Here is a 125,434-nt window from a genome sequence, read left to right as displayed (position 1 = left end):
AGTTTCCCTCTGTGTAGGATGGTTTCTGAGTCTGAAAATTTGAATGATGTAGGACAGTAGAATGAGACAAGTACTCCCCTGAGGTCTTAAAGAGAGATTTCCTATGTTTCTAAGACCATATCTCACCTTCACAATTGCACAGGCTGATGGCTACAAACCATTTTCATAGCAATAGAACATTTTGCTGGAACTATTTTAAAGTTTCATGAGAAATACATGGTCTGTGTTTGCATCCTTTAAGGCTTGAGGATCTGCTCTTTGCCAGAAATTTATTTGCACTTCTGTACTGATAGGGCAGTTTGTGACTCCTCATTTGTAGTACGAGAGGAAAGACCCTGGCAGATGTTCAAGGGAGACAAGATGGCTTCCAAGCTTGTCTGCCCCTTCTGAAATATGCCTCACCCTGTCCTTGGTTGCTGGTGGCTAAAATGCCCAGGTCAGAAGCAATTCCTACACATTCCTACAGTCCCACACATTTGTGCAGCTCAGTACTGGAGTTCACAGAGGCTTCTTTGTATGTTGGTAAAACAGAGCACAGTCCAACTGATCAGCAAGCCCATGGGCACTGCTGTTAATATGGTGACTCATTTTCTGCACACATGGAGCACACACCCAGCCCAAAGTTACTTACACACTAAGTTCCATTCATACGCTGTATCCAGAGGGGCTACACTGACATGTCTCATCTTCATTCCCAGGATACAGTACCACCCCTGCCTTCAACAGCTCCATTACTACTCCATTACAGTACAGGTACTGCTGTCTTCTTGTGCAGAACTATGACTTTACACCTTCTTGTAGCATTGCTCTCTTACCCCACCTAAGATCCCATCATACATTTGCTAATTGACCTGCTAGTGCTCTTCAACACATTCTATGCTCTGCTTTGAAAAACATGCAGAGCATGTTGGACACACAGAGTATTGAACACTTTGAGATTGCTGAAGTTTCCAAGCCATCAAATAGCATAATTATTAGTTAGTCTGCTGTCCCTAGGAAGTACTAGACACTCTGGTCTGTGGAAGTTGTTAATGCACACGGGATGCCGCGTGGTTCTTCAGTTTTTCAGCAGTCCATGTTGCAGGGTGGTTGTGAATGTTTTTTCTGTTTTCATGAATGCATGGCACTTCACTAGGGCTGCATCCATGGCCCATGTCTGAATCAGGCAGGTGATGCCCTTTCTGACAGCTATTAGAAAGGCCTCCATTGGAACCCTGCATGCAGTTCTGGGCACTGTCCTCCAGGAAAGATGTGGATTAATCACAGTGAATCCAGGTGAAAGCAAGAACATCTAGAAAGTCTGGTTTAAAATGGCAGTTTTATCCTGCAAATGCAGGATTTGCAGTTGGTCTAGGTGGAAGAAGGCTAAGGAGTGGAACACTTTCAGAAGTTTTCACTGATAACTATTTTTATATGTAGATAAGGCATGTAAAAGCTTTAGTTGCAGGAAGAAAGGGACACACAGCCAGGGAATTCACTGGAACTCCAGTTTCACTATAAATGCCAAAACCATGTAGGATGTATCTGCAGAAGCCCAGCTGATCGTCCGTAGGAATGTGGATTTGGAATGTGTAATACATGGGCCCCACCCAGGATAACTTTACAGTCAGAAAAAGGGACTGCAGCTTTGTTAAACATGTTTTGTGGATCATTGCAAATTTTATACAATGGAAAATGAACATTGATTACCTAGAGAAAACAGATGATGCTGTAATAACTAAACAGACAAAGTAGGTCTCTTACTTACCCAAGGCTGTCAACAATAAACACTTGCAAACCTCTTTTCTGTTTATTCCACCTCAGTTGTATTTTGTTAAGTTGACAAAGACACTCACCATTGTGCTCACTCCAGGTCATTTTGACAAACTCTTGTTTTGTCAGAGAAACAGTAAGAACCCTCTTTGCCATCTCAAAATGGATTCCTAGGGATATCTCTAGGGTTTCCAATCCTGGACTCCTCTTTCCCCATTTGGGAAGACTTTTGTTGCAAAGATCTTTTGTCTCTCTGTTTTCACCACACTAACCCTTTGTCCTCACAGTTGAGAACCTGCATTCTCATGTGCTGACTGTGTTAGACAAGAAAAGAGAGGAAAAATCATGCAATGAAAAAAAAATCACTTTAAACCTTCATAAAGCCTGAAAGCTCCCTTTTGTGTTCTTTTGTTCTTTGCTGATGTTTTCAGATTGGACTGGAATTCTTAGACAGGAGAACTGCGCTGCTCTGTGAAGTTAGAGCTTGGCTAGAGCAAGAGGAGCTCATGACCTGAGTGGACATGCTTCAAGCATGCCAAGCCACTTCCTTAAGAGCCCGGGTGTAGTCAGGGTTAGTAAAACTTGGTGTCTTGTGAAAAGTGCTACACTGTACATTACCTGGTGCATTCCTTACTGCAGTGTGTCACGGCAAACCACTAAGTAAGAACTACCCCTGATGTACTGAAAATTAATGTGCTGAGAAGCTGGGTCCATGTCTTGCCTGATGGAGACAGACTTGAGTGCATTCTAAGGGGACCAAGACACCTTGGATGAGGTTCTGGTGCCCAAAAAGCTACATCTAACAGCAGCCAGATGGGACAAAAAAAGAGGATCAAATGTGTCTGAGTGCAAAACCAATGTGGGCTTGCAGGGAAGCTCAGTGGTGCCAGTGGGTGACTTCCTAGGCTTCTCCCAGCTTGCACACTCTGGAGAAAGGCATTTGGTAAACAGGTGGCATAGAAACTGGCATCCAGGTTTGTCTGATGTTGCACCTGTCAGGCTTATTCAGCCTGAACAACGAGGCATTTGGTGAATTGGGTGGTTTTAAGTGCTCTCTTCTCTCCTGATAGCAGCTGGGATGTTGCCAGTGACTTGGGCCATAATCCTGCTCACCTCAACGAGACATGCACTGGGTCCAGTGCTTGGCACAGCCCCCATTTGTATCCTTCATTTGTCATAGCCGGAAGCAGTATTTTCAGAGTTAACTGCAAATCTTCCTCCAAATGCCACAGGACATGTTATTTCAGGCAGATCACACACACAAAAAAAACCATGTTATTTCAGGCAGATCACACACACACAAAAAAAAGCGAAGTACTATCTCATGGCAACTTGTGGGTATTTTCAGATGAAGGCCATCACTAGGGCTGGGAAGTATGGGGCTGGAGAAGCATTTACATGGACTGGCCACCTCTGATAAACCTGGGCCCTCTCCACTCTTGGCTTGTGGCTGCTGGTAGAGACCAGACAGCAGAGCTAAGGAGGAGCTTGGGGCTGACGCTCTGTGGGAGACTCGGTAAAAAAATCATTAAAGGACAAATCTGGGCTTTAAGGTGATTCAGGGGTGAGATAGGGGAAAGGAAATTTGGCAGCTATGTTAAAACTTGATACCACAAGACTGGAAGGCGACTCTGCTGGGCTGACTGCAGACTTGGAATAGCTCTAGTGGCTGTCACTGGAGGTATGGGGCAAACTGAGAGAGAGTAAAGTAAGGCATGGGATTAGTAGGTGCATTGATACAGATGGCATTTGTGAGGAAATAGCTTTTATAAAGTGCCCATGACTGCAGCTACAGGTCCTCAGCAGTGCTGGTAGCGGGGCCATCCAGCAAGAGGCCTCGGTGGCCATGACTTGGTCTGGCTGAGCCTTGAGGCCTCCCTGTTACCTTTGTCCCAGTGCTGCACCACTCCTCCCAGAAAAGTGTTTCCAGATACAGTCTCAGGGTGCTTTTCAGTGTCCTAGATCCCCAAGAAGATGCGTACATCTTGTGGGTTTTCCCAAAAAGGCAGTTTACCGAAGCACCTGGCTCGGCACTCCGAAGGAGGCTGCCACGGGACAAAAGGCAAGCCCCAGCGTGTCTGAATCGCTAAAAATCAGGAAAGACCCTTTGGAAACAAACCCTGACCGTGCTGCCGCCCTCCGCGGCGCCCCGGAGCTGCCCTGGGGATGGACGGAGCGCGCTCGCCATCGCGAGTGCGGGCGGAGGGTAAGGACCCACCAAACCGGGCGCAGCTGTTCTCGGCCGGGAGGGGCGGCGGGGCCGGCCCCGCTGAGTGACGGCCGGCCCGGGGCCGCGGCCGCGCCGGACCCCCGCCCCCGCCAGCGGCGGAGCCGGCGCGGCCAGGACGAGCCGCCCGGGCTCGGCTCGGCTCGGCTCGGCTCGGCTCGGCTCGGCTCGGCTCGGCTCGGCGGGTGCGGTAAGCGAGCGAAGGGGCGGCACAATATTTGGTGGCACCGAGCGTCCCCGGCTCGACAGAAAAAGCGGCCGCCGCTGCGGTCCGGGCAGCGCGCAGGAAAGGGCACTGCTTGAGTGCTGAGTCGCCTCCCTGCCTGCCCGCATCTCTGCCTGCCTGCCGGGGGCCGTGCCCGGAGGTGGGAGCCCTGCGCCGGGATGCGCGGAGCCGGCGGCGGGCACGGTGGCAGCCGGGGATCCCCGGGCCGGGGTGGCCGTGCCCCTCGGCGGGCAGGCGGCGGAGGCGCTGGCATGGATGGCAGCCACCGGCGCTCACGCGTGTCTGCGGCTAATCCCGGTGGGGATCGGGGGCTGCTGATCCCCACGGGGAGAGGAGAGGGCTCTACACGCCACTGAGCGGGTTGCAGAGGGCACTGAGAGTTCTTTTTTACTGCTTGATTGCTCAAGAGGAGGGGAGCTCTTCTAGGAGATGGTTTTCCAGATAATGGGTCGCTAGAAAGGTGTGCTGCTGTTATAAGGGAAAAGTGGGAATTAGCAGGGGGAGAGGTTCCTTGAGGCCGTGTGTTGTATTTGCCTTGGCCCTACTTTCTCCAGCTTGAAATAGTCGCTGCCTTGAAAGGCACTGCCTATCCCAAACATAACCTTTCTTCACTCAGATGGATGCAGCTTCTGCCCCCACTCGCGTGCTCATCTGTTGCCGGCTTCTTTTTAAATGGTCGTGGATGGTTTGTTGGGCAAAATCCATTGCCCTCTGCCTCCCTTCAGAGCCAGCTGCTCTACCCTTATGTGGAGGTCCTTTCTACTTGCTTTACAACTTTCCTTGGGTGTTGGGCCTTGAGCCAGAAGGGCTCAAGCCATGTGACTGAGGTTGTTTTTAATTTTATTTTTTTTTTTTTTTAAATCCTTTCCTCATTTGTGACCTGCCAGATCATGCAGGAGTAAAGAGTGACTTCCTCATTTCTCGTCAAAGAGACAAGATTTGTCCTGAGAGGTGGCACCTGTTCTCAGACTATCTGATAGAGTAAATACCAGACAAGCTTTTTGTGCATGCAACCCCTACTTCAGGTTATAGCAGTGAGCTCTTTTGCTCTCTTGAAAGGAGGAGCCGAGCTCACAAAAGCCAAACACCACCCTGCTCGCACTGCGGTGCCCAGAGCCAAATGCCTTTTGCAGTGTTGTAGAAGTGTCTTCACTGTTAATCTCTTGACAGCCTCTCTACCTGTTATCCTAATGTACACGCAGATAGGTGTTCCAACAAGCACGCTGTGTCACAGGCTCACTGCTTCTCATTTCAAAGTCTTTGCTTTCCCGCTGTCAGGGCTCTTCGCCCACCCCTCCTTCAGCATTGCACTGTTTTCCAGCCTCACTCATCTTGTTCTTCACACACTTTTCAGCTGTGATGGTCTGCTGCCTTTTCTCCAGATACTGTGGTTTTGCATAATATTGGAAATATGTTGCTTGCTCTCCACCCCCCCACCCCCCCACCCTTGGTGCATTTGGGAAAGTCAAACAGATATGGAAACAGTCTGGTCTATCTCATTACTGATTTTCTTTGCCCAAGTTTTATTTTCATTCTCCCGAAGGACCATTTGATTTATCTTTACAAAAGATTCTGAATAAACCTTTTGTAAGAAGCACCAGTCCTCTGTTGCCAGATGTGTAGCTCCTATTCCCTAGAGCAATGTGCTACTAAATGTGGTATTTGCAAATGAATTATTCTAATTTTCTGTGTGCTGCTTCACTGTTTTTCAGGTGTGTGGAGTTGGGAAAGCATAGCTAGGGGGAAGGAGACTGTGATCTGCCTTCTGATTTTTTTTTTCTCTATAGCTGACCGTCGTTTGCACATCATGAGCTGGGAAGACTGTCCTCACTTCTCTGTTCAGGCAGAGACCTGTAGACAAAATATCTTCACTTGGTGAAATTACCAGGCTCTTGGAAGAAACAGGAGATAAAGTTGTGTTCCATGACTCCACGGCGCTGAATGCTCCATGTTCTCGGGCACACAGCTGCAGCGCAGTGGTTCTCTAGCCCATCCCCAGCCCACAGCAGGCCCCTCCTCAGACAGGGAGAGTCTGGCTTCATATGGCCTGCATCTGAAAATCCCCGAAGATGGGAGATCCCCCCTCCCTGAAGCCTTGCCTTAGAGCTGCATCATCCTCCTGGGAGGGAATTCTTCCTACTTGTTCGTGGCAAATGAGATGAACACATAACAGAGGCTATACCGGGTCAGATCAAAGTCTGTACATCCCAGGACACTCTAGCTGGCAGCAGCCTGGGGAGAAGCTTGGAAGCAAGGTTGCAGTGATGCTTCTCCAGAGCTCTCGCCCATTCAGGTGCTGTGCAGTTTGGTAGCTCTCCCAGCTGGAGCTGGTTCCTTTGTTTCTGCAGGCTTTGCGTGATTGTGTGAGGGTCTCACATCTGTTCAGTGCCTTGTTCAGATTTGGTGCATGCTGTATGCTGCATACTCATTGCTGCTGGAACAGTGCTCATTTTGCTTTGGTGTTAATGAAGCATCAGCCTGTCCGGGGCTTATCAGCTGCACCTTGGTGGGGCATTTCACTGCCATCCCCTGTGCTTCAGCTACACTAGCAGTAGGGTAGGATTGGGATGTGCAGACACTGATGTGTTACTAAAGCTCGCTGTGTTTTGGCTTTTGGCAGTCTGGCAGGACTCTTCTATGGAATATGGCCATTGCCTATGGATCTGAGGCACTGCTCAGTGCAAGACAGGAACCTTTCTGCTCCTGTGTTCACAATGCACCCATCAGGTTCCCTGCAAATCCAGAGTGTGCCACAGAAACAGGGGTGTCCATCTGAGGACTAAGAGAAACTCAGGCAAGAAACCCAGGATCACTTTCCAGAGGAGATTGTGCTGGCTGTGATGCTTCCAAGTGGAAGGGTCAAGTTACAGAGCAGGAACTGAGTGCACAGTATCACTAATGACTCAAGTGTGGCCACATGCTTTTCACAGGGATTAGTAATTAAGCAACTGAGTGCATGCCAGGTGCATGAGAGAACCTCACCCCAAATAGCAGAGCACATAACTGTGTTTACAAGTGTGTGTCTTAAAAATATGTAAAGTGGGGGAGATACATCTGGGATGCTTTTGTGTTTGGGCTTTGGCAGATCTTGGCTGGTCACCTAACATCAAGGCTATGTGATGATGAGAAAGACCACTTGGTGAGAGCCAGTACAGAGTTGTGTGACTTGCAGGCTGCAGGAATATTAACAAGAGGAGAGCCAGGAGATACAGGCAGTTTCTTTTAGGATTTGGGTGAGCTGAGAAGACTGAGGAAAGTGCAAGCAGTGTGAGACTTTCCTCAGCACTAGTAGATAAAGGGAGAGGCTACTTAGCTTGACCACATGGAGCCTTCCCTAGTGTGTGCATGACCTCAGACAACAAGCTGTTTGCCTGTGCCAGGATGGGAATGTCAGTTCTGACGTGGGGATATCCATGGGAATGAAGCTGCATCATCAGTAAGTCTTGGCCTATTGAACATCACTGCTGCAGGGGTTTGGGTGGTGACGATGACTCCAGATAGTGTTACGTGTTCTGCATGGCTGCTATGTCACTTAGAGAGTCAGAAGTCATGTGCTAGACCCAAAATGCCTTCTTCCAGATGTTTCCTTTTAAATATTAATTTCAAGATGTCTTAGATTAACAGCTGCTAGCTGGAAGGAAACCTAGATCTTCTTTGGAGAAGTCTGAGTTTCCTGAAGGGACAACAGATTGGCTGTTGGATTTCCTTAAGCATGAACCTCTTGCAGGGAGGCTGAGAGTGCCTCAGTTTTTCTTGTTGATGACTGACTTGCCTGGAGCAATGTGCTCTGCGTTCTGCATCTCACATGGCAGAGCTGCTCACCATCTGGAGCATCTCCTGTCTTTTCTGTGTCCACTCCCCTCATTCGGGACATGAATTTGTGTTTTTTCTTCTTTAAAAGTTATTTCCCTTTAGGCAGCATGTGACTGTCTGCAGTTGGGTCGCTCTGCAGCCTCCACCTCTCCAGGCTGAATAAGTCCAATTCCCTTTGCTTGTTCAGCCTGGAAAAACCTATCTTCTGCTAGAGGACATCAAACTGCACGCAGTGTCCAGATGCATGCTCAGTGGTGCAAAGCAGAGGGTCCCCTTTGGGTCTCCTGGCTAGACACTTTCTAATGCAGCTTGGACTCCAAGCCCAAACTCTTGGAGTCTTTGTCTATCAAAAGTCTTTTGTAGGTTTGACAAGACTTTTCATCATCTTGTACATTCACGGTGGTGATGCAGAGCCCGGGCAGGTCAACAGTGCTTGACGCTGCAGCCTGGGTGTTGTTTATGGCTCGTTGAAATGATGCTTTCGTCTCTGACTAGAAAATGAGATCTGCTTGAAAAGGGAACTACAGAAATGTGCAGGAGGCCATTACCTTAAAGCAGTGGCCTTAGTGGCATTTATCTTCCTTTCATTTTAAGAACAATGTTCACTTGAAGTGGAGTAAACTTTTTAATGCCTGTACCTCAGGTGCAGGGCATCTCATCACTTGCAAAGCCACCACTGGACTCTGGTGGTGTTTGTGAGAGAGAGGGCTGTGGGGCCGAGGTCTGATGTTTGTACCTGTGTGCTGGGAGGAGACACACCTGTACGACCGCACCTGCACTGACTTCCCCTGCGAACAGGGTAGATTGCAACAGTGAGCACCCAGCAGTGAAGACATCTGTTGTGTGTGGCTGTGTGATTACACTGGGGATGGAGTCAACTCCTCCTCTGCTCTGCTCTGATTTCCTGTTGGGTTTTGCACAATTCACATAGATTCACATTTTTAGATGTGGTCTCGGTAGGAGCTGATGTGCATCTTTCCCTTTGTTGCTACTGGGTCTGGCCATAATTTGTTGATCAGTTCTTGTAACTGCAGGGAACTGGTTATGTTTGGTTGCACAGTAACTCAAAAAGCAGGATTGACCATGGAGTCACCAGCACCCAGTTATGTTGAGATGCAAGCTCAGGGCTTCAAAGTTGTCCCAAGAGGGGCGAATCAGCAGAGACTCACCTTTTGGCGGATTGATCTACTTCATTTCCACATCTCCACTGTGCCTGCTCCAGCACTACATGTGTAACAACTACCCCTTCTACAAGTGCTTCTGGTACCCCTGCCTTGCTTTAGAGCATCGAGCCCCAGCTCTCCTTCATTTCCTGACTGTCGGCCAAAGGAAGTCTCTAAGGCTGACAGACCCCTTGCACATACATGCAGCTTCCCAAGAAATTAAGGTCTGAGTCCTGTATGAGATTTCATTCAGGTTAGCTACTGGCTTTAAGGTTTGCCGGAGGACTGGCCACATAAGAAGAGAGTTTTCACTTACGAACAGGCTGGAGGTGATTTGTTCCTCTCATCTGCACAGCATGCATCTTGGATCTGTACCCGGGGACTCATTGAGATTTAAGTGTATGCACAGAAAGTGCCTGGTTTCTCTTGAACGCATATTAAATGGTCACTTGCAATATGTATAGCTCGTCCATTTAAAAAAACCCAGACCATGGCATTTATCTTTTAAGTTATGCTGCAAGTCAAAAAAAAAATAAAGAAAAAAAAGTTGATTGTAGCAGCTATAGAGGGGGTGGTTGATATTGGTTTGCTATTTTTATACTGCAAAAGTAATAGCTCAGAACTTTGACCCAGATTTATACTTAAGCTGTAAAAAAAAAAGTCATAAATCAAAACTCTGTGTGAGTCAAACAGGAACGGTTTGCAAGCCATCCCTCATGTTATGAATTCCTGCCTTCACTCTTCCTTAAATACAGCTTTCATCCTGAAAAGACTTCTGCCTTCAAACTTGGCAGTTTTTTCAAGAATCATCACTAGCTATGCTGGTCATGCTTGGCTACCTACTTATCCCAAAATCTAAGCCCCGTGGTCCGCTTTCACATTTCAGAGCACAGAAGAGGTTTTGCGGTAGATTCAAGGGTTGTCTGGGCCAAGGACATTAATTTTTTCTGGTATGGCTCTCATTATGTAGCAGAGTACACTGAATTCCTGTCCCCTGCCTTTGGTGGTTGTTTGGTGTGGCAGTGACCAGGGATGCCCCAAAGCCTCCCATGTGCTGAGCCTTGGGCATGGTGGCTGCATGCTGCAGGAGTCAGGGTTGGCTTGGACTGATAACAGAATTTATCCCCGGAAAGCCCTGCACCTTTGCTGAGGTTGGTTGCTCCTTCTCCCTGCATTTTGCATGAAAGTAAGTGCTTTCTGTGCTGTCCTGGTGTGGGCATGCTGGTGCACGTGGGAGGGTGTGTGGGGCGGCACTGGGCTGACCGGCACAGCGTGCACCAGGTGTGTCACACAGCATGCCTGACACAGCACCCATGCCTTTCACTGTGACATTTTTGTATTTTATTGAAATTTGTCGTGCTGCTCTTCTGGTCACTTCACCCAGTTCTTCCTCATTTATTCTTTTTCTTGGGCCTGTCAGATAATGGGGGGATAATCCAACAGACCCTTTGACTTGGCAGTATGGGTGGCCTGCTGTAGCCTAAGCCCATTGCTGCCCTGCTCCTGCCCTCCCTGCTCGCCTACCTGAAGAGCGTAACCGAGTACTGGTGCTTGCCCTCAGCTGGGGGTGAAACATAGTGGGCACACGTGGGACACTTTCCCGAATGGGTTTCCACCACTTCCCTGTGCAGGACGTCAGTGCTGCTCTCAGGTTTTGGCACCCCAAAAAGGTCGTGGTGCTGCAGGGATCTGTACCCATCCAATTAAACTCTTCTCCTTTAACAGTTTCAATGATCACTGTGCATTTCAGCCTGTGTGCTCTTCAGACTTTCCAAGTGCAGGTGCTTGGGCTGTCTTCCCGTGTCTCGGACAAGTACTTTGAACAAAGAGACCTAATATCTTGCTATCTTTGTAATCTATATGAATTTCAATGTTTTGGGGACTTAAAGTTGCAACAGTGTCAGTTCTGTGCAGTATCTGTATACTGCACTTGCATTCTTTTGTGGCACTTCCTTAGTTGATTGAAAGAAGAGTGATAGAGTTAGTGAAAAAGAGTGAGAACTCGAGTTGTGCTGAAGGATCTTGGTTTGTTTGAGCTCAGGTGAAGGTGGGACTTATGTTAAACCATATTTGTACTCTAGCACAAATCAGGGAGAACTATTTATGGTGGTGGCTATTTCAGTATGCTGTATAAACAAAAACAATTACACTTAGGCGGAATTTACCTGCTTTCTTATCTTTGGCAGTTCAAAGCCCTCTTGCCAGTTACAGCAGATAGGCTGGTTTGCTTTTTCTCCCAGCACTCATTAGCAAGATAGGGTGGAAGAGGCCTGGGATGTGGAGATAAGGGAGTGCCAGCGAACATACTGGCCCTGGAGGCTGTGCTGGAGGACATGATGCTGATCGGCTTGTTCTGCGGGCAGGGGGGCAGTACAGAATGTCCTGCTGCTGTGGGCAAGGCTGGTGCTCCTGACGAGCAGTCCTCTCAGCCTGCTCTCCGAGAGATGTGCGAGGTGCCAGCACTGTCCGCCCCACCGGCTCACCAGCAAGTCTGGGAGGGCACTGTGCCCCCCGACACCCCTCTTGGGGGTATGTAGCAAATTAAATTCTCCCCACAGGGATTTCAGCTACCTTTCAGCAGGCTCTGCACCTGTCTTCAATCCTCAGGGCCTTTGCTATATGCAGCCCCAGCTTCATATCTCTGCAAGATGCTTTGAAACCTGAAGCGTTTTCCAGAAGTGCTGCCTGTGTGCACTGACATCCCATGTCTGTCCCGCCTTTCGCCTCTCGGTGCTGACGTCTCCGTCCTTCTGGAGGGAGGCAACAAGGTCACCCTGTGGGGCTGCACTCTGGTCCCAGACAGGCCCCTGCTTGTAGTCTTGCCTATGTTCCTGGGAAGGGTCTGTGGGAATAGTTGTCGTCGTGTAGCCAAGACGGATACTGCCGTGTGTGAGGCAGGTGTGTGTATTTTAAGCCATTACAGAGAATTTAGCAGCCTTCCTGCCTGGCCCTAGCTCCAGCTTCTTCCACAGCAGAATGGTCAAAACTACATAATGGCATATGAAATCCAGGCTAGTCGTGGCTCATGCACTGCAATCTATGGCTGCAGTAGCACAGCACATACCCAGACCCGAGTCCAGGCTTCTTTTCTAGGATGTCCCACAGCAGTGTTCATGGGTTACTTACTGCAGTTAAGGCTCTGCCCTTCTCTATGGCTGCAGGAAGGGCTGGCTTGCAGGGGCTGAGCTGCTGGACATGGCTCGGGGGCTGGCCAGTGTGTGGCTGCTGCCCGCCAGCCTTGCAGCACAGGGAGCCCTGCACTGAGGGCTGCAGGGCGCTGGTGAAGCACAGGAGTGTGGGGTTCTTCTTCCCACCCCACTCAGCCAGACCCACTGAGCCCCATCACTCCTGCTTCTCCATCCTCTTGGCTGCCCTTGGTTCCAGTGCCCACAGCTTGGAGCAAACTAGCCAAATGAAAAGCTGATTTTCACCCTCTCAGTTCCCAACTGAAGGAGCTTCAAGGGGTGCTTCTCCCATCAAGAAGGCACCATCTCCTCACACTTCACCTCCTAAGTGGCGAGTGGCAAGAATGTGAGTGATGCAGGAATTGCCATCACACTAGAGGGGAACCAAAAGTCTGACAAGATGACAGCTTCTAAATTTAAGACCGTGCTGTTGAGCAAGCATGTGTGCATTACCGTGCCCTTTTGTGACCAAGCTAAAGATAATTTTCCGATCTGGAACAGCAGCTGTGTTGTAACTTGTATAAAGAAACTTCTCCACTAATGAAGAGTGATCATAAGAGCATAATCTGTCCAGAGGGGACAAGCAAAGCTGGAGAGATGTGATTCAGGATAGGGCTCTCATGCTCCACAGGAGCTGAAAAGAGACCATTTATAGAAGCTCAAAAGATGTTTGGCTCCCCAAAAAATACACAGGCCTTGCTGTTACTTTTAATGTAAATGTCACTCAAAAGAATAGCAAAACTTTAAGAAAAATCACTTTAAGTTATCTAGGACTCAGTATTCTCTGCAAAAACAGCCAAAAAACCCCAAAATGTACAGACAGTTCTGTGGAGCAGAAGGAGACTGTCAGCAAAAGAGCCGAGTTGGATACACTTCTGGGTGTTATGCTGAGTGTCCTTTTAACCCACCTGCATATTTTAAACACATTGACCTTTGTCTCTGCAGTCTTTTTGCTTGCAGAGGTCTAGTACATGCATGTGATTGTGTACGGCACATTATATTAGGAGACAGGACTCGGGGTCAGCAGGGATTATCCAGATAGACCATTCACTTCTTGAAGGACTGGTTTGTTACATGCAGTAGCACACAGGTCAGCTGCTTAGATGGCTGCAGTGCAAACATGTGTTGTCTCAGAAAAGGTGGGTCACTGATTAGCACATTTAACTGGCAGCCTCCTGAACCTGAGTGGATAATACTTCCTGATCTCCTTGTGGCTTTAAAACATGGGAAGAAGTGCCATGCACTGTGGCCTCGTGGAGGTTTTCAGGGCTCAGAGCTACTCAGTGGTGCTACAAATCTGTCTTCCCATCTGGTTGCAATGTTATTTGGAGTGCCATGTGCAGGGCAACGGGGCCTCGTAAGGACATGAGAACTCCATACTTTATGACTTCTAGTTTACTGTCCTTCAAAGAAATAAATGCCTAGGATTCTTCATTAACATCTAGCACTGCTTGCAGAAAGACATCCCTAGCCAGGGTCCTGTACAAAGAAGTTCCTCAGTCCTGCCCTGTAAATCCATGATGGAGCAATTTGCTACTGGAGTTGTGCCGCGCCCACGTCCGTGGGTGATTATGTGCATGTAGGATATGAATGGGGGCCCTGAGCAATCTTTTGAAATCAGCCATGCTTTAAGCATAAATCTGCAACTCTGGGGTGTTCAGTGTTTCCCAGCCAGGCGGGCGGCAGCATCATGCTTTCATGTGTTCAGTGCTAACACTTCTTGTTTTTGTATCAGGTTCTGTTACAGCATAGAAGCGAGATCCATAAGACTCCTCTAAGATGTCTTACAGAAAGGAGCTAGAAAAATACCGAGACCTAGATGAAGATCAGATCCTTGGAGCTCTGACAGAGGAGGAACTCAGGAAGTTAGAGAATGAACTGGAAGAACTGGATCCTGATGTAAGTAATGTTTAATTGAGATGCTAGGTAGTGAATCTTAGTAATTGTGGGGGAGTGGGCTGCATTAGTAATCTGCATTTCAGTGGGATCCTTTGCAGAGCCTGTACTTGGTGCACAAGTGGAAGAGACTGGCTGCAGATACACAGGAGAATTTTTTGCCAATGGAAGCACAGTCTGCATGTGTGCCTTTGTTTGTTTTCCCTGCCCTTTTCCCGACGTGATGAGCAACTGTGACTTTCAGCAGCAATATGAGCCAGAGTTGGTGCAGGGCAGTAATCCTCTGGAAAATGAATCTCTGTTTCTGACCAGGCCACCTTGGAAGGAATGTTTTGCGAGTTGCTTGGTTTGAGGATTTTCTGGGAGGGTTTTGGTGTTTTGGGTTTGGGGGTTTTGTAACAAACTTCAAATGGCCTGTATTTTCCTCCATTTAGGCAGAAATTCAAATCCCAGAGTTTTGAAAAGTGGGACAGTTTATTTTTAGCAACCTCTTAGCATCAGCAGGAGCTGCACATACGCAAACATGGGGTCTGCTGGTGCCAAGGTGGTGAAAGGTTTTTGGAGCCAGCACTGTCCTGTTGCAGGGGATGTGCAGAGCCAACTGGCAGGCCTTTGGCTTACGGCAGTGTTACTCGAGGAGCTTGGGCACTGCCAAGTGAGAAATTGTTCCTGCAATGTGCAGTTAGTGTTTCTGGAGTAAATGATGGGTGGTGTAGATTGCATCATCAGTATTTTTAATTGCAATGCAGGAAAATATTTGAGAGCTGGCAAGCTAGCTCCCAGGATTAAGCTTACGGGCTAGTTATGGCTACTTCAGAAGACACAGAGTCAGGCGGCATTTTGTGGAAGATGAGGAACAGTAAAATAATTTTGGACATCTGTCAGTGAAGCTGTAGTCTGCTTGGAGATTGTGTAGTTGCCCCTCACAGCATGAAGCTTGCGGAAGCAAGCTGTCTCCTATGCCTCCCTGCTTGTGCGATTCACACACTTCTCTGTTGCCCTCCAAGGTTGCCTGGGTCTAACTGCCTCCTATTAGTCATTTTCCTTCCCAGGCTTTTCACTGCTACAGATATAAATTATAGTGAACTACTATTATCAGGCAAGCGTGAAGAAATCATTGTGTTGTTCAGCATCACCTTGGATGTCTTAAAAAGTAAATGTTGACTTCTACCCAGTAAAGCTTTAAAGAACATACTTAGTGTCAGATCTGGGAATAGTCTTACTTAATGCATTAAGGTTGTTCTATATTTAAACATAAGCAGGTGTTTACGTGCCGTATGTGTCAAGCACGAACCAACTTCCCGTGGCAGCTTACGTGACTGAATAACAAGGAGGCAGCTTGAAAAAAGGCTGACATTCACAGGGGTTTTGCTCTGTGACCAAGTGATCTCCCCTGTGAGACTCTCTCTGTAGTTTCGTGATGGATCATGAAAGGCAGAAGAGACCACCACAACTCTCTGACCTGCTCTGTGAAAGATCATCAGATTTAACCAAACTGATTCTTGTTGGGACACATGGGGCATTGTGGGCACTTGGACAGACTCATATAGTGTAGGGAAGATGGCTGAGAGCCTCCAGAAAGAAAGGGCTGGGGCTGATGTTGCAGAGAATCATTCACTGGGCAGCGTTTGAAACTGAAGGGGGGAAGGAGCATCACATATCATGGGCATGATGTGGGCATCAGTGGGGCTGGATGAAGATAACCTTTGACACAAGAAGAAGCAAATTGTCCATGTCCAATGTGGAAGAAGAGTGGTGCGAGAGGGAAGTGAGGAGGGGAGAGCGTTTGGTGGATGGGGATCGTGGCCTTCAGAGATAACCTGTGTTTCTCTCCTCCATATCTAGAACGCACTGTTGCCGGCAGGGCTCAGGCAGCGGGATCAGACGCAAAAGCCACCAACTGGCCCATTCAAAAGGGAGGAACTCATGGCCCACCTAGAAAAGCAGGCAAAGGACATTAAAGACAGAGAAGACTTGGTTCCTTTCACAGGCGAAAAGAGAGGTATGGTCATCCTTTGCACCATGCTGGGTGCATCACAGTGAAGGCACATTGGGTGCACAGCAGAAGGGTTGTGTCTGACCTGTGTTGATAAAACTTCTTTTTGACACTACTGGGGTGAGGAATCTGCTCTCTCTGCTGTTTAGACCCAGCCCAGGCTGGCTGATAAACAGGGGTGTGCCCCGGAGGTCACTGTGCTTGCTGATTTGGTCACCACCTGGTGTGTTGTTAAATGCTGGACAGAAGCTGTACAACTGTGCAGCATTCTCCCATCCCCATGCTATTGCATCTGCATCAGATTCTGGGAAAGAAATCATCTGCTGTCCTCTCTTGTTCCTCCTTGCCCTATTCTCCTGTGAGCTGCTCAGGTTAAGCTCCATGCTTCACCATTGCCTTTCACAGTCCATCCCGACACTGTGAGCTTCTCTCCATAGAGAAACTCCACATCTCTCTGCAGTTGTGATGAGACCCAGTGTCACCAAGACACACAAAGCAGTCACACGCAGACAAGAGATTTTCTCCGAGGTCCTTCCGATCCAGCTCACAGCCGAGAGAGCGGAGAGAAGAGACCCCTTTGTTTATTTCTTACTTTTTATACATTTGTGGGTCTAGCAGAAGATTGGCTTTTTGGGGTTTCCACCCCTCAGCCTCAGTGGCCAGACCAGTTGTCAGTTACAATTGTTTTCGGGTTAGAAATATGCAAACAAGGGACAGAGAATGAAAAACAAAGGATTTGTTTATGTTACATCTGTGGGAAAAAGGTAGAACTGCTCTTAATATTGTACAATAACTAAAAAGATCTGACTCCATTTAAGAAAAGCAAAAGGCTCAGAAAAACCAGGGTAACAACCCAGCAGTTCCCATCTAATTTTCATCATCTCTTGATAACCTCAGCCTTGTTTCCCAGTCGGCTGCAGGTTGCTTGCTTGTGTCATCCTGCACCACGCCCTGCAGCAGCTGCTGCACTCCTGCTCTGCATGGCCCTGAGGCCTCAGGGATTTTCCTCTGAGAAGGGGTGTGAGCAGGGGTTTTCCTCTCCTTCATTGCTATTCTTCTCCTGGCATCTTCTGCTGTTCTGGTCCTCATATATGACCCGTTATCCAAGTGACTTTCCTATTCCTGCTGGAACTCTCACTGTCATCTGACATGGGATATGGTCTGGTCAGTCCCTGCCCTTTGCATTCCAGGAGCTTCTCAGCAGCTTTTTTCAGCTGTTGTGTCTCCCTCTGCACTGTGATCCCCCCGCAGCAGAAGATCTGGTTGTGTGCTGTTCCTGCTAATGGTTCCCAGTATGATAAAAGAAATGCATGAAAAGTTTCCTAACTGAGGTTTTTCTGAAAGGTGACCCCTTACTGACCCACATGGCTCTCTTAAAAAGAGCTTGTGTAAAATCTGTTCATTTAATAAAATCTGAGATGGTATTTTTAGATTTTAAAAAAATGTCCTTGAGAGAAGTAAATGGGTAAATTAAGTACTATGAAGAAGACTGGTTTGATACCTTTCAGGTGTGCCCAAGTCCAGTGTTGCTTACCCGCCTGGCTAGCCCAGAAGGTAGAAGCAGTGTTCTGCAGGAGGCGGAGGTATTTCAAGCATTTTGAGTCTGCAGCATCATACTTAAGTCTGTTGTGGTCTCAAATGTAATAAGCGTATTTTCATTTGTAACATGCTGTTGAGAGAAGACACTACTTACATTGACTGTGAGCCAGAGATGGTAAATTACATATCCACAGCTGTGATGAAGCTGTAAATAAATCACCACATTTGCAGTTTGGAGGGTGATTTACTAGTTTGCCATGGGAGGCGCTGCCCTGGCCATGCTGCTGGGCAGGGTGGGAGTTGGGGTGTGCGGACATACTGTTTATCACATAAAATATCATGCATTGTCATCATCATGCATGCACCATTTAAATTAAAGTTCCATCTTGTAACAAAGGAGGACGGAGATAAAAAAGTTATCAAAACTTAGAAATTGACTGAAATTAGGTAATTAGAATTAAACTAGAATTAAACCCCTGAAATGTTGATGTCACTGAGCTGTCAGAAGGAGTTACGGCACAACAGCAGAATTAAGTTTGCCCTGTTCCTCTTGTCTCCTGGTGGTGTTGCACACACCAGATGGTATGTAAAGTTTGCCCAGCCATGCATCCGGTGGGACAGGGGTTCCAGATCTCCACACCAGACCAGGGCGGACATTTTGCTGCTGAGTATCCAGAAGATGCCTGGCTGTGCAGGCACATGACACTCTGCCTATTTTTGCAAGAGCAGCTGTGTTCCAGGAGGCAGATTCCTGCCCTCTCTGTCAGAGTGGCAGTGGACAAGCAGAGGATGGGAGCAAAAGGCTGTTTATGGCAGCCTCCATTTTGTCCCAGGGGGCCCTGAGGTGCAGTTGGTTCTTCCTTGAGGCTAAATTTAGCCCCTTTCTGCATATCCCTGAGCAGCAGGACTGTTTCTCCCTTTTGGTGCCACTGACTCTGGTTTCAGAGAGGTGACAAAAATAGTCCTGGCTGGCACGTTAGGCCAGGCCTTTTGCAGTCGCTATCTCTGCAGTGATCTGGGACTATTTTAGGGGAGGGGACTGCTTCAAAATGTTCCCAGAGCCCTCCTACCCCTGTCCCAGCAATGCTGGATTTACCCAGCAGACTGCTCACTGCTGTGGAATTTTAAAACATCACAAGCCTCTGTCTTTTCTTTAGGGCAGTCACAGGTGGATGCCGTGTTGTGAAATCCCAGACCTGACCCATTCTGCCTCTGAGAAGAATCTGCTGCCCATTGCAGCATGAGCGGTGAGGAGCTGGGGGCAGCTGTGCAGGGCCATCAACCCTGTCCACTGCCCCATGCCTCCTGGGATGCAGCCAGCTGCAGCAGAGAAGGGGTTGTGGCTTGCCCAGGGATGGCCACGGGCAATGGGATGGAGACTGGCAGGGAGCCCACTGCCTTCAAAGCTCCAGCTCTTGTCAGTGTGGGCACCCCCCTTAGGAAAAGGCCATGAGCAAGCAGCTAAGATTACAAGTTTGCATTACCAGCTGGACTGTGGATTTGCATCTTTGAATTGTAGGAAACGGGTCTGGTTTTTGGCCTTTTGCTGTCCAGAGAGATAAAGCACAGGTGTCTCCATCTGACATGCTCTTTGCAACAGGGTTGAGTTAGACCAGCTGCCTAAGCCTGCTTCTCCTTGCATCCCACTCATTCACTGAAGTGCTGACTCTGCCTGCTGCCAGAGCCCTCCACCACCTCCTTTCTGCCCTCTTTTGACTAATGTGCCATCTACCTTGCCAACATGCACTTAGAGTTAGCAGCAAGAGGTGTCCTGGTGGTAGGACTGATCCTGGGTACAGGCTACTAGCCTCTCTTGAGTGCTGGCAAACCTTCGCCCCTTTTGTGCAGCCTTCCAAGAAGTGAGGACCCGCGGGGTCAGGCTGTGCGTGGCTTCCTGAGTGCTGTGCTGCCGGCGGCCGTGCTGCGGTGCCGATGTGCGGTTGGGTTTCCGCAGATGCCGCCCGCGCTGGCGGGAGGGCTGAGCTCCGCGGCTGCCAGTGTTGTGCAGGCGCCTCTCCGTTCGCATCGCAGCAGGACTGCGACCAAGCTGATGGAAACGGATTCAGTTTCTCTTCTGATTTTTCTCTTGTGCCGCCTCTGTCCTTTCTACTTTTCAAATCTCACAGCATGGAAATGCACCTGCAAGGGTAGCTGTGAACTGGGTGTTGTTGCCATACTGAAAGTGACCTCAATTTGCATTTATAGGAAAAGCTTGGATTCCCAAGCAAAAGCCGATGGATCCTGTTTTGGAAAGTGTGACTCTGGAGCCAGAACTGGAGGAAGCCCTTGCTAATGCCTCTGATGCAGAGCTCTGTGACATTGCTGGTAACATAATTTCACAGTAATTGGGGGTGCAAGTTGTTCAACTTCTAGGCGTTATTTTGTTCTTTTGTGGGAAATGAGCTTTGCACTTTTTGCTGTTTATCTAAGTAAATTGCTGCCAATTTTGACAGAATTTATTTACTTGTTAAAAAAAGTTAATCCCAGCCTATGTAATTTAATCAGGAGCATAGACCAAAGCTGAGGAGGGAGAAGAAGGGTTTATCTATGGAACAGTGTACGGTTCTTCCTTTGTCTCTACCACTGACTGTTGCTAATTCCAGTCTGTACATTCAAGAGCACAGCTTTCTTCTAACCAAGTCTTAGGAAACAGACAAGAAGACCCTGTGAGAATGTGGATTTCTTGTGCAACCTGTTAAAGGATCTGTCAGGTTATAGAAGTCTTTCAGTGGACACTCAAGCTTGGTGGTTGTTAAGGAGGTTTTTCAACACATTTTAAATGGTGGATTTCTTGTGATTTGTGTTGTCAGACAGTCAGATGACAATATGGGTATGTTGCTGAAGCCCATACTGTGGACTTAGCTCTGTGTTTGGGATAGGACATGCCTCGGGAAAAGGAGCACATGGACACCCCATGATACTTTATGAAGCTCACATGTGCTCTGCTGGTCCAGCGGTCAGTGAATATTTCAGTGATACTGCCTTCTTCTTACAGTTTTGTCTTCTTCAGGTTTCCATACTCCCTAGCAGTATCCTTCTTGCTGGAAGTCTGTAAGAAAATCTGGAGAATAACTACACCAACTAGATATCTTCTACGTAATAATGCCATCTTTTTGGCTTACAAATACACTTCTGCATTAAGGTTTCCAAATGTATGTACCCTGGCCAAGCATAGCATCTCTGGATTTTGCTTTTTTACCTTTGAGAATCAACGGTAAAACCCTATGAAGCCCTATCCTATAAAATCTGCCTTTCTAAGCTCCAGATCTCTGCAGCAATTATTGTCCCACAGAAATGCTTTTCAGGGCAGCTTGTTCTACAGTTGCTGGGAGAATACACTTAAGTGGGAGCAGGAGTACTGATGTGATACAAACTGTGCTGAAATCTAAATATTGACAGTGACAGCCTTGCTTAGCCGGATTCGTTTAACAGGAGCTCATTTTGCTCCTGCCTGTTCAGCAGGGATCATCGTGAGCTGTGGTGTGTTGGATCTCTTCCTTAGCAAGGCCAGGAGGGTGGCTCCCAGTAGCCCTGGAAGGGCTCCCATGCCTTTGGTCAGGTGAGGGAAACAGAAGTGGGGTGTCTTCGCTCTGCTTGAATTCCTTTTGGAGGATACATTCCTTTGGCCATAAGCACAGACTTAGACATAAGCACACTCTTGTCTACCAACACAAACTTGATCCCCCAAATGCATGGTCATGACAGCAGATCCTTGCTGCTCTCTGCAGTCCAGATACTCACACTCCAGGCTTCTGGAGATGTTTCATTGCCCAAGTAAGCTGTGATTTGGGGACTATCTGTATTACCATAATGCTGAGCCTTCAAATTACTTTTCCAAGGTGTGTTGCACCCCTGAAAATTCCATCTGCAAGAAAATGACGGAGAAAAGGTCCAGCTAAAATACAAACAAGCAAATTTGAAGTGCACAGCCTCACTCAGACTGTCAGACAGGGATTGCTTGGCTCTGTGAGATCCAGTTGGGAATGTGTTGGTGGCCATGGGGAAGTTCACTGACACACTTTGCAGCTGGCTGTCCAGCCTGTGCCATCCAGACATGGAGTCACAATGAGCTGTCATCATAACAGATCCTATTCTTATGCTGGGCTTCAAGGATACTTTTTGTAAATTCCAGCCCTTCTTGGCCAAAGCAACAGAACATGGTGACAGACTGGTGACAAACAAGTCTTACAAGTGCCCTTATGGTGGCATGGTTGGATTTAGGGAGAAAATTATTATTTTCACAACTGCATCTATCCAGAGATCAAGACTTGTTCAGATGTGTCTGTTTTAACAAGCATTCAGGTGTCTGCATTTTTCTTTAGACAATTATATAGCTATGAAAAAACGTTGTTGCTTCAAAAATCAGTTTATCTTCAAACGTGATCTTTCTGCACGTATCAGGGTTACTTTTAGAAACAAACTCTTTACCCCAACGTTCCTAAGCCACTGATTTCCTACTGGTCATTTGCAGCTGCCAGGAATTTCTCTAGAGCCCCCAGACATGGTTCAATTTGCATTTGCCTATTGGCTTTACAGTCTTGAGTCTGAGAGACACAAATTGGCTGAGTTTGACTTCTGGGCTTTTACAGCATTTGAATGGCGCTCATACCTCTGCCCCCTACATTTTGACAAGCCAGCAGAGCGTTAGCTTCTCACAGTGTCACCTTCCGAGCATACCAAGTTCACCACCCCGTCTTGCTGTTGGGTGAAAACACAAGGTGCATTGCTGTGCTTCAGGTGACAGTCACCTCCTTGCTGCCTTGGGGTTGGTTTGGCTCCATGTGGGGCACAGCTCTTCTCCAAAACTGGACTGTGGAATTGTGTGGCACATGCCCAGTGAACAAGGGTGATGAGGATGTGCAGGCTCCTGCTGGACCAAGCCACTTATCCTAAAGCCTACCAATGGCATTTTTTTGAGTTTTTTTACTGGCTTCTCCTCACTATTTTCATGTCATGCTGAGCCAGGTGGGCTACTGGGAAGTCTTGAATGTTTGTTTGTTGTCCACAAGATGATATTCCTCTTCCCCTATGGATGGATCAGGCTACTCTGGAATAAACAAGGGAGAATATTGAAGCACTGTTGCATATTTATGTCAGCTGGGGGGTGTTGTCCTCCCTTTGCATGTTCTTCTACGCTTGCACAGGAAAAGGTAGCGTGCTGTGTCTTTTCCTGGCTCTGGAGCCTGCAGTAAGTCGTGTTCTCCTGTTTCTGTAGCCATCCTTGGCATGCACACCTTGATGAGTAACCAGCAGTACTACGAGGCACTGGGGAGCAGCACCATCGTGAACAAAGAAGGCCTCAACAGTAAGTGATTTATGTTAGCAGGATGCAGTATTTGGCTTTGAAGCTGCTAGCAGAGGCAGTGGTAATTATTTTTAGGCTGAAGGTTAGAGCTGTGCATGTCAGAACAGCCTGTGGTTGCTGAGGCCATCTCTGGTTCATCCTTGCCCTGTGCCAGCCAGTGCAGTGTCAGCCACTTGCCTGGTGCCGTCCAGGAGGCAGTGCAGCCCAAGGGACAGCCCCATGCAAGCAGTGTGCCTTCTGCCATCCAGATTTGGACCTTAACAGCACACAGCAGCAGGCACTGGCTGTCCTGCACTGGGTGGCCCCAGTGGAGAGGCTTCTCATCTCGTGGCTGTTTGTCAGGTGGTGCTTCCATCTCTCCGCTTCTGGAAGAGGAGGAATGCACTCAAAGAAAGGACAGTGCTACTCAGGGTGCTTTCATTTTCACATCTTGCTTTTTCACTTACAGGCGTGATCAAGCCCACACAGTACAAACCAGTTCCTGATGAGGAGCCAAACTCAACAGATGTGGAGGAAACTCTGAAACGAATACAAAGCAATGATCCTGACCTTGAGGAGGTCAACCTTAACAATATTATGGTATTTGCTCCTTTCTACTCTCCTCTCTTAATAACAGGACTAAGTATCTGATGCACAGAAGGCAGACACTGAGTCTGTTTTGCTGCACAAGTCAGTATCATAACACTTGATGTAGCCAGACAAGAAACACCAGTGTTCCCCATCTCCATTGTGGGCAGCAGAATGGATTGTTACCTGCTGTGGGACAAAGTCCTGGGGCTGGTAGCAGGAGGATTCCTCCAAGTGCCTGGAAGAATGGAGCTGTGTTGAGGGTGGTTTGGGGCGACCCAAAACTGGCTGTCTGGTTAAAGCTCTTTTAGGTTGCTTTAATGATTTAGACAGGCGTATTTGGTGGAGGGAATGTTGATGTATGTTATAAGATGGTAGGAGTAAAAAGGTTTCATAATCCAGATACTTGCCATGAAAGTATGAAGAAGCCATCCTTCTTGCAGTTGTCTCATTCTGTCTCTCACCCATCCCTTCTGTGGACTCTTACTTCTTGTAGAAAGCAAGTCAGGACACAGCACCACTTCTTAAGTTGCCTTTGGGACACTTGGGCTAAAAAATCAGTTTCTGTTTCACGGGGCCTGTTAAATGATGATATAGCTAAACAGCAAGAACATGGTTAACTGCACATGCACTTCAAAGACATTTTTGCCATGCTACCCACACCTTTCTAAAACAGAAATATTTTTATTTTAATGAATTTGATTCAGGCTAGTGACCGTTAAGGACACAAAGCTGAGAGTCTGGCAGGCAGGCACTATTTTTGTGTGTTGAACTCATGACTTTGGGATGGGGTTTGGAGAACTGGGGAGTCACAGTGGAGATTCTAAGCTGCTGGGTGCCACGTTACCGCTCTGTGGATGATTCTGAGTATTGGTGATTCCGCATGGTGGGATCCAAGTGGTGTGGTAAGAAGTCCAAGAGGAGGATGCCATTTACAATTTTAGGTGAAATTTTGCACTTTTGAAAAGGGTATCTAAAGTTCTTCATAAGTGAAAAATACTGATTTTGAAGGAACTCAGAAAAAGCAGCATGGATTTTTTTTTTCTGGGCTGAGACATAGCATGGCAAATGTTAGCCTGTAAGATGTTGTATAAAGCAGTCAGGGCTGTCAGTGATTTGTGTTACGAGGAGATAATTTCAGGCCTTTCTGGATCAGTTCACGTAGTTGGAAATTTTCTGAACATGACATGAATGTTTCTCAGTGCTGCCATTCGTATCAGAGAGTGCCGGAGCAGCGCTTCGTAGGCTCACGGATCCTGGTTAACAACATCCCCACAATGCCTGTGTTCCTAGGTAGCTGAGTTTCTGAGAAACTAAAGAGCAGAGATGAGGCTTCGAATCAAGGCAGTGTACAGAGCAGAGTACAAAACAGGGTGAAGACATTGCCATGCCCCTTAGAACTTGCTGGTTATAGCAAGAGAACTTGTAAAAACATTTTTCAACCCCTTCCCGAATTACTTTGGTGCATTTGGTGATTTGACCTTGGTGAGAAGCTAAAAGTATCTTTCACATGTATTGCATATTAATTGCATACAGATGATTGCCTAAGATGTGCTTTCTGCATTTCTTGTCACAGAATATTCCCATACCAACGCTAAAAGCTTTTGCCGAAGCGCTGAAAAACAACACGTATGTGAAGAAGTTCAGCATAGTTGGGACCCGGAGCAACGACCCTGTTGCTTTTGTAAGTACTGTGGGTTCATCGTCCCAGTGTTGTGACAGGAGCTGTTCTCGGGCAAGGTATTTTCAGCATTATTGACTGGCTGCTTCTGCACCTTGTGTCGTGTTTGGCACATTCCACACCTCTGGCTGTTTGCTGCAGGTGCTTCAGTTTCAGGAGCACTAGTGGAAGCCAGCAGCAGACAGGCTTTGGTTCCTTCACTTCATTTTTCATCCGTGGAGGTTTCAGGGCGCTGTCCTTTAATACATGCAGTCTCATATTTATCCCCTAGGAACTCCTGGAAAAGGAGCGATATCCTGATGTCCTAGTGGCATCTTCTAAAAGGAATTTGTCTCTCTCTCTGGAGATTTGTACAAAGGTGTGCACAGCTGCTGCTCCCCTCATACACGTCTACACCAGCTGTCTCTCATACATTCTTTATGCAGATGTGTGCAGAAGCAGGACTCTGCATCTTGTGATGTGTGGCCTCTGTAGGTGATAATGCGTAATTCTGGCTGCTGTGAGTGATCTTAAATACCAGTGGGGATGCAGAGAGGAGCCAGTTGTTCTGCCTGGCCTTCGTGCTGCCTTCCAGGCTGCATCTTTGCATCCTTCTCCAGCACCATTGCAGTCAGTTTTTGCTCTTAGTCACCCTGGTTACCCCTGCCTACCTACACACACACACACACACACACACACACACACACACACACACACACACACGTGCATGCCAGTTTCCTGCTAGAAAAAGAAATTTTCTGGAGTAGTAAGTACTTTCAAGTACTGCTCTTAAATTACCTCAGGCACTCTGGACTGAGGAGAAAGCCTATGCAGGCAGGACAGGTGCTATGTCAGAGCTTGAGGGGTGCTGTGCTTGGCTGGGTGAGCTGTGTGGCTAAATGCTGTGCGTGCAGGTCAGCCCTGCCATGTGGGCATCACCTTCTAGTCCTTTTGTTTCATGATTTAGATGGATCCTCCCTTGCAGTTTATCTAAAATTACATAATCTGATCAGTTCTGGGGCATTATGAGTGTTCCAGTCACTTCTGGTCTTACCACTAAGGGAACCAAAAATTATTAATATGGTTGTGATGCCGCTTGGGATGATACCTTACATGTGGAGCATCCATTGTTGTTCGAGACAAATGCTCTTCTCTCTGCATGTTTTAATGGGAAGCATTTCAACCCTGTGCAGTGCAGGCAGCAACTCATGAGAATGGAGGCAGGGCCAATGCTGGCCAGCATCCTTGGCCTATCATGCTGGCTTTAGAAGAGGAACAGATGAAGCTGTCACAAGGCAGCTGCAGGTGTGGGCTTCACCTTTTGGGGTAGCCCCAAGTGTTTCTCCATGTGAGGTTTTGCTGTGGCCTCTAGCAAGCTCATGTTCAAGAATGCCACTGCAGCAGCAGGGAACCCCGTTCACTCCACAAAGAGTGCTTCCATCGGGTGGCAGTGAAACTGCACAGCATGTGCTCCAGGAGTACTCGGGAGGAGAGGGGAGCTAAAGCCCTGCTGCCCTGTAGTGCTCCGTCCCTGCCTGTCTGACTGCCAGCTCTTCCTGCCCACCCCTGTCCACAGGCCCTGGCAGAAATGCTGAAGGTCAACAGCACATTGAAGAGCCTGAATGTAGAGTCAAACTTCATTTCTGGGTCTGGGATCCTGGCTATTGTTGAAGCACTCGAGGGCAACACGTCGCTTGTGGAGCTGCGCATTGACAACCAGGTAAAGTGTGTGTGGGTGACAGCTCTGGTCAGGTGAACGTGGCCTGTGTGGGGGGAACCAAAAGTGCTGTGATATACAGGCTGGGGCAAGCGTGGCTCCCTGAGAAACCCAGAGCTTGAAGTAGCTGAGCTATGGAGAACTTGGAGACAGCTGACTGAGAGACCAAAATTCTCTAGACGTCCATTAGCTGCTAATCTGTCCAAGAAATAAAGTCTTTGGGCAACAGGACTTGTGGGAATGTCTGCTGGAGGAGTTGGATCCTCTCAGCTGTAGTGTGTGTACAGGAACAGGCCAGCAGTCTTTTTTACAACAGAAATGGACCGAAGTCCAGAAAAAGATTTGCAGTCTCCACCCCCTCCCTCTAAGTACTTGCTCTGAATCGCCCTCTAACCTGAACAGCTTGCTTTTCTGTTTTCAAGAGTCAGCCCTTAGGCAACAAAGTAGAAATGGAAATCGCAAATATATTGGAAAAGAACACCTCCCTGCTGAAGTTCGGGTACCATTTCACTCAGCAAGGTCCCCGGCTTCGCGCCTCCAATGCCATGATGAATAACAACGACCTGGGTGAGTCTGGCTGGCTGCAAACTGGGGAGTGTGGGAGGGTCCTGTGGGCAGTTCCTGGTGCAATTAGGGCAGAACTGCTCACCCTAAAGACGCATATGAATTAGAATGTGCCTCTTGAAGGGCCTGATGATGCTTTGCCCTTCAGGGAGGAAGGCAGTCTTCATCAGCTGGTTCCCTACCGCAGCTGCTGTCAGCCAGGCAGGGTTTTTTGCAAGTAACAGTGGGTATTGTTGGGAAAGAGCAAGAGCTGCTGATGTGGTAGAGCTTGTGATACAGCATGTGGCACATGGGCTATGAGCTGCTAGCATTTGTGATTTCTGCCAACTGCTTGTCATCCTCCAGCTTCATTCCGACTTTAACAAGCAGATGAAAAGTAGTAGAGTTGAACTTTGACAGCAGTTAAGGTTTGGCCTGTCCCCTTCAGCAAATCAAACAGGAACTGTTTCTAGGGATACGTGGGAGGCCACATGGCTTTGAGTTATCTGTATACCCTCAATGAAGTGGTCAGAAGTGCTTGTGAAGCAAAATGTGGGCAAGTCTGCAAACTAACATTTCAGCCAAAGCACGTGGCAGAGCCTTTCCATTGCTTGGCTACAAGCTGCTGTAGAGCACTGGAAACCAGGCCAGCAGAGCAGTGCTGAGCTAACACACACACCATGCTGTAACTCAGCAGCTGTCATATCTAGGCAGATGATAAATTTGTTGTGTTTAAAAACAAATGAAAAAAATCCATCTTGCTTCAGCCAGTACTGTGCTCCTAGGAAGCACAGCCAAGTACAGGGGTATGTGCCAGTTCTTCAAGGATCACACAAAATACTCAGTGCCTGGTCACTTGAGCACTGCACTTGGGAAGGCTTGCTATTTTTTGTCCTTTGGAACAGAGCATGATTTTTAATGACTCTGCAGCACCTGGCACTCAAAGTAATCAGCTCGAAGATTTAAAATCTAGTATTTCGATTGTTCCTGCTCTTAGAGGACAAATTCACAGCTTGCCTTCCATGTAAGAGTTGTGTATTTTGCCTCTTTGACCACTAAGATCTGCATTTTCTGTCTGATTTGGTTCTTGTTTGCAGCTTGTATTCATCGGTCTGATGGTCTCTGGCAATAGCATCTCAGCTCTACACCTGGACAATGTATAAGTAAAGAAAAACTTTATTTTCCTCCCTGTCAGCAATAGCTCTCTGCTTGTGCTCAACTCCAGTGTTCTTGCCTATCAATTAATGCTACCGGAACATGGTTTTGGTCCCATAGCTTCCGTTCCCTAAGATGCTCTTTTATGTTCATCCTCATGAGCTAACTTCTACATCCTCTTTATACATTTTTGCTCTATGTATCAAAACAACAAAAAAGAAAAAAAAAAAAATTGGTTTTTGTTTGTTTTTTTTCCCCACACCATTTTGGAAAGTCACGAGTGTAGGTGTCAAGAGATGTAAATCAACTTTTAAGACTAGATATGAGACTATTTTGACTATGTTAGCCATGATCAGAGGACTGGAACCCAATGGCTTAGCTTAAGAAGAGAGGGGGTTTTTTTCTTAAAGGGCAAGTTTTCAGTTTGAAAAACTAGCAAAGGAAAAACTGTGACATCTGTTTCCTGCTGTCTCTCCATCAGTCAGATGATGGACTGGCCAAAGTCCAATTACAAAGACAAACTGTGAAATAAAATTAACTACAGAATAATGGAAGTAAGGCTGAAAGTAGCTTCCAGCCTTAAAATGCATAGGGAGAAAAACCTCACCTTCCCTCATTTTACTGTGTAAGGCTGTGCCTGCTGCTTAAGGCAGGAATTCAGAAGCTGACGCTATCTTGTTTCTTTCCTGGCAGAAAGTACATCTCTCAGCTCTTTTTTACAGCTGTTAAAGCAAACCTGCCATCCACATTATCCCACTGACATACTCCTCTTTCTCTTCTTTTTCAGTGAGGAAGAGAAGACTTGCAGAGGTGAATGGGCCTATTTTTCCCAAGTGCAGAACTGGAGTGTAGTTCCTGGCTATGGAGGTCATTCCCAGTGATCTGTGCTACACTGTGGAAATCTAAAGGCAATAAGTGCCCTGACAGAGTATTTGTGGTGCCTCTGTTCTGTTTTATGCACTAAGAGTTGAAATTAAATAGTGGCTGTAGTTTTTATGAAGATTTTATCCAGTAGGACTGTTAATGTTTTCTGTAGAGTAGGAAATTATTCAAGTCAATGTGTCAATTTTATGCAACCTCAGTTTAGAGTCCAAACCAATGCTAAAGGGGATTAATTTTTCTATAAACTTCCTGCACAGTGTTTCATAAAGTTAGGATGTGGTATGCATGAATGAAAGATTATAAAAGACACAAATTATAGAAGTATTAAAAAAATACTTTATTTTTTTTTTCAAAGTTGATCTCAAGTAACTACAGAGGAGTAACTAGTTTAACAAGCACTTCTAACATCTGGAAACATGGCTAATTTCAAGAATTGTAAGTTACAATTTTTTACCAACGTTTGCTGAATCATTTAATTGGAGATGCTATTTCAAATGCATCCCAGTGTTTCTTACCAAAAAACTGATCTCCACCCCCTGATTAAATGGAACTTAAGGCCACCAAATATAAAACATAGTCTCAGAAATCAAGTGCTTTAGATGGGTGAATGTCCTTCCATCCCATGCATGTGTGAAGAAACAGTCATTCTTAGAGGTGTGATGCAAACCCTTACCCCCAGAGATGGCCAAACTAATTGGCAAATGAGAACCTTCTTTTCTGTTCCTCACTCCTTTCAGTTTCCTAATGTTAAAAGCGTTTGTCCAGACATTCACTGGAGATGTCAAATTCTCTCCCTTTGCTCTGTCTAAATGACCGTGTCTATTAATTAAATTTTGTTCTCTAGGAATTATTTCTTTTACTGCTGTTCCTTATGTCCACATAAATGCAAGAATAAATGTAGTGCCCTAAAAAAGCTGTGAAGTGAAATACCCCAAATCTGAACTTACACTACATACGATCTCACAGCTTTTTGTCAGTGTACACTCATCATCCAGCCTGGGAGGAATTCCCCAGAGGCTTGTGGATCTCCCAGACCTGCAGTGGAGTGGACCCAGCACATCCAAAATTTCCAGTGTTAATGTGGGTGGGATCCTGCTCAGTAAGAAGTCTCCATGGAAGAAGCATCGCTGTACTGAAACCTTGATCTTGGGCAGATGATACATCCTAGAAACTGTTCTCCCTTGCTAGAAATCTGCCTTTGAATGTCTGTTAAAGAGTGAAGTTTTTCAGCCTTTTACATACACTCTGGCAAAATTTCTTCAGAGATTTCTTCATAGCTTGTGCACAAACACCACTGATGATTTAGCTTTGACCAGTGAAGCAGAGAAACGCTATTGTGGGAAACACACTTTTTGCTCTTCAAATCTTAATAAATGTGTCCATGGTGTCACATAAAATGCTTTACTATAGTTTGTTTCCTTCACTGTGCAAGTTCCATATCAGAAAATTAATGTGGAAAAAAAATACTTGAAAACATATTAAAATGAATATAACTGGCAGTCTTAAAAAGTACTTTCTTCTATGTGCACTGTGAAGACTTTGAAATTGTCAACTCAATCATCAAATCAGAACCATACACTTTCAGCTGAGCCATCCACTCGGATTTGCATGACAGAGGCTCAGCTCTTCCCTTGGCTTCAGACCGTAAATGAATCCTACCCTGGAAAATCCTGGTGGTACTAGGAAGCACGGACATGCAAGGAGATGCATCTGCAGACCAGGGAGCACTACCATGGATACTAATACAGCCCTTAACAAAAAAGAATTTTGTCCTTTATTTCACTGTAGCAGCATCCACATTAACCTTGAAGCCCAAAGGTAGATTAAGCTGTCAGGATCATTCCAGGTTCCTTGCCTGATCCTCAAAGAGCTGTTTTACTGCAGGATGCATCTGACAGCTGAGGGTGGTGCAGCAGAGACAGGCAGTGCTGAGGCATCAGGCCACGTGGTGAAATGCTTTAAGCTGTACAGCAATGGAGCTACAAATGGTGATACTGAGGAGCAACTATATCCCTGTTTGGCCCAGCAGCTCCCCAGGAAAAGGGAGGAAAAGCCATCTGGTGACTACAGCATCTCTGGCAGTCACAGCCTAGCCTGCTGAAAACTCTTCCCTCTCCTGGAGCTCATGTGCTTTCTCTCAGGCATTACCCCTAAGATGCCTGGATGCCACCACATAGTTTTTCACATGGCAAGTCCTTATTTTCATTAATCTGACAAAACTAACCCAGAAAACAGGACAGCAAGCCCCTTATGGGCTAACTTGCAGGAAGCAAACTAAGACAGTCTCTTATCCCCTCCCCTGCTCTCTGCAGCAGAGAGAACATGGCTTTATGGGACTCCACCTGTACATCTCAAATCCTTCTCCTCCCTTGCCTTAGTGCAGCAAGGACCAGAAGAGGCCTCATGGCTCCACTATACCTTTGAGGTAGAATCTCCAGCTGCAAGGAGCTCTTAGGAGAAAGTCTTATAGCCAGTCTACCATGTGGCAGACTAGCTAGGTTTTATTTCAGTGTTTATCCTGCAGAATTAAGCACCTCCAACAAAATATGTGAAGTGTATTTGTGCAGTACTTAAAAAATTATAATGGAAGCACTAAAGCTTATTTATCATAGATGTTTCAGAAATTTACATATAAAATATATAGTTGTTGCCCTCCTGTACTGGTAAGTGTTACAGAAACAGCATAACAAATTAATTACAGCGTTCCAGACCTGCTGATAGACTGAATTACAAAATCGTGTTCTTTTTAGCCTAACACAGGAAGATCATGGAGCAATCCCCATCAGACCAGACCCGCAAGTGGAGCTTGCATGTTTCTTCACAAATACTCCAGTCCTCAAAACCACAGAGGTTAACAGGACAGCAGGGACTGCGAAGCCTGGGAGACATTGGCACTTGCTCAGACTTCTGCTGAAGGTGTCTACTGATGGGAATTTTCTAATTTCTTCCCAAGGATGGGTTGTTCACAGATTTAAATCAATTTAATCTATCGTAGAAAGATTCCCAAAGTACACGTTCCTGAACTCCAGCGTTTTGCCTCATTAATGAAACTGTCATGAGGACCGTTGATGAACTGTTGATTTCATGACAGTAATACTGGAACCAATAAGAAATGTTTGTCATGGCTTTAATGGAACCAATGCCCATGTATTTAAGTTGCTAGTCAAGCCAACAATGAAGCCTTGCTGAATTAATAGCACCATGGGAGAAAGGTACAATCTACATGAAAATAACAGCCCTATCAATTAAGCAATTGCAGGAACCTAAGAAACTATTTTCTTGCTTTTAAAAGTATTTGCCAGTAAAAACCCCTCAAACCTAGTGACTTAGATGTCCTAATGATGTAGTGTTTAGTTCCCAGAATGACAGCAAATTTCAAAGACGTTTTCCAGTCAAGACACATCTTCCACACTATTAATAAATCCTTTCTGTACATTCTACAGCATCAGGCACATAATACAGCATGTTGGGCAGTATTTTAAGCTCATCTGCTATAGGTGTCTCCAAAAACAATTTCTCCACTAACAAATGCTGGTAATTGCATAAACATCTTGCACCTTTTAAAAAGCTCAACACATATTTAAAAAGCACAGATGCTCCCCAGAACTTGAATTATTTAACTTGGATAAAGGATTTTGCAGTCTCCTCATAGCTGTTGCTGACATCTATGCACACATGCATCACTTCCAGTGCCATGATGCTGGTATTTTGACAGTCTCTGTGCTCCCCTCTTTGTGTGCTTGTTTGAACATGCTCCAAGCTGTCAGGTTTTTTAGTGCAAGCAGAGCTGAGCCCAGTATATTTCATACACTGACAAGCTGAGGGGAAAAAACCACTTCCCAGGGAGACTGAGCACTGGAAAGAAGATTTGGTTTGCTGTTCATTGTAGGATGGCCGGGCACACAAGTATGGCCGGGCAAACTATATCTGAGCTTTTGCTCCAGCTCTTTATGCTGCCTTCAGCCAGTTTTAAAGGCAACTTAAGTCAGGTAACCGCCTTGCTTCTCACTGGTATAAAGCAAGAGATGCAGGTCAATGGCGAGCATGTGGAATATATCTTCAGGATCTAATCTGGTCATGTACGCACACCAAATCGCTAAATCTGCTGTTTGCACACCTTACCACAAGCTATTGAAGCTGATGCATGATCCTTGGAGAGGTCAGACAGGTTGATCTCCATGCAGGAAGAAAAAAATGGAAATTGTTCTTGAATCCCTTCAGTTTCTTTTGAATTGTGAGCGGCTCTGTCACATTGCAGATACTTTGCTCCAAAATCCCCATGGTAAAGGCCACACTACAAGACTGTACCCAGAGAGAGGAATCCTGTAGTGCTGATGATGGATTGGGCACTCTGGTAATTTACAGGCAAGTAATGGATGGTTTTCAGGGCATATTCTATGTTTAAAGGCAGCATATGAACAAGACTTTGCAAGCCAATGTATTTTTGTAATTTCCAGACCCAACTGATTAACAGATAGAGATCTGGTTACAGAAGCCCTTCACATGAGCACATGCCAGATTAACCAACAAAACAGCTTAATCTTTTCCTGTGTCTAGCATCCTTGGCGAGCCATGTTCAATTGGTACCCTTGGCCGTCTCCTTGTACATTCACATTCCTCCTTAAGTGTCTGTCCTGAAGCCCTTGAAGTCACCTTGAGCTCCTTCTCTTGACAAACAGGACAGCAAGCTGTAAGACCTTTGTTGCAGCAACTTGGACAAGTCAGGACAAGCTGCCGGCAGTGCTGACTGGAACAAAGTTTATATTGGTCCCACAGCACGCCACAGTATCTGCATGCTGGAGGGAGGAGGAAAATAGAAAGTTAACACCCATACTGCTCTGGCTGTTCCTTTGCAGCAGCCTTGCCAAGGCCACCAGGGAGCTGCCACCTCTCATTTAAGTGGCTATTGTCTTGCAGGTTTTTAATTCCTGTTCAGCTTGATCTTCCAGAATCTAGTTAATTTTAAAACATCTTTTTTGACACACTTAAGACAGTTTTCCCTCTGGAAAAGAGGTGAGTGCTCACTGGTGTTTTCTCTAGCTCTGAATAGACAGATTTAGAGATTCCTACTGTCAAGAGAAGAAGACATGCAGGTGGCAACTAAGCCAGTATGCAGGAATGTCACCTGCGAAGAGGATGCCATGGAACCTCCTTCCCTCTACAAACAATGGCTTGTGCAGACAGGGTGCCATTTGCAATCCTGATAGAGTCCTTCCAGAACATCACAGGTTTTAATTCTTTAACTGAAAGCTACAGCCCAGTTTTAGCTGTACCAAGAAGGTGGATACCACAGCACGTCCCCTTGAAACTTCTGTAGGGATGGCTGTGATGTATCCAGTGTGTGTTCTGTTTCCACACCAAGTCAGGCCCTTCAAGATGTATAGAGTAATTGCAGAGGAGGAAGGGGAGGTTATGCTTGAAAGGTTACCAACTCAGAGAAAAAACCAGCACTGCTTCCTTAAAAGAAGGGCTAGAGTCAAATTCCAGATATTTGTATCTGGCAACTGATAGCAAAATAAGAGATTACTTCATTTGCAGTAATTGAAGAGCGATCCCAGCCAGAAGATCAGGCAATGTTCTTAACAACTTCAACTAGAGGCCACTGAAATTCCATTGCATATAGAGTTACTTAAGCATGAAAATAAATTGCTGTAGAGCATAGTGCCACTACTCTTCTAACACCTGGGAGTCTTTGTTGATATTCTGAGACTGCTGGAGCAGAGGACTGCTGGCAGCAGGAGAACTAGTTAAGACTTTGGTCACTTGGCCAACCACAATCTGATCAGCAACTGTGGGCAACAAACAGGTAACGACAGCTGTAGTACCGGACTTAGGTCTCCACAGGTGCAGATGGCTCATAACAGAGCTGTTCTGCAGGGGATACTTCCTTCTACTACTCCAGTTTTGGTGAACTCTTGTTAATGACCTCTTTTCCTCTCATTTCTGTTTTTACATGTTAAAGCCGTAGTGTTGATAGTCATCACGAGAAGTGATAGCAGTACAAGATCAAACCAAGGATGAGGAAGAACTACACAGGCCAGATTGGCTGTCCCTATCCTGCACACCTCTGGAAATGATTGCAATAGCTTCCCAGCCTTCTGCACTTACATTATCTAGTCCTACCTGAGATGATATCTTCATTGGAACAAATGGCGTAACGATCATCAAATACAAACAGCTTCCCCCTGTAGAATCCGTCTGGAAACTCTTCTAGGTACTTGTGAATTCCACCTTTTAGCTGGTAAACCTCTCTGCACACTGCCTGTTTAAAGCATATTAGCAGAAAAGCTGAAGGAGACCACAGCAGTGGTGGTGTGCCAGAGTTCCCAAAGCAAATGCTGTAAATGCCAGGGGTCAGTGAAAAGCAGCAGCCTCTCAGTGACCATCAGATGGCACCATGTGCAGCCCCAGCTCCAGGCAGTGCCACCAGGGAGTGATGGGTAGCTCCACAATGCTGGCTTGTAGGCACAAACCCAACTCTTCTTTTAATGTTACACTCAAAAGAAACTGGTAACCTCCTCACCTGAGGAAGGTTTGCTGCATCACAGATGAACTGCTTTTAGACCTCCTTGGTCTAAGAAACTGTTACTCAGTTATAACTTGTTATTCAGGCTTTATTTAGTTAACAGTAGAAGCAGAATTTCACAGGGTTCACATTGATGCAGCAGAAAAAAAGAACTCCACAGTTTAAATCTCTAGAGAACCTTTGTGTTCTGTTCCCTTGATCCTTGAGAGAAGGGTCCAGGAGAAGACTGGGATGAAAATTTTAGAACACAATTAGAACAATGCACTGTGCTGGATTTAGTTCTGCAACACTGGGAAAAGCACTGACTGGCTAATTTTCATCACTCTGAGATGCTCAAGCTGTGCAGTAATGACCACAGAGCATAACCTAGACAGTCTGTGGAAACACTGCAGAGTATTTTCAAGCCTTCCAAAAACCTTACAAATACCTTTTCTCAGGAAATGGGTTATGTAATTATTTTCTTTGCTGTGACACTAGTCCACACAGGTCATACTGAGCCACACTGAACTATCCAGGTCCCTGACAGACAGCATGAGATAAGCACGTCAGAGGCATTTATCTCCCCACCTGCGCATTCTGCAGTTAGTGCACAGTAAGAATTCATCAGCAAGACAAAAGACAGGTGCCCTTAAAGCAGCCTCAACTCCCCGACACTTGTGCCCTCAGAATGACATCTTACCTTGCTCCTGAGGTAAGCAGAGCCTCTTTCACAACGAATGCCTCCAGTGCAGTACATTAGGACACGCTTGTCTTTAAAAAGCTCCAGGTTTTCATCTACGTAGCTGGGAAAATAGCTGAACTTCCTGATATCTGGAGCCAGACAGCCCTGGAAATGTCCCTGCAATTACAACAGATAGCCATGCAATTAGTTACAAACGCTGTTACTGGTAAGGTCTGTGCTTCAAACTAGAGGAAGTAACAAATCTTTGGGCAGAAATACTCAGCTCACTGCAGCTGTTTTAGACAGCTCCTCAGCTGCATTTATGCATCAAAACATATGTTAAAATCTGTAGGAGGATTCTGGACACAGCAAGTCTCCTCATCGAAACAAAGGAAAGAGAGCTAAGCAGAACTGTCAGAGAGAGGACAAACCACAACCGTGTATGAGAGGTGGTGGTTGTGACAGCAGGATGCCCCTATCTTTTTGACATATGGGACAAGACAAAAAATGGTGAAAAACATCCCTACAAATTATGCTACTTCAAACATTCATGCTCATGGTTGTATGGACCATTTCATTTTCTTCCTGCCCCACACTGTGTAAGCACTTGGCCAGCCAGGCTCCATCCTGAGTTGCTGAGGTCCACTACTCTTTGTGTCTAATATTCATTACTGAACTGCACTCTGTACACATTACAGTCAATCTGGAGTATATAAGCTCTTCTAATATCAAGGTTACACCCTCACAATTGTAAATATTTCACCCCAGCACCTGTAAAGAAGCAGGAAAGCAGCACTTACTATTTTACTTTCATAGAAGTTCCTACAGTCCAGCAAGATGGTATCACTTTGTCCTTGAGTAGCCTGAGACAAATACTGTTCTACTTCTCTATGAAATTCCTGAGGGGATAAATGGATTCCTTTAACAAAACAGAACAAAAAGCAAAAAAGAGAGAGGGGGAAGAGAAGTGAGAAGCAGAACTATGAAACAATGTCACATATGAGATCATTAATCCAGATTCTCCTTAGATTTCCAGACAAACCTTTTTTGTGATTGTTCACAGACTTTTCATTACAACTCAATCAGCCAAAGTTATCCATGTTTGGCTTCCTATTGGCAAATGAAAGAAAACACAACACTCTTCCATACGACGGAAGACGCAGCAGACAGGTGCTTATCTCTATAATCTTCCGCTGCGTCCCCCTGGCTACTCTTACTGCTGTAAGAGGGAGTGATGTTCCACTTCTTTTGCTCATCTGTCACTATATTTGGAGGTGGAGAAATAGAACTTTTTAAATTAAACTCTTCTTGATAACAATGGAAAATTTTCATAAACATTACTTTCAGTAATCCATAAAATATTACTTTCAGTACAACTTCAATTTACATAAAGCTTCTCAACTTTCAGGGCTTAGGACTCTTAAATCTACTGAAAAACTAAAAAGCTCCACCCGCAAAACCCTTTACCTTATTAAAAAATACCCCTACAAGCGACCTGCCGGACTAATAGGAACCACCTCCACAAAATGCTGCAAAATTGGAGAAAAAGGGAAAAAAGGAAAGAAATAGCCAGACACACATCCTACAAATTACCAAAAACTGGAAACAAAAAACATCCACAAAATCCTCTTCCAAATCCACAAAAAGATGCTGTAGAAATTTGACACCAACAAAACCTCTTGTTGGAAAAAAAAGCCCAAAGTTGCTCTGTTAATTGCTATTTCCTGTGCTCCTGCTTACCACCTATATAAGCATCTTGCAGCAAATCCACAGCCAGGAACACCTTATCAGTCGTAATCCACACTAAGCAGCTACAGTTAGCACAACACAAATGCAGTCAGATGGAGTTCACGCAGAACTTGGATTGGCTTAGTGCAAAAGGCAGGAATATGGCTGCTGGCTCCAAAACAAGTGAAGCCAAGTTAGCAGTCCCTACCCCACAACAAGGTCACTGCTTCATGTCATCTCAACTCTCCCACAAAACCTGAAGTTAATTCTCAAGTTTTCTGAGGCAGCTATACACTTGGCTAGCCAAAATCTGGGCCAGCAAATTCTCTGCACCAGTAGCTTTTGGCTACCAGTGAGGTATCAATTTCTCTGTATCTATTTCTCCCGTGTCCTGGCCATTGTGCAAAGGGAAGTATTTTTGATGAAGGTAATTCACTTTTCACTCACCTCTCACTTGGGTGAGAGGCTTTATTTTTCATTATATAAACTTACCAGTTTCCTTATAAGATACTATCTTTGGATCAATGCCCATAGGTACAATTTCTTTGAATACTCCAACTCGAAGATCTGGGAAACAGTGAGCTCCTCCTGCACTGCTCTAGGAAACCAAACACAAAAACAATTTACCAAAATTTGCCTGGTGTCAAAATTAAAACTACCCGCTCGCTTTAATTCTACAGCTCATTAGAATATGAAAATAGCTTTGCAGCTAAGGGAAAGAAATGTCTTTCCTGCTAAAACCCACACTCTAAATCCTGAAATTTAGGCAGTGGACTCCAACACAACCTGCAAAACAAGTGTCTTAGGCCCAATGACTACCCTGCAGGTGAGACAGACAGCATTTGGTTGGAGGTGCAGGGATGTAGACCAAATCTTAGTCAGAAACATGTTACTAGCACTTATCGTGATAAAGTTGAGGCCCCTACAAAAGCATGTTGATCCTGACAGGAATAGTAAATAACATCCTTCAGTAAAGGATCATGTTGCCACATCCAGGCCCTGCAGTTCTCTTCATCCCTCTGGCACTGGACACAAGCACAGCTGTGCCTCCAGTCATGATGTGTGTGATGGGAGCTGCAGCGTTCACGTTTGCGAAGGAGATGACTGAGAGGTCAGCCAGCCGCAAGATTCGTTAACAGTAGAGGCTGGTACCTTCCCCTCCCCCCAAACTCAAGCATGGGATTTCCCTCTCAGAAGTCCTAGTAAGCCCTTTTTTGGTAGGTACCCCCACTGCAGGCTACAGGGAGTGAGAATTTCTGCAGGGCTGAGCCTCAAACACAGCTTAGGCACCACCAAGTATATAAATATTCAAAGTGCAGTGCTGCGCAGCAGCAGTATGGAAATCAGTCTGCAGGAACTGTTGTGGCCACTGGTATGTTCATGGCCCCAAGCACGGTTCTCACTCCTCTATTCCATGTCTTCATTGCACAGCAACCAGAAAGCCTCACTCACTTGGGTATGTAACTGTGGGAGATCAGGGACAGGCGATCGGAAGATATCCTGCTGTACGGGTAGACAGAACCCCTCCCTCAACACTGAGTTGTTTAGTGTCCTTGATAAGCTAAGCAACACCTAACTTGTAACGTAAGCAGACGGAGGTGATGTAGCAAACAGAGGTTTTATAACTCCATGTAACCAGTCAATAAATGCCATTTGCTGTCCACCACATTGGTGTCTGTGAGCTGGTGGCCTGAGCAGCCTGGGTGTGGCTGCCATGTCGTTCCTGAACCAGGTCCCTTCGCCTCAGCGGAGGCAGCAAGTAACACTCATGAGGAACTGCCAAGCAACAAACACCACAGTCCACTAATATATGAACACTAATGCCCAGAGAGATCATTCAAGGTTGAAGGTTTTGCCAAGGTCAGGGCAAAACCATCCCTGTTCTCTTTTTGCATCTACATATGACTGTAACCAATACAACTCCTCTTGACATTCAGCCAAGCATAACACTTATAAAGCTAAGACTGGATCATCACTGCAGCTCAGCATGTGTCATATGTTAGTACAGTTTAGTTTTTTAGTCATAGAGGAATGTGGAATGATTTTCCGGGTCAGGACCTGGGAATTGCTTTAGAAAGGACAGGGACCTATCAGAGCGTTAGTTGGAATATTGGCATCTGTTCTGACCACTGAAAATTGTTGGCTACAGCTTTGGGAAGTACCATATAAAACCCCTTGATTTCCTGTAGGTGGGTCCTTTTTCCTTCTTTCCTTTGGCCAGAGAGAGACAGGTAACATCGAATTGGGCCTGCTGCTCCCCCTTTTTGGGGGGAAGCTGGCCTGAGGCCTGGCCGGATTCCATCGGCTCCCGGGTGGTGGGGGGAAGGAGAGGTTGCTGCTTTACAACAACTACTTTCTCTCAACTTCCCTGGGGCAGGGAGAGATCTCTGCCAGGCCTCTGAAAGAGCTATGGGCACCATTTAGGCTGAGGTCACCCCGATTTACACCAAGGGGTGGGCTGAGAAGGCATTTATGATCCTGCCTGGTTTTTTTGTGATCCCAGACTGCCCGGGTGCTCTGATCTCTGATGTTTCTGTGAGTTCTTCTTCCCTCACCAGCGTGGCCTTGAACATCTAACACCATGAGCTACAGAGGGAGAGACAAAGACTCTGGGCACATTTAACCCTTTCCTGGCAACATGAAGCTTCCAGAGCTTGGCCCTTCTCTGAGAGAGAAAAGAAAGAGACAGAGTGAAAATAAAGAAGAGACCGCATGAAGTCAGTAGAGCAAGAGTGAAAAGACTACTGGGACAGAGGGTAGAAGAGTTGGTTGTTCCATTCTTATTTGAGCCATGGAAATGAACTCTGTATTTAGATCATTCCTTTAAATCATGGGAAAGATAAGCATTTGGGGAGATGATTGTTTAAATTTGTGTGTGGATTTGAGCAAAGGTGTTTGTGATGGACTAAGTAATATTAATCCTGTAAGATGCTTGAACAGAGATAAAGATGAGAAGCCCCCTGTGCCAGTGAAGAAGTGAGAAGATATCTCTGTACCTTGAAATGAAGAATCCTTTGCTTTGGAGTTATTCATCTTTAAAAGGTGACACCCCAGTATGCAAAAGTCTAAGACCCATGACCCATAAGCAGCTTGGGAACCTGCTCCTGGGAGGGGTCACAAAGGCAGGTTTCTCTGGGCAGCTGTTTTTGCGACAGTTAAAAAACCCACAAGAGAACTGTTCTAGGTTGTCAGTGGGATCCATGACTCTAACAGAGACTCTTCTCCTAACGAATTGATGAAAGACTATTGTCAGATGGTGAAACTGGCTGAAAATTACAAGTTTTGTCTATGTTGTTTTGTAGGAAAGTAAACAGTTTGTAAGGGGAGGGAAGAGTGGTTTTGAAGTTTCATTCTGTTTTGGTTTAGTTTTTTTCCCAACTTTCTTTTTCTATTCTTTTAGTGTGTGTTAATAAAACTATTTGTTCATTTTTAACACTGAGCCTGCTTTGTTTTTCTCCTAGTCTCTCTCCCACAGAAAAAGAGTGAGTCCTAAGACCAGAATTTAGTGAAGGTGAAACCACTACAGCATGGAATCTGAGTTTTTCAAGTTTCACTAACTCCTTTTATCTAGCTGCTTATGAAAAAATAATAGCACTCCCTGCAAAAAAAAAAAAAAAAAAAAAAAAAAAACACCTGTGGAGAAAAGCTGCTGTTTAAGTAGCAGCTTTAATTCCTTGCAGAAAAACCAGAACCTACAGTGGTTGGCAGCCAAGGCCTACCAGAATGCCATACAGTGCACCAGCCAACTGCTGCCCTCACCATGTGAGGACAGCAATCATTAAGTATGCTCCTGCTAGGCACAAAGTCAAGTGCAGAGAAACCTCTTGACAGTCCCGCTGTGTTTTCTCTAGAAGATACCAAATCCATGGAATTGACAGTGCATCTATGTGGACACCAAAGCCTGCATGAACCTAAATCATTAGTACTGCTTTCAGTCAAGGATCTCAAATCAGGGTGAAAAGGACAGAGTGCAAATACTTTACTGGGCCAAATGAATACTGTGATGCCTGCTTAGTCTGGAGTAAATGCTCGTTGCAGAATGGTGGGGCTTAAGCACACTCCCTCACTCACCTGTACTGGGGAGCTTTGTGGCTGCACCCATAGCTGCCAAAGCTCGTAGCAGCTGCTATCACTGCCCATGGCAATTCCTAATTTTGGTAAAAAACAGCAAAGATTTGTGGTACTGTTGAGATCCACTGACTTAAGCATGTGGTGTGGGAGGAAAACTGCTACAGCAGAAGTAATACTGTCAAGAAGGAAAAGTATTTATTTCTTGAAAATTAGACTACCAGCATTAACAAAGTCTGTGTAAATACTGTATTTTCATACCTTGAAATCCTCTTGACACAAAATGTTTTTGAACAGAGGCTGGGAAAGCATAACTTTAATGTAGAGATGGGTAGCTACTTTGCTTCCACCAACTGTCCCATTGATCCCTTCTGAAGCAACTCGTACCTAGAAGGCAAGGGGAGAAGACAGGGCTGAGCCTGAGTCTTAAGCAAAACAGATCACAGTAGTATCAGCAAAATATGACTGGGTGACAAAGGGCAGGCACAGGAGTACGTTCAGAAAATAGACTATTGAATAAGGAAAGAAAATGTGGTTAGACTGAAATTGAACATAAAGATAATAAACAGAAAAAAAGACCCTCAACAATCCAGTAATCACTTCTGAGCCATTTTAAAAGAATCACATCAGGACAGTGAGAAGAGTGCATTCAATAAACAAAGAAATGCTGTATAAACAGCGAAATTGCTGTAGGCAAATCCTGCAGTCAGCATCAGAATTCCCACTGGAAGTTACCTCAGAAAGAACAATAGTCTTGTGTCCCATGACTCACACAGCTAAAAAAGAAAATGTGAATATGCATAACATTGTATCTAATATTAAATTTTGGGATGAGTCATTTTATCTCCAGCAATGACAAAGGAACAAAAGCTCTGAAGTAGGGGAGGGGGGAAGGGGGAAAGATTGAATATAAGAAGCAAGGAAAAAAACCAACTGATTGGGAAGGTAAATGCTGTACCTGTCTTGGAGATGAGATTAAAAAAAACAAAGAGAAGATACTCGAGCAAAACACCAACTACCAGGCAAGACAGCTGATTAGAAAAAGGAGTGAATCCATGACAACATTTCACCCCCAGCCCTGTGCTGATGTACCACTGGCAGAGAGCATGAAGCTACTTAGGAAGACAAGTCACAGATAAAAGGAGCCTCCTGCTCCACGTTGCCCTCCTTCTCCCCAGAGATGGCCTAGGAACATCAGCTTTGTGAGGCTAACATTCACCTTCTCCCACAGCCTCCAGAGGCCAGCTACACAAGCAACGCACGTCCTTGGCCTGGCCTGCCACGAATGAAGAGAACAGACTGTGCAGGAATGAGAACTACTATGTTATGGTGTGGTCTGAGGAGATGGCTGGTCTCACCTAATTCTCTGCCAGTATGGTTTACAGCTTGGCGTAGCCACTCTGACTGGGAGCTCACTGTGCACTGAGGAGGGAGGATACAGTGAGTGGAGCAGGCCCAGACCCATGCTATCCCTCCAGCTTGGACCTCAGGTTGCATTGTGAGGCAGACGCCCTTTGGCCACAGCATGCTAACACTAACTGAGACACCTGCATGCAGCTCCCTGCTGACACCAGTGATTAAGCCACTTTCATTTCCTGGTCTTTATCTAAAAGCCCATCACGAATTTCTCATGTGAATATCCTTTCTGGTTGATGGCAGGAGCGTAAAAAAGACTCAGTTTCCTATTTCCAGGTGTAACAGGGATCGAAATGTGATAAGCCCTCCAAGGACAGGGTTTGCACAGTGTGCTGTCCGTGAGGCTCAGTCAGTGCCACACAGTCCAGGGTTCCCTGCATGAAAAGGGATACAACATTATCTGTTGTTTTGGTTTTTTTTTTCCTCTGCTGTGATAGCTCTTAAATAGAATTCTGAAAGATACTTTACCAAGTTTGAGTGCCTCTCTTAAGGGGATCATAAGAAACTAGCACTTTCTCATGCAAAACACACCTGGTCCTCCACATACCCCACCAGCCTGCACTAAATAAAGATGTGGCGTTTTTTTCCTTAAGAATAGAACCATTGCTTGAAACCTTACCTTGCCAGTGAGGTGTAGATGCTGACACAAAGCCTTTTGCCAGGCACAGAGTTTCTCTGGATCCCTCACCTCACAGTAACAGTAATAGAGAAGTACTTCTCCCACCTGGCTGCCCACAACATGGCAAAGGGAAGCAAACAGAAACAGAATGTTAAGAAAGAACAAAATTAGACTATTGGCAGTAAGCATTCAAAAAGCAGACGATTTTCTTCTGGCGGATTTGTAGAGGAAAAAACCCTCAAATAAACTTTGGAGGTATTAGCACTGCTGGGTTTGATTTATTTCAAACAGAAGGAATGTTAACTAAAAAAGACTTCCACATGTGTAATTCTCAGGACTGGTTATAAAATGAACTCGTCTGCGCTCTCACTGCCAGTGTCCTACCATATGCTCTCCCCACACACAGAACACATGAATTGCTGACTTTTGTGCATAAAAGCATGCCCTTAAATGGCATCACTTTGCCAAAATGGCATTTGAAAACTCAAGCACTTGAGCTATCTAAATTTAAAAAGCCAATATTTTTTGTGAGATTGCGTGCTTCCATATTCCGTGTGGCACAAGCTGAACTCTTGTCAATCAGAAACATTTTTGTGAGCCTTTCTCGGAAACCTGAACGAGCAGCAGAAACGAACCCGTGCAGAGCATATCCCACTGTTCTGCTCTTTTCTGCTGCGGTCCTTCCTTACAGATCCAAGCAGTCAAGCAACACCCATACGAGCCCACTTTAATAGCGCAGAATGATATAGCTCAGATAGTTCAATCCACCATTAAAAACTGAAGTGGATCTAACTCTGTACATAAAGGATACCCAAAGAATCCAACGATCTAGAGGAACATTGGGGAAGATTCTTCCTGTACCTTAGAAGCGTCGTTTGACTGAATTTTCTAAGTACTACCGGCAGACGATCATGTAAAGCCGAATACGCCACTCCCGGACTTTCGGAGCCGCGAGGGGCTTTCTTACCTTGTCAGATCATCGTGGCTGACGTGGCTTGTGTCCGGGAGCGCCCAGGAGATCTCCGGGTTGCTGCAGGGGTGCCCGCTCGGCCGGGCCGCGCTGCCCGCCGGGGCCAGGCCGCCCGCGGGGCCGCCTCCGGCCTCTGCCGACCCCGCACCGAGCCCCGCCTGCCGCCCGACGTCTCCGGAGTGGTGCAGAGCCACGTGCCTGTGGATGCTGGGCAGCTCCTCGAACGCCTGCCGGCAGCACCGCCACCGCACGCCTTCTCCGCCGCCGGGACACCACGATGCGGCCGGCACCTCCTTGGCTTTGACGAACAGGGAAAAGGCCTGGAACGCACCGCAAGCGTCCGCGTTACCGAGGTTACGGCGCTGCCCGGCTCAGGCCCGGCGCGGCCCCGCGCCCGGCCCCGACCCACCTTCCTGCGGGCGGCCGCGCGCTGCTTCCTGCCCGCCGCGGCCCCCTCGGCGCTGCCCCGCGGCGAGCCCGGCCCGGGCGGCACCACCTCGCCCGGCACCATCTCCGCCTCTCCGCCGGGAAGCGCCCGCTCTTCTGCTGGTGCTGCTGGTGCTGCTGCTGCGGGCGCTGCTGCTGCCCCCTGCCCCGGAAGTGCTCGGGCTCCGTCGGGAAGCGGGCGGAAGACGCCGTGCCCGCCCCGGAAACAGCGCGGCCGCGGGCGGGGGAGCAGCGCGCTTGCTCGGCCCGCGCGCGGTGTCTCGGCCCGGCGTTTCCCAGAGGTCCGCGGCGCTCCTCACCGCTCCTCCCGGCTGCTCCTCCCCGCCGCTTCCCGCCATGTCGCGGCGGCGGCACAGCGACGACAGCGATGGTGAGCCCCGCATCGCCCCCGAGGTGGCCCGGCAGGGAGGGTGGATTGGGCGGGATGGAGGAGCGGCAGGGTTTCTGCGGCGTCGGTAACGCCGTGCTCGGTGTGTTGTTGGAGCAGGGCAGCCCCATAAGAGGCGGAGGACGTCCGAGCCGTCGGAGATCGAGGAGAGGCTCGAGTCGCTCATCTGCAGGGTGGGAGAGAAGGTAGGCGGCCCGGCGGTTCGGGAGAGTTAAAGCCCTCTTTCCCTTCAGCGCTCCCCTTCCCGTGCGTGGTGTGGGAGCACTTCGTCTGTAGCGACCCTCAAAAGAAAATACTTATTTTGTGGGATGAATGGAAAGGTGCCGGTTTTTGCGAAGCCACGTGCTGTGGCGGGCAAGTGCTTAAATCGTAGCGTGGTGTTTCCCAGTAAGCGATAAAAGGCCAGAGAATAGTTAGCGTTTTATCTAAAGATGGTGCTGCTGATTCTGCGAAGGATGTGAAAGAATTAACTGGCCTGCCTGCGGCACAAATTTCCAGTCCCGAAGATAGGGCTGGTGGAGGAGGGGGCGGCAGAACAAAAGATGACGGTGCTCAGAAAAACAAGGTGTTTTGCTTCGTGCTCTGTTGTTACTCAATGCTCGGCCGCGCTACCGGGGCGCTCCTGAGGTGATTTCAAATCTTGCATCCCTGGGGAGCGCTGAAGTTCCTGGGGGGGGCAGCTTGGCAGTCGGGTGCAGCTTTTTTGAGCAGTAACTGCTCCTCTCGGGCAAGCAAGAACAGATCTTCGCTGCTAATGGAACCGGATTGTTGCCCTCAGAAATGAGGGGATATGAAAGGATGCTCTTGTCCAACTTCATAGTCTTACGTGTCAGAGTCGGACTAGTTCATTTTGCCTGGTTGATGATGCAACGGTTTTTTTAATTTTCGTTTTAGAGTAATTCATCTTTGGAGAGCAACCTGGAGGGCCTAGCTGGTGTTTTGGAAGCCGATCTGCCAAATTACAAAAGCAAGATATTAAGAATACTGTGTACTGTGTATGTATTGAGGAGGTCTGGGAATATGGGATGTGCTTTCTTTGTGCATAAGTTCAGTGTTTGATGTAGTTTAAAGGCCACGAGTGGCTTAAGTTCCTGATTCCAAAGTTACTGGCTGCTGACAGTTACCTGTGATGTTTTCTTGCTGCTCTCTCTTCCCTGGCGGTGATGCTCATGTCTTTGTAAGCCCATTTTCTAGAGGAGAGGAACTGGAAACGCAAGGAGCAGAAACCAGGCTCTCTGGTGGTTTCTGCCAGCTCTCCTTCCTCTCCCTCACAAAGTGCAAAGTAAGGGAAGAGAGGTGCCTTTGTCAGGGTCACTGAGTGGTATTGAGGGAGGGGTTGTGCAGGGTCGTTTGCAGGAAGTAAGATTAAGTCCAAAGGAAGGGTGTGGTGCAGACTTTGCAGCTATGCTAAGGTTTTGCAGGTACTTCAGGTCTATTTTGTAGCAATGTTTTTAATAAAAGGAAAGTGGTGTGCTTCCTTCCCCAACAGCAGAAAGACACTTTTGAAAGTACAGTTACATGTAAAGTGTATACAAAAATGGTAGAAGATAATTATTTTTTTTACAGTAGGACCTGGCCTTCCCTGTGTTGTGTAATAACGTTGCTTCTGAACTGTGAACTTAAAACAACTTCTTGCATTCTTGCAATAAATTCTGCCATTGATATTATTTGTCCAACCATCTGGTATACTCCACAATTAGATAAAAATTAAAAGCAAATATTTTAGGTATACTAGAAAGTGGCAATTGCCTTTCTGAATGTCTGTGGTTAAAACAAACAAAAAAAATATGATCTGTGGATATTAACTGTGGGACAGTACTGTGAGATTACGTTTAGCTGTCTTTTCTCATTTCCTCATGAGGCAAGTTTAACTTACAGCAAGGAGATTCTAAGATGCTGTGCAGTGGCCAGTTGGCCCATGATGAATAAACAGCTAACTCAGTATTTCTTTTTCTGTGTCAGTGCACGTCTGCTACCAGAAAAGCTTACTGTTTACACAACATTGGTGGGTTTGCTGAATGCCAGGAACTACAATTTTGGCGGGGAATTTGTAGAAGCCATGATTCGTCAGCTTAAAGAATGTCTGAAAGTAAACATGTATAATGAAGCTGTGCATTTAGTAAGTGGAGTTTTATTTGTCTATTCGTTTCACATCCTTTTTCTTTCCTCCTTTCACCTTTTTGTTACAGAAGAGCTGAACCTTGCAATGTTAGAGTGTCTTTTGCCGTCAATGTGCAGTGCACTGTAAATATTCTAAGAGGAAATGTGTGTTATGTGAAAAGTATTTTCTTATTCAGGGGCAAGGAGTCATGTAACGTTTGTAAAATTTACTTCCAACTGTATCTTTTTTGTGGTGAAAAATTAAATTTGCATTAAACAGAAATGCTTCGTGCTGCTTGTTCTTCGGTCAAATGTAAAAGATAAAGTCACGCACTTTCCTTATATTCAGAAGTATATGATGTTCTTGTGGCTGCTGTGAAGAAAAAATTGAAGAGAAAATGAACACTGTAGTTCTTAAAAGCTATTTTTGGTGGCTGGTTTTATTCTCCTGATTAGGGGTGAAGATCAAGCAGTCAGTTTTAAGTGTTGCCTGTCTTTGAAACCATTTGTTCCATTCTTGCTGCTTATAGATTTAGTCTGCTGAAAGGTGTTAGAATTTCACCAGTGTCTGATATAGACGCCCACTGCCAAGTTCCCCACCTTCTTCTGAAACCCACTGGTGAAAATTAAGAGTCTAGTCAAGAAACTGATGTTCAGTCAACTATAGGATACTTTTGCTAATAAGATCTAATTACTAGAATTTCTCTTAGATTAGTAATCTGATACTGTACGGAATAGATAAAAGTACCAGGGTTTTCTTCTGTAGTGTCAGTTTGTGTGTTTCCCACCATTGCTTAACTAGGAATATTATCTTTACAATGTTATTGCAGTGGGAGGGATTAAGATCATTATCATGAACAGTATATTAGGCAGCATCTATGATACTTGTCGTTGAAGGCGAGTCTGTGCAGCGTGCATCATTTCACCCTTTGTGGTACTGAATGGGTATTGTACTTTTATTGGTGGTTTGCTTTAATCATTTCAGTAATGTTTATTTATTCTTTTGCAGCCAGTTTAAGAAGTATTTATATAGAACATTTTTTTTCTCTTTAGGTACGTTTTCTATCTGATCTCGTGAATTGTCATGTAATAGCTGCACCTTCAATGGTAGCTATGTTTGAGAACTTTGTGAGTGTGACACAGGAGGAGGACGTACCTCAAGTAAGCAAAACATATTTAGGCTCCCTGGGCCTGTTTCACAATTTGTCCCCATTTGTTCTGTCCTTATGCTTAGAAGAGGGAGGTTTTAAGGAGAGCAGCCTAATTGGATTGACACATACAGTTTCCTGAGCATTAGTAAAAGGAGCCTGTGGCAGTTGGGAAATAATGCATACAGTAAGTATAGTCCTTCATAGTGAAGTGGCCGAATTGAATTTATTTTGCCTTACTCTGGCAATTGCAGAGTGCCTAGCTTTTCTGCTACACTGACAGTATCCAGGAGAATGTTGAAAGTGATGCCATTTATCCCATTTTTTAACTCTGCCTAATACAGTTCAAGACAAAAATTCCGCTTTTCAAGCATTAGTATTTTTTCTCATGCCTTGCGTATCCAATCTGCAACTGCTGGTCTTTACGTTCCCCCAAAACAGCTTGCTGATGTTTTAAAATGTGTGTGTGTACAAAATATGCTGAGCTTACTTTTATACTCAAGTTCTCGTATATTACCTTCCTGTAGGTGCGATGTGACTGGTATATGTTTGCATTTCTGTCATCTTTGCCTTGGGTTGGAAAGGAGTTATATGAGAAAAAGGATGCTGAAATGGATCGTCTCTTGTCTCAGACAGAAAGTTATCTGAAGTAAGTTGTAACTGGTTAGAAATGCTCTCTTTGGTATCTGTTTAAGTGTGAAGTAATAGCATTGATTATTGCTCACTCAAAAGTATTCTAAAGCTTTTTGTGAGAGGAACAAAGTCCTAAAATTGCAGTAGGTGGAGAGATTCTTGAATTTGAAATGTTTTATGGTCTTGTCTAGTTCTAGGGTATGTGTAAGGTCTTGTTCTGCTCATGCTGGAGCAGCTGGAGTTGTAGGTGTGCTGTTAGTATGGTAAGTTGTTGCATTGGTGCGGTGCAGTGTCGCTGCTTTCTGTCTAGGTGCTTCAAGTTAATGTTGTCAAGGTACTGTAAAAGAAATATTTTAAGTGATCGCAAACCTAGTTTTAGCTGCTGTAGACTTCATCAGCTGAAGAGAACAAATAGTGTTATACTCACAATAAAAACAGAGGTGCTGCCCTAAATTAGTCTGTTGAAATCAGGTTTTCTCTCCTATTTAAACAGACGCCGCCAGAAGATTCATGTACCCATGCTGCAAGTGTGGACTGCTGACAAACCACATCCACAAGAAGAGGTAATTGGACTTTATGCTGCATTCCTTCAGAAAGTTGGAAAAATAGTTTTTTACTAAGGTGTTCTTTTATCATGAAATTAGAAGGCATCTCTAGGAGTATGAATGCTTTCATTTCTCTGCTGCTTGCCATTGATTCCAGCAAATTCTGTGTGGGGAGTTCTTTTCCAAGTATTGGGCCAAAATAAGAGCTTGAGTTGAGTAAGGAAGAGGGGCTTCTGTTGTTTGCTGCAAGCCCGTGAGGAAGGGTTATGAAGTAAATCGTGTTTGATTTTGAGCTGCAGGTTACAGGGTGTCATGTTTAAAGTACTTTTTGTATGAAACAGAACATATGTAATTCCTTACTTACCCTTAAATGTTTTCTGTCTGCAAGAAAGAAACCTTTGTAGTGGCTTTGGTTTTTCTCAACTTTAGGAAAATACTAAACAAATACATAGGAACTGTATGCAGAAATTACTGTGCTATTTTTCTTTGCAATTATGCCAGAAGTATTGGAGATGAGAGGTGGCATCTGGCTAGTTTAGGGTGAGATTTGGCTTTTTGGATATTCTTGAGGTTTTCTCTTTCCCTTTCAGGACAAATGTTGGAAAGTGGGATCTAAATTGATTTTCTTGGATATTTTGCAACTTGGTCCTTATAGATTTTGTTCACTGTTCCAATTAAGTCACTGTCTTAAAAATTATCTTGTTAAGCATAGTTTGGCCTTCTGATTGTGATCAGTTTGTCCACATGAGCTTTTTGGCTGCCCAGTATCTAAATTTTGTTATTTAGTTTAGTAGAGGAAGGATTAGCTAACTGTGTTTGAGACCCGGACTGTACTTGCACAAATGACTGTTCGCATCAGATGCTGGTTGTTACTAGTTTTGTTCATGTCTTGTAGTGTCATAATTTTAGTAAATGCACAAGCCCTTCCATGTAGAAACGTTTCTTGCAAATGTTATAACTTAAAACTTGCATTTAGTAAGGCCACAGGCCTCCAGATTTCTTGGAATAATTAAATAATGCAGGACTATTGCCAGTTGCACAACTGTAAGTGCCATCTCTGTGCATGCTGAGATATTATAACTCTTTAATAGTACCGAAAAGTAGTGACTGTTCACTGCTGTAGTTTCACTGGGACTCCTGAGGTGCCTGTTGGTGTTTAAAAAATTGCCAGCAGTTAAATTTTACTGACACAAAACTGTATGGACTTAGGAATAGTTCTGGCATTTAGAATTCTTAAATTATTTGTTGGTTTACTGAATCAGCAGTTTAAGAAACTTTGTTTTTGTCTGAATCTAGTATGGAATGCATGCATTTCAGATAGTTCGGGAAGCTGCCCTTTTTGTTCAGAGATTCAGCACATCTAATGTTTCTCACCTTTTCCTTCAGTATTTAGACTGCCTTTGGTCTCAGATTCAGAAACTGAAAAAAGACCGCTGGCAAGAGCGGCACATTCTGAGGCCCTACTTGGCTTTTGACAGCGTTCTCTGCGAGGCACTGCAACACAATCTGCCTCCCTTCACACCCCCACCTCACACTGAAGATTCTGTATACCCAATGCCAAGGGTTATTTTTAGGATGTTTGACTACACAGATGACCCTGAGGTACGTGATTGCTGTCGGGAATGATGAGTGGATTTCACAGCTAGGTTCCTCGGTTGAAAATGTGATGTCCTCTCTCCCAGGACAGTGAGTGGTTGGAAGTCCAGCAGCAGTTTTGCTTTGGTACTTCTGCAGGAATGGACTAAGTGACCAAGTTACTGTAAAAAGCAAGTTTGAGAGGAACAGAATTTAGGGAGTAAAATGTCGTGATGCTGTCATTTAGAGGACAGCGTTGACTGATTTTTCTAATGTCTCTAGTAAAACTACACTCAGAGAGTTAAGACTTTGCTTCCAAAAAGTTGGTGACTCAAGTCTTTTTCTAAACTTGGTATTTGTTGCAATGTTTATCATCTGTAAAAATTTGTTGGTGCATATTGTGTAAGAGAGGATTGCAGGAAAAGAGTATATATGGCTTTCCCCAAATGCTTTCATACTTCCATTTGCATGAGTCTGCTGCCTTTTACCTTCACTTCCTGGCCTCTGTTTTTTTGCAGTGAAGAAGACCATGAGTATGTATTCTTTCCACTCTATGGCTTTATTACAGTCTAGCTCAGCTGTGATTTTTTTTTCCCAGGCTGCACGGCAGTAGCCTGCCCAGTGACTCCACAAAGCAAAGGAAGAAGCACATGCTCTGTGAACTTAGAATTATGTTCTCTAATTTTGTTCTTTTCTCTTCTTGTAATGAGTTGTAGTATTCATTTTGTTTTAAACATGAGTGACTCTGGGATTTGTGTGGAAATGTGTCATACCAGCTTGTCAGTCCTGAAGGATATAGGGCAGTTGAGACCTCATGGTGTCTATGTGGAAGTTGGACTACTTTTTTCAGCCTGTAAATGTAACTAAAATAGTTGCTGCCTGTGGTACCATTGCATTAGCAGTCAACTTCATGAGTCTTCGCTCTTTCTTACCAGGGTCCTGTCATGCCTGGCAGCCACTCCGTTGAGAGATTTGTAATAGAGGAGAACCTCCACTGCATCATCAAATCCCACTGGAAAGAGAGAAAGACTTGGTAGGAGGAGCTTAGTACTGGGGGCGGTGGCAGTTTTTAAATGCTACTGTGGCTTTGGTACCAGCAAGGGATATGTCCTGCCCTGGGCTAGGCAAGAGCTGGAGATCAAACTTTCCTGAAGCTGGTGGTAAAAGTTTATTTACTACATTTATCTGTGCTGAAACTGTTGCCTGGAATACTGCGTATCCATAACATGCAGATAACAGAGTCTGTGTAATCCAGAGGGCAGTGGTTTCTTGCAAAGGGAATCCCTTGATAATGCAGAATGTGCTGCAAAAAGTATGCAGACACGCCTTATTCCTCATGGGACCTCTGTGGAAAATGTGGTTGTGTTGTGCTTCCTGGAATGCTTATGAGCTGGGGCAGTGAGCATGGAGCTGGTTCATCTGCAGCTGACTGAGCATTGCTGTTTATGGACACCCCCTTGTTGTGCTTCCTTTGGGAATTAACATATCGGAGATAATTGAGCTCACTCTGGGGAGTCACTGCAGGGACAGATTTCATAAGTTTCAGTTCAGCTGTGCCAAGAGACAGTCAGGGCACTTTTCTTCATTTCTGCCCGAACACTGTCTGATGTGGGCAATTGATAATGAAGAGGGTTTGCCACAGCTGTCACACTTCTGTATGAAAACTAGCAAATCCTTTATAGTATGCATGAAATGGGCAGAAATAATGGTTTTGGAGATGGCATGTCATTGTGGTTGCAGCTGTTCAATCCAGCAGAAACTAGAAATTCAGTGTTGTTGCCGTTACTGGGATAGTTTTCATTAATTCTCAGGGGAAAGCAAAAGATCAGGAGAGATACAAGGTGTGCCAGAGGGGTAGTGGTTTGCTTTGCACAAATGATAGATGAAAATCACCTGATTAAAAAATTAGGCATTTGAAACATGAGTGTTTCTTATATAAGCCATTAGCTTAATTGTGCTTTCAAGTCATTCCGAACATTTAATTGTTTGGGGTAATTTTTTTTCCCCTTTTTCATGTACACATACCAAAATTACAGATCACCGTAACTTCCTGAGCTAAACCGCTGGGTGTAGCAAGGATAATGTTCAAGAGATGCTGCTGCTGCACATAGAATTCATTGTTACAGATCAGAGTTTAGGCAGTGCTAGGGAATCCTTGTGCTCTGTGGCTTGATAACAGATTTTGGAAGAATTATTGATTTGTTTGCTGCTATTTTTATGGGAACTCTTGCCCAGAATTAAGCATCTTCTGTAATTCTCTTACTTGATTTTTGTATCACATTTGCTGTGTTATGTTTGAATTAAATGTGTTTGTGGTTTTGCAGTGCTGCTCAGCTGTTGAGCTATCCAGGAAATAACAAGATCCCTTTGAACTACCATATAGTAGAGGTATGGATTTTACAGATCACTTCTTAGGAGCTCCATTATTTCAGGAATAACGCATCCCTGCTAGTTCCTTTATAGGTTCCTTAAATAACAGTTTGATTTAGGAATCAATGAGAATTTTGTTAAATTCAACCAGCAGCTTTTAAATGAGCAGGTTATGTACAGTTGAATGATAGTCTTGTGGTTTTGTTGTCATTTTAACTTGGTGCACTCAATTTTAAACTAAAGTACAAGAGGAAATGCACACAAACTGAAATTCAGGAAACTCCATTTAAACATGAGAAACGTGGTTTTAGTGCAAAGGTGATTAAGCACAGGGAAAGTTGCAGAAATTAAAAACCTAGCAGGACGCAGCCCTAAGCAACCTGCTGTAGGTGACCCTGCATTATGCGGCGGGGCTTTTGGCTTGATGATCTCCAGTTAGACTCAGACATTCTGCATGATTTTAAATTATTTTGTCTTACTTGCCCTGAAAAGGACTTGTCGTGAAGTAGCAGAATGTTTCCTCTGGGACATTTTCCTTATTAGAGAATTCTAGATAACTGTTAACTGTACGTACCAGCAGAGGTCTTCTTTTACTGCCTTTATTGAAAAGTCTGTTTTCAAGTTCCAGAGCTGTGTAAAACTTGACTGATTTTCATCAGAAATTGAGAGGAATTAACAGATTACTCTAACAGCAACTTGTTGTATAAGGGCTTTATGAGGAAGTAACTATAAGTATGAATTTCAGAGCTAATTATGACAAGAAATAATCCTATGTAGAATATTGATCTTAAAGTGGGATTGAGAATTCCTTTTGGCACTAAAATGCCAAATATGCTGATTGCTGTGAAATTGCATGAGCTTTGGTCACCTTGTTCTTTTTTTACTCTGAATTCAGAACAGTATTAAATTTATTTATTACATTAAACAGTGTTAAAATTAGGAATAATTTTAGGTCTTAACATTGAAGTATAAGTATATTCAGTACATATATGTATATATGTATAAAGTATATTTGCCTCCTGTATCTTGATGTGCTGTAAAAAGTGATGAAAAAACAAAGTCTCCAGATTGTATGACTGGCTGTCAAAATTCCCTGTTTTTCTTATGAAATTTCACTAAGTTTCAGAATGCAACTGATTGTCCAGTTTGTTATTTCCTGTCTTGAAAAATGGAGCCATTTTCTGCCTAACAGAGTTCTCCCAACCTTTTAGCCATATGTGTCTGAACAAAATGTCCAAATTAATGCTGACACAGAAAGGTTCCCCAGCATCTTATAGTCTCTTCATGCTTTCAAGTCCTTCCTTAGAAAAACAAGTTCTAGCCAGTGTGTTTTCATGTGATGTTTCTGGAATCTGTAAATTAATGTTGATTTCTTATACAAGTAAGACTCCTCTTTAAAAAAAAAAAAAAAAAAGGGGGCTCCTTAAAGTTTTATTTAGAAATTTAGAGAGGAGACTGATCAGATCAACCATAATGAATCAAAGTTTCCCACCTCCTTTGATGTAATTTAAATTTATTTGAGAGTGGAATAGAACCTAAACAGAAACTCAAAAGGTGGATGTTGATGTACAGTGATGACTTTTTTTCCTAGCACTCAGAGGTTGACGTGCAGTTACTATAGGCAAACTTTAAAATAAAAACACAAATACTGACTGCAGGGTTATTTTTATGTTTCTTAGAAGGGTTTTTCCAAGGGGTAGTGAGTATATGTATTTGTTGTATGAAATACTGGTTGTAATTCTCAGTTTGAAGTTGTCTCGATCTGAAAGACAGGTATCTGCTAGGGAGGGGCAGGGCCTCTCTAGGAATGGTGCATTCAAATCCCCTCCCTCCAACTTATTATAATTTGGAAGATTAAAGAGGCTTTTCAGGCAGGGCTATGAGGAATGGAATAACAGTTCTTTACTAGTAAGTATAACAAGGCAAACAAACAACAACTACGGCATTAATAATAAGCCCCAAAGCTCTTGTGATCTTCCCGCTCCCAACTTTCAGCCACCTCCTTTGTGTTGGTCAAGCACCAGTACTTAGTCTCTTAGCAACTTACGGGGAAAAATTCTCTAAAAACAAAAAAAAGAACAAACTTAACCCCAACAACTATTTATATATGGTTTGGTATAGGACAAAAGAGGATACAATGGAAAAGAGATAAATGTAATTTTAATGTAGATATTGTTTTCATACTAAATGCGTAGGCTTCATTATTTATTACTCAACAAGATCAAATTATTTCTGTATTTCTCAGATCATATGGTATAACTGCAGTAGGTCATATTATAGCTATGCCCATTTCTACAGTTACATACTATGTTATATGTAATAGATGTGTAATGCTGGTGGTGTGTTAGTATGAAATGATAACAGCAGTTAGAGCAGACTGTATTAGTACAGCGTTGTGTTAAAATTACCTCTTATTGGTTCTCTCTCTTTTTCCTGGAACATACATTTGATAGAAAAATATGGGTCTTTTGGCAGAGGTAGTTGTTTAAGATTGATGGCTATTGTTGTGAAGCTGAGAATTGTGCAGGCCACATTGGACTGTGCTCTTATTCTGTGATTTCCTTTCCTATAGGTAATATTTGCAGAGTTATTTCAACTGCCATCTCCACCACATATTGAAGTCATGTACACAACACTCCTGATTGAGCTGTGCAAACTTCAGCCTGGCTCTTTACCACAAGTTGTATCCTTTCTGTGCTCCTGAGGAGCTTTTATGAAATGCAGTCTTTATTTTGTTTGTTCTGTAGCTGATGGAACAGTAATAAATACTATTAATATGTTAGAGGATCTGCAGGAAACCAGGAAACTTTGCGTGTAACACTTGAATCGTTCGTTGCATGATGTGAATTTTGTCTTTCTGTGGAAGATGCCAGCAGTCCTATTGCAATAATGGAAGAACAGGTTGGGATTAGAGGGTGTAACTCACAATATTCTTCAGTTTTTCCTCTGTGGGTGTACTTGATTTGCATGATTTTGGAGTAGGCTGAGGGAGCTTCCAATGCAAAATGTTGATGACATTCTATAAAAACCTGAAAGGAAATCATCTGACTTACCTACTTCTTTTTTATAAACCTTAATAAGAAACTTTAAGCTTGCACAAGCCACAGAAATGCTCTACATGCGTTTGGACACAATGAATACAACATGTGTGGACAGGTAAATATGTTTTGGAGGTGATGGAAAACATTCCTTGATGTCCAGTGTAGAAGAAAACAAAGAGGCTGTGGAAAGAGTAGTCAGAAAGCATTTTTAGAGCTAGCTGATGTTACTCAAAATGTTTTGTGATCTCTGGCTTTGAGTGACATACAGAGAAGGTGGATTTACTGCTTGCCTCTCCTCCCAAGAACCACCCCCTGGAGGGCACAAGTCCAGCTGTGTGAACAGCTGTGTGAACAACTTCTCCCTGTTGAGAGAAGTTGTGTAGCCCTGTTACACACTGTGCCCGCTCCCTAGTGGTCGGGGGCTTGACTTGGAAGGGAAGTTGATGGCATGTGTGTCACCCAGAGTAGGAGAATGGTGGTGATTTTATCCTTTCAGTGAAGTCTGCATTGAATAGGAGAGTGGTTAATGACTCATTAAAAATGTGGAAGTTGCGTATTCACTGTAAATTTACATTTTAATTGTAAATTAAGTAAATTAATTTAATTGTAAATTAAGTATTAATACATTTAATACTTCATCTCATCATGTGAAGTACATGACAGGCTATTTGGCCATAAAACCTTGTTTCTGACTCTCCAAATTGAGTCTTTTGTATCTGTCGACATAAATGCCTGTTTAATGCTGTAGTAGTTTAAAGAGTTTAGGCTCATCTTGGAAAAGTGGAATGCATTTACAAGAAAAGATCAACTGAAAGTTTTCCTGCACTTCTGACATGTAACAGAGTTTTCTATTTTTTTTAATGAAGATTTATTAACTGGTTTTCTCACCACTTGAGCAACTTTCAGTTCCGTTGGAGCTGGGAAGACTGGTAAGTTTCTACCCTTTGGATTCAAACCTGATATTGCCAAAATCCTAACATTTCAAACATGTCCAGAAAGTGTCACAGTATAGTGGCCCTGTTAATGGCTTTCCTCTGTTTTATCAGAGGGCTTTTATAATCTGTCCACTAGCACTCAGTGGTAGATTATCTTAATAATCTCATTAGTGTATTGTCCCTGGTGACCTTTGTGGTAAATCTCAAGCCAGTGTAAGCATTCCTTAAAGAAGGGAAGCAGAAATGGGATTTTTTAAATTTGTCCTGCGCTTTCTGTCAGTTGCTAGCAAACTTTCCAAAATGCTTCACCATACCTCTTCTTTATTTTTAATGCTTTGTGCTGACTCTTTGTATCCTGTATTCATTTTGTTGTTTTGCTCTCTGCCCTACCCTAAACCTTTTGTTTTAACTTTAATCCTTGAAACCTTGTGGTCTTTTTCCCACCTGCCAAATCCTAGTACCTGAAGTTCCATCAGAGTTTACCCTGCTCTTGCTGTGCCACATTTTGAACCTGCATCTCTAGCAGGAGCTCCCTGAAGTCCATTAATGTCTGAGCGCAGGTTCCCTGTGATTTCCATTCCAGGCATCCACCTAGCGAGGGAGATCCCCTTGAGGCCAAGTCCTCCATGGAGTAATTTCCACAGTCTGTGACTGTACCTGCTTTCTGTAGGTGGTCTGCCTGAGAGTCTTTGTGGAGAGGGGTTCAGCCCTTCTTCTGATAGGATTCTGTGGCTTTACTTGAGTTTCTTGCTCTATCCTCTTGTGGAGTCAAGTGCTTGATGGCTATCCTGGCATACATCCATTTTGACTGACCAGGCAGCAGTCTGCAAAGAGATTATTTTAGTTTGCTTGGATGTTCCTTAATGGCAGTGCTTCAGTGGATCTCTCTCACAAGGTGCCGTTTTTCACAAATCTTGCAAGTAACTGTATTTCAGGCTTTTCTTTACCTGCAATGCATTTGAAATCCACCAGAAGAGCTGAGGGAGAAACAGTCTGTGAAATCAGTCAAGGTTCTTTTCCTAAGAAAAGGGAAAGCCAGTTAACCATACCACAAATTATTTTTAATGTGGTGGGGGAAGTTACTTGAAAATTTATCACGCAGAGATATGATTCCAGGAATGCTAATTGCCAATAAAGACGTAGTGATTAACTTACCTCAATGGCTTAAAAGTGCCTACACTCCAAAGGTCCAGCACTCCGTTGTCATCAGACTGATTGTTTTGTACTATCAGATCAAGCCAAAAAGAGACTAAATGCTTTTGCTAAAAGCCGTTGCATTCTGTCCTTTGATAGGTCAGATTGTCTTACTCAGGACCTTGAAAAACCCAAACCCAAATTTGTGAGAGAGGTTTTGGAAAAGTGCATGCGGTAAGTAAGATCTTTCTGTAGTTGATCTTCATTTGAAATTTCATCTGAATTTCATCTGAATACTGTCAGAGTCTTGACTCTCGTCTTGGGCACATCTGTTCTTGCAATTCATTTTAAGTTAAAAGATGAGTCTGTTGTTTGTATGATTTTTTTATCTGGTTTACCTGCTGCAGGGCACTGCTTTAAAGAGAGGGAGAAAGAGGTGGTGCAGATGGTGGTGAGCAATCCATGCACACCTGTAGATCGATAAAGACATCCTTCACCATGGGCATAGAAAGAAATAAAATTTAGGCTGTATTCTTGGAAAGTATTCAGCATTCACAGAAATAAAGGGAACTGACCATTAATTGTGCTAAAAATTGAGAATCTAATCTTGATTCTTCCAGGTGCTTCTGATGTTGATTTACTTTAAACTAATAAACTATTGTCTAAACAAACAAAATCTCCAAACCCAACAAGACTACATAATCAGTAGTTCTGATAAGGAGTCTGTCTTAAATTTGTTGAGATTAGGGTGGTATAGGAGAGAGAAAGAGCAAAATATTGAAAAAACCTATGTTATTCAGCATCCTACATGAAAACAATCAAGGTTTGGGTGAATTCCATATCAGAAGTGTGAAAGTGTTGTGCTGCTCAACAAATGCATTTTTTTCTGTAGCACTCGTCCATTTCACTGAAAACTCTGGTAGCAAGTTAAGCCTTTGTGGTAGTGAAATGAAGCTGGAAAGTAAAACGAAGATGTCTGGTTTCATATTTTTCCTGCTTTGAATACTGACATGTTACTAGCTTTCTACAGCACATCTCAGGTTTTTGCATAAAACTTCTTACCAGGGAACCTTTCACAAGTCAGATTAATTGTATGAGGGTGAAACTCTAGCATCACAGAGTTAAAATAGAAAGTATCTACTAGTAACTTTGGTTTACTTAGCTCTTACTGCCCAGCAGAAACTACCATTCTGTTGTATAAGCACCCTGAATCTTGTTTTATGGACATTAAATACAGAAAAAACCATTATAAAGCAGTCATGCATGAGCTGTGGAGTTATTCCCTTATTAATTCTACTGCTGTGGAACTTGTTATTTCCAGACTCTCCTACCATCAGCGAATAATAGACATTGTTCCTGCAAGTTTTTCTGTCCTCAGTCCTGCTAATCCAGTGTGCATTTACAAATATGGAGATGAGAGCAATAGTAAGTATTAAAATTAGCAGTGGTCAAGTTGAAGAAGTACTTCAGAGCAAGGGAGCACACTAGATTGACTGTGAGTTGTCTTCATAAAAAAGAATACAGGTCAGATAAATATGCATGATTTTCATATGGATAAATATGCTTCACATGAGCAATTAATATGTATTAAGCCTGGATCTCTCTAATAAAATCCTGTCTGCTGCTTATGAAGCAAAGAAAATCCAGATAGATCAAGCTACTATTGTTGATGCGGCTGTGGTGTTGTGTGGTATTATTTGCCAGAAGTCTAAAATTGGACAATTCGTCTATTTCCCCTGTTTGGACACAGTACTATGGAAAAGTCAGCATCTGAAGTGATAATGAGAAATTATTTTTTGAAATCATGAAGCACTAGAATATTTTACCAGGAAACTTGATTTAATGAGCATACAGAAGGAACAGATACCATAAAGACTGAGGTAGAGAGGGACCTTATTATTCCTTTTATTGTTCAGTGTAAATACCGTCCTGAGAATAAAAGTGTCATCATCAAAGATACAGTGAGGAAAAACAAGGAAGAATTGTATTTTTAGAAACCTGGTGGAAACTGAAGTAGAGCTTTAGTGAGGAACGTGATTGCCTGAGCTCAGGTCTAAAGGTTCTACCTCAAGTTTTGAATTTAGCATGAAAACCAGAAAATGTGTTGTTGAATTTTATGGCGTGTTGAGGTGGACAACGATATTTGAAACAACAAGTGTTAGATGTAGCTGGGAAGGGTACTGGTTTCTCTACAAGACAGACTGATGTTAAAAGTGTTCGCTTACTTACCTTTCTGTATTTATGACCTCTTTGTTTTTGTTCAGGGTCTCTTCCTGGGTATACTGTGGCACTCTGTTTAACAATTGCAATTAAAAATAAGGCCAGCAATGATGAAATCTTCAGCATTTTAAAAGATGTGCCTAATCCAAACCAGGATGATGATGATGGTAAGATACAAGCTGTTAGGCTTTGACAGGCTATCATTTATTCTGTGTGTGGACTGATCTTCCATGCTTCGAAGCTATGAGTGTGTTGGTTCACACACCTGTATGCTTTTCCTTCTAGTAGTTGGTTTCAGTTTAACAGTAAATATGCCACTGCTAGTATTTTCGTAAACATCTTAAATGCAGAGTCCTGCCTGTTTTTCCTAATAGAGATAAACTGGTGCATGTGTTTTCTTGCAGTTATTGATGGAATAAAAGAATTTAACATTCCCTTTGCCTTCAGTGGCAGAGGGCAGTTCTGAAATTCTGTGCTTCTGCCCTCAGTGCAGTGCCATAACATAAGACAACCAGCCTGCTGGCCGGCATGTTGCACATATGAAAACTCACCGTGGGACTGCTCACATTCTCCTTAGCTTTGCGGCCACAGGCAGCACTGATTCCTAAAGCCTTAGTGTTTTATGGAGTGAGGGGTGTGAGAGAGAGTTAGAAGTGATCTAAACAATGGCAAATGCTTCACTGTTCTTACAGTATTTGCAAGGGTTCAGCTGCACAGGCAGAGAGCAACAATGATCTAATGGATTTTTTTTCCCCTGATTTGCTTTAGGGTTAGGCATTAATGCTAATGCATAATGCTCTAGGCATTACCCACTAATTAGCACTCTCCGTTCTGCCTGTCTTCAGCTGCAGAGGGGCATCTGCCACCATTCACCATAGTAGCTGTATTTGCTGTACATGCCTGGTGGACCTTTCTCCTGTATCCTAAATGGTCAGCCTCTATGTGAATAATCCGTACCTTCCCCACTCCTCACCCACACCCCCATCTTTATGGCCTTCCAAGGCACTCATCTTGGTGCACAGCTGCAGTTTCCCTTGCTAACTTTCTGTTAGCAGTTGCCGTCAGTGCTGTCACATGTTGGTGGGTTGGCTGTGTCTCTGATAGAATTCCATGTTGGTGAGGAAGCTTTCTGCACATTTTCTCCACGGCAAAATTGGAGCCTGAAACTGCACATTTTGTGGGAGTCTTTACTAGCTCCTTGCTCAGCCCTGCAGAGCTCTGTTGATGGAACTCTTGTGAAAAAAGCTAAAACCATAAGTTATCTCTACAGTTGTACGAGTAGCTTACATGCTTTACTTGAAGTATTTATTAGTTTCAACTTCAAATAACTTGCAGGTGAAGGATTTACTTTCAACCCTCTGAAGATAGAAGTCTTTGTTCAGACTCTGCTCCATCTAGCTGCAAAGTCCTTTAGCCACTCCTTCAGCGCCCTGGCAAAGTAAGTATAATATGTGCATTGTTTTGGGGCTCACAGAACAGTTTTATTCTGACAGTTAAATGCATGATAAAAGAAGTGCAGTGCAAGCTTTGGCAGTGTTGGTACTCCACAAAGCAATGTGACCAGGAGAGCTAATGACATTGCTTTCTGAAGGAGCAGTAGTGTAAATCCTAGATTTACCTATGTGATTGGAATTAACAGGAATATATACATTGCAGCCATGTGATGTGAATGAGACAGGTTTGGAAAATTACTTCATTTTTGTATAGCTTATTTGCTGATTGTGGCAAGGAAAAAAGGATTGTCCCTACATTTCAATGACTGGTTAGCTGCCATCTCAATATCTTGTACTATGAATATGAATCTAGGACAATTACATCTGTATTTAAAAAAGGGAAGAAAACACGAAACTTCAAAACAATCAGCTGCTAATTTTTTCTGTCTACCAAAGCAGAGTAAAGTCCATCGTAAAATACTTTAAAATACTCACGCCTTAAAAATATGCTGGAACTGCAAAGAATTTACTGCACCATTTTTTGCAAAATTAGAGTAACATTTTTAATCCTGTGTATTTTGGAGTTGATTTTAAGTGGTTTTGTTACATGAAAGGTAGTCAAGTGCATATTTATGAGTTACTTTTCTACCTGTCCCTAAAGATAGATACAACTACTAAAAAACATTCACCTGGAAGCTCTACAGAGGCAATGTTGATAAGAAGGTGCAGGTAGTAACCTTCAGTCAGGAGTAGAAGAGGCAGGGTGATTCACATACTTAGACCAGTATTTTCTCCACTGCACAGCAGCAGTGGCAGCCAAGAGATCAAGAAGAGCCTCTTATGCTTTATAGTTATATTACAATAAGCTGGGCTATGAATGCTGTGCAGCAGTCAGAGTAACTGCTAAAATAGATGCTTTTATAGCCTCTCCTTGGAAAAAGAGGCCCTTAGGATAAGTGGCTGAAATTGCGGAAACACGTTAAGAGGAAGGTCTAAGGCTCAAAAGGCAGCAAATTTTGGTTCAGCTGTGTATAGATAAGCGCATGAAGCAGAAAAGTGCCTCCTGCTTTTGAGAGCCTGAGAAATGTAGCCTAGCTTTGGGAAGTAGGTTCACCGCTAAGATGTAAATTGCTTTTAGGAGATGTCATATCTTTGTAGACTATTTTAGGTCAGGATAGTAATATTTTCCAGGGAACAGTTGTCTAAGAAATGTTGTAGATGGTCACATAATTTTCTTTTGGCCAATCTAAACCAGTTGCCTTGTATCTGCTGCTCTTTTGACCTTGTCCCAGCCTATCCGTTGACTTACTTCTATTAAAAGGTTTCATGAAGTCTTCAAAACTCTTGCTGAAAGCGATGAGGGGAAACTTCATGTTCTGAGGGTTGTGTATGAGGTTTGGAAGAATCATCCACAGGTAAGAGGCTGGAATGTCAAGGATCTTTGTGAGTTTCAACTCACAGAGGTCATATGTGAATAAAAGAAAGGTGCAGTTTGTTTTATATCCTTTAAAAATAACTTGACGTCATTCTGAGGAAAGTTTAGATTGTATTTAGTGTTGCTACTACCAAAATGAAGGCTGGACATAAAATATATACCATCAGTGGTGCTGCTTCTTTCTCAAGAGTTCACTGTGAAAGTGCAAGGGCTGTCATTAAGACTCAGATTCATATTGTACTGGTTGTTGAACAAGAGAATAACTTTTGCCAAAATCAGGGTTTTGTTCAGAGTCAGAAAGCAACATAAATATGTAAATTTAAATAAGATGTAGATCTCATATCTAAACCAGGGCACAATCCTAGAAACGTGGAAGCCTAGGGATTTTTAGGGCTTTTATTTTTTTTTCCCAATAATTGCTAGTGAAAGCTGTCCAGTTATTACACGGAGCTCATGCTGGAGTCACTATTGTGTGTGGGCAGGGTGAGTAGAGCTGCAGTAGTGGCTGTTCAGAACAGATCAATTAGACAGTGCTGTGATAATGTTCATTCTTGAGCCAGAGGAAATAACACCCTAAAAGGCCTACCAAAGATTCCTCGGTTGCTTAAGCTGTTCAGTTTCTTCACAGCAGTTGTATTTTACCTCAGCTGTCATTCTTCTGCGAATAGAATTCAATGTGGCACTCAGGCTGACTTTGCCTGTGTTAGTTGCTTCACATATTCCTTGCCGGTTTGTTTGTGTTGCTGGAGAGTGGACTTCTGTGCTGGAAAGTGGACTGTACCTCTCAGTTTCATAGGCCAGACTGTAAGAAGTGATGCCACTGATAACCAGGAGTAATCCTTGCATCTGCTACTAGACCTGTAGTGGAAAAAATTAGCTCCTGGAAGATACCTATGCAAGCTGTTGCCTCTCTTAAAAACGTAAAAAGGAGGATTTTTTTTTAAATGTATTTCACTTATTACCCAGTTTACTGATCTTGAAAATGTGACATTTGCAGTCTGACCTACTTCTTGCTGCCATTTAATTGGATCAGAAGAAATTTCATTACTGCAGTGTAATATCTGTATTGGCTTCCTCTTCATTCCTTTGTATTGCAGCATTACCAAACTGAGATGGAGGTTTCAAAACCAGACTAAATAGTCATCTTAAATTTTATGAATAAATCAAGGTTCCTTTAAAAAATCTCACATGCAAAACTTAGGAAGGTCTGCTGTTTGTGTTCTGCTTAATCATGGAACTTTTCTTCTCTAGCTTTTACTGCGGTTAAGTGGGTTTTTTGCTTCTGATCAAGCACTTTTTTCTTATTCCCAAGTCCTCAGCCTCCTTGTCACACAGAAGGAGTGGTGTCTTCACAGCAGCGCACTTGTCCAGAGTCTGTTTTCAGGCTATTCACCCTACTCGTATGTCTATGGGGACATCCTTTGGTTTGATTCAGACCAACAATGCTTACTTATATGGCTTCAAGCTTTAATGAGTGGTCTGTGCTGTAGGTAGTGATTGAACAGCAGGAGTCAGTAGTCCATGGACTTAAAAGCAAGCTGGTGGTCGTGACTTCCTAAAGAGAAACTTTGAGATTAAATATTTTCTCCAAATCTCAGATGTGTGTTTTTTGGAAGACCAGGCTAAGTAATCAGGAATCCTTCCTGGTAATGCAGAAAGACAAATAGAGCATAGGATACTATCCTGGGACTTGAAAGTTGAGTGCTGAGTCCTCTGTATGATTCATTCAGTTATTTTAATTTTCCTTCCTTAAAAGGAGCTTTGTTACACATCCTCATTTGACAACTGGTGGTTGTAAGGATAAATACAGTGCAGGCTGTGGTTCTTAAGATACTCTGGCATTCTATCACATGAGTAACTAAGATAAGCTCTTTTTTATGAACACCTTGCATCTTCTTTATTCACTAACTCTTCTCTGCAGTTGCATGCTAGATGGCTTGCAACTCCCTGAGAATCATGGCAGTGCCTGTAGCACTGTAGCCTTTCCACTGACTCCATGATGCTTGTTCATTCTGTCCTGAAGTTAATGGGCCCAGTAGAGAAAAGCTTACTGTCATGTTTGAAGGCTGTTGCAGTTCAAGGAGAGTAGGCTAACAGTAGCTCCTTCATTATGGTGATCTGACAGGTATATGTGCTCTGGTCGGAATACTTTGATGTCAAATACTAGCACTCGTGTCTCTCATCTGATTCTTAAATTTTTTATGTAATTGATACAGATCTCCTCATTTGAAATGTTTTCAGCTAGACTACCCAGTTTGCTAAAGTATTTGAAATTACTTAGTAATACTACCAATGCAGAATTACATCGAATCATCTCTGGTTTTATCTGAGGCTGGAATATTTTACACAGATTGTGGGTGTATTGTCTTTCACAAAATACAGATGATTGCTGTACTTGTGGACAAGATGATTCGGACACAAATTGTTGACTGTGCTGCAGTAGCAAACTGGATCTTTTCTTCAGAGCTGGCGCATGATTTTACTAGGTAACAGGAACTTGGTTTGGGTTGTTATTTGTCTTTGATTTGCTATTTTAAGTTGCCAGTACATAGTTCAATCTTCAAAAACTCAGTAGTGGAATAAGGTACAATTAGGCTTTTGCCCTTTCTACAAAATAGGTACTTAAACATTTTTCATTCTAAGTTGGGGTATGACTGTTGGTGTGACAGTGCAAGATTGCTGTGAGCATGTAATTTTGCTAGCAGTGTCTAAGCCTGCTGACGTGGACTGTTGCTGGAGTCTGTTGCTGTGTGTTGTATCGCTGCTGGCTGGGCACAGCCTGGCCTTTGGGGATGGTGTGTAACTTATATCACCGCTGGTGCATTGCATATTGAGATCAGGAGAACTGTTCAATCTGAGGAGTCAAGCTTGGTGTTAGTAGTCATGCAGTGTGTACATAAAATCAAAATCTGACTCTGAAGTGTACTGCAACAAATAGTCAAGAACTGATTGTTAAGATTTCTTGCATTACAAGCAGGCTTTCATGTATGCTGAGTGTTCATTCACTCTGGTAGATATCTTCTTAAATGATACTTAGATTTTTTTAATTCTCCCACTTAGATTTTTCTGTGAAGAAACTACATTTAGTTTCTTAATATTTGTGTAGTGTGTAATGTGGTGTTTTGAGCTTTGTGTCTTTCCTAGGTTTTATATCTGGGAGATCTTACATTCCACAATTCGTAAGATGAATAAGCATGTCCTGAAGATTCACAAAGAACTAGAGGAGACTAAAGCAAGGTTGGCCAGGCAGCACAAAAGAGTGAGTACTTTGTTAATTTTAAGCCAAGTTATACAAGCGTGCATGCTGAGGTACAGACACACAGTTGGTTTTGGGAAGGACTGGATACATATGGTTCTTCAGGAAGCATGTCTGCAGAGATGTGGTCAGCTGTAGCACTGAGACATCAAAAATCATATACATGTTCTTGGTCCGCCTTTCTAATGGTAGCTGTAATTTAAGAATTTAGTAAAATCTTTTAAGGGAGTTCATACATATTTAGTCCGTTCAAGTTCTCTCTCACAAGTTTCTCTTCCAATATGATCATGTCTTCCACTTGCCTTCTAATCTGGATTCCAATTACCTTATTAGAGAACAGTAAGAACAGTTACAAATTATTTATATTAAGTTCTTTTAAAGAGTGCTCTTGTGGCTTCCATGCAGAAGTGCACAGAAACAGCTATTTGCGATTGAGAAGTTGGCTGTTACTGTTCTTCTGATGGATGCTGCTGGATTCTGACACTGGCATGGCACTTCCTTCCTCCAGCTTTTTTTTCCTGAATATGGTTGCATGATCTTGCATTACTAAATACAGCAAACTGATGAGGAAGCAGCTGCTGTTGTGTTCTGTTGTCTCAAGTGGGCCAGTAAAATGGGGTGAATCTCTTCGTCTGTGGCAGCTGGAAAAGGTGGGGCTTGGCTGAATGCAGTACTTGATGATGACAGAATTAAGTCAGTTTATAAATATGCTGAATTGCAGAAAGCAGGAGAGAATTTCTGTGTTTCTTTGAGGTCTGTGTGTGTGTTTACCTGTATAAAACCCTTTGCTAGCTCCAAAATTTTGGATGAGGTTAGTATCAAAATGTGACACAGAGCCTGCTGATATTTTTTGAAGAAAGCTCCTTAAGTCAGTAATTTGTCCAGAAGCTTCTGTTGAGAGATCACTAATAACTCACAGTCCCAGCCCCTTCACCTTGTTTCCTTCACTCACAGCAACAGCCATCCTGCTTGCCTCCTCAGTCTGCTTTGATGAACAGTTAATAAATGCCTCTGATTACAGAAGACTTAGATGCAGTCACTTATCTTAGATGCAGATCTTATTGTGAGGCAAAGAGCTTCTCTGGCATCTCTAAATATACGAGTGCTTTCTGTCCTTGTCTCTTGCTGCAGCTCTTTAATTACTTGGTACTTTAAATGAGTATCGTGCCAGGAAGAAACATTTGTATGCAACAATGAGTAGTTCTGCAGGCTGTTGCTCTGCTGCATGACCATTCCTTTTAGAGGAAGTAAGCCATCAAGTTGTAATGCCCCCAGCATGATGGGGATTCTCTTACTATGGAGTGAGTCCAAGGCTTGCATGCTTTATCCAGGTCCTTCAGTGTTTTGAGTTCAGAAAACCTTTATAGATGGGGAAAAGACAAATTCCTATAGAGAGAGTAAAATTAAATTCTCACTTGCTCTGGTAAGTTGTTTTTGTTTTTTACACTGATTCAGAGCTATACCTGTCTTGTGGTTGTCAGCTTCATTTCCTGTGCCGTAGGTGAGTTAACACATGCCCTGTATTTGTCCCAAATTACAAATGCTTCTTTAACAGATATTTGAAGTTTCGAGCTGGTAATTTATGGATGTTTTTGCACAGACACATGATATTATGTGATATTTGATATGCTATACGATATGATGCAATATGATATGATACAATACTAAAGTAGTGTCTTGTGTTTGAATTTACCATAGTCCATTAGATCCTGCCTTTCTTCCTATATACCTTGTAGTCTTGTTTAAGACTTAATCAGGTGAGCTGCCAAGGCTGGTATTTAGGTGTATTTTGTGAGTGCTGGTGGTGTTGTGTTGTTTTCGATGCAATGAAGCATGCCATGTTCCCATTTAGGTCAGTTTCCATGCTGACCCTTTCTGGTCTTGACAGTAGCCTTTCTGGTCATGAATATAGGGGGAGTCCCCACTTCAAAACACCAGCTCACGTCTTCAGCCTTCCTGTTGTGCTAACCAGCTGGATTCATTTGAGTTCTTGCACCAAGTGCAGGAGAGAATTTGCACCAGGTGCATTATTTTTGGAAGCCCTGAGATTTCAGAACTCTTTATTTAATAAATTATGTGTCTTGCTGCAGTAGATGCAATTTGAAAAAAAACTATGCCACGTTGTTTTTAAAAAGTTGTTCATTACCACGTAATGATAAAGTTAGTAGGTGTATCACCTTTCACTGTGTTTCCCTTAAATAAATCATGAAATCATAGAATTGCCTGGGTTTGAAGGGACCTCAAAGATCACCTAGTTTGAAGTCCTTGTCATGAGCAGGGACATGTTGCACTAGACCAGCTTGCTTAGAGCTCCATCCAGTCTGGCCTTGAATAGTCCCAGGGATGGGGCATCCTCAGCTTCTCTGGGCAACCTGTTCCAGTGCCTCATGACTCTCACAGAGAAGAATTCCTTCCCTATTTCTTATCTAAACCTACTCTCTTTCAGTTTTAGGCCATTCATCCTTGTTCAACCAGTGCATGCTCTTGTAATTAGTCCCTCTTTCTTGGAGTCTTCCTTCAGGAAAGCTACAATTAGATCATCCCAGAGCCTGCTCTGCTCCAGGCTGAACAAACCCAGTTCTCTCGGCCTTTCCCTCATGAGAGAGACACTACATCCCTCTGATCATCTTGGTGTCCCTCCTCTGGACTCACTCCAGCAGTTCCATGTCCTTCCTGTGCTGGCACCCAGAGCTGCAGGCAGGGTTCCAGGTGGGGTCTCTCTCACCGGAGCAGAGCAGAGCAGAGGGGCAGACTCCCCTCCCTCCCCTGCTGCCCACGCTGCTCTGGATGCAGCCCAGGACACGTTTGGCTTTCTGGGCTGGGAGTGCTCATGGCTGGGTCATGTCCAGCCTCTCACTCAATGTATCCCCAAGTCCTTCTCACAGGGCTGCTCCCCATCTGTGCAGCCCCAGCCTGTGCTGATGCTGGGGGTTGTCCTGACCCAGGTGCAGCACCTTGCACTTGGCCTTGTTGATCCTCAGGGCATTTCCATGGGCCCCTTCTCGAGCTTGTGCGGGTGCTTCTAGATGGCATCCTGTCCTTCAGGAATGTCAGCTGCACCACTTGGTTTAGTGTCATCTGCAAACTTGATGAGGGTGCGCTCAACCCCTTTGTCATTATTCAGCATAACGCTGGTCCCAGTACAGATCCCTGAGAGACACCTCTGGTCACTGATTCCCCATTTATTGGGACTTAGATTTGTTGACCGCTACCCTGTGGATGCCAGCAATTTCAAATTCCATGTAGCAGTTCACCCATCAAATCCATCTGTCTCCAATTTAGAGAGAAGGATGTTGTGGAGGACCATGTCAGAGTCCTGATAAATGACATCTGCTGCTCTCCTTGTCCACTAGTGGAGTCACTCCATCACAGAAGGCCTGCAGGTTGGTCAGGCAGGACTTGGCCTTGGTAAAGCCATGCTGGCTGTCCCAAATCACATGCCTGTCCTCCATGTGCCTAAGCACAGCTCCCAGCAGGATCTGTTACACGACCTTCCCAGGCACAGAGGTAGTGCTTGCCGGTCAGTTGTTCCAGGGGTCTTCCTTTCTACACTTTTTAAAGATGGGTACAATGTTTTTCCTTTTCCAGTCACCTGGGACTTCACCTGAGAGCCACAACTTTTCAAATGTCATGGAGAGTGGTTTGGCAGTTACATTAGCCTGTTTACTCAGGACTCTAGGATGCATCTCGCTGGCTTCTGTAGATTTTAAGTATGTTCACGTTCTTCAGGTGGCCATGAGCCTGATCTTTACTTAGAGTGGGAGAGACTTTGCTCTCCCAGTCCCCACCCCACTGTTCATCCACTCAAGAGATACGGGAAGAGAGGTTACCATCTAAGACTGGGCAAAGCAAGTTGTTGGCTACCTCAGCTTTCTCCTCAGTCATTGTTACCCAGTGTACAGCATTGTCTGCCAGGGGACACATTTTCTTTGACTTCCCTACTCTGACTGACATACCTTCCTGTTATTTATTTGTGTCCCTTGCCAGGTTCAGTTCCAGCTATGTCTTGGCCTTCCTCACCCCATCCCTATGCAACCCTACTTTGTCTCTATGCTCTTCCCAGGTTACATATCCTTGTTTCCACCATTTCTGCATTTGAATCTTTCTTTTTAGTTTGACCAGCAGTTCCCTGCTTAGCCGTGTCAGTCTCCTGCCTTTCTCATGTGATTTCTTGCTCCTGGGGATTGCAGGCTCTTGCTTTCTTGTGTAGATTCACCAGCTCTATTCCTCTCCCCTGTGCCTGAGGGCAGTCTACCAGGCAATCGCATTGACTGTGTCCCTGAAAAGCTGAAAGTCTGCTTTCCTAAAGTTCAAGGGCCTCTCTTGACTCCGTTCCTGACCCATATCCCTCAGGACAGTGAACTCCACCAAGGCATGATCACTGCCTTCCAGGCCACTTCCTATTTTGACGTCCCCCATTAGCCCCCTTGTGCTGGTGACTAGCAGGTCCAGTGACACCTCCCCTATTGTAGGGCTATTTCCTGGGTCAGGAATTTATCCTTCATGTGTTCCAGGAATCTCAAGGATTGCCCACAGCTCCTTTTCCGGCATGTGCAGGGGTGGTTGAATTCCTCCAGCAGCACAAGAGCTCGTGAGCACGATGCCTGCTGTAGCTGGAGCAAGAAGGCCTCATCAGTGGTGTCTCCTTGATTGCCTGTCACAGACACTGACCAAAAGGCTCCCTTTGTCACTTCGGTCTGGGATCGTCACCCACCAGCTCTTGACTTGCTCAGGGCTCTTCTTTAGGGACTCTTCAAGCTCAATCCAGCTCTTGATGAAGAGGGCAATCCCCCTGTCTCTTTCATCCCATGTCCCTTCTGAAAGGCCATTGTTAGTCACACTCCAGTCACGGGATCCATCCCACCGAGTTTCAGGAATTACAAGGTCGTAACTGTCCAGCAGCACAGTAGCTTCCAGCTCCTCCTGTTTGCTGCCCATGCTGCATGCCCTGGTGTAGGGGTGCCTTAGATGGGCTGTCAGCCACAGCACCTTCCTAGAAGAAAACCCCTCAGTTCTAATAAATCTCTATGCTTGTTGTAGTTTTTCCAAAATCTTGGGATTTTATTTTTTTTTTTTTCACAGCATTCCCATATTAGCATTTTTCCTTCCAAATTTTTATTTGGAATTGTGTGCTGCTCTTCAGTTGTTCTGCAGACCTTTTCACATGTGGAAGTAACTGGAGGGTATTAATGGTATCCACACCTGCCAAATTACTGGTTAAGCCCTGTGTTGTTGTCATTTACAGCGAGACAGCGATGATGATGATGACGATGATGACCGAAGCACTGATCGGGAAGATGGACCACTGGAGGAGCAGATAGAGCGCTTGCAGGAAAAAGTAGAGTCAGCCCAGAGTGAGCAGAAGAATCTCTTTCTTGTTATATTCCAGGTAATGATGGTCAAAGTATCTTCTTAAGTGTAGGTTTCAAAGTTACTTGATTTATAAGCTTTCAGCATCACTACTATCTTGGGCATTTTCTTGGAATAAGAATATAGAAAGGGGCTGGTGAGTTTACTGTGGGTTGGAGTGAATCTGGATCATCCCTCTGCAAAGACTGGTTCTGAGACAGGATCTGATGAGTTTCAGGTGCTTAGGAACAAAGGAGTTCTGCTAGCACACAATTTCCTGAACAACCAGAAGGTAACTGGTTTATTTTCCTACTAAATTCAGTATTTGCCAAGCAAAATAATTATTCTCACAGTGCTGTTCAAAACTTGTAACACCCAGATCCTCTTACCTGAGGTTAGGATTCTGCTTTAATTTGGTGACACTTGAATAAGTTTGTGGTTTTTTCCCCTCTGCTGCAGCGTTTCATTATGTTGTTAACGGAGCACTTAGTGCGCTGCGAGACTGGTGGAATTGACGTATTTACACCTTGGTACAAGAGCTGTATAGAGAGGTTGCAGCAGATCTTCCTGCAGGTAGGTTTGATTTCTCAGTTTGGTAGGGTGTTGGCAGGGCCATGCTTACTTGGGAAAGCTCAGTTGATGGAGGGCTGAGCGCTCCAGGAGAAGAGCAGTAGGTGGCAGCAGCACATTTTCCCCAGAGGCTGGTGTGAGGCCAGGTCACAATTCTGGCTCTGGCCAAATCTCTGCCACAGTCTGGTGGAGTGACTGATCCTGAGTGGAGAATTCCCTCACTATAAGCATACTGCAAAAGTATTTCAAGATGTGGTTATGAATTTCACCGACTTCCACTTAAATGTGTGTTTTTAGTAAGTACAAATGTATTAACAAACAAGAGTGCTAAAATTGACATGTTTTAAATAAGTGAATTAAAATATTGCAGGATTCCTGTTAGTGAGCTGCATAAATATCTATTAAATGTGATTTTTTAATATTTGGCTCTATATTAAATCAGTTAATAAGCACAGGTGGCTGGATGAAAGTGATTAGTTACAGGAAGTTATACCAGTATGAGTACAAGATGTGTTGAAGAACAGGAGGGGCGGTATAATTTTCCCTTGGGATGAACCCTTCCCTGATAGTAGATGTGTCTTCAGAAGAAAGGAAATACCATGATTCTCCTAAGATACCTGCAGTAGCATTGTGTCCTGCACACAATTCAGGATCTGTGAGTGAAGGGTTACAAGGGAGCACAGCCTTTGTTCTTGCGGTCAGCAGAGCGTCTACATTATACTTTTCTTATCCATGGCTGCTACATTGTGGAAATTAGATGTGCTAAACAATTCAGATAAGAACATTTGTTATTCTTACATATCTTTACTTTCCTGCCTATTCTGATATAAACATAAAAACAGTAAACATGCGTGGTTTGTTTTTGTTTCTCTATCTGCCAGCACCACCAGATAATCCAGCAGTACATGGTGACATTAGAGAACCTCCTGTTTACAGCTGAACTGGACCACCACATTTTGGCTGTATTTCAGCAGTTCTGTGCTCTGCAGGCCTGAAGGATCATTCATGGACAGAGTCTTGTCTGCAAGACTTTAGTGAATTTAATTTTTTTTTAATGGCAAAACTTAACATGGGGATGAAAGAATTTTTTTGACTAAAACTGGCTTTCATGTGCTCCTGTATAAAACAATAGGGTGTTCTAAAATAAGAGCGAACTCTGTAAGCATCGTAAGCCTTAAAAGTTATGACTAATAGGGGATATTTGTGAAGTAAAGTATTCTTTTTGTTGTCTTTTAATTTAGACTCTTCGCTTCATGATAGTAATTTTATTTCTCCCCTCTTGCTTATATAGAAATAAAAATCAGGCACACTCCTCCGCCCCCCAAAAAATTCCTAACCTCAAAAGAAGAAAAGCCAACCCCGAGCAATTGTTATCTCTGCTTGTCCCTTAAATCAAATTCATTGCAGAAATGAGGAACAATTCATAGTGTTTTGTGAGTATGAAAGGGAATGCACCTTCTCAGTGAGCAGTGTGGTAAGTTCTCTAGTATATGATATAGGAAAACTGTCTTAACTTTGGGCATGTGAAACACGTTTTCAAAGTAGCATAGAGCATACAAATTTGTTTTATTACCAAGCCAGATAGATTTTCACAGTTTAAAGGAACACGTAATACAGTTGAAATATGTTTTTAAAATGTGTTGTCTAGTGTCTTACTACAGTATCTGTAAACAGTCAGTATAGAAGCTTCATGGACCACTTCTGAAAAAATATAATTCTTTTTGCTTTGTGGTCAAGAAATCATGAACTGCTCTTGGTAGCAGTCTTCACTAATAAATAGAGACAGTAAGCAAGAGTTGGAGTGGCACAAACTTCTGACTTCCATGCTGCAAGCCTTGCCTGGGTGTTGGGAGCTCCAGCCCCAGATGCCTGGAAGGGGACAGGACAGTGCTGAGCTTGTTTTTTTCTTTCAGCCTGTAACTCATTGGACTATCACATTTGCCCTGGGCTGGACCAGCAGGATTTCAGAAATCTTTGTTTAGTGACAGTGAATGAGCCAAGTGCTCTCACCTCATCTGGCTTGGCAACAGCTGCTGCATCTGCTGTGCTTCCCTTGCTTTAAAATGTGACAGCAGCATGTTGCTCCCATGTCTTCAGGAAGTGTTTTGATGCTGAATTAAGTGATACATTACACGAGACTTAGACTGGGAGAACACAACTGAAGCTAGAGCAGACTTAGTTTTGAGTTAGACCAGTAATACGAGGTACATAAAAGCCAAATCAGAGTGTTCTGTACCACAGTGAGCAGCAGTGAGTAGCAAAGATGCTGCCTTAGGTGCTCAGGTTCATCAGAGTGCAGAGGGCTTTCAAGCTGTTTATGGTCTCTTCGTTTTGCAGGTGAATGTTTTAAAGAATTTCATACCCAGTGCTATTTCGTTTTAGCTTAGGAAATTACGTGCTTTGAGTGAGTAATTTTGTTCTTGTACAAATTATTTTTTCAGGTATTATACCTAGAAATGCATTTCATCTGCACATTGACTGATGACCTCCTGACTAAGCAAGGAGGATAAAAATTTGAACATTTTGCTTTGACTGTTCTTCTAATTTTGTGTGTAGCAATCTGATATATCCTCATAGACTTAGACCTGTTACTTCTACTTTTTCCTCTTGCCCTTTCTGACTTGCCTGATTTCCCCCCACCATTCTCCCAGGGTGTATTGTTATTTGTTGTAAATTTGCTTTATGCAAGGATTTTGTCAGTCATGCACGGACTTAGGCTTCTTTCTCTGTTAATATTCTTGAGTAATCAAATAGGGTTTCTTGATGGTTTTTCATTTTTAGGAAACATTTAATACTTTAAAGGTTTTAATTGAAGTTTAAAAGTTTTTTCACTGGCTTGGGTCAGTATCAGTTCTGATATTAACTAATAGCGAGGGTTCTGACTATAAAGGTGACTTCTGTAAAACTGATAATGCAGTTAGAACTTGCAAACCTGTAACTTTCTTTGAGCCTTGACAAATACTGATGCTGGGGATACAGTTGCAAATGCTTGAGTGTACTCCTGTGTTTTAAAACCAAATAGCAATGTCCTTCAAAATTGTTTAATTTCCAATCATGCCAAGCTTTGAGCATGGGCTTTGATTGCTTTTCTTGAGTCTGTTGGACACCTTCACCTCCTTTTAGGTCTAATGGTGTACACCTGACTTGACTAGGAAATTGTCTGTATCTGTAGGAAAGAGAGTGAAACATTTATATAGTGATACCAGCAGCTGACTGGAGAAACTTGGAACTGCTGAAATATGAAATGGTGGATAGCATAAAGATGTTGTAGAAATGTGGTGTGGTTGGAAAAAAATGCACATGTAAAGACAAAATAAATGAAGGTGAAGCAGGTTGCTGCTGAGTGTTTGTCCAGTCTCTTTGGGGGACACTGAAGCAAAATAGTCATGCTTGGGTTATGCTGGTGTTAAATGCAGAGGAGCATGAAGCAGTTTTGTTTCCCAGCACTTGTGCTGGTACCTGACTTAACACACAAGCCTTCACCTCCTTGCACTACAGCTGGTCTAACATGCTTCCCCACCTGCAGCCGTGAGAGGAAGGTGCTACTAGGTGCAAGGAGGTGCTGATGTAGAAATTCTTCCTCTCCCTTGCCACCTCTTGTCCTCTGGGAAGTGCTGCTGTGGGAGATCAGGAGGGTGTGGGCTGGTGGTGCATGCTGTGTGGTGGGGCAGATGCTGCAGCATGCCCACAGAAGGGCACTAGTCAGTAACCACCCTTACCTGCCCCAGACAGGAATTTAGGGACCCAAGATAACACTGGGTTGAGAAACCATGACATGGAGGACTACCTCCAAACGCCCTGGTAGGACTTGCCTCCTTTCTCTCTCCAAGCCCCCATGCCACTTTCATTTGGTCGTGCAAGGCCTTAAATCCTTCTCTGGTGGGCTGACAGGTTACTGTGTAGCTGCAGAGGAGAACATTGTAAAAGTGAAGACCTGTCTTTGGAAGCACCATCTGCCCTTCCCAGGCACTTTATGTCCTCTAACTAAACCAGAGTCAGTTAGGTTGGAAAAGACCTCTGAGGTCATCTACCCACTGACTGAATATCACTATGTCCACTAGACCACTACTACTGCCATATCTAGTCTTTCCTTGAGCACTTCACACATGGTGATGCCTCCCTGTGCAGCTCATTCCAATGTCCAGTCACACTTTCTGTAAAGAAATCTTCCTCATGTCAGACTTAAACCTCTCCTGGTGCAGCTTGACGCCACGTCCTCTTGTCCTGTCATTGATTGTCTGGGGGAAGGGACTGACCCCCATCTGGCTCCAGCTTCCTTTCAGAGAGTTGCAGAGAGTCTAAGGTCACCCCTGAGCCTCCTTTTCTCCTGGCTGAACAAGCCGTGTTCCTCAGCTGCTCCTGTGCTCTTCACCAGCTTCATCAATCATCTCTGGGCACACTCCAGCTCCTCAGTGTTCTTCCTGAATTGAGGGACCCCAAACAGGACACAGATCTCGAAGTGTGGCCTCACCAGTGCCAAGCTGGCCACACTTGCTGATAGAGGCCAGGATGCCCTTGCCTTCTTGGCCACCTGGGCACAGTTGGAGTTCAGATGCTGTTGACCAGCATCCCCCTTTTCAGCTGGGCAGCTCTCCAGGCACTGCCCCAGCCTGTAGCACTGTGTGGGGTTGTTGTGACCCAAGGGCAGGATCTGACACTTGGCCTCATTGAACCTCACACCTTTGGTTGGCCTCGGCCCGTTGTTCCAGCCTGTCCAGATCCCTCTGCAGAGCCTTCCTGCGCTCCTGCAGATCAAGGCTCCCACACCGCTTGCTGTCATCAGTGAATTTACTGAGAGTACAGTTGATCTCATGCAGATCATCAATAAAGATTTTAATCAGGATTGGGCCAAATACTAATTCCTGAAGAACACCGCAAGTGACCAGCGCCCATCTGGATGCAGCACCGTTCGCCTCTACTCTCCGGGCCTGGCCATGCAGCTGTTTCTAATGCAGCAAAGAGTGCACCTGTCCAAGCCCTGGGATGCCAGCTTATCCAGGAAAATGCTGTGGGAGACAATGTCAAAGGCTTTGCTGAACTCCAGGTAAATATTCACAGCCTTTCCTTCATCCTCTGGGGAGGTCACCTGCTCATAGAAGGAGATCAGGTTGGTCAGTCCAAAACTGTGTTAGCTGGGCCCAATCCCCTGGTTTTCTGCGTGCACCGTGTGATCGCACTCAAGATGATCTATTGCATCCCACTACAGAGGCTGATAGGCCTGTAGTTCCCCAAATCCTCCTTCCAATCCTTCTTGTAGATGGGCATCACACTGGCCAACGCCATCATCCCAGATGTTCCTGGTTATCCAGGACTGATGATAAATAATGCAGAGCAGCTTAATGAGTTCTTCCACCAGTTCCCTCCGTGCCCTTGGGTGAATCCCATCTGGTCCCACAGAAGGGTCTAATGGCTCAGCAGGTCACTACTTCCTCCTGGATTACAGGAGGTCAGTGCTGCTCCCTGTCTCTGTGTACCAGTTGAGCATCTGGTTTCCCCAAGGATAACTGGTCTTTCTGTTAAAGACTGAGGCAAGGAACCCAAATATCTCAACCTTTTACTTATCCTTAATGACAGTGTCCCCCCATGTGTCCAATAACCGATGGAGATTCTCCTTGGCCCTCCTTTTGTCGTTAAAGTATTTATAAAAACACTCTGTTTCACAGTGGTGGCCAGATTGAGTTCCAGCTGAGCTTTCATCTTTCTGATTTTCTCCCTACATGACCTACCATCATCCTTGTACTCTTCTTGGGTTGTCTGCTCCTTCTTCCAAAGGTCGTAACCTCTTTTCCCTGAGCTACAGCAGAAGCATCCTCTTCAGCCAGGACGAACAGGAAGACCAGGCTCATCTTCCACAGTGGCTCATCATCCAGCACAGGGACAGTCTGCCCCTCCACCTTTCAAGATTTCCTCGTTAAAGCAAGGCTGGTCTTCATAGGAGCCCTTTGTTATTACGGACTTTCCCAAGGGGCTCTCTGAACCACTGTCCTGAATAGGCCACAGTCCATCCTCCAGAAACCTGTCAGAGGTTTTGTTGACTCCACTCCTTACTTATCAAGGGTTGAAAACTATCATTTCATGGTCATTGTGCCCAACAACCGCATGTCCCACCAGCCCTTCTCTGTTCATAAACAGATCTACTAGGCCACTGCCCCTGGTATGCTTATGTTGTAGCTCAGGAATGGTGCTCCCTTATTTTGCATTTCTACTGAAACACTACAAACCATGCACAACTTGCTCACTCCCCCCAGTAAGAAGTGGATGAGAACTGGAGGCAAAAAAGGTAAAGATCAAGGGTTGAGAGAAGAACAATTTACTGGAAACAGCAATGAGGTAAGAAACAACAGTATCAATATTAATATGGTGCACGAGGAAGATGATCAGTTCACACGTAAATGCCCACCCCATGAAAGCCCGTGTCACCCTGACTGGAAAGGACCCCCTCCTGCCCCTGCGTATGGTGTGAGGTGGTACAGGAAAACAGGGTTCTGGGTTATGACCCTCCTGGCTACTGCAGAAACAACTGTCCTGGCCAGAACCAGGACAGCTCACTTGCCAGCTCACTTTGTCTTCCACACACTCCAGCAACCTCCTGGGCTGCCGCCTCTCTCCTGCTGTTTTCAGCAGACATTCCACAAATTAAAGTCTCCCACGAGAACAAGAGCTAGTGATCGTGAAACACCCACCAGCTTCTCACAGGACCTTTCATCTGCCCGGTTATCCTGTCTGGGTGGTCTGTAAGAGCCTCCCCTGGGATGTCTGCCTTGTTGGCCTTTCCCTGATCCTTACCCACAGACACTCAACCTTATCCTCACTGCCCTCGAGCTCTGCACAGTCAAAACCCCTCCCTGAAGTGCAGAGCCACCCCACTGCCTCTGCTCGCCTGCCTGTCCCTTCTGAAGAGCTCATGACCATCGGTGCAGCACTCCGGTCATACAGTCATCCCGTCATGTTTCTGTAATGGCAAATATGCAATAGTTTTCCTGCTGATAATTTCAGTTCTACATAGCCACAGTGGCCAAGGCTCACAAAGGAAGTCTCCAGAGACTTCCCTGAAATCTGCCATATCTACAATGGTGAATAAATAGAGCCACAATCCTAGAACATGTTCCTTCACTTCAGCAATTTCCACATGCATTCCGCAACAGCTGTAAGAATGAGAAATTGAAATTTAAACTTGGAAGTAAATGGGCTCTACTGAAAGCAAACATAATTCAGGTGCATTTTAAAGAGCTCTGCCATGGAATTCTACTTCCTTCTTGCCCCAAGAACAGCACTTGACTCTTGCCTTGGTCACTGGTTCAAAATTTGGGTAAACTAAGAACTCTTTCCTGCGAAATATGGTAGAGAGATGTCAGAACCTCCCAAGAAAGCAGGCAGTTTTCCTTTCAGAGAGATGTCTCCTTTATGGATGTGTGTATCCAAGCCGAAGGAGAATGTGCCCAGGATATGGTCTCCCACCACCAGAAGTGCTGCTCTCTCAGCTTGCTGCCCTCTGCCTGCCCATGACCAGTAACTGAAAACCAGACAATATTCAAGAGAAAACAGGGAGCCTTCCTCCTGGTAAGAAAGAGAAAAGCAGTGGGAAGGTCACTTTCATCATTGTATCAAATACAGTGATACAAACTCTTCTTTTGACCAAGAAGATACCAATTGTTGAACTGTTGCAAATGTGCTATATTCCATACCCTACAATCTAGTTTAAAAGCCAAAGCCTATTGTTCTTCACAGGACTTCTTGCAATGGAAAAATGTAACGCTTCACAGAATTTGGCAACAGCTTGTTCATAATAAGCATTTATTTGACTTTAATACAAAATACCGTTAAAAATAAAATAAAATTTTAAAAAATAGATTAACACTACATCTTCTCGTAAGTTAATTCATGGCCACATACAGTGCATGTCTTTCTATATGTATCTTCATCAATATTTTCTTCTGGTCCATATTCATGTTCATGGATACTGGCTTCTTTCTTCCACAAACTACTCCTCACAGCACGGCGGAGTTCTGGTAAGAAATACAAGAAAATGTTAAGTTTTTAATAAATCTTAAGTAATGTTTAATAGAACTCAAGCTAACAAGCATCCAGAGGCCTACAGATGACAATATGCTTGCTTCCCATCTCTTCCACAAAGTCTGAGAAAGAATCTGCTCTTGCAAGAACAAGCTCTGACTTGCCTTGCAATCCTCACCTTGTTTGCATATTTTAAAGGCCAAGAACTACACTGTCATGGGATCTCACAGGCAAAGATTTTTCATCTGGACTAAGGACATGTTGCTTGCTGCCTTTTTACACAAAGCCATTCAAAGGTATCCAAAAGGGGTCGGTGGAATGCAAAGGAAATTTTTTTATAGAACACCTCATTTATTTTACATGACCAAGAAAGAGTCATTTTCATTCAGGTCACAGTAAGCCTCCCAAATGACTTGGTGTTCTCTAAGCCTTATGCCCAATATGAGTTGCCTCTGCAGCATCCGCAGTGAAACCCGCGCGTTCCCTAGAGCGCACAAGCTGGCAGCAGGGCCCAAGATATTATCCGGATGTTGCAAGCGGGTGGCAAGAATACTGAACAGCAAGATGTGGTCATATTTTGAGCCAAGCCATTCAAGCTGCTAACTTTGTCACTTTAAGGCCTGTACTTGCACTGAACTCTGACATCTTGGCTACAGTCTGCTGCCAGTCCTTCCGTAGGCACAACATCAATGGCCCAGACAGGAGTTATTTTTGCAGTCTCAAGTTCTGCCTCCTTCAGACAACCCCAGTACAGCCAGCTTTTAAATGCCACCCCAAAGCAAAGCATGGATGCTGTAGGTGGTACAACAGGTTCCACCGATCAAATACTCTTCTAAATACTAATTTATCACAGGGAAAAAAACGGAAGGACAATGTGCAGTAAAGACAGCAGCTAGGAATGCTGCCAACAGGAAAACCCATTTTCATTAGTCACTCCACTTGAAGGCTATCACCGGACTATAACCCACTACCAAAAAAATCCCTGTCTTCAACAGGTCAGAAGTATCATGAGCAACCCATGGCACATTCTGGGTCACACCCAAAAATCTGAAGAACACTTACAATGAACCACTGTAATTGATTTCTGTCACATCACATCCACAGGACAACAGGGGGATTCAAGCTGGAAGGGACGTCAAGTCCTGCAGACCAGCACTACCCAAAATAGTCAGCTATGAGGTCACACCAGACTGTACAATGGCTCCCCCCCATTCTTGAAAACATCCATTTTGCCACACTGAGTATTTTCTCAGTAATTTAATCAGATGCAGTCACAGGTTTAAACAGAACTGTACTTCCCTTCAGGTACTAAGTATGTAATTTTAACGCTTTACCTTTAACTTTCTTGTCAAACTTCTTCTGTTTCATCTTCTCTCTGCTATCACGGCGTAGCTCCTTTGCTTCTTGCAGTGCTTCCTCGCTACCCCACACTTCAAGTGAACGCTTGATTACCTACAGGATGGACATAAATGCCTTTTGTTTTTCCCCTGAAACGATAAAAGTAAACTATTCTAACTTACAAATTTAATTTTTCCCTACACATACATAAACCAACCAAACTTCCTCTGCCTCTGCTCTTGACTCGTAAGACTGCACTCCTACCTCAGGGAGAGGCAACACTGTTTTTTAGTATCAGCTGGATGTAACTCAGGAAAACTTAAACCCAGCTCTAATTTTGCCCATGTTTTACTAAAGCAGTATGATTCCTATGAAGTACCAAACAAGAAATGACAAGAGCCCTGGGAGATCACTTGCTTTTCCTGCTGTCTCTGCGGGCAAAGCTGTGAACACAGCTACAAAGGGCCACACACAGCTGCAGCTGCCCCATGCACTTCAGGGTAAAACTGATGAGCCATGTGCTTTGTGACTTGTAATTGTGCAACCCACTGAAGTTCTGCTCAATGAACATCTTCAAAATGTTCTCAAAACCAGACATTTTCACAACTTGGATCCCAACCATTTAACTACAACAACCTCTACAAAACACACCTTTAACAAAACCATTCAGGTACCAAGTGATAACCAAAGTTGTATGAAGGTAAAAAGAGGTCTGAAACACAGTATGTTTCTATACCTGTAGTTTTAAATAAAGTTTCATTTCGCCCCATCGTGAATTATGAGGGTTTTTCTTCACAATGAATCTGAGCACTGGTTCCCTCTTGTCTAAGTCACAGTCTTTAAGCAGATACTCTTCTTTTGCTTCTGTCCTTGTTATAAGCTTATGTTTATCTTCAACATCTCTGCAAGATGTAAAATAATGATGAGAAAGCTACACCCTAAAACCACCAGTTGTTAACATCCAAGTCCCCATCCCTTCTAAGATTCCTGAAATACAGGTAGCCCTAATCCCCTCAGTTTATGCATGCAAATAACTTTGGATTCCAACAGCCTAGCTAAACTCCAGACTCGATTTACTGAAAGTAAGTGTTTAAAATTTCCTCTCATTTCAGCAAATACAGGCTGAGAAGCCTGCTCTTCTAGAAACGCTTTTATTCTATTTTCTTACAAGATGGAGTAACTGAAACTTAAAATTTTGAGTATGAATAAATTCAGGTATTCACCTAACCCAGATGCAATCCACGACGACCAAAGTATGAGCCTCATATGGTCAAGACAAAGAATGTGTAATGTGAGACAGATCACCTGAGAATATACACACCCCATATGCTTCTAGATCTAAGAAGCTGATTAGCAACTCAGACAGAGCACTTCTTTCTATAATACGAGACAGTAGGCAGAGGAATCTTAAAATAAAGACTTTTGAAAGACTCTAGCCTTTACCAGATTATGAAAAACTCTGGAACCACAGCAGCATTTATGAGTTAATGGAAAAAATTACATTTACGCAATCCTGACTGAAGTACAACTTGAATTGCCTGAGCCAAACAATCTGCCAAACACTAAGTGCTACCAACGGTCATCAAGGAAGTACTGCTGTAAACCTAGCTTTACTAGAATTCAAAGTTCAGTTACACCTAATGCACCAAGGACACTCCAGTGATCAGCTGCGAGAGCTTAGGCCCAAGGAAAAGTACTCCACAGGCTCGAAGTCCTGTCCTCAACGTCCCTTTCCTACCCAGTGTAACTTCGGAAACCGCACTTTGCCTCCATGATGACTGTGAATTGCCTACACCACGTGCACACCCCTAACCACACCCTGCAGTAAATGGGTAGGCTCCCAGAACAAACTTTTAACTGCCTTGTATTGTCATTCACCCAATTCATTCTTACACACAGGGGCAACCGGCTGCTGGCAGTTGGTTTCACTGCTCTGGTTATCTTGATGGCTTTTGGAGCATTTTCTGTGTTAACAGGTAAGGGTTTGCTCTCCTCTCAAGGTCAAACTCTTGCTTACCTCACAGGCCAACCAGTAACCTCCCATAAGGGCTCTGCCCTCTGGCTGCTGTGCTTCCAGCACGCCCATGCTGACCAAAGTACCAACTTAACTCGAGTTAAAACACCAGGACTGCAAACACTCTCCTAACCCCTGCTCCATTTCAGAGCAGGTATTTGTGTTCCATCGGGTTTTCAAATGGCTCTAGTCTGCAGCCAGACATAAATTTTCACGCTGACAAACACACCAACTGCTCTCACGACATCCTATTTCCATGTTATATGAAAATCCACTGATGTCCCGTATCCTAAGGCAGGCTTATGAGACAACCTGTGACTCAATTCCAAAATGGAAAATGCAGAGGGTATCAACTTTCATTTCAATTTTTTTTAAAGTTACTGAAATATGTCTCTCTGCTGACAGTCTCTTTAAATGACTGCATTGAATTATAGCCAACAATCTTTATGTAAAATAGTGTATCTCTATCCTGATTATTTGTAATACCTGCAATTATCACATGTTGCCCAATCAAAGTGCTGCATAAGGTAGGAGTCCATGAATTCTTTGCCACAGTCTCCACAGATGAGATAGTCAAATTCTAGTACGGGTGCTAATGGAAAAAAAAAATTTTTAAAGGGACTACAATGATAAAAACAAGCATCTAGAATTGGTATTACAGTCAATTTTACTAGAATTCACATGAACATGTTACAAACTACTTTCACTCTATCAAAGTTTTTCACAACAATACAGTACAAATTCAAATCCATTACCACACAATTTTATCTCTGTTGGAATGTTTTCTTGATTTAAGTTCAGTGTTAAGTATTTAACTTCAACATTTAAATGCATTTAACTTAGCATTGTTTTAAAAAAATTCTCCACAGTTCTCCCACTAAGTGCTTCAAATCCTCTCCTAGCCACTTCCTCTGTTCTGACCCTCCCAAAATATGCCCTGATTTATAGAGGGCATGCGGGCAGAGACAGGCGGAAGCAGAGAAGGGATTCAATTTGAAGAGGGTGGCCAGAGGAGGAAACTACAGGAGCTGCGCTGGCATCATAGTTCTCTCAGCTCTGCTCCAGTTTTTTTCCTGGCTCAGCCACACCTGCCTCTCCCTAAACGAGCTCAGTGGAAGCCTGGGGCAGTTGGCAAGGTTCTTGTCCGTTCCAGCTGGCAGAAACGGAGGTGGATGGCCAGAGAGCTGCTAGGAGTGGAATGGGGATGGAGCTCCACTACAATCCTCTCCCCAAGCCCTCTCAGCACTGCTCCAAGCCCAGACTCATCTCAGCGCCAGCCACTGCTTCTGGCTGCATCCTCAACGGGCGGATCACCTCCAGCGTCATCACCATCTGCTTTTATGTTCCACAGGACACCAAGAAACACCGATTCAGGGAAAAACAGCTATAAGGAACATTCCTTGAACAGTAACATTGGAATTCTATCAGAAAATTAACATTTCTATACAGTTTTGAAATCTGAAAGCGAGGCAGTGCTGTGGAATTTTAGGAACACCTGAAGCAGAAGATTAACGGTTGACATGCAGCACCATACATTTTAATTGCGTTTGCATTTATAGCATATCCGATCCAGCAAAGACGACATTTTATGTAAATTCAGTCCTACTAGCGACAGCCGGATGCTCAGTACTTCAGTCATTTCATACTCTTACATCACATTCCATCATTTAAGGCAGTGCTCCCGAACACGAAGACATTTTATTAAGACAATGACGTTATGAATTACACAGCAAAAAATACGCCCAGTGTAAAGGCATCCCAAATCTACTTTAATTTATTGTTACACGTTAACCCATCAAAAGAAGCAGGGCTGCTAATTGTTTACACCGCTAATGAAATCTGGTGCTGATTTCTAACAAAGAGATACACTGCACCAAGAGCCCCGCAGCTGATTCAAGCAGAACAAAGCAAGACAAAGACAATCCCAGAGAAGAAAGTCGATCTATTTTGGGACCCTTACTTCTCCATTTGCTTTTTTTGGGGGAGAGAATATCGCAAGGCAATGTGCTGAAATCCTCCACCGAACGATCAGTAACTTGGCGCCAGCACGTTTTATAACGATAAAAGCTGGCACTGCAGCAGCGCTCCGGTCTTGGCACAAACCACATAAATCCCAAAATTCCCACAACCGACGAAGCCGCGCAAATTTACCCTCACGTCGATCTTAAAATTTAAATTCCCCGAAAGGAATAATGGAAATAACGTTTATGGAGGAGAAAAAAAAATTAAAATGTGCTATACCCAAGGGCACTGGCTGTGTCCCACTTCTGCGGCTTAAAATTCTTCATTTTTAATTACCGCGCATTTGCTATAGCGGATTTAATGCTGAAAAGAATCGGACGTGCCACTAATCGAGCACATCCAGAAAAACGTGTGTAAGAGGAAAAGAGGTAGCAGAAAAAAAAAAAAAAAAAAAAAAAAAAAAAAAAAAAAAAAAAAAAATAAAAAGAAAAAAAAAGACAAAAAAAGGAAAAAAAAAAAGGGGGGGGTGGGGGGGGAAGAAAAAAGAAAAAAAGAAAGAAAAATAGGGTAAGAAAGGAGAGTAAAAAAAGCCCGGGAAAAAAAAAGGCGCCCATCCATCCCGCCCCGCTGGCGCGGCCGGAGCCGGCTCACTGTCGCCCCCGCGCCTTCCTGCCCTCCCCCGCCAGCCCCGCGCACGCGGCGCCGCCTCCTCCCGCCGCCTCCCCGCCAAACCCCCGCCGCTCCCTACAGGTTTTTTTCATAATTACCGGGCGGCTGCACGATCTTCTCGCCGGCGCCGCGCTCTTCTTTCTCCTCGTTCTCCTCCTCCTCCAGGAAGAAACCCCCTCCCGTGTCCACGACCTTGGGGAGGGCCCGCGCCCGCCCGCCGCTGCCTGCGGGAGCACAAACGAGGCGGGCGCTGCGTTAAAGCGCCGCCGCCGACAGGGGGCGCGCGCGATCGCCCCCACCGCGCCGCGCGCGCGAGGCGGGGGGCCGCGCGGAGAGCGCGCGCGTGCAAGAGCCTCCCCCTCCCCCACGCATGTGGGGGGAGGGGGGGGGCTCTCGCGCGCCGCGGCGAATTCTCCCCCCCCCAACCCCCACCCTGTTCCTGCCACCCTACCGCACCCCCCCCCACCCCCCCCGCCGCCCCCACCGCCTCACGCCCGGCGGCACCCCCCTTTCCCCTATCGAAACCTCCCCCTAAAAAAGAGAAAAAAGGGCGCGGGGACTCGCCCGTTCCGCCGCCGCCGCCATCCGACCTGCGGCAGGGTAGGGCCGGGCCGCCAGCCGCGCCTGCCGCAGTGCCAGCGCCCGCTGCCGGTTCCGCTCGATCTTCGCCAGCACCGCCGCCGAGAGGTGCGGCCGCTCGCTCGCCGCGACCGAAGCCTCCTGCTCGTGGTCTTGCTCGTGGGCCGGGGCCGCGCCCGCCATGGCGGCGGCGGAGCGACGGAGCCCCGTGGTCCCCCCCGCTCCGGCAGCCGCTCTCGCCCTTCCCCTCGCCGAGCCGCCGCCGCACTGCGCCTGCGCAGGGCGGGGGACGGGGGTGGCCACAGAAGGGGCGAGGCCGCCCGCGCAGGCGCGCAGCAGCCGCCCCGCCCCTCTTCGCCAGCCGCCAGGGCGGGGGCTCCGCCCCGCCGCCGCCGCGCGGGGCGCGCCGGGAGGGCGCGCGAGGGGGGAGGGGAGGGGGGGGCGCGCGCGGCCAGGCGGCGGGGCGGGGCCCGCGGCCCGCGTGGCGCGCGGGCGTGGGGGGCGGGGGGCGCGCGCGGGCCCGGGTGGGGGCCGGTGTCGGCGGGGGGGGGCGGGGGGGGGGGGCAGCCGTGCTGCCATCGGACCGGGACCGGGACCGCGGGGCCGGGGAGGGGACGGACTGGGGGAGGGGAGCCGATGATGACCCTGCGCTTTCCGCACCGTCCCCCGCCTCGGGCCCGAGCGGCCCCGTGGAAGAAAAAAAAAAAAAAAAGCCATAAATCCCGCCCCGCCCGGCAGGAATTCCTCAGCAGCGTCACCCAGCAATGCCCCTTTTGTCCGCACGGCCCAGCCGCGCCACAGCCCTGAGCGAGGCTGGTTCTCGGCCGGAAACGGCCCCGGCCACGTTTTCTGCCCTGAAAACTGCTGGAGCACTCTTCCCCACTCCCTGATCCTGCTGTGCGCAGCCGGCCGTGGTGCCAGCCTCCCCCGGCACGGGCAGTGAGCGCTTTCCTAACAAAATCCCCGCTCTCCCTTAGTGGTTTTCGCGTGTTTCACGCAAGGGAGGATAAATGGAGGCTGCAGCCTCCGTTACTGACGAGGGACGCGCAAATGGCTTTGTCATGCAAATGCGGCTCTAAGCCACTTTCATATAAAGCCACTTAATGCCGAGCAGCCAGTGATCCTCGCCCGCCCGTCAGGCAGTGCCTGCCCTGTCCTTGAAGGAACGGAAATGGAGGCACTGGCAGAGAGGCGTGCTCGCTGCCTCCATGCTGAAACGGGATGACCTCAGCACAGGGAGATGCCTTCCTTCCCTCCCCCCTTGTACACCCACCTCCCCCCACCCCCCCCCAAAAAAAAGAAAAGCTCGCTCTCTGCCGTGAAACTAAACTAGTTTCCTGCCAATCCTTCCTTGCTGCTCCTAGAATACTTCCCTTGTGCCTCTCCGTTCAAATGCCCACGGTAATTACCTGCATGGATTGTGTTTCTTCTGTGTCCTAAAACATTTTTTTTCTTTTTAGCTTGTCGTCCTCGCTTGGCATTAACTTTCGACAACAGCCAGCAGAGTGTGCTGTGAACGCTGAGAAAAGAACATCCTGCTTCTGGGAAATTTTTATATATCTCTCCACATATATATATATACCACACATACACATACGTACAGAAATGCAGATGAAGACATTTTAAGTGGTTCTAATACTTGCATGAGGGGTAGGTAGCTCCTCCCATCAATTAAAATACTTCTCTTGTCGCAGATCACAGAACCTCTTCCTTAAAAATTAATAACCAAGTCATACTAAACCGTCTGCTTTCAGCGAGATTGCTTTCCAGTGTTTGTATAAAGTTGGAAAAGTGCCACAGTGGAGATGTCCAAATACGTTTCACAGTCAGAGAGAAGGATCTAGAACACAAGGTATTTAAGAGATGAAAATGCAAATCGTAACCCCGGCATACAGGAAGCAGCTTATACAATTATACAGTATGAGCATACGTTTCTCCAACCTCATTTCTCCCTTGTTTCGACTGACTTACTGACAGTGGAGTTGTAAACAGGTTAATAAACCCAGTAGAAATAAGTGAAATAAATAAATTTTTTTAAAAGATTGAGGAAAAGTGTTTACTAGATGTCTTGGGAATGGAAATGTTTGCTTGAAAAGCAAATACTCGTATATTTGGATTCCTTTTGCTATTCTGGTGTCTTCCTTTTTTTGTAGGAGCAGACATTTAGGGAGGAGTGAACTGAGTTGTGCTTGTGGGGTAACAAATAGTTCTGTATCATTCATAAACTGAAGCTGCCTTAAAGTAAAGCCAAGTTTGAGACCCTGTGTAAGGGTTTTAAGGGCAAAAGGACATTATTGTTATGCAACCAAACTGGAATTAGGATTAAAAGGAAATCAGAATACATAAACAAAAGCAAATTCAGAGGAAAGGCATTAAAATAAAAATTGGCTGTGGGCCACACTACCTATGCAAGTGTTAAGTATTAAATAAAACTGTTTTAGAAACATATACTAGAGAATTTAGTTTTTTTTCTTTTTCTCAGGGGCTATCTGACAGGGCAAACAAAGCAGAATATTCTCCCCAGCTCTGCTTCTGAACAGAATTAATCAAATGCAATGCTCCTAATTTTCATGGTCAAGAGAAGGTAATAAAATTAATAGTTGTATATTAGCAAGGTGTTAGAAACTGTCTCATATGCATTGCTCTGGTCATGCAATAATATTTATGCTTAATATTAAACACATATGGCTTAATGCATACTCTTGAGATAATAGTTATAATGATGTCTATGTTTTAAACAGCTTTTCAGCTTCTGTATTCCAAGTAATTTCAAGTTTTACTTGGCTGCTGGTAGCCATGTATTAGGGAGTAGGCTGTCATTAATTGTCAAGCACAGATGTGCATTATTTCATAGCCACAGAGACCATCATCAGTGAGGAGCTAAGCACAAGAAGGCAGCTGAGCAGTGCTTCACAATTTGTCACTCTCATGGAGGAAACAATGAGTAGCAAGACAAGTATGTTTGCTGACTGTGCGAAATCTTTTTTAAGTTAGCAGGGAGTGAGGGTCTGTAAAGAATTGTGGGTGATTAGGCAGTAAAAAAATTGACTAAATACAGAGTAGATAAATGCAAAGTGAGGTCATAACTAGTCATAACTTTATATAAAAGGCAGGAATTCCTGAATTAGTTGCTGTCACTCAAGAGTGAGACTTCAAGTATGTATGCCCTGTATGAGCACTCTCTTTATGTTTGGAAAAAGCAAGGCACATTTCAAGAAAAGGGACAGAGAACAAAACTGGGAACACGTTTATGGCACTCCAGAAATCTGTGGTGAGTTTGCACCATGAGCACTGTTCCCTGTTGCATTTCCTGCTTCTTAGAAAGAAAATGCTGGAACTAGAAGAGAATAACAAGGATGCTTGGCTCTCTGATTTGTTGTCCCTTGAAACGGACAATTAAGGCTTGGAGTTCTCACCAAAGAGGGAGGATGCATGAGGCCTGTCACATCCTAAGTAACTTGCAGAGGGTGCATCCCAGCTGACTTTCATAGTAAAAACCATCAGATTTGCAGTACTAGGAGCCCAAGTCTGAATAAACAAGAGGAGATGATTCTTCGTTCAATGCCTTTCTGAATGGCATGCTGAGTACAGGGTGTTTCTCTAGGGTGCAGGGAAGATGGGCCAAGTGTTTGGAAGAGGACTGTGTTGAGAGTTATTGAATGAACACCCCCTCATGCTCAGGAAATTCCCAGAGCTGAAAGCAGTTGGTAGCTGTGGGAGTGTTGCAGAGAAGATATCATGTATTTGCCTTGCTTTTCCTCTTCCTTTGACGTTTGCCTGTGGCCTGTGGTGGAAACAGGATGTTAGACTGAATGGGTTCTTCATCTGAGGCAGTACACCTCTTCCTCTGTATTCATGGAGGATCATACTGAAACACGTGGAGCTGCATAATAGCAATAAGCCTGTGTGATGGGGCCTTTCTAAACAAATTCACTGTTCACCTGTACCAGGAGTTACTTATGGAGCAGCTGCTGGGCATATATTTCTATTCTGCCTCATGATATATTTCTTTTTATGTGTCCTCAAAATCTTAGTAGCAATATGCATACAGCTGCATTGCAGCTGCATACCTACAACCAAACAATCCTTTTGTCCTTCCTCAGTAGAAAATACTTGTTCCATGAGAAACAGACTTAGCAGTCCTACTTTTTCTGCGAGTTTGTCTTTCGAAGGAGCAGCTGTGGACAAAAATCTCTTTACTCCTCTCCCCCCTCCTCCCCTTCCCCCCCTCCACGTATCCCTCTCCCTCCTTTTGATGGTTCATGTGGTAGCATCAATTTTACCCTCATTCGAATTCAGTAGCCAGAAGCTGACTGGCCAATACACACAGGATGTTGGGCTGCTGCCTCTGAGCATGACTAAGGCACTGGATTTTGTCCAGTGATTTCAAATGCTTTTTTGCTTTTTGAATGGGAGAGAACAGTTCAATTGCATCCTTAGGAATGTGGGGCAAAAAATACCCTGCCCTTTGTGATTTTGTTTCCATCGTGTTTTAGTTTGATATACCCATTTCTTATGTTACCTTTCCTAAATAAATGGAGAAATAATGCTGGCTTCTTGGTGAAAAAGAAACATGGTCTGTGACAAATGAAGTGAACTTGTTAAAACCAGATAGTACACCTGCATGGATTTGTATGTTTTCTTTCTGAATTCACCTATGCCATAGCTCATGGATCAGGGATATACAGTGAATCATTCTGTTGGACAGAATGGGATGTGCAGAGTAAATGTCAGCTCTCTGAGATTTTCTCCTTTGCTCTCTACCTTTAGGAGAGGATTTTCATAGTAACGTGGCCTGTCTTCACAGTCTATTTATTGTACTCCAATTGATATATGTAATCTTGGTTGAACAGATAGGTAATGGAGTAAACACATGGTGTGGAATGCTTAAGCAGCACACCTGAAACAAACAGGTAGGAAAGAATCAAAGTGCAAATGTTTGGAGACAAGAATTGGCATTCTTCTCTGACATGAGATCTTAAAGCAAGTTTGTTATAATTTTCTTGGTACAGAAGATGACGGAATTTGAAATTACAATGTATATATCTTTTATTTGCTAGCATTGTACAAGACTTTTCTGTTTCATCCCTGAATAGGACTTTAATACATTGGCTTTTAATATCAATAGAAAACGCTTATTTCATATTTATGAACAGGAAAGTGTTGATGGCCACATGATGAAAAATTGGCTGTTTATTGTTTCAGAGATTGCTAAAGCTGACTGCACACTTTTGCTATTGATTGACAATCCAAAAAGAGAAATCATCTTCCAAGTATTTTACCAGAAGAAGTCATCTTTCTCTTCCATGCACATAAAGAGTGGGAAACTGTGGCAAAACAGCAAACACATTCTGTAACTCTGATACGACAGCCTTTGGTGATTTGGTATCTTCAAAACAAAGGACAAAAAACACTGTAGGAAAACTTGTATTTTTTTTCTGAAAGCAAGATGCTAGGATATTTTTCTTGCCTCACCAGTGGCTGGCAGAGGAGATTTTATAGAAATGGGGTTGAAGACCTGTCTAAACTGTCATAAAGTTTTGTGTAAGGAATAGTCGAGTGTGGTGTAAAAGGGATCTATATACTGACAGATTTCTTCTCCCTCCTAGTATTTCTATATAGACAGTTATTTAATCCATGCAAGAATCTTTCCTGTAGCAAGTTAGAAACATCAAGAAACTTTGCTGAATATTTTAGTCAATTTTTGTTTTATTAAGAGCATCTTGGGCATTTCTAAGACAGAAAATAGGTACATCATCTACTGTAATGGTCTCCAAGACTTGAGCTTTAATTGTATTGATGGTGAAAGGCTAAGCATTCTAGAGAAAAGTTCAAAATAAAAATAAATTCTTCAGATTTCTACTTTATATCATGCAGTGGTTTATACCTTTTTTTTTTTTTTTTTTCCCCCAAGCCATAATATAAAGACCTTTTTTTACTATTGCTCCAAGTCAACCTGATTAGTTCCTGTGTACAGAGTACCTGGAATGGAAGACCATTAAACAGCTGACAAAGTCTGCTTTAGCAAGAAAATCATGTCCCAGTTACCAGGGTCTAAGCAAGATGTGTCTCATCTGGTCCTTGCGAATATCTGCAAAACATTTTGGTGCCATTAGCCGCTGGTTTGATCAGATGTCTCTGCAGTTTTTTTTCCCAATATTAGCTGCAAACGTCTGGTAAGTCCATCTCACAGTGCTGTCCATATGCACCTCCAGGCCCCAGTCCTGCACATCAGGGCAAACACCACCAGGAGCCATGACCATTTCAGCTCAGTGAAGCATGAGAGAAGGTTAATGTGGAACTGGTCTTAGAGACTGTGCATTCTAGGTTCACACCAACCTACCTGTGAAAGAAATACGGAGCCAACATATGGCTTAAGCCCTCTAGGAATGCAGGACCATTGAGGGGTGCTTCTAAGGGACTGTAATTCCATCCATAGAATTTGAATCTTGAACATAATCTGAATATATACTCTCAACATGATCAGTAAATAGTTTCTGATCAGCGTCTTGCTACCTGCATTACTTCATTTAGTTGATTTTGTTGTCTTAGTTTTGATTGGGTTTTTTTCCCCCTCATTGTGAAAACTTGGCTTTACCTTGCCAAGAAAGAGGAGCTGTGACCATAGCAATTTAACGTGTGATGTTAACTGATTTTTCTCTTGGAACAGGGAATAACGAATTCCAAAGGTTTTAGTACTTCTGATTAAGTTGAAACTGTTTATGAGTGAAAGAAAATAAAAATAATTCATGATGCCACTCACTCCGTTCTTACAGGTTTGACATATACTCCATTCCTGTGTTACTTCCACTTCATCCAAATATTTCTGGCTAAGCTGTCCAAATCAAACTTTTAGAAATTGTTCTCTTTGTAGCATAGGTACACCGAGCTTTGCCATTTACTGGAACCCTCTTTTTTTTTTTTTTTTTTTTTTTTTTCCCTTGAAAGACCATGATATGCCTAGGGTGTGGGAAGTAGTTTGTGAAGAAAAATGAGAGAGGAGGGAAAAAAAATAGAAAGAAGTTTCTCTCTTCCTGACTAGATTTGGAATCTAGTTAAGTGATTTTTGGAATGTAGTTAATGATCTTAGTGGCATTACACTTCCGTTGCAAGAGACTGCATTTTCTTGATTTTTTTCTCAGTGAGAGTTTTCTTTACAGTGGTGGTCAACGGTCTCCAGTTTTCAGCATCCCCTTTGAATTTGGAGGCAATGAAACTGTTCACCACTGACTGGAAGCATCCTCACCTGTCTAGGAAAACATCCTGTCTAGAACCTGACTATTTCCCGAAACAGAACCTGAAACCTGAAAACCTGACGCACTCAGCTGCCAGCCGTTGCAACTGATGTACCACCCGAACAGTCCTGTGCCAGGAGGGATGTGTTACTTGTTCTTGAGTCTGCAGGTGCTCTAGGTCTCTCAAGGGTGTGTCAGCATGGTTAAACTCGACCAGCTTGGATTTTCATCTCTCAAGGTCTGGCTCTTCCTCAAGTCCCATTTTTTAACTTCTTGTTTTTCTGGTTTTGGGGGTGCATTTGTTGTTCTGAGTGTTACACATTTTCATAGTTTATGTTGGGGGGGAGGGTGTTGTTTTTGTTTTTTTTTTTAATTATTTTAAGTTTCAACTTTTTTTTTGTTCCTCCACTTTTCTGGGGAAGCAAGAAAAGCAGAGTTGATGAAGTCTCAGCAACATTTCACAGATTAATTAACTTTTACCTTGGTGTCTACCAAAATCTGAAAGTGCCTGTACAAATCACCTCAAACATCCATGGTCTTGGACTGTTTCTCTGCACTAGGCAATGTAAGTTCTCATTCAAAAGTATTGGAATGTGCTACCCAATGTTGTTATTTTCTGAGTGCGTGCCTCCTAATGTCCATAAAAATGGTCTTCTCGGAAGAAAATGGAACATGTCAGTGCTGCATAGCACAACCTCTGTTTCTTCTCTAATACATTGATGATTTGAATACTTTCCCTGTTTGTTTCATCATTCCATTAATTGACTTAATACTGTGAAACTTCCTTGCTCTTTCTTATTTTTCCCAAAGTCACTTTTCCCCAGAACTACAGTAATCTCCTATTACAACATAAAATTGTCTTAACTGACGCAGAATCCTGGTTGCAGATTTCCTCGTACAGTACATTGGTTCCCTTGACTCATACACTTATGTGGCAAATCCCAAAGGACACACTCAGTAAGTAGTATGCTGTCATGGTAGCAGGTAGCAAGAACTTTAGTTGCTGACTTAATCAGGCAACATAATGATTAAATGGAGACCAGTGTGATACTAATATGATATGGAAAATTCTTGAGGTGTCCTACATGTCTAGGGGGTGTGCTTGGAAATGAAACGCAGGCAAAGCATGCTTGCTGGCTACTTGGCATTGAAGATATTCTTCCTAATCTGCTTCTGTAAAGACTATTTCCGTCTGTCCCTTACCTTTGACAGTTTCTTATGCTATAACTCTCATAACTCTTTCACCAAAGCTGATTTGACTGGAGCTGCCATAATTTGCTCAAGCATTCCCACCTAGTGCTTTTCGTTCTGACTGTGTTTTATGTTTAATGCCTATCAGACATTAATTTCGGTATTAGAGTAAATTCCATACTTAGGCATCTTAAGAAAAGTTATGATTAAATGGAAAATCTACATGTTCCATGACTGCGTCAGAGAACTGCAACAGTTCTGTAAAGAGCAGTTAATCATGACTCACTTTTACAGTAGCCACTTTGCTACCTTCTCAGCAGATTGTCTTCACGCAGCTGTACGTTAATTCCATCCTCTGTTATAGTTTTTGCTGAGTTCTCTGGTATGATGACCAAACTTACTGCTCTATCATTTTCTGTATCCTTTCTGAGGGTTTCCTTGCCAGTCTTGAAAGTGGCAAATAAAGGAATTACTTTGCTCTAAGCTGCATGAAATGTTAAAATATTTTTATTTAAAAGCATGTAACCTTTGGTGAATAAGCAAAATAAAACCTTGCAGTTATGTCTCTTTGGCGGATGTAGAACAAATCATGTACAGCACATTCATGTACATATTTTAATAAACTTTCTGGGTACCGTATTGGCATGGGAGAGCAGATACATTAGCACCTTACCATAAAAGATTTAATTAACATCCATAATAATGACCACAAGAGGGTGCTCTTAATTACTGTTCGTGAATGCTGTTGGACTTCAATCCTTAGAGCCAATGGGACGAATAATTTTAACACTTAAAAAAAATCAAGTGAATTAGTCATAAGTGGAATCTACCTAAGTTATTTGAAACCAGCCATAATGCTTGGTCATATAATCCCCACCCAAATACACTTTCCTCTAACTTGAAGCTAAACCAGACAGGATCTTAAGCTTCCCTTTCATGTGTGGTTTTTTGCATTAATACAGCTATAGGAATAGCGAGAATTTTTATTAACTTTAGTTACATCTCTCACACCTACAAAGTGCATAATAAAAACGTTTTGTATTTGATACAAAAGCCAATTTCCAAATGAAAAGACGTTTTCGTGACGTCCAGTTGTTTTCCAAAAAGAGAAAGAAATTCCGTGTTTGGTACTGCGGGTACTTCAGCCGGGTTTGTGCTCTGAACGACCTACTGATTTACATCTTGTTAGTAATTTAGTCATTAAAGGTTGACAATTAGCTTGCTGCTCCGTCTTGAAAGACACCTCGTTTTCCACTCCCAGAATATATCATTTTTTTGGTGAGCTTTATGTGTCTGTTTCCGTGTGTGGGAAATGAGAGCGTATTTATCTCAGTTTTAAAATGCCACTTAAATTCCTGACATAGAGTGGACGCGACGTTAGAGTGCCACTTCCCGTGAAGTGGCGCTTCCCACTTGACAGACAGTTAGTGGAGTACTTGTGTTAAACATCATTCAATACACAGGTAGGCCACTTCGTTTCGAATGCGGCCATCAGACCGCATTTGCTCACGCATAGCTATCTTGTGTGGCAGTTTGTGCCGAAACCTAACAACTTCCAAGCAGACCACCCACCTTAAAGTGCAGGAATGCATTTTGCGCAATTGACAGACCTTTGGGTTGCTTCCTTTCTCTCTCTCTCTCTGTCTCTCTGTCTCTCTCTGTCTCTCTCTGTCTCTGTCTCTCTCTCTCTTCTTTTTTTTTTCTCCTTTATTTTCTTTTCTTTTTAAAACCTGTTCCTCTGAATCTGCCGTTCAAAGAACAATGGAGTCAAATAATGGCAGCAACGTTGAGTTTTCTGTGTGTTCATGCTGCTGACAAAAGTTCAACACTAAAATAAGCGATTTTTTTCCTCCGTAGAAGCTGAAACTGATGAGACTTACTCCCGCTGTAAGTCACACTGTGCAGTTTTGAATGAGACAGCCAGCTTCTGTCTGGTTCTTTCCTCTATTTCTGTAAAACTGAAAGGAGGCAGCCCTGAGAGAACAGCAGCTGAGGTGAAAGCTGCTGCACTGCTGAATCAACCCAAACCATAGCTCTGTCACTCTGGAGTCAGAAGTCCGTGGCTTCTCTGCACATTAGAACTGCCACCCAGCATGACAATGCAGTGCAGGCTCTGTCCCATCCTGACCAGGGGCCTTCCAGCAGCATCGAGGTACCTGGGCTGGGACCTGTGCTGTGCCTATGGCCGTGGCTGTGCTAGGGATAGTGAGCACAGAGTCACTACCGCATTAGAGATGGCTCTGCTGACCTGATGCTACTCCAAAAATCATCCAGATAAGTACTTTATGTCTATTTTGGCTCTTGTTTGTTGAAGCATGTTTCCCAGGGCTTCCTACTAAGGTTTAAAAAGTCAGGCAAACAGATGAGCAAAATGCATCCTTTCTGTGCATGCCACAGGGCAGACAGTGGTCTATCCTATAACTTTGTCAGCACAGAAGGCTTGCAGAAGTCATAGGCACATAATTTGGTGTTCTCCAGCTGCCAGTTATGTGTCTTCGGTGACCTCTGTGTTGGGAGTGTCTGACACTACCACGGAAGACAGCTGCTGGCAAGACAACGGAAGACCACATAAAAGATTATGGGCACAATTCTGGCAAAAATCTCTGGATACCTGTCAGAAGCAAGGAACCAGTCAATAAAACAGAGATTGCACTGGGTGTCCCCCACTGGCTCACAGAACTCTAAAGCACTTGAAATCCTTACATTAAAATCACAGAACCACAAAACGGGTCCGGTTGCAAAGGAGCAACCTTGTCTGGTCCAACATTCCTACTCAGGCAGGGCCACGCCAGAACACATGGCACAGGATTGCATCTTGTTCCTGATTGTTCCAGTTCTTGAGTATCTCCAGTGAGGGAGACAGCACAACCTTCTCTCATCTTCTATAAAGTGGCTCTGTGGTGGATGCATTGTCATGCATGATTTGTCTCAATACAGCAACTCGGTTGATTAACAGTGTGTAGTCCAGCTTATGAGGAGACATAGACAACCACCCAGAATGAGTTTCATGTGAGTTTGAAGTGTAGCCTTTCTTAAATTTTGGAGACCTCTGGTTTGACAGACCTTTGGAGTGTCTGTTAAACCAGATCTCTGATCAAGTCTCCTTTTCCCATGCAGAAATTTTGTCCAGGTCAAAAACCAGAATCTGGGCTGTTTTTTCCAGGATTTATGAGCGTCTGGTAGACTGTTGAAAGATTATTGCTGTGCAATGCAGCAATAATCTCTGAAGGCATGGTCAGTATTCACACATCCTAAAAGGCAACCATGATGTGGGCAGACCTATTTTTTCTTGTACAACCAGTAAATCCAAAAAGACCTAGAAGCTGCAAAACCTTGGCTCATGATTTCTGTGGCTCAGCTACTTTTGCTCAGACAGTCCTGCGTGTTCTTGGCACACACATAAAATCTTCCTGTGTGTGCTCAGTAAATCCAGGGTGTGTATGTAGTGCTCACTGCAGAACTGCTGCACTACACAAATGTGTTAAGACATCATCTGGTAGAAATACGGGAACCTTATTAAAAAGTGTTAGTGATTATTATGTTATTACTCCCAGCTGAGAGTCTGATTGAGGATGAAAAAATCCAGTGTCAGATTTCTGATTGGGGCATTTTGTCTCCAGCCACAACCATGTAAAGAATCTTTCACAAGATAACAAAGTTTGACCACCATTGTGAGGCTGCTGTCTACACATTGCTAGATTGGTTTGGATTACTTCTCGGCTGCACAGGAAGAGCAAGTGATTCGAGTTTCTTTATTGCAAAAGGACACAGCAGATGTACCTTAGTGTACCTTAAGTAGTTAGATCTGGCCCGTCTCAGTACCTTCATTACTAAACAATTTGTTTAGAAAATAACCTGAGCTGTGCCAGAAACTGGGGAAAAAAGAATGACAGAAAAAGGGGAGCATGCTTTGAATTGCTTTCATGCTTACAGTTTTCAGTTGGTAAAGAAGCACATGGATAGCATCTCCACATTCCTCAAAGCCCTGTCAGAGGTCTGTTCTGCTTCCTAAGGTTTACTGGAAATGACAGAAGATGCTGTTCAGGACTTGTCAGTGTTGTAATAATTTACACTTCTTTTCCCTTCCACCAGGAAGAGCAAATTACAGACAGAAGGGGGAGAAAGAGAGATAGAAAAGTAGCATTGTTATTACTGGCAAGGTAGAGAAGATTTTATGAAGGGATTCAGCTAAGGCTGCAAATCTGAGTCCCATGTGCATGCATACCTCTTTTGTTAGGTCCGACAAGTGTCTCTTGGAAGTGATGAATTTGCTCATGTCTTGCAAAAATCCAGGCATCTTATCAAAGCTGGTCTTTTAAACTGTCCGTGGGATTGTTACCTTGAGTCCATGGGAGACTGCTACGAGTTATTTGGATTTGTGTCTTAGGAAGGGCTGAATCACAGGAGTTACCTGTTCCTCTCTCTTAGGGGCAAAGTGAACCACTTTCCACTGTCCACCTGATTCCAAGTAGGACAACAAGCAAATTGCTGATTCCCATCTTTTCCATCTGGGCCACAGTTCCTCAGGGCAGTGGAAATGGTACTGTACAGTCTGGTGTACCTGTACGTGGCACAAGGCATCACTGAGCTTGGGGAGAACTGTAGTGGTGCTTTTGTTTAATTAGATGCAGGAGAGATGGCTTCTGTTTTCTTTAAAACTTTCAAGCATTCCCCAGCGGGCACCACAGGATGGCTGCTACACGCAGTATCCCAAAGATGATTTTTGACGGCTTTCTGCCCTTTCCATAGACAAGGCAACACTTGTGACACTTGTGGGAATCACTATTACAGACAATTCTCCAATCTCCAATCTTCAATCTTCAATGAGACAGTCAGAAAAGTGTCTGAAGGTGCTTCAGGATATGTGTGGATACAGCTCCCCCCTTGTGCAGATCCTTTCCCGTACTCCAGGGCAGGCAGCGGTGCAGAGGTGCTGTGTGAGTCACGGAGGTGATGGCTGAGCACTGAACCACCTATGAAGTCTGTGAGTTGCTATCACAATCACACATGGAGGATGTTGTTCCCCTGTCAATAGCACTTAGGTTTTTGATTAAACATGGATGATCTGTTCTGTCTTGCCAGGCTGGTCATGCTGTTTGGAATATGGTTCCCAAAACCTGAAAGAGATTTGTGTCAGGAGACATCTCTGGAAGTTCAATGCCACCCTAAGCACCCAGCAAGGCTCACTACAGGGCTCATACTAGGTCAGGGAGCTCGGGCCCTCATCTGCTTGAGTGCCTGATAACTTCAAGAACAGAGATTCCTACTACCTTTCTGCAGTTTGTCCCAGGGCTGCACTGCTCTCAAAGAAAGTTTTCCCCTCACACCCAAGATCTTTTGCAACTTGTGTCCCTTCAGCAGGACCTTCTACTCTCTCACCTCCGAAAAGAGTCTGGATTTACCTTCCCTGTAATGCCCTATAGGCAGTGGGAGGCTGTAACTAGGCCCCTCCTCAGATGTCCCCTTTCTATGCCAAGCAAAATAAGTTTTGCAGAATAGACTGAGCCAAGAACATCTCTTTATCACAATCAAGAATAAGTTAACCTCCAGTCAGGAGCTGGCAGCTAGTAATGTGATGGCAGGGCACATTTTCCTTAGAAGGCACAAGGCATTGGAAGTTACCATGGCTAGTTTTCAGTGACGTCAGTAATTAATAATGCATAGGAATAAAGTGGGGCAACACTTTATATAATAAAGAGGTAGCAAATGAAACTAGCATAGTAGCTAGGTACACAATACAGCTGTGTGTAATTCTCAGTGAATGGTTCACTGTGGCTGGCTGCCCCAGGAGAGGGTCTCGTGCTCATCCTTTCTGTTTTCTGGGTCCTCATTATCACAGCAATATTTGCTTTGGTGGATTTTGTCTTTTCTTGTTGCTTTGTCCATCTCTTTCTGTGAATTTATCTTGTGGGTTTTAAGTCCAGGCAAGACTACTGGGTCTACAATAACTAGCAATAATCAGTCACACAGCTGGATTGTGTGGTAAGAAGAAATTAATCCTCTGTCTGAATGTGAAGCTGCCGTCTGCTGGTGTCATTTGTTGCCTCTTTATTATTGTACTGAGAGACACACAAGTACTTACTGCCTGTTGGCCTTCTCCTTGCCTCTCAGTGCTGAGGGGATCTGCTTTCATGATAGTCATCTCTTTTCTAGACCAGCATGTCTTGATATAGTTGACTATTTCTTACTTCTCATTATCCTCCCAATATATTTCTGTTCCTTTTCCAAGTCTTCCACCTCCTTTCTGAGCCAGGGATATAAAGGGTAAATATTACTACATTAGCATTGTGAGGGGCATGTGAAAGAGGAGATTCTAAAGTGTGTTTGGATACATATAGCAAGGAGGAGAGAACTGGATGTTTGCTGATTGTTTATGTTTCTTTTATGTAATGTTTTCTCTGGTTGTCTGAAGGCTTCTCAGTGATGTAGACAAAATTATGACCTGTAAAAAACGTTACAAGCACCACTGTCACCTTATCCTATGTCCAGGCCCTGATCTGTTAGGCATCTTCAGTGAAGGTCCCAGTAGTGTTGTGGCCAATTACATTTTGCCTGATTTTCTGCCTGCCGAGATGCATTTGGAAACAAACAATCCCTCCTTCTGCCCCAAGGAGGAGAATTGTATTATGTGAGCACTTGTGAAGAAAAACTGCACCTTTTATCTAATTTCTCTCTCTTCTTTCCTGCCTACAATGGTCAAAAGGTACTGCTGAAGGTGGCTTCCAAAAAGTCACTCATTTGCCGCTGGGAGGGTAACACAGATGGCCCCACAGATGTATTTGGAGTTGGTTTACATATTTGTTTCATTACCAGGGCCAATTTCTGAGTCCAGATTGACCCTGTGTGTAGAAATGCCTTCGTCAGGTCCAGGTGTTGAGAGGATGCAGGGCATTTCAGTGGTGGCCTCTAAGGCAGGGGCACCTATGAGAGCTATTCTACAGTGGGACTAGGAAGACTGGAGAGTAGAAGAGGCCCTTTAGAGGTGATGTGACCCATGAAGTGGAGGCTGCTACAGAAACATCTGGCAGGAGAAGAGAGTTCTTGCAGCAGCTTGCAATGGACCCTGGAGGCGCCACAGCAGGTAACAAACACTGGAGTCATTCCCTCTGCAAGCAGTTTCATGTGTGAGGGTCACAGCAAAATCCTCAAGCCCTGAAAGCAATTCAGGTCAAGGTACTAGCACAGTTATTAAAGCAGCTGAATCTGTCAGTTTTACTGTTAGAAAACGGTTTCTCAGACATCCCTGAAAGAAATTGAGCTATTTTATTTTCTGAGTTGCCTTCTGCAAAGGAAATCGCTGAAGGGGGGGATGAAGTGTTTGGGGAAGAATGTTAAAATTCTGCTCAGCTGATAAGCACTCAGCTTTTAGACAGGTGAAGGCTGGCAGGATTTTCTGTATGCTTTTAGCATTTCTTAAATATTTGTAAATACACAGTTTTGGACTTGGCATAGGGATCAGCCCCCATTTTTGCTGGACAGCCCAGAACTCAGAAGCTTATTTGTCTGAGGCTTGTGGCACTCACAGCAAGAGCTGCTCTTTGTACAGAGTTGTCTGTCCTAAAGTAAGCCACGGGCACTTGTGGACAGCGGGAGAACAGATGAAGTGGTTGTCTGTAATTTTGTACTAGGAATGTTATGCTGGGAAGATGTCCTGTGCTTTTTACAGAATTACCCTCTCTCTCTGTTAGAATAATTTCTCCTTTAAAGTCATGAAATACTGCTGGCAAAGAAAAACTCTGCTTTAAGAACAGCCAAGAAAGCAGCAAAGAGCAAATTTTCATGTAAACCATTTTCTCAAAGCATTGTCTCCAGCGTCTTTGCCCAGGAGCTACCCCCACAGTTCAAGGTACAGCCGTTATGGTGACACTTTAGGTACACATACAACAATAGGGCAGCTCTGTAGCGAAATGAGATATGCATCACTTGTGATAAGAGGAGACTTGACAAGTATGCTGCTTTGGCCTTAAATCCCAGATACCTGTCTTTTCCCATCCCCCAATTTTGCTTCATGACCCAAAACTTCACCTAAATAATAAGCTCCGTGCTTTGCTTTAACTTTCACCAAATTCTGCAGGGGATCCTCTGCAGATGAGAGCTTCTTCAGTGGCCGCATATCAAAGGAAGTGATTTAACCAACACAAAGGATGGACAGAGGTTTTGTACTCCCTTGTTATTCCTTGAAGCAAATGCATGTCCACTGGGGGAATCAAGTTGTTTTCTCCCTCAAGGAGTCATTGGAGATTAACCTTCTCTCAAAATCCTGGCTGCTTCTCCTGGCAACAATCGAAACACATGGCATGAGATGAAACACTGGGGTAGATGGCACCCAGACTCTCAGCTTTGGAGGAAAGCTGGCTGGTGCAGGGAGATACCATTCATGCAAGTTCTGCAACTGTGTGGGTATCTATCTGACTATGTCTGGTATCAGTTCCATCACTTCTTTTAAGTCTATGAGAGATTGCTGGGGTGGAGGAAGGGACAATCAGCCCCACTTTGCAGGGTATGGGTGTTTTACATTGTGGCAGGACTTGGGTTCTGGCCTGACTATACCACCACCATTGCTTCTCTGTAGTGTCCCTCACTGTGTTTGCCACTGCTTTGGCTCAGACGCCCCCAAACAATACCCAGGCCTGGGAGCACCTTAGGGAAACTCCTGGAACAGTCCTCACTTATATCCCTTCAAAGTCAGACCCATTTCTGTCACATATAAGGTCCCAATCACACTACCTGAATTCCTATCCCTTGGGCACTACCCTTCTTTCCAGTGAAGCCTGAAGCCTGTCCCTAAGCAGCAACACTGTCAAAACATATGGTGTAAGTGTCTATACATATTTAGGTGAGAGGTTGTTAGGAGGGGTACCCTGAAGCCAGCATCATGCAGAAACTAGAACATGTTCCTGCCAGGCTGCGGGGAACAGACCTACACCAGTGTAACACTGGAGCAACATGGCCTGCTGGGGTGCGACCTCCGGGGCTGTACCCTGGAGCTGGCTGAGAGTCTCTGTCCCTGTTACCTCCCAATCTGCTTTGCATCACAGGGGCTTTAGCCACCAAAGGGAAAGAAGTCTGGGGGCTTCATGCCCTTGCCCAGGTAAGGACAGCTGTGGTGCCTTCTGTAGATGTAAGGCTTGCCACACAAATGATCCAGCTCCCAGACAGCTTCAGCTCTTCTGCTGTGTAGCCCAACTCTTGGAAATATGCAGGAAATCTAAGAATAAGTTATTGATAGTGAAAACAGTCTGTTGGTGGCCCCAACAACCCTTTAGATTTTAGGATGGCACTGTGCAGGACTGGTCCATGGTGGGTGCTAGCTGGCTGCTTGGGAAGGCACAGATCCTCTTTATCTGTGTCCAGCACAGAGAATGGGGCTGGAAAATCAAGAGAGAGGGAATTTGGGTCAGCAAGGAAGAAAAAGGGCAAAGGAGGGTATTTATTTCTTCGATATTTTGCTCTTTGCTCGTGGTGAGAAAAACATTCATGAGAGTCCTTCTGCCACACTGGTGCAGCTGGGTCTTCATCACAGCATCCGTGAAGGAGGAGCAGACAGTTCTCAACCTGTCTGATTGCTGCTGTGGGCACAGTTTGTACTTGCTTCATTTTTGCCTGTCTCATTGCTTCATGGTTCATTTGGCTGAACTCTTCATGAAAAATAACATGTTAGACAGGCTTTGTACTGGGAGTATTGTGGGAAGGCAGTAGCTGGCTGTGGAAGGGATGGGCAAAGGGACTCTGCTTTCAGCATCCATACTGACTGTCTATGAAGCAACTGTGAGTGTTTGCACTGTCAACCCATTTACAGTATAATAATAATGTTTCAAGTCAAAGAAACACACCTATGAAACTAAACCTTTCTGGCCAGTGGCTCTGCCCAGAATCTTCATGCACTGTGTCCTACCAGCTTATTCCAACCAACTCTTTGCTTCATGTTAAATAAGGAAGAGTGAGACTAGCATATGCCTGATGATTTAGTTGAAAATATTTATTTACAAATGAGTAGAAGAGATATTTCCTTTCCAAACTTTCGTTTTTGGCCCTGTTTCAGCAATGTTGTTAAGTGGGTTAACTCATGTAAGAAAACAAAAGATGAGTGGCTTCTTCTTTTTGAAAAGAGCACAGGCAGGTGCCTCAGCTGCAACAGGGTACAGAAATGTGTGAGTGGGGTTGAGGGAAGGGAAAGGGTAAGGCCCGGGTGGAGGCATGGACGACAGATACAAAAAGAGATAAGGTCTCTCCAGCAGTAACTTTCCTCTCTTCCACGTTGTTACTCCCCGGGGAGCCCAAAGTGGCTCCAAAGGCCAGGCTCATTAGCAGCCCCCTTGCAGTGAGGGGACTGTAGAGGGGACAGGGGGCTCTAGGGTGGGATGCATCTGTCTTGGCAGAACCTGCTGCCAGGGAGGCTTAGGACAGGCTTTTCTGTGTGTGGTGGCAGACCAAGATCCGAAGGGCAACCACAGAAAGTAGGGGCTGGAGCCAGCAAAAGAACAGCAGAGGGCAAACAACTTAGTTTTTTTAGCGCTGTCAGTGGGCTGGGGTCTTTTAAACTTGTATCTCCTGTCCAAAATGTCATTGACTTCTGGCTCCGAAAACCTCACATCAGACAGTGGTAGTGAGTGAGAGGATGCTCAGACCCCTGCTGAGTTCACAGACATGCAAAATAGGCCCTCTTTTGATTACTCTAAAGGCTATGAAGCTCAGAAATGCTTTGTCCCCAGATCAAACAACTGCAGCGTTCACACCTGAGGGTCATAAAAAGCATGGAAAAATTTAGATTAGAAGAGGAGCATAACGAGGTCCCCAGTCCCACTCCCTGATGAAAGCATGACTCACTAAAGCTAGGTCAGGTTGCCTTGTCCTGTCAGCTCTGGAATATCACCCAGGGCCAAGGTCCCATCACCTCTTATCATTGATGCCTTGTCTGCATCTATGATGGAAAGAATTTTTTCTTATATCCAGCTAGGATTTCCCCTTTTGCAGCTCATGCCTGTTGTCACACCATCTCCTCATGTGCCTCAGAGAAGAGGTGCCTCTTGCTCAAATAGGCAATAGCTGACTGCAAATTGATCTTGCTGTAGCTCTTTCCTCAGGCTGTAGACCAGTTTCTTCCCCTTCTTCCCATAATGTCCTGCACTCCCTTCCCTGGGACATCTCTGTGGTCCTGTGTTTGAACAACTCAGTTTATCAATACCTCCCATTTCTTGGGAAACCCAAAACTTTTCTTTAAAATTCCAGACATGCTGAGCAGAAGGGCACAGCCGCTCTCTGCAGGGTTTCGGTATGCTTTATGCTAGACAGTCTTTAGGACATGTGCTGATGTCATCTTTTGCTGCTGGGTCTGGGAGCTGTGCAGAAAGGAACGTGATGGCACATCTTCAGAGTGCATGCCTTCTGCTGCTGAAAACTGTCTAGGGCACACAGGAACAGTGGAGTATGCTCCTATACAGTGACAGGACACTGGCTCAGAGCTCTTGTTTGCTGTATGAACTTTGAGAGTTCTCTATGAACTTCTAGCTGCACAGGGCTATATTTCTTGCCCAATTCATATATTCTGTCTTACGCTCATACATGAACTAATGCTGTTTTTTAGAAATCCTCTGTACAAGTACAGTATGCCTGACATACTGCCATTCTCTCGGTGTTTAGAAACATTTCTTAAAGGCTTCGTATTATTTGATATTTGCATTGTTTCACTCTATGTTTTTGTGTTTGCTAACTGGCATTTATTTACAGAACAGGATGTTAGTACTTTTGACAAGCACATGTAGTGACTGGTTTCAGAAAGATGGGGCAGGGCTCGCCTTACAGACATTTTTAGACCTGTTTAGGAAAGGTTGTGGGGAACAAATAGCTGCACCTACATTTTTCTGTTTCCCACTGGTTTTAGTTGCAGTTAAGTTTGACCAGCTCTTAATAGACACAGTAGCACACTGGAGTTTGCTCCCAGCTTTCAACTGGTCTTCCTTGGAGAAATACAGCTTTAGGCTGCATGAGAAGCAGTGGGGTGGTCAGCCCTCTATTAAAACAACAGATGCTGTACTAGAGTCAGGGATTTTTTTTTAATAGCACAGTTTTTACACAGGCCTAGGTGCCTCTTCAACATATGTGTAGGAAAGATGGTCTTTTTGCTTCATTCCATTGTAACAGCCAGATTGTTGGAGGAGGTTAAAACAGCCTTCAGATGGGAGACTTGCCTTCTCATACAGCTTTCACGGTTTCCTGCTTATGCAGCTGTACGAGGCAAGCAAGAGACAAAGTTCCAGAAGACTCATCTGTCTCTGAAAAGTAAGATCTTCTTACAATGAATAAAATCAAAAACAAACCCAAAAAGGATCGAGTCCCTTGCTCACCTCCATCTACCATAAAATTTTCTTTTAAATGCAGAAAATAATTTCTTTTCTAACAGAAATAACTAAGAGAAAGGTGCTCCTGCAAGCTGCTAGCTGACTAAATTCTGTACACTGCAAAGCAAGTTTGCATTTCCCCAGAGGTGATTGGAAGTGATCTTGCTGAGTTCTCTAGTATTAAAGTTGATGCGTATTTTCTTGTGTCCAAGTTTTTGTGAGGATTACACAAAGGAGACAGAGTTTAGGAGCAGCTTTATTTTACCTTTTGGAAATCAATGATTTAATGGTTATTTTCAAGCTTTTGAGCAGTCAGAATATCAGATCACTCATCCATTCTCATTAAATGGATTTTCAGGTATGGCTGAAATCCCAGGACCTTATCTGTTTAGGATATGTAACAAGTTAATTCTTTTGCTTCCTTTTTCTTTGGCAGTGCCTCATATCTCTGAATGCCAGGAATACATCAGGTGCCCCAAACATGGTCATGTCAGGCTATGTTTGTGTGTTTGGGGTAGTTTGTTCTTGTATAAGCAGGCTTCACAAACAAGCAGCAAAGGCATCTAGGGTGAACTCCACATAAATGCAGCTTCCCAGAAGAGTGAGCACTTAGATATAATTGCTTGTAGTTAAATTGAATGTGTGTCTTCACTTTGTAATGTAATATATGCACAGCTATATCTGATTGTGACATTATGCCCCATATTTCCTTCTGTGAAGGAGGAGCAAATTGAAAGGAAAGGTATTGTCTCATAAGAGTGAATTTTTAATAAATTATCACAGAATCAGAGAATGGTTTTGGTTTGAAGGGACCTTAAAGATTATCTAGTTCTAATCCCCCTGTCATGGTCAAGAACACCTTTGACTAAACCAGGTTGCTCAGAGCTCCATCCAACCTGGCCTTGAACACTTCTAGGGATGGGGCATCCATAACTTCTCTGAGTAACCTGTTGCCTCACCACTATCATAGTAAAGAATTTCTTCCTTACAGCTAATCTAAACCTACACTCTCTCAGTTTGAAGCAATTATTCCTTGTCCTGCTACTAGATGTCCTTTTAAAAGACCCCTCTCCAGCTCTCTTGTAGGGTCTTTAGGTACTGGAAGGCTGCAATTAGGTCACTACAAAGTCTTGTCTTTTCTAGGCTGAACAAACTTTATTCTCTCAGTCATTCCTCATAGGAGGGGTGCTGTCTGATCATCTTGGTGTCCCTCCTCTGGACTCACTCCAGCAGTTCCATGTCCTTCCTGTGCTGGCACCCAGAGCTGCAGGCAGGGCTCCAGGTGGGGTCTCTCTCACCGGAGCAGAGCAGAGCAGAGCAGAGGGGCAGACTCCCCTCCCTCCCCTGCTGCCCACGCTGCTCTGGATGCAGCCCAGGACACGTTTGGCTCTCTGGGATGGGAGTGCTCATGGCTGGGTCATGTCCAGCCTCTCACTCAATGTATCCCCACGTCCTTCTCACAGGGCTGCTCCCCATCTGTGCAGCCCCAGCCTGTGCTGATGCTGGGGGTTGTCCTGACCCAGGTGCAGCACCTTGCACTTGGCCTTGTTGATCCTCAGGGCATTTCCATGGGCCCCTTCTCGAGCTTGTGCAGGCGCTTCTAGATGGCATCCTGTCCTTCAGGAATGTCAGCTGCACCACTTGGTTTAGTGTCATCTGCAAACTTGATGAGAGTGCACCCTTTGTCTATGTCATTAATGAAGGTGTTAAATAACACTAGTCCCAATACAGACCGTTGAGGGACGCCACCTGTCACTGATGTCCATTGGGACTCTGAGGTCTTGGCCGCTTGGGTGTGGTCTACTTTCTTAAGTGTCTAGCAGTCCACTCATCAAATTCATCTCTCTCCAGTTTAGAGAAGGATGTTTTGGGGAGCCATGAGCCTTGTCAAAGGTTTTATAGAAGTCTTGATAAATGTTATCCATAGCCCTTTCCTTGTCCACTAATGGAGTCAATTGAGTCATTGCATCAAGGAATGCCACTAGGTGTTCAAGACAGTACCTGAAGTTTAAATTAATTTTCCTCCAAATCTTTGGCTTCAAATGTCATGTTTTCCCTACCACTAGATGGAAACTGAAATCCTTGTGTACTCCTGTGTCCATGGAACCATGGCTTTTAGAGAAGTATAGAGCATGGATAAGACTCCAAGAAATCCGTCAGAGCTTGTGGCAGCACACCCTGCACGTGCTGGCTTCCACACTGCTGGAGCACATCTTGTTTGATGGATGCTTATATTGGACCGAGAGCCACTGAGACTTAATCAGCTCATGAGACGTGTATCAGCAGCACACAGGGTGACATGTGGGAAGGCATGATTTGCAAGTGATCCTGCCTGCAGTCAGGCTCCAGGTGTAAACATTGAGGTCATCCCTGTCCTTCCAGGGGTGCAAAACTCCCATTGGGGAGGGAGGGGAAATGCATTGATGATGACCCAGTGCACAAGGTTCACAGGTATTCAGCAGGAAGGGGCTGATCTGTAACCCTGATCTCTTGCTGTGAAAGGTGAAAGGGAATCATGAACTGTCCTTTGGTACTTCTTGCTCTGACTTTTGTGTATTGGATTCTGCACATCAAGGAAAACCTTGCTGCTGTTTGAATTTGTTTGGATTGGACTTTCCAGATCAACATTAAAAATCTGTAAGGCTTTTTCCTGAAGATTATGTCGGCCACACAGTCAAGAAATATATTTCATTATCCCTTTTTTTTGCCATAGTTGTCTGATAATAATAATCTGATGATAATTAGATGCACCTTGTGGGCTCTTCAGGACCTGAAGATGACTTTCCAATCCAGGAACATGCCTTAATTTCTGGCGTATGATTTGTGTCTAGCAATATTGTAGGCGTGTCCTAGGAAAATCTTCCCCATGGGTATTGAATTAAATTTTGCCCGTATTTAGAGATGAATGTAATGCTTTTCTCCTGACTTTAACTATTCCATAGTCACACGGTCTTTATGACTTTTTGTGTCTCAGCCTAATTTCACTGTTGTGAAACTGCTCACATTTACGTGCCTGAGGACATAACTAGGCAGGCAAAAACCAAATTCCATGTGTTTGGTTACAACTATTTAGGTCCTGGAGTTAAAGCTCAACTGGCTGTTTGCACTGTGGTTACAAAATTGAGAAAAGACTGAATTTCCTGGTGCTTGAGATCCTCAGTGTATATGTACCGAAAGCAGGCTTTCCAGAAGTGCTGAGCCTCAAAGCTATGAAGCCATTTTAAGGAATGGTCCGCAATACACTGAAATAAAATGTTAGTCTGGCAGAAAAAAACCATGGAATAGTAAAACTTCTGGGCTCACAAACCAGAGTAGGATACTGTCCTGAAAATTGCTCGAGGGAAAATATAATTTCAGCTTGAACTTTGAATTTTACAGAAATAATGGGTGGGGTTAGGTACTCTAAGGTAATGTTATGAGGTTTATTTAATACATATCCAACTTAAGTATCTGTTATTATATGCATTTCTAACTTCATAGGAGGATTGGGTTATATGAACACCGGAAAGGTACTAACACTTTTTCCATCAGTGTTAATCCTATTACACAATAAGATGGGCTACCTGCTATATTGGACTTGCCAGGAGTGCAAGAGAAAATTCTAAGTGCCTTTCTAAGTAATCCTCTCTGTGCTGATAATGTGATTGATATGTCCTGGACTGTTTTGTTTATGAGACACATATAGTATCAGAAATACAAAAGACTGTCAGAGGGAGTGGTAAAATTACCCTGGAATTACAGTCCTTCAAAATTCTAATAGTAAAGGTGACTGCTCATTGCTTCGCAAAAGGGTTTGGGCATGATAAAGCTTTATGTGAATATTTTAAGTGCGCATAAAAGAATCTAAATGAGGGGAAAAGGGTGCAGCTCCCTCATTTTTTGGCTTGGAGCGTCCAGGACACGATAGGGCATGTCCTGCTATTTTTTTATACAGATGGATGTGAACTTGAAACTTAAGTCTTCAAAATGAAGGGGAGGGTGGGGCAAGGGGTGGAGGAATGCTTCCAGAGATAAGCAGAAAACATATTTCCAGTGCAACAAACCTGTTGCATGTGATAAGTTTAATGTAACTCCAAAAGTTATCACAGTCCACAGACACTGATCTGCCAGAAGCCAGTAACTGAGTGAGTTTTTATATCCCTCCTTGGCCAGGAGAGCTGATTGTGTCCCTGTTAGAGGGAGCTTGCAGGGAGTCATGGTGAAGCAGACCCAGGCAGCCACTGCCTCTCCCCGCTTATCCTCCCACTTCTCCCTTTGCATGGCTCAGCACTGTCTCCGGGTACTGTCGGCAGTGCCAAGCTCTACTGCAGTTGCCAAACACAGGCACAGGGATGAGCTTGGGGGCCAGGAGAGAGAAACAAGTAAAAGCTTAATCCAGCTGTGATATACAGGATGTTGGCTGGTTCCTGGAAGGCCAAAAGGGTAGGATAAGATAGGATAGGATAAAGCCTATCCGCTTTGTAGTTGAGGGGTGTCTGCATTTGCAGCTGCAGCTCTCTCCAGGCCAAGGAGCTGTTTCCCTGGTTCCTGGAGTTCCTCCATAGTAAGGATTATTTTTCTCTTCCTGCTGCCCCACAGACTACCCTCAGCTTTTAGGTGCTGACACTGGGTTTCATCAGCACAGCAGTTATCACCTGGAGATGGCTCCACATGAGCTCTGCCTTAAATCACTCTGAAAGCTGAAGCTGGGGCAGGATATGGCAGCTCCGTGCTAAGCTGGGTATTTTCTGCATGCACATGACAGCATAGCATGCTTCTGGTTTCAGGGTGGAGTTCCAAAGGTGGCTTCTGATAGTAAAACCTCTGTACCCTGTTGTCACGGATCTACTGAGTAAGTATTGAGCGGAGAGGTCTTCTGCATTACTAGGGGTAAACTACTCAAAGGCTGTGTCTGCCAATGACCCTCAGCTTTGCACCTCTCACACCTCTTGCAACTGAGCTCAAATCTGTGACGTCAAAAGCAGAATTCAAAATTTTCATGCTCTTGAGATGTGGGTTCGCTAGGGAGGAAAGCAAGTCAGTAAGGCTTGTCCTGATGGCAGGTGCAATGTTCCTGCCTCGTCCTTTTCACTGAAATGTTTTGCACTGTGATAGCATATACACTTGATTGATTTGGTAACAAAAAGGACTCAATTTAAAATAGGGGCCTGAACACTCAGGAAAGCCACTTCTTTCCATCTCTCCTACACAAGACAATAGGTAAATGATCCAAACAAATCCAGGTCCTGCCATTCCAAGCAGTGGAAGAGGCAGAGATCAAAAGCTGACTCCGCACTAATTTTTTTTTTTTTTTTTTGTCTGAGAACAATTGCAGAAAAAAACTTCCCTGTTGCTATCTAATGGGTTTGAAATCTATTGTACCCATGCAGTGACTGAGCCAATTTTTTCATTTTATTCATCTCTGAACACTTTTCCAAAAATGTGCTTCTTTTCTCAGCTACAAAACTGATAGGACAATACTGTCTCTAAAGTGACATAACTAAGAAAGTTCTCACAGAGAAGTGCTTATTTTCATTGTTTAGTTTGCAATAGAGTAATTCTGGATATAATTAGATATGTTTGTCTTTTTAAAATAGGTGAAATCCACAGCCTTTATCTAGTAGCAGAGTTTCCAAGCTATTTAGGTAGATCACACAGTGCTCACAGCTAGTTAAGGAAATAAAGGTGATTGAAGTGAGGTGATAGAAAAAGCCCAGCTGAACGACTCTACAGGAGGAAGGTGATGGGTGTTTTCAGGATTTTTTTGGAAAGGATTCATTGAAATACTGATTGAGAGGGCAAGTATTACTTCCTGCTCAGTAAGTACCAGTATGAACACAGTAATGACTTACAGAAAAGACCAAATACAGAGGTAGCATCTTCTCTTAACTTTTTTGTAGTGTAAAAACAATTCCAGATATAGTTCCTGTAAAGTAAAACTAAAAATTTTCATAGATATCATTTGGAAAATGTGTTTATTGGTTCAGATCTAGTAACAGTGTTCACTAGTTATATGAGCTATTAATGGATTTGTCAGTTGTTTTTTGGGGGTGTTTTTTTGGTGTTGGGGGTTTTTTTGTTGTTGTTTGTTTTGTTTTGTTTTGTTTTTCAATTAAAAAAAGATAAAGTTTTAGGGAATCATGCAGAGAAACCATGTCTAAGCTTCTCACCTAATACTTCATCACAGCAAAGCAAACTTCAGAATGCATGGACGTATGGGGTCTTCCTGAGAAAAGTGAGTAAGTTTTAGTTCTGAAACAGTGAATTGCAATTGTCCTGTAAGTTAAAAGTTAAAGTTATACTTTCCATTACCAGAGAGCATCAGCAGCAGTGCTTTTTTTCTCTGTGTGTGGGAGCTCCACACCTGTAGTAATCTGAAAGGAAGCATCATCTCCTCCCTAGTCTAGCAAACAGATGCATCAGGCAATGTGGTGCCCGAGGGATTAGCGTCCTGCTATTCATTTGGGCCCTTTTGGAGTGACAGGTAGACTCTGCTTTGCCTCTAGAGCTTTGGCAGACATACTCTAGGTATTACTCACCATACACAGCATTGTCAGGATGTCAGATTAAAGCACACCCAACCTGCAGATAAAGCCATGTTTCATTGCTGCCTGTAACTCCTTCCAGTAGCTCACTTTTTGTCCCAAGATGATGAAAGCATCAGTGCTGCTTTTTTTTCTAATTAGTAAAACTTTGTTTACAGGGCACTGTCAGTCCCTTTCCTTCACGATATCTCTTTTATTGTCTGATCAACAATACATGAACTTTGTAACTCTAGGAGTTTACAAAAGATGGATTTCCCTGCTAGTTTTCATATATGACAAACCCCTTTTACTATTCATTAGTATTAAATGATGAGTGAGTGTAGTTTATTACAATAATAGGATATTCAGATGGCAGGCACAAAACCAACATGCTGATCCCTAGGCTAAGCCAGCACCAAAGGATCAAACTGACAAAAACAAAGTTTCTGTCTGCATATGATGATGTTTTAGGAAGGGAAATCTTCTGGCAAAAGTTATTTTGGAGTTTTTGATCATTACTTTTGAAGCTAAACAGATAAAATTATGGATTTCACAAGTGAACTGTTAAATGAGTGGAAAACTGGATGGGCTGTCACGTTCAAGGACAGAGGTCCATCAGTAAGAGTAGCTGTCAGACAGCTACACGTGCCATTTCTCAGGGGTTAATACCAGACCAATATTTTTAACATCTTTAGCAACAACATAGGAGAGGGGATGCAGGGCACTGGAGATTGTTCCTCATTGGGGGAGCAGATGGAGGGAAACACAGCCCTTCAGAGGAGCCTCAACAGGCTGCAGAAATAGGGTGCCATGAACCTCCTGGAGCATAGCCTGAGCAAAGGATGAGTCCTGCCCAAGGCTGCGAGAAGCCCAGCAGTGAATGAGGCCTTCAGTATGGACAGAAGGGCTGCAATCCTGGTGGACAACAAGGCATGTCAGCTGTGAACTTGGTGGCTGAGCAGGGCCTGGGTGGTCCTTGAGAGCCAGTGGAGGAAAGTGCCTCTCTGCTGCTTGATGGCACTGATCAGGCAGCATCCTGAGCTAGATTCAATCCAAGAAAAATTTTGAGAAAACAGAGATGAAATCATCACTCAGGCAATGTGCAGTTCTTGGACGTGGTCCAGAGAGATGGTGAGCTCTCCATCATTGGAGATAACCTGATCTAGCTTTGTGGTCAGCTATGCTTGGAGCAGACTGTTAGAACAAGGACCTCCAAAGATGCCTTCCAATGGGAGTTTTTCTGAGCTCCTTTAATTGCATTTCACAGGACTCTCGTAGCAGGCCTAAAGTTGAAATGGAGAATTTGTTTTGACTGAATGCAGTTTCTTGTGCCATGCCCAGGTGGCCTGGGCTGAGATTAGGTGGTGACTTAAAAACAAGAGACTGTATGCCCTGACAACAGGATGGCAACCAGGGCCCAGAACACACTTCTGTCTTGCCTCTTTCTGATACTTCACGAAACCCAAACCAAAGAGAAATGATGCTGAAAAAACCCAGAGTGCTGAGGCAAGACTGTCCCCCTGTAGTAACATCTGTATCCTAGAGAGTACACAAGACCTGCCCAAAAACCAATTTACCAAGAGGTATCCCCAACAGGGGCAGCAGGAGACTCAATGAAAAACTTGGTACCTGGTGTCCCTCATCCACTGTGCAATTCCAAGTGATCCTGGCCAGATTTCTTGAGTGTAGACCTTTCTGTGCCTGTGAATGCATGTGTGAGAGTGGGTAAGGGAAAAATCTGTGAATGCACAAGAGTGAGAAAAACAGCTTGCTTAAAATTAAAGTGGCTTTCCTGGTCCATAAAAGCTGAGGCAGATAAACTTGGTTGCAGAGGTGCTGAGAAGACCCACTCCCAAGAAATCACAAAGTACCCATAAAGATGAACTAAGGATTCCTCTGTGTGCATACAAACATTTTGATAATAGAGATCAGGGGTTCAATGATGTAAAACTTGATTTGTAGCACTTCTCTAACCTGACATGAAGCAACCTGAAACACACATTGAAAGTAGACCTGACCTTCCTTCCTACCAGGAACACAGGGAAAGTGGCATATTTCAATAATTCTCCTGTGTAGCTACACAACGTTGTAGAAAATGCTATATCAGAGCAACATCTGAAAGGAATGAATGGAAAGCACACATGCTAATTTACAGACACTGCTGCAGACTGAGTAATCCCATTGGGCTGCTGATGTATATTTAGCTCTTTAATTCAGAGCAAGTCCTACACTTGGTACTCACATGAGTGAGCCCCAGGGTCACGTAAATAATCCTCAGGATTACTCCGAAATTATTTTTTAAGACATGATTAACACATGACTGGGAGCTGCAGGCTGTGCACATAGAATCATGGAAACATTCAGGTGGGGAGGCACATCTGAAGGTATTTGTTCCCATTCCACTTTCCAAGCTCAACTGCCTTCAAAACAAAGTCAGCTTGGTCAGTGCCTTGACCAGCTAAATTTTTAACATGTCCAGCAGTGGACATCCCATCACCTCTTTTGGCCCTGTCCCAGGGCTGCACCACTGTTGTTTTACGCCTTATATGCAAACAGAATTTTCTGTGCTGCAATGTGTCCCTTTTGTCCCTTATTACAAGGGTCAAAACAAGACTTTTTAAAAGAAGACATCCCTGTGAACTTCTGAGAGAAGGTTGGTAACTGTCTGCAAGTCAGTGGATATCTGCAATTAGAGCTTCCCTGAGACATCCCTTCTCCATGCTAACAAAGCCTGACTCCTTCCACCTCTCCTCTCACCATCAGGGGCACCAGACCCACACACCATCTCCGGTGGCCTTACACTGACCTTGCTTCACTCTGCCAACAAAAGATGTCTGCTTCCACCCCTGATTGTGTGCACAGGAACTGTGGCCACCCTGAGAACACAAAGGTTTTTCTGATGATACCCTATAGCTGTATTACCAGTCTGTTCATACAGACTAGAATTGTTCCCCACAATGATGGCTCATGTCTTCTCCCATGTGAAAGAGGGAACAGCAGGAGCCCACATGGGAAAGAGACAATGTTTGCCATGCAAGGCATTAAGCAGCAGGACTGTGGGCAGCATAGGACCACGTGGTCAACTGGTGATGGACATCTGGACTCTGGACAGGTTGGAGAATGATACTTAAAGGCAGGATTTCATCCTGGCACTTTGGCAGCACCTTCGTCTGACCCACTCCCATGTCAATACTGACCAAATTTGTAAATAAAGCATGCTACTTCTCTGTCATGTGTCCCACTCTCTCCTTTATTAGTTTGGCTTCTTCTCTCTTCCCACCCCCCCACCCCGCCTTTAATTTTATTTTTTACTGACAAAATGCTCTTGCATACATTTCTTCAATAGGCATTAACCATGGAAGTCATGATGCTGTGGCTTCTGATCAGCTGCACAGAAACCTGTCTGGCCTAGGCAAATGGCTATTTCCTTGCAGTATTGCCATTTGCTTTCCAATATAGGTACAAGCTCCAGACATTAACTGTTGAGCAATGCTGCAGAATCTGTTGAGCAATGCTGCAAAATTTGTAGGCCAGGTCTTTCCCAAGGACTGCTCCAGCCGGGCAACTGCACAGTAATCATATCATGTATGAATTTGCATTATCATTTGAACAGAAGTATACACAGGCTCTCTCTGTGACATTCTGAAATATGTCAGTACAACTTAATATCTGAGGAATGAAATAAACTGAATTGCTGAGAGAGAAAAACATTTGGTATCAGTTTTTGAAATTTCACTGAAACTGTTGAAACTGTTAACATGCAGCACACTTGTGGCTCACAAGTTTACTTGCTGGGGTGTGGGTGGTTTTAGCCTATTGCACTGATTTCAGATCTCACATTCAATATTTTAAATATTCTCATCACACTGCAATCATGTCCTCCACCCAGCACATTGCAAAGTTATTTATTCCTGCTGAACACAGTGTATTTCAGCCTCTTATGCTCAGGGGATGGTGACCAGACTTCTGTGGAACACCATGGGGTTGTGCTCCTTCCTGTGAAGCTCTGACAGGACCAGTCTAGGCTGCAGCGGAAATGGTTTGCCCTTCATGGCCACCTTTGCAACTTCCAGCTTAGCCCCATGGCCTCTCAGAGACAGGCAGCTCAAGTTCAAAGCCTAAAATTCCTGCTTCCCCAGGCAGGGTAGCCCACAGGCTGACCTTGGGTTAAAAGGTAGTTTTTTGCAGATGTCAGCTGTACTTCATGTGAGAGAGCAAGCCTGAAGCAAGGTGTAGGAGTAAGGTCAAGTACACATAAAAATACACATATACAAGCATTTCTGATATATCTGTATGGTGCTGAGGAGCATGCAGGTGTTGCTGGCTAACCTGGAGTTTACAGGAATCATACAGAAATGAGTGTCAGAAACCTGGGGCTAGCCTGGCTGAACCCCCAGGAATGCTCCAGCATTTGTTCTTTGGCTGTACTTGTTTAGGCAAACCAGACAAAAAGTACCTGATTTAGTCTGAAGAGGGAAGCTGGAATACAAGGCAAACATGTATGGGCAGCACTCCTGAGCAGCTTGACTTTCAAGTTTTCTGAGAGCAGTCATGCCCACAGAGTCAGTAATGAGAAGGAATTTGTTTGCTGAAAGATCTCTGAGGCTCTGGAACTCTTTTCCAGGTGGGGGCATTCAGACAATTGATGAATTAAGCATTTTCTGTCTGGGACAGTAAATATTTAACTGGAAAGTTTAGAAAGATCCATGTTTCTGAGTTTTTAAGACTTTCTCAAAGAAAAGTTTTGTTTCTGCAGTCACAAAATGAAATAAACATGGGAAAGAGGACAGAGCCTAGGAAACAGAGGCCAGAAGAGTTGTGTTCCTCTGTGATGCATTGTATTCCTGCATCATCTTCTCTGCAGCATGTGCAAGAAACCTGTAGCCTCTGACATCCACAATATGCTGCAAAGCATGTCTGCTTCCCTATTCAATTTTATTCAAGCATGCCCCAAATACCATATTTTGTATTAGATCTACTCACTGAATGTGCGGTGTTTTTCTTTCCTTGGACAATCAAGCAACACAAAATGTGGCCTGCATAAAAAAGTGATGAGAAAGGTAAGATTTTTACATTAATATGTCTTCCTCAGGTTTTCCCACTGATTTGTCTGGCAGCTTTTGGACAGGAGACTGGCATCAGCAACTACCTGGAATTTTTTTGCATGCAGTCTTTAATGGGCAGGTACCTAGACTGCTAGGATGCATCAGGATACTTTGTTATAGCACCTTAGTGTGGAGAACCATGGCCTTTGGAGGCCTGATCCACGGGCAGCAGGGTTTTCCAGTGATTTCAGCAGAAACTAGTTGCTCTCAAGCACCAAAACCAGCTAAATCCTCCATTCACTAACTAGGGTATATTTTGTGGTTCATCCTGGAGAAGTAGCTGTGGATAAACAGTGTTGACAGTCGTTCTGTGGCTCAGGAAAGGCTGTGTCTCACATTGTGTCCTATTGTGTCACAGAAAAAAGCTGTGTGATTAAGGCCATAGCACATTTTGTAGTCAACCACAGTGGAAAAGAGACATCCCCGAGGTCTGCAAGCTCCCCCACTCCAGTCGACTCGAGGGCCTTCACCTCTCCAGCAGGATGCACCTGGTGTCGCCAGTGAAATGCCTGCCTAGCCAGCTATGACAAGGAGGCTTGAATCCACACTTGACCACTCAACAGCTCAAGCAAGTGGAGACTGGCAAGAGGATCTGCTGGAGACAAAGTGTTCTTAGGATGGTAATGCAGCCTGCTGCCCTGAGAGCAGTGTGTCTCTTCAGAGCTAAGCACCAGCAAGAGGAGTTTGAGAAGAACAAAAAGATCTACAGGGAGTTTAAGTGGGTTTTTTTCGGAGGAGTACCACTTCTCTGCAGCACATTTCCATTGATCTTGGTGGGATGTTGGCTGGGTGTCTGGGGTGCTTTTTCAGGGTGGTTCATTTTCTTGTTGAAAGTGGTCAGAAGCAATCCTTTTGGACTTGGTCGACCCATGATGGGAGAGGCATTTAGGAGATAACTACACAAGGAAGAAGTGGCAAAAAAGGAAAGAAAATACTTTGATATCTGAGAGGGTATTCTTAGCTTAATAAACAGTAAGGGGCAGAAGGGAAGGGTGCTGGGCTTGTTCATCCTGGAGAGGAGAAGGTCAAGAGGGTACCAAGCTGCTGTCATCCAGTCCACTGTCCCACAGGGTTACATGGGAGAGAGAGATGGACTATTTTTAAGGTCCATGGGGAAAAGGCAAGAGATGATAATAGGCATAGGTTGCAACAGGGAAAATTCTTGTTAGACATATTGAAAAAACCCTCTTTTTATGAGAGTAGTGCAGGTCTGGGATAGGCACCAGAGAGGTGGTGAGATCCAGAGAGGTGGTGAGATCCAGAGAGGTGGTGAGATCTCTGTCCTTGGAGATTCTGCAGACGGACAGGGTAAGGCCCCAGGCAACGTCACCTAGCTTTTGTGGGCACTGCTTTGATCAGGTAGTTTGGCTTAAGACCACCAGATGTAAATCTTCTGGCAGTTCTTCAAGGAACTCCACAGTGATCCTTCTGAGGCATCTTTCCATCCAACAAGCAGCAACAACAACATGTGGCACAGGATCCTGTAAGAGGATAAAGGCTGGACTTGAGGAAGTGTAGGGATGTAGTATGCACATGCCTCCTGCTGAGAAGGGAAGTGTCACACACTCCTTTGCTGTCCTTCCTGTCATCCTCCTGATAACTGCTACAAAGGCCTCAGAAAGCAAAGTTAAACCTTTCACCACAGGTGCCTCATGGCCATCTGTTAAAAAATTATGTCATGCATGCTAGTGGTGTTTGATTTCTCTACAGCAAAGCCTGTCACATCACTGATCTTTGGAGGAAGAGCCATGACGCAGCAGCCAAAACAGCCTTAGATCTCAGCTGCTGGTGATTTCTCTATGCTCTGCACAGGTGAGAAGAGGCATGAAGAACACAGAGACACAAGGGCTCTGCAGAGCAGGAAAGCCAGCAGTGAAGTTGCTGAGCATGGCTCAGCTGGAAGTTTCCATTGACTTGGAAATGATTCGCTGAGCTTGCAGCAGGATGCTGCACTACAGCCTGCATATGGAATGAAAAGCAGGAAACCTAGGCAGGTTTTCTCTGCTGCAGGGAGCACAGGTAGAAGCTGTTGTCAAAGCTAACTGGCTGAATATGAAACCTTGTGGTAGGTGTGTGCTTCTGGTCCTTTACTATTTAATAAGGCCTTGAGCCCACAGACTGCGTCAGTGCAGAGATGGTCTCCTCCTGCGCTTATGTGGTGTGAGAGGCACTAGCAGAGGGGCCTGGCTTTCCTTGCCTCCTCCAAAAAGGAACTGGGTGCAATCCTTTATCCTGGAAGAGAAACACAGATGGGAAAAAGATAAGCTTTGGCCAGCAGTGGACACCTCTGGAAGGATGGAGGTAAACAGAAAAGTAGAGATCAAGCATGGCTGGGATGATCAAGGTTGGCTCTGGAGGCTTACAGACATGGTCTGGAGGTAACGAGGGCTGTGACTGGCAGCATATTTCTCAATTTTGTCTTTCATGCCTGTGAGTCACCAGCAAGCTGGAGGAACAGCTCAGGCAAGGATCCCCTCCACGCAGAACTGTGTGTGAGCTGTCCCTGTGAAACTGCAGAGTACAGCAGCATTGGGATATCATCTGGCAGTACCTAGTTGCGGCTAGCCCAGTCCACTGGGAAGTGGCTCTCCATGAGTGTGGAAGGCTGAATTGGAGCCTCACTGGAAGACCTCTTTTTTTTAAATTGTAGTTAGTCTTTAAATGTTTGTTTTCCAACAGTAAATGGTTTTTAACAAATTCTGCACAAAACTTCTCAACTATTTTTAACAAAAAACCCCACACCTGAAATTTATCACCTTTTAACAAAGGATTTACCATTTTTGAGAGGAACTCCCCTCTCAACAAAGTGATGGATTGCTCCCCCTCTGCCTGGGCCTTTCCTAAACCTCTCTAAATGTCTGTTCCATACCGTTTCCTTGGGCGGGAAGCCAGGCAATGTTGTAGGATGTTAAGCTGAAACATGTTCTAATCTCAGCCCCATGAGACAGAAACTGGAGGGAAGGAGTTTGAAGATCATTTTGTGGTTTTCTGGGGGCAGCAGACACAGGTGATACGACACTGAAGGAGAATGGACATCTGAAGACCTTGCTAGGGATGCTCACAACATGCTCTCTTGCAGCAGAGTCTGTCCTAGCCCGGTGCCTTGCTTGGGTGTCTGGAGCACCCAGCAGCTGGCATCTCTTGCTTGCAACAACACCGACAAAAATCAGATTTTAGGACTGTTGATGTTATGCTGGCTTCAGTCTCAGAGATATTAAACTCAAAAGTCCTTATGGCGCCATGTCCCGGAAGAGACAAAGGAAGTGGGCTACAGAGAGACAGGACACAATGAGTAACAAGTCCTCTCCTGAAGTGTAGTAACTCCGAGCTCTCCTCACCTGCTTTCCCAGAGTTCTTGGGGCTGGATGCTGTCTTATCTCAGGCTGCTGCTCTGGCTGGTCATCGCAGATTTGCTGCCAGTTTCTATTTGTTGGCTCTCCTGGCACAGTGGCGCACACACACAGAGTAATCCTTGCTGCTACAAAGTTTGTATCAAACAGATTGATCCACTTCTTTTGTTTTTTAAATTTAGGGAGTTTGCACCCAAGGCAGATTTAGGGGTGATGACCCACCCATAAGTACTTCAGTACATTAGCTGTCTTTCACTTTTGTGGTATCACAAGCACAAGCTGCCTTCTGCTTCCCAGGATTTCTTCTCTCACAACCAAAATGCATCAGAAATGATGATGACAAGCTAAATACACTACATGTGTTTGAGGCCTGCCCACAAGCTCCTTTCTCTTCTCTTCTCTCCAGCAAATGTCATCTGAGCTTTTGGACCTCTCTCCTTCTAGAGCCCCAGAGAGCCTTTGCCAATCATCATTATGTAAACAGAAAATTTATGCACACACCCCCAAGCATGTGCAGTCATCCCTTCTGCTTACTGGCACACTCTCTATCAGACATCTTGGTTTTTCCAGTCAAGGCCTCTGTTTCCAAATGCAAATTTTTCTGGACAAATTTTGAGGACTCTTGTGCCTGTCATTAAATACAGGGCTAACAAAGTGGAGCTTGGCACCAGTCTTGTGCCATTCTCCTAAGTGATGTAAGCCCACTGATTTTAGGAACCCCCTCTCAAACTGAACTCCCATTACTGTTCACCCTTAGCACAGCAGCATAGGGACTGTGTCCATACACTGCAACCCAATCTCCTTTCAAACAAAACTGTCTTAGCACGAAAGAAATTGTAAGCTATAACTAAGTTTCAGTACCATGCTTTTCATCTCATCCCCTGAAATTGTTGTCAAAGTGGGCTATCTCTGTTAAGAAGATTCTATTTGATATTTCTTCCATC

The 125,434-nt window shown here is 44.4% G+C and overlaps 4 protein-coding genes across 9 annotated transcripts; 2 read left to right on the top strand and 2 right to left on the bottom strand.

Moving 5' to 3' along the window:
* The first annotated feature begins 3,937 nt into the window (after positions 1-3,937).
* TMOD1 (tropomodulin 1) lies at positions 3,938-31,035 on the top strand. 6 transcript variants are annotated; one of them, XM_058423975.1, is made up of 11 exons: positions 7,382-7,641; positions 14,102-14,265; positions 16,108-16,264; positions 20,003-20,122; positions 23,013-23,102; positions 23,551-23,681; positions 25,246-25,353; positions 26,906-27,049; positions 27,469-27,613; positions 28,687-28,752; positions 29,532-31,035. In XM_058423975.1, exons 2-10 carry the CDS (start codon positions 14,146-14,148, stop codon positions 28,719-28,721), a joined length of 1,050 nt encoding a protein of 349 aa, XP_058279958.1. In that variant the 5' UTR covers positions 7,382-7,641; positions 14,102-14,145; the 3' UTR covers positions 28,722-28,752; positions 29,532-31,035. The 6 variants fall into 6 exon arrangements, with proteins under 6 accessions (XP_039947121.1, XP_039947119.1, XP_039947122.1 ...); XM_040091187.2 differs by lacking the exons at positions 7,382-7,641; positions 28,687-28,752 and adding an exon at positions 3,938-3,958; XM_040091185.2 differs by lacking the exons at positions 7,382-7,641; positions 28,687-28,752 and adding an exon at positions 4,056-4,169.
* Positions 31,036-31,113: 78 nt separating this feature from the next.
* On the bottom strand, positions 31,114-46,125 carry TSTD2 (thiosulfate sulfurtransferase like domain containing 2). Its single transcript, XM_040091184.2, has 9 exons — positions 46,024-46,125; positions 45,612-45,934; positions 44,645-44,753; positions 42,871-42,996; positions 39,034-39,139; positions 37,614-37,732; positions 36,832-36,990; positions 35,750-35,888; positions 31,114-34,422 (listed from the first exon to the last, which is right to left on the bottom strand). The coding sequence occupies exons 1-9, from the start codon at positions 46,123-46,125 to the stop codon at positions 34,163-34,165; spliced, it is 1,443 nt and encodes a 480-aa protein (XP_039947118.1). The 3' UTR covers positions 31,114-34,162.
* Positions 46,126-46,311: 186 nt separating this feature from the next.
* NCBP1 (nuclear cap binding protein subunit 1) lies at positions 46,312-77,529 on the top strand. Its single transcript, XM_040089999.1, has 23 exons — positions 46,312-46,431; positions 46,549-46,634; positions 47,344-47,444; positions 48,412-48,568; positions 49,603-49,710; positions 50,225-50,346; positions 50,824-50,893; positions 52,262-52,477; positions 53,386-53,483; positions 54,775-54,838; positions 57,393-57,503; positions 57,912-57,976; positions 58,728-58,790; positions 60,090-60,164; positions 61,252-61,355; positions 62,195-62,317; positions 63,486-63,588; positions 64,905-64,998; positions 67,401-67,504; positions 68,163-68,277; positions 73,520-73,663; positions 74,083-74,196; positions 75,075-77,529. Exons 1-23 carry the CDS (start codon positions 46,398-46,400, stop codon positions 75,186-75,188), a joined length of 2,385 nt encoding a protein of 794 aa, XP_039945933.1. The 5' UTR covers positions 46,312-46,397; the 3' UTR covers positions 75,189-77,529.
* A 4,430-nt stretch (positions 77,530-81,959) lies between these two features.
* XPA (XPA, DNA damage recognition and repair factor) lies at positions 81,960-89,012 on the bottom strand. Its single transcript, XM_040090804.2, has 6 exons — positions 88,780-89,012; positions 88,288-88,413; positions 86,045-86,150; positions 84,281-84,446; positions 83,541-83,658; positions 81,960-82,199 (listed from the first exon to the last, which is right to left on the bottom strand). Exons 1-6 carry the CDS (start codon positions 88,949-88,951, stop codon positions 82,051-82,053), a joined length of 837 nt encoding a protein of 278 aa, XP_039946738.1. The 5' UTR covers positions 88,952-89,012; the 3' UTR covers positions 81,960-82,050.
* Between the last annotated feature and the right edge of the window lie 36,422 nt (positions 89,013-125,434).

The sequence above is a fragment of the Hirundo rustica genome, chromosome Z, assembly GCF_015227805.2.
Source record: "Hirundo rustica isolate bHirRus1 chromosome Z, bHirRus1.pri.v3, whole genome shotgun sequence".
Taxonomy (NCBI): Eukaryota; Metazoa; Chordata; class Aves; order Passeriformes; family Hirundinidae; genus Hirundo; species Hirundo rustica.
This window is presented reverse-complemented; position numbering and strand designations above follow the sequence as displayed.

Coding starts and splice junctions, on each gene's coding strand:
- TMOD1 (XM_040091187.2), top strand. CDS start 14,146: ATGTCTTACAGAAAGGAGCTAGAAAAATACCGAGACCTAGATGAAGAT. Junction 23,682..25,245: donor TCAACCTTAACAATATTATG/GTATTTGCTCCT, acceptor TTCTTGTCACAG/AATATTCCCATACCAACGCT. Junction 25,354..26,905: donor GCAACGACCCTGTTGCTTTT/GTAAGTACTGTG, acceptor CCCTGTCCACAG/GCCCTGGCAGAAATGCTGAA.
- TSTD2 (XM_040091184.2), bottom strand. CDS start 46,125: ATGGTGCCGGGCGAGGTGGTGCCGCCCGGGCCGGGCTCGCCGCGGGGC. Junction 42,997..44,644: donor ATCTACACCTCACTGGCAAG/GTAAGGTTTCAA, acceptor CTTGCCTTCTAG/GTACGAGTTGCTTCAGAAGG. Junction 39,140..42,870: donor TGTGTCAAGAGGATTTCAAG/GTATGAAAATAC, acceptor TTGGTTTCCTAG/AGCAGTGCAGGAGGAGCTCA.
- NCBP1 (XM_040089999.1), top strand. CDS start 46,398: ATGTCGCGGCGGCGGCACAGCGACGACAGCGATG. Junction 50,894..52,261: donor AACCACATCCACAAGAAGAG/GTAATTGGACTT, acceptor CTTTTCCTTCAG/TATTTAGACTGCCTTTGGTC. Junction 62,318..63,485: donor AAACCAGGATGATGATGATG/GTAAGATACAAG, acceptor AATAACTTGCAG/GTGAAGGATTTACTTTCAAC.
- XPA (XM_040090804.2), bottom strand. CDS start 88,951: ATGGCGGGCGCGGCCCCGGCCCACGAGCAAGACCACGAGCAGGAGGCT. Junction 84,447..86,044: donor GCAACATGTGATAATTGCAG/GTATTACAAATA, acceptor TACATCTTGCAG/AGATGTTGAAGATAAACATA. Junction 82,200..83,540: donor GTTTGACAAGAAAGTTAAAG/GTAAAGCGTTAA, acceptor ATTTCTTACCAG/AACTCCGCCGTGCTGTGAGG.